This window comes from Centrocercus urophasianus, unplaced genomic scaffold, assembly GCF_019232065.1.
Source record: "Centrocercus urophasianus isolate 14NV4802_14NV808 unplaced genomic scaffold, USGS_Curo_1.0 seq_73, whole genome shotgun sequence".
In the NCBI taxonomy this organism is placed as follows: domain Eukaryota; kingdom Metazoa; phylum Chordata; class Aves; order Galliformes; family Phasianidae; genus Centrocercus; species Centrocercus urophasianus.
Window position 1 is genome coordinate 6,658,863 of NW_024885344.1, and position 113,739 is coordinate 6,772,601.

Below are 113,739 nucleotides of genomic sequence, written 5' to 3' on the forward strand. Positions count from 1 at the left end.
TCTTCCAGGATCCTGAACTCCACTGTCTTATGGTTGCTGCATCCTATGTCACGCCAAGCCTTCATGTTCCCAACCAGTCCTTCCTTGTTTGTAAGACTAAAGTCCAGCAGCACACTTTTCCCAATTGGCTTCTCCACCACCAGAAAGCTATACTTCATGTGCTGCATGGGCTGTGCGTGCCTTGCAGAGACACTTTTCAAGCTAATATCAGGTTGGTCTCCCATGAGAATCATTGCCTGTGATACTAAGGCTATTTTCAGCTGTCTTTAAAAGCCTCATCAACTTCCTCCTCTGAACAGGCAGCCTGTAGAAAACACCTACAACAGTGTCACCCAGATTAGCCTGTTCCTTAATTCTCACCCATAAGCTCTCCATACATTCATCTCTAGGCAGAGCTCAATATATTGCAGTTGTTCTGTCATATAAACAGAAACTTTGCTGCCTTGCCAATCTGTCTCTCATAAAAAGTACATAGCCAGCCATGAGTGCACCCCAGTCACGTTAGCTGTCTCTATCACGTTACCGTGATTGCAATGAACTCATAGTCCTCTGACCGCACACAGACCTCTAATTCTTACCGTTTATTCCCCATGCTGCATGTACACAGGCACTTCAGAGATGAAAAATAAGCAGAGGATGTGGGTTTGCCTAGCGGGATGCAAGAGGTGCCTCCATGCCTGTACACACCCTTGAGATGGCTGAGCTTCTGGATCACAGCACGGGAGGCAGCTAAGAAACATTTGTCACTCTTTTGGTTGGCCTGGCTTATTCCCCAATCACAAGAGCATTGCCATTCTGGACCTCATCCTCCAAAAACTTCAGTTTAAAGCCTGCTCACTAGGTTGGCCAGCCTGCAGCCAAATGTTGCCCTGCCTGTTCTGGATTCCATCTCTCCCTAGAGGTTATAGTCTTCATGGAGAGTCTCATTGTCATTAAAACCAAAACTCACACTAGAACCAACCACGTAGCTAAGAGCTGATATGTATTATACATCTATTTCTGGTTTCCCGCTTTCCTTCGACTGACAAAACTGAGGAGAAGATAATTTGGGTTCCAGTATTCATCATTTGCGCTCCCAGTCTGTTTTGATTCTGCCCATGTTCCAGCTTCTGCTCTCTTTTATGCCCACACAAAAGAGCAGTAGCGGACAGTAGTCTGTGCTCTCGACAAGTTGCAGCACTGTCTCGGCAACATCCCAGATCTTGGCTTCTGGAAGGCAGAAAACTTCTCAAGACTCCCATTACCCGTGAACAATTTCCCTTGATTTATTTTGGTTTTTAAATAAATTATTATTGAATGTTGCTGAAAGAGCACCTCCACTTTGGAGACAAATCTGAAAGAATCAGTTTCCAGTTACACATTCGAATACATCTCCGTCAGAAAAAAAGTAATACGAAAAAAAATCAGAGTATGTGTATTCATTTTCTGTTGATCTTTTCTGGTGGATTTATTCGTTTTGTTACATTGTATGCAAAGCATCCTTCATACTGTATGTCATCCAACTATCATCACCCCTACTTCTTCATTTGAGCTAAAAATCCTTCCCTGATGCTCACAGTCTTTTTCTTAAATTTCGTTTTACTTAAAGAAATTGCACATACAACTATTTTAAAACTTCCCTGCAATGGGCTGCCCTTTCTCATCTGTTTATGCAAATGGACACATAAGCTGACCTTCCACAAATTCATCTGTTAAATGAGTTGCAAGTAAAACCACCCAAAACCATATTTATTCTGTGAGCTCCTCTTGTCATAGACAGTAATGAAGACCAGCAGCAGATACAGGAAATCTGATACAGGAAATGGATGTATATAACAATGCCAAATTTATTTCCCTCTCAATTGGGCATTTTTCAGAAAAAGAACATCTGATCAAGTGAGATCTCTTCAAAATGTTTCGCTGTTTTTACCTTATCTTTATTAATGCTTTCTCCCCGGAACACCCATCCCAATTACATGAAATGCAAGTCTAGAAAAAACAACAACAAAATCAAAATCAGGGCAGCAAGAGAGGTTGTGACCTGACCAGTCCACATCAACAAAACCTTCCTTTCTCTCTATTGACCCTGGTTCCTTTAAGGACTATCAATAGGTTTTTTCTATCTTTCTCTGTATCTGCTCCAAGCTAAGAGGAAAGAGAAAAACCCACAATACTGAAGATAGTGTTAACAATATACTTCAGCACATGTTTAAATTTAAGCCCATGCATGACTTATTCCGTCTACAGACAAGAATTACTGGATTAAAGTACAAGGTTCTGTTGACAGTGACACTTGCCTTAGTATCTACGAAACTTCCCCCTTGATCTTTCTTACCAGCATTCACTGTTTTGTACGTGAGCATCATGACCTGCTCTTCAAGAACTTTGGATACAGCCACTGGCTAATTTTAGCCCTTTTAGTTGGGTATCTTTGTATGTAGAATGCTGAATGCTAATGACGAGACTTGCCTCTCTACACAATCTTACCATCACCTTTTCACTAGCTTGGGAGAACAGATGTTAAAAGTCTCCTCAACATCTGAACTAAAACACATGTTTCTCACATGAGCTAATAAAGACAACATCAATTACCCTCAAGAGCAGCCAGAGTCAAGACCATAGTAGTTTTAGTTGACCTCTTTATGGTCACAGAGCGGCTTATGGTCTTGTGGAAAGACATTGTTTCTTATTGCTTTTCCTTTCTTTGTTGGCAGCTTTCCTCAGTGACATTTATGTTAAATAAATAAATAAACAAATAAACAAATGAAATAAAAAACTGAGCAATAATTAAGATATCCATTTCTCGGCTTTGCCAAGACATGTCTCTGTATGACAGGAAGCCCCCTATTGATGGTCTCCAAAGGAAGATGCTTTGACCACGATTTGCAGTGGAAAACAAAAGCAGTAGTGAAGTTACTCCACCGTACAGACAGATGTTAGAAAGTAACACAATAATTATGATTTAGGGGTCCAAAGAGCAAGAGCTACCTTATCTTCAGAATCACATTCTGTAGGAGAAAACACAAGGAAGCAAAATGACATTGAAAGAAAGGGAGAAATAAGTTAACCACTATCTCAGCTAACATCTCTTCCTTTATGCCTAGCACCAGATTTATTTCAGTCTCCATCATGAACATCCGTCCTACCAGGATTACAGAATGAATGTCAGTGCAGCTGGATGAATGGAGAATAATTGTCTTACCACCTTTGTATCTTGCAGTATGAAATATGCTGCATTGTCCCTTATAAGTAGAAAGGTAAATATCTTCATCAAAATACTCCACATATCCAGTGTACTTTCATAGAGGAAATAATTGTAGAATCCACTTTTATATGTAGGTAGATGTTGCAAAGGCAAGGACTGTGGTAATCAGTGTAACAAGCATTTCTAATTTGTTACTTAAGAAAAGTCCATTTTCCCTGCAGGACTGCTGCAGATTGCAGATACTCATCTTTCAGATCTAAGTCTTATAAGCATCTGTGGCAACCTACACTATCAAATGCTTTTTCATCAAATTTGAGTGTTCTTGCAGCTTTTTGTGATTCTCTATTTCTTACTACTGTCTTGGGCCATCAGAAACTGAACAGTGTGGGAAATAGTTTAAACAAAGTGACAGATCTTCAGAGGTACTTAGCTAACCGAGAATGTCAACTGAAGTCTTACCTAGTCTGTTAAGAAGGTATTTTCTTGGGCTTTTTGACTCAGAGTCTAGATAATCAAAGTAATCACTAACCATAAACAGACAGGCTTTAAAAAGGGACAGAAACATATTGCTAACAATTGTTAAGTTAAATTAAAGCAATTAATTATGCTGTATTAATCTTTTCTGAGTTATCATCCACTCCAGTCATTTTATACTGCAATTTATATCCCAGAAAGCCCCAGTCTGTTCAAATCTTTTAACAGTAGGTAGGAGAGGAAAAAAAAAAAAAAAAAAAAAAAAAAAAAAAGTAGAAAATAGGTTAAAAAAGACAAGGAAAAAGTCCTTCACAAAGCACTTCAGACATTTTGACAATTAGTACATGATAACTTCCTCTGGAGTGACAAAAATTAAGACAGAGAGATTTATCGCATGATTTGGAAGAGCTACTTTTCTCAGACGGTGACTGAAATGGAAACAACAACAACAACAACAACAAATGCTGCATCATCATTTTGGATTGCATACCTGCTAGCACTTCCCTGATGTAAACAAAGTCAATTACTTCAGAATATGGTACAAACTAATTAAAAACTTGAAGCATAAGCAATAGCTACAAATCCACAGGGAGAGGGAGGAAGAAATCAACACCTTTCCAAACAATGATGGAAGAAGCACAACTCACATAACTCCAGAAAATCCCTGTGCCAGTCCAGTGGCACCTGAGGACACAAGTTAAAGAATACTCTCCATATACAAGTTCAGATATGTAATCTCAGCAGAGTATTGGTCTTTGCCAAAATCTCAATAAGGGCGAAAATGTCACAGATCAATATCATCAGAAACTTGGCAGCATATGCCAAGAAAAACACTTTGTATGCCATTACTTTAAAAGAACAGGGCAGCAGTGACCCTGACAAAAGGCAAGAGAGAAATTTCTAAGATGTTCTAGTGATACTACATTATGAAATAGAATATCTTTTGTTGAAAGAAAAATAAGTGCCTGAAAAAAAAAAACAAACAAACAAACAACAAAGGACTCATAAAACATTGGCTGAGTGAAAAACGCAGCATACAGATGGAACAGTACAAAGCGCCGCAGGGAAAGAGGTGGACGGCAAAACATTTGGTTCTGACAGTAAAAAGAATCATAGAATCATTGTGGCTGGAAAGATCCCTAGGATCATCCAGGCCAACTGTCAGCCCATTGCCACCGTGACTGCTAACCATGTCCCTCAGTGCCACATCCATGCAGTTCTTGGAAGACCGTGGCTCCACCAGGAATCTGACCCATTCTCAGGTGATGGCAATATTTTCTAGTAGGTTCCTTCTAACTGAAGGGAGAAAAAAAGTCTTCATGCAAAGCTTCTAGTCTGTCTTTATTTGCAATCCGTACTGAATTTCTTTTCTTATTTAATTGCTACTGAACCTTTCAGTTACATTTGCTAATTATATGGGCAAGATTAAGGTGCAGCACTTTTGCCACAAACACTGAATAACAAAAAGCGAACATTCATTGTTCAATAACTAAACATTTAAATAGACAAAAGCAGCACTTCCACATACATGTGCATAATTTATCAGTATGTTTTTTTCCTTCGTTATTCACAAACAACTCTTTATGACTGCAAAGTCAAGCCTATATTATGTAACAAAGTTCACAGTACTACAGGCAAAACCCTCTGTGCTGTGTTAACCAAAGACCAAGGTAAGAAAACTGAACTTGGGCACACAGAGCTCTTGCAACTTCTTCCTTATTGGACAACGTGATTCAGGAGTCCCTAGCAATAGATTAAGCAATAATATATTTTGCAATGTATTCAGAAAGTTAGAAAATAAATCCAGACAAGATTTACTGATGTTGAAGTAGCACGTTGCTTTGGAATTGATTTGCACAGTACTGCAATTGGTTCAAGGTTTTGGTCTGCAACTCTACTAGAATTTCTGCAGGTAAAGAATAATCAGAAACTGTAAAAATTCAGCAAAGGAAATTAAATCATCAACAAATCAGCAAGTTGAACAAACAAGGAAGCTTATCATATATTTCAGAAATTGAGATTCCACCTTGGAATCCCATAGAAGTGCAACTAAGGGCAACGAATGCCTGTTCAAAATACTCCTTCATAGCAGGTAGAGGTGACTCAGCTATTATTTTCATGTAAAATCTTTTAAAACCATTACAAGGTTTTGCAAAGTACCAAGCAGGAATTTTATAGCTGAACCTGAAACGTAAACCAAATGTACTAGAGACAACAAGATAGAGGAAAGCAAAGGGAACTTGGAGAACTGGCAAATGGTTTGATCATCTCCAATCAAAGCAGGCCAGAAAAATCACAAAATACAACCGTGTCCACTTCTGCCAGATCAGTGAATACGTAAAAACAAATTACTGACCTCTACCTACACATTCGTGGTAAAACAGAAACCTCTAGTAAAGATTAATGATAAGCAAGTTGATGATTGTGCAATGACTTGCAAGAAGAGAAATAGGAGAATTAAGATACTGCTTCAGATACGCGTCTACTGCTCTGCATACTGCGCAGCATACTATAAGAGCAAAAAGGGAATTATCACCTGTTTATAATAAAACTCCAGTAACGCGGGCTATGCTTTTTGGCTGGCACGTATACTCCCTCATATACACAGACTATTTTATATTGCATAGTTGCAAAGTACTTCTTCAGCTTCTGTTGTACTGTAAGGCCAGGCTTGCTGCTAGTGCAGCTAGTGTTGAGGGTTGCTTCTGTTCCATTCTAACAACACGTACGATACTGTTAGCGCTTCTCATTTAAATTGATTGTTCTTCTTATGATAAATAAACAGCAAAATTAAAGGTGTAATGCAATATATGTATAAATATCAACTGGAAAATGTCAGCATTGTGACTGATTAAACCGCATAAGGCAGTACTCAGCAAGAGTTCTGAAACCCAAACTGAGTACACAGGCTTGGATATCTCCAGAAAACTAAAACAGAATTTACCTCTTCAGGTGGTGCCATTTGCTGAAGTTTCTTGCCTTGGCTCACTGACTAGAATATAATGTCTTTAGAAAGATGCTTTAATAGGCATGTTCACCCTCACCATAGACTGAGAAGAAGAAAACAGATGGACAGACCAAGAAAATGTAATTATTCTATTATCATACATTTGCTGAAAGAGATATATGTGGGGTTTTCCTAATTTAAAAAAAATATTAAGGATCCATTTTGAAGGAACTGTAAGCATTGCATGGAGAAGCATTGCACATAGGTGCCAATGTCAGCAATGTCTGTCTGCCAACACAAGTGGTGGTAAGGAGGTGGGATGACTTCCTAATTCATGGGCTGGGCCCTAGCATGCTGAGGTGAAGAAAGACAAGTCACATGTGGCCACAACATGAAAGCACTCCAGCACTCCTTCTCAAGTAGCTGTGCAAGCATAAACCATCATCGCTGTGACCCCAGTGTCTGTCTAAAGTAGGGTGCTGTAAAATGCGAGGAAAGGTGTGGGAAAAGAACCTTGAATGGCCCCAGGGAAGAAATCTGTTCTTGAACCACCACTGGAGATGTAAAATATGAATGGTGCTCCAGATCACTTGGGTTCTTCAGAGTCTCATGACCCTCTGTGTGGCCTGTAGGGGAAAAACAACTGTGATAACTCAAGCCTCCACAGTATTTTATTGGGTGAAGATGGTAAATGAAGGCTGAATTATCTGAGCTGAGAGGGGAGAAGAAAACTGACAAGTTGATTTATTGAGTTTTTGTCAAAGAGCGTCTGATCTTTATTTTTAAGATTTTATAAATTTTAACCTCCTACCAAGGGCATATAATCCAGGTTAGGTTAAATTAAGTTTAGGTTGTCAGAAGAATAAAAACTGAATATGGCAGTGAAGGAGTGAAGAGCTGCAGTGCAAACAACTGCAGAGGCAGGACAGGATGTAGAGAGGAAAGAAAACTGGAGGTGGCAACTGGAGATGGGATAGGAATATGCATACATTCTTTCCTGCACAACACCTTCATGAAACAGCAAAATACTAAAAATAGATGAGTGAAGACCTCTCACATTCGTATTTAGAAATTAATGCTCCCTGAATAAACAATCCACCAGCACATGAAGTGGAAAACTGCATTGGAGAGAAGAGCCTGCTGCCTGAAAATGGCAACTAGGGGTATTCCTGCTCCACTGCTGAAAACCAGAAACCTCTGAATCCATGCAAAGCAGCCTCCAAGCAGAGGGTTGCACAGTTGTATCCCTTCAGACTTGCCACACTGACAACCAGGCGTGTGGGACATAACCCACTTTTGCAGAGATGTTTCCAATATAGAGGAAATAGAAAAGAATAAATTATTCAGTGGGTTGATGTCTATTAAATGCACACCAATTAATTTTTGAGTTCTGGGTGAATATCAAATGCTGACTAAATCTGGTAGAAACTTGGTATCTACATACTATGTTGTAAGTATACTTGCCTTTGTCACCTCCCTTCACAGCCATACTCTGATTGAGCAGACTTGCAGGCAAACGTGGTTAATAACAATTTAATATATGCCACTTCATTCCACCAACCACCTGAAGCAGCTGTGCTCTGGAGTGCACAGCTAACGCTGCAACTGGCAAACTAAAAGCTAACTTCAAAAGTGATTTCTGGAAAAGAATTTTTACAAGATCCAAGATCTTGGTGGAATTGTCCACATTTCATTTTGATCTGTCCAACTGTTTTTAACATAGCAAGCCTGGGCACTGGAAGCAATATAAACACAAGAGCTGGGGATGCTGTCTCTGACATCACGTGCACTGACCTGTCTCACCTGGCAGGTTTACAGACTGCGCTGAACTCCGCAACAAATGTACAAGGAATTTTTAAGTTAAATTAGCTCTAGATATGTCTACAGACCACCTTTCCTCAATTTCCTGTTCCCACTTGTGAATCTGTTGACTACTCTTGGCTGTGTCCCATGCTGGGCAGGGACATCACCCCTGTGTTTTTGAGTAAGAATGCTGAGTAAGAAACCCAGAAGGGCCATCAAGCATCTCCCTCAGTACAGCAGTAGTCCTCTGCTTACAATGGGGGGGGGAAGGAAGAAAAGGAAAATAAAAAAAAAAAAACAAGCCATCAAACCAGACAATGGCCAGATATGTAAGAATAGAGAACGTTAATCATGTACACATTGCTGGATAGCAGGAGATATCAAGCAGAACTTTTTTTGGCTGCGGAAAGCTCAAGTGTCAGTAATAATTATGACATTTGTCAGAGGATCAGTCCTGCAATGCCAGTGCAGATTTGAATTTGGAAAGTAAAGAGAAACAAAAATATGAATTCCAAAGCTGCTTCCAAGTTGCAGAATCTTTGTTTTGGGCAACTTGCATACTACACCAAGTGCCCAACTTCTCTGCCTTCAGCCTCACGTTCAATGACATCATCACAGTGAAACCGGAGTAGAGAGAGAGTAGAGAAATTGGAGTGGAGAGAGCAGTGTGCTTTAGGATAAGCAAAGAAAAGATGCTGAACTGGTCATCTGAGGGCTGCTGGAAACTATTTTACACAAGGAAGAACGATAAGCCACATTAATATGCTCCAACATTTCAAAAGCACAAGTTAATTGAAAATGCTTTCCCTCAGGATAAGAAAGCTCAGGATGGGATTTACTTGACCAGACATTATGGTGACTGCTATGGTGATTAGAAAGTCTAAGATAAATTGTGTCTGGAACACATGTTGACATTCACTCTTTTAATCAAAAAACAAACACATCATTAACAGACAATAACTCAGAGTGATGGACAAAAATTATAGTTAGAATTAATTGTGGTGTACACTGCAGGAAAAAGTAGGAATTCTGCAGCCCACAACTAATGTTTTTCATTTTGAATGGCTGCGGTTTCATGCTGCTGGTAGGATTCAGAAAGTGAATTAGAGAGATTTTCTTATGAATACTCTATGTAGAGGCAAGCAACTTGCTGAAAGCCTCAAACCAGTGTATTATACTTCCATAAACCTATAACTAGCACCATTTCATAGAACACAAATATTCTTAAGTGTCCCAAAAAGTGATTCAGTCCAAGTGTAATTGAAATAAATAGGCCTAGAATGAAACTAAATTCATTTCCCTTCTGACTTACCCAGGGAATTTGACTACCGGCCCCTTCATCAAATAGCATAAGAATTCACTCAGCCTTCAGCACAGGAAGATTTCTGTATGTTCTTAGGTCAACAGGGGAAAGAGCATCAGCCCCATTATCAATGCTATAACAAATAGCTGTAATGATTGCATCACCTTTTGTACAAGAAAAGAAAACTGTATATGAGCAAGGACGTTAGATAACGGGTGAAAGAATCAGAGACGTGGAAAGATTTTGCTGTGCTTTTTTTAATATTTCAGCAGTTCCATGAAGTTCAATTAATGCTAAACAAAACTATAATGACCTTCATTGCAAACAGCCCTATGCTTCTTAGGCCTTGGAGTAGACACCAGAAGTCTGATTGGGAGACAGCCTCCATCCTCCTCCTGCCAAACCTGTGATGAGCCACAAAAGTGAGGGAAATAATACACTCTTGAAGCATCATGGTTTGCACAGTCTGATTGTTTCTAGCTGAAGTCTCCGTGTGATTTTCAAGTATAGCACAGTCTCTTGCAAGTCCGAGTGTAAGCAAGCTGCATCCTGCACTAGCTTGTGGGTGTGCTCATCCCTCAACATCCATGAGAGCACCCCACAACCACAGACACACCACATACCCCTCTCCATCACAATCCCAATGCAAGAGCTACCGCACATATCCTATGCAGCTCAGAATCCTCTGACGCAGCAGCCCCAGAAGTGATGGGACAACTATGAGGCAGGTTTGTGGATTTTGTCAAGGCCTCTTTCACCAGATCTCTGCAGAGATAATTGATTTTTCTTCCCACTGAAAACTTCTCTTTGTCTTGCATGCCCACAGAAACAGTGCTCCACGCACAAAGAACATTTAGGTTCCTCAGTCACATCCTCAAAGACATCAGCAGCCATGCTGCTGTTCCTGTGGGGCTGATTTGAGCCTATTCCAAACCAGTACCATGCCAGCATGTTGCTCAAGGCCAGATGTGAACTCAGCAAAGACAGAATTTAGCAGCTCCAGTGTACACCACATCCAACAGTCCACAATGATTCCACCCCAGAGCTGGCTCTCTCATGGATAGCTCACAAAGAAGGCTGAACAAGCCCAGGTTTGCAGAAGACTGTGTGGACATACCCTAAGCCTGCAAAGCACTTGTTCTGAGTACACCGCCTTTAGTCAAACAAGTTATGTAGGCCATGCAGCTTAGCTCAGGCCAGCCAAAAGCTAATGGCAATTCTTTTTTTTATTTGTTACTGTTTTCTGCTAAGTTGAAGAAACAAACAAAAAAAAGTGGTTGGTTTTTTTTGGAGCTTTTTTTCCTCTGAGTGTTAATAGGAATGTTTGGAATGAAAGACAATTAACTTTCATGTGGTTTATGACTGTCTTCAGATCAAAGACTCATATTAATGGCACCTAGTAACATTTTTCATCAAAGAAAGAAGCAAAAATAAAACCTGGATTTTGAGTTAAACTTCTGATTAAGAAAAGTTTTCGAAACTAAAATTAAACATAGAATACATTTTTGAATCATGAAAATCCAGTCCTGAAAAAGATTAAATAAGCTGTTTTTCAAGTGATTTAAAACTTTAAAACAGTATTTTTCAGGGGTGATTTAATATTCAAGGAGGTCTTTTTAGGCACAATGGATGAAACCGTTTTTGTAAACAAAAGAAGCAGTAAATACACATTAAGCTACAAATAAACAAACAAAATAGTACATTTGACTCCTATGGCCATATGCAAGTATTCTCATTCTATTGGGGAAACAAACAAATGAAAGCCACACACACAAAAAAAGCAAAAAACAGGAACAACTAGATTTCACAGTAAAGTATGAGCTACCAAATAGTATAGCACTAAAATATGCACAATGACCATTGAAATGCAAAATATGAAAAAATACGTAGGTTATGATAAACAGAATTGAGAACAAGGACAATATGAGCCACAGGTCAGAGCAGTCAACTGCGCCTTAAAAAAAAATCTCAAATTTGGAGTATAAAAATAGTTACTGACCTACATACCAAGAAATAGCAGGTAACAGCAACCAGATCATCATCCTCCAAGGAATTGGATTGGGAACCAGCTTCTTACCACCTGAGGACCATGTGCAGGGCCGGAGCACAAAGGTAATGAAGTAGGTCCTCAATGTGGGACACAAACCCACAGGTCTGAACATGGTAGAACTAGTAATGGTTCTATTGACAGCAAACCAGGCAAAACTGGATGAGAACTTTCCACACCAGAAACCATTTAGGCATAGATACTAAAGACCACCACCCAGTAGCAGAGTTCAGATGGAAATAGCCCCAGGCTGAGCTGAACTGGGTCCTGGGGTGGGGTGGAGGTACCAGGTGAGGTTATTCAGTTGTGAAGGCCCATTAGGGTCCACAGGCTCAACTAGCACTTCTGCAGGTTGTTCTTGAAACTACAGAAGGCTTAGAGCACACAATCATGGCTTGCAGTGCATGAGAAACTCTGCAGAAGTAACTGGTGCAAGACAGCTAAAGAAAACATGCTAAGAGTTGAGGCCTATGAACATTTTTAGTTTTCCATGATGCTCAGGCATATGCATAAGGCCTCTTGGAAACTCTGAGTATAGAATAGGACAACTCCTATGAAAACCTGGGATGATATGGTTCAGTGACTCAATGAAAAATCAGCACCTTCTGTACAGAATTTCTGTTTTCATATTTTTTAAGGATGTAATATTTCTTTACATACAGTATTTTCAAGCATTAACACCAAGAGGTCTCTAAACCATTTCCCTTTTCCTGGCACAGCAACAGCTTTTGAAAAACGATGATTCTAGAGGTCCCTTCTGACCTTAGTTATTTTATGATTCAAAGTGATGTGGAGTACTCAGCTCACAGCACTTTTAACTAACCAATTTTCAAAGACAGATGCAGAGAAAAATCAATGACTCCTCAGGACTGTTGACTTGGAGGCATGCAAAAGCATTATCTACTTCTGAATGTGCCAGAACAGGATTTTTCACCTGCATCATAAAGTCATGGAACTTATTTCCTTTGGTCAGAACCAGCAAGCCCCATTATGGGCCCTAAATAACTATGCTTTAATGTTCAGCAAATACAGATCTGACTAATTTGGTGACCTGTTAGCACCCTGTGAACTTAGGTCAAATTAGTGACCAACCTATTTTTTTTTTTTTTTCTGAAGAGAGCATTAAATTTAATAGACATACGGTTAATGTATGCATTCATACAACAGTAATTGCTTTAAGAAGTTTGCATTACAGAAGCTAGTAATTACATTATGCAACATTTTCAAAACTTGCTCCGCACATTCATGATTAACCACATCACTATGTGCATGTGTCTATAATTTTGCTCTCTGAGCCATGGCTCTTCATGGGAACTACTGTTATTGCATCAGCATTTGTCACCCACGGCAAAGTGAGAGGAATCTGATTCATGAGCGGAATCTTGCACAGGAGCTATTCTCAGTACCCTGCTTTTCATCTCAGACTTCTAGAGTCTGAAAGACTACCAGCTGGAAGGTGACAATCCCAAATAAGAAGCCAATTAAGATGAAAGCAGCAGTTACAGAGTCCTCCAAAATCTGTGGCCCCAAAAGCTGTGCTTAACTGCAAACAGGACACCTTCCCACCGACAATTTCCCTGTGCACTGCTGCTGCTGTGTCATGACAGCCAATTACTCCAATTCATCAATGCCAGCAAGGAGCCTCTTGTGTTTAACCTTTATTCGTGACCTTTAAATAGCTATGGTAGGGCACACAACTTCAACAAACAGTGGGAGTTGGATGTCTAAACTGACTACAGAATTGGATATCCTAGGTTGGATGGGGCCCTGGGTAACCTGATCTAGTACCAGGTTTGGAGATTGGTTGCCCTGCCTATGGCAGGGAGGTTGGAACATGATGATCCATGGAGTCCCTTCCAACTCAAGCCACTCTATGATTCCATTATTGTATGATCTCATGGGTTGCTCCGTTACATCATCTTTCTCATCATCACCTCCAAACACATTCATCTGGTGGGCTTCAGTGCAACCCTCACATGATATGTGTCACTTTGACAAATGGTGAGCCTCCTCTGGTGCAACCCAAGAATGGACACGGCTGCAGCTGTGTCTGGGACTGCTGTAGATGCCTTGGAGCTGGTGCCTGGAGCCATCATGCTGGAAAGAGGCCAGCACCTGTAGTGGAGCCAGAACCACTGAATTTTCGAGACTTTGTCCTGATAAATGTGAGGCAGTTTGACAGATGAGGCTATAAGGGATAACTTTTAACATCCAGGCTTGTATTTTCAGGTGTAAATGGAGCCATCTTCATTTGAAAATTTTAGGAAATTCACCCCAGGTCCCCTATAACATGAGCCCTGTCTTGTCCATGGCTACGTACAAATGGCACAGTGGTGTTACTGCCATATCTGCAGCTTGGCAGGAGTTCCTCCATTGAGCAGACTTTGACTCCATGGCCTTTGAAGAGCCTGAGAAAAAAACTCAAAGCAAAACACTGATCACAACCAGTGTCACGGCAGGAAAATAAATAACCAAACTTTGCAATAAAGCAGCCATCATCCTGCCTTGTGAAGGGAATATATATTCTGTTCTCACATTTGTTTTGAAGTGTTAGGAAGCAAAAGTAAATATCACAGTGCACCAGCCTGACAAGTAGGTGCTCCCTAACTTAGTGAGTAGGAAGCTGCATTCCCAGGGGATGACATAGAATCATAGAACCATAGAATCCTTTGAGTTGAAAGGGCCATTAAAGTCCATCTAGTCCAACTCCCCTGCAGTAAACAGGGACACCAACAGCTAGATCAGGGTGCTCAAAGCCTTGTCCAGCCAGATCTTGAGTGTCTCCAGGGATGGGGCATCCACCACCTCTCAGGGCAACCTATTCACCAGTGCAGAGCAGAGAGACAGGATCACCTCCCTTGCCCTGCTGGCCACACTTCTTTTGATGCAGCCCAGAACATGGCTGGTTTTCTGGGCTGAGGGCACATTGCCTGCTCATGTTCAGGTCACCATCTTCTGTTACCCTCTGTGAAAGATTATACTTTTAGTCTCAAAGCTTGCCTGAGTGCTTGCAGTCAGCCCCTGTTGGACGGGCCTCACCTCTGCCTACACATGGTTGCCAGGGGCAACAAAGAATGTCCTACAGATAAGCAACTGGAAGAATGGATTTTGTGCAGCCGGATCACTCTTGGGGGATGGGCTCAGAGGGGTCTAGCTACCCAAAAGTAGAAAAGCCTGTAGAGAAGTGCCATATGTGCCATTATCATAGCAAACTATGAAAAAAAAAAAAAAAGAAAAAAAGAAAAAAAAAAGGAAAAGAAAAAGACTATTAGAAAGGACTCCTAAAACAAAGGAACTCCTGTATACTCTCACCATAGACCTGAAGACTACGGGCTCATGGAATGCTGTGAATCCACTGCAGGACTATTTCTGCTTTCTATAATGAACTCTTGCTTTTATTTCCTGTCCTTCTTCTGTCGCTTTCTTCTCTATTCTCCTTCCCCAAGTCTTACTAGCTAGGATCTGCAGTAAGCTGGTTGGGCAGCATTTGCCTCCTTTAAAGTCTTAATCTCACTAGGTGTATATATATACATATCACAAATCTCTGCCTGCAATAACTGGTGCAAGACACCCACAGGTCCTTTCTGGCAGGGCTGCCCAGGCTCTATCCTTACCTCCCCCAGCTTATGGGTTAATAGGGGAAATTGCTACGATTCAGATGCAGACTTGGATTCATCGACCCTCATGGGTTCTCCTGGGCTCACTGTTCAAGCCTGTCCAGATCTCTCTGTGCGTCACTCCTCCAGTTCCCACCTTCTTGAACCATCTACTTGAAGGCTGTGTGTAGAGCAGTCACTAGTGAAGACTGAGGCAAAAATTTTGTTGAATACCTCAGCCTTCTCCTTGTCCACTGTTACTACTCTGTGTTTAATAATGTACATTTATTAATGAGGTACTCAGTGAGAAAGGCAAATACTTCCCTCTTGCCTGGTCTTGCAGCAGCATTTAAGACTAAGATTTTTCCCACAAGCACGGTGTTGTCCCATGTGCTTTGTACAGGTCAAAGGGGCAGAGTCCCCAAAGATTTCTGCTGTGTGGCACAGTGTTTTGTGTTGAATTCAAAGTTACCCAATAAATTCTCTCATCAGAGCACTGAATCGAGGGCGTCAGCAGTACTACTTAGTCACACATATGGTGCTTTGCTGTGATTTCCATTTCAAAGTCTACTGTCACTTATTTCTGTTTTTCTCACAGCTGCCCACTCCCAGTGTTCGCAGGCCCTGAATAGATTGCTGGCATATGTAAATAAATAGGGTTCTCTCTCTGCCACACATGGTGGCATTGCAGACTGGACAATTCCCACTTAATTTTAAGATGTTAATGTCGTTAACATTGTTTTGTCTTTTTCTTGTCTTGGTGTTGCTTATTCTAGGGTGTAGGACAAATGACAAAACAAGCAGTTACATACTAATTTAATCAGCAGGGAAAGAAATATTGAGGAAAAAATCATGGATAGATAGTCATAGGACACTTTCACTATCACGTAAGGGGAGGACAGTTTTAAACTAGAGGAGGAGATTTACGTTAGATGTCTGGAGAAAATTTTTCACTGAGAGAATGGTGAGGCACTGGCACAGGCTACCCAGAGAAGCTGTGGATGTCCCATCCCTGAAGGCATTCAAGGCCAGGTTGGATGGGGCCCTGGGCAGCCTGATGTAGTGCCTGATGTTAGCAGTGCTGCCCATGGCTGGGGGGTTGGATCTAGATGCTCTGTGATGTCCTTTCCAACCCAAGCCATCCAATGATTCTGCAAAGGGAAAAAAAAAAAAACAACAAACAAAACACCACCACCATCAACAACAAAAAACTAAGTCCTGACTAATTCCAAGAATCCACTGCATGATTGTGAGATCCAAAACCAGTACTTACCAAACCAGCACCACATATAGAGGAGAAATAAATCTTGTTTCAAAGAAACCCAAGGCTTTGAGCAACACAGTTCTCCAAAGACAAACGCACGGTAAATCCTTACCACATCCTGCCTGCACGGCTGCTTTGGGCACTGTTACATTTTCCAGCCAAGAGCAATATTCAGTATGGAATTCTCATTCATTCAAGTAATTGCAGCCAGGTCCTACTGCCCCCAACTATTTCACTTTCCTGACCTACCTTAAAGCGTTGCACAGCCTCTTGTGTCCTACAAATGGGCAGCACTGCTATCTGCAGAGCCACTGTGAAAAGAGATGGACCCTTCACACCTCGTGCTGTTGTTAGAGCAGCTGATGGTAGCGGTGCTCCAAAAGCTCAAGAGGAACGCTTAGGTAAAAAAGGTGCTGTTATTGTATGAACAGATTCTAATAGAACATGGGAAAGAGGAACTGACAGGTTCCTGTTTTTTTCCCTAGCTCGATGTATACTTCCTATTCGCAGTACGTGCGTGGAGAACGCTTGAAAACTCTATTTTGCTCTCAAAGAGATCTTCCTTTTTCCATTTGGCAGATTCCTTCTCATGATGAACAAAGAAGAAACAAAAAGAAGGATGAATAAATCAACAGCTCTTTTTCTCTCATCTCTGCCTTGACTTTTACAAGCACTGGTGTCAGGGCATTACTCTAATAGACGTATCTACATTTTGTATTTCTACACTATCTTATATGGTATAGGTGTCACTGCAATAAAAGAAACAAGTCAAGTTTCAATTAGAGGTGCTTGAATTGGTTTCCTCCACGTATTTTTAAATAAAAATTGCTTTTCACCCAAAATAATATTTGATCTGCTGTTTAAAACTTCAATTTTTCCAAACAATGAACCCAATTTAAAATAGCTTCTTGTACTGTCAGCAAAAGTCAAGATCTGATTTTTCAGAAACTGAAACACTCCGAACCAAAACCTTTTCTATTTTTAAAAATGGTCAAGAATTCTAATAATTTTAGACAAAAAAATATGGTCATGTTTCCAAGCACTTTGTTACAATAATAACAGCATACAAATGCTCCCCCTGTTGGTTGACTTTTAAAACCTATTTCAAATGTAGTAGCAGTGTGTATGAAGAGCTTATTTCTTCCTTTGAAAAAAATAATATGACGCAGAAGAATAATTCATTCAAATTGCTGCCAATCTACAAGGCAAGTTTAATTAAATTTTTACAGCCATTTAGGCAAATGATTTATGCCTAGAACTATCTGATATTCACACACTGGAACTCTTAAAATTTAATTTTGAAAGGTTTGCAATCTAATTTTTCCTGGTCCAAGAAAAGCACTCTCTTGCAGTAGAAAGAATAATAACATTATTCTATTTCCTTGTGGAGTGAAAAGGCACCATTCCATACCATTAAGAAAACACTTCTTCATTAGCGTTGACGACAACAATACCGTAATACTGAGGAGGAATTTGGGAGTTTTGTTTATGCACATTAGATTTCCAACAAGTAGTTCTTTAGGAGCTGGAGTGGTTTTGTTTAGAGAGGAACCTTCCTGAGCCTAACAGTTGCCATCAAGAAAAAAAAAAATCTGTTTCCATGGAAACATCCGAGGTGGACCAAGCATAGATTAATCAAAATACAATGAAGCCTTTTTGCAAGGTACCAGAAAAAAATCGAGTCTAAATTGAGCACCGCTGCTCTTTCCTTCCATTCACACTGGAAAGCACGGGAAATTCTCCCCAAATGCCTATGTGACATACAGTTTAATTAGCATGGTAGAAAGTTGGTTTTCTTTATAATTATAATTACTGGATGGTTACGAGCCAAGAGCCAAAGAAACATTAACATGAAAATAAGAGAGGGAGCGAAATAAATAAATAATTGAAAAGTACATTTACATTCCTCTTTTATTTGCAACTGATTGTATCGAGTGGTTCTTTTTATGTTTAAAAAAAAAAAAAAATTAAATAGCTTTTTCTGTATACTTAGCACTGGAGGCTCATTCCTTAGCACTGAAGGCTCATTCTGGTATTCAAAACCTGAGCTGTAGTTTGGGGATGCTTTTTTTTTTAATTATTCTACATGATATCAAATCATTCTCAGCTGCCACAGACAAGAAATTTCTGCCATCAGAAACTAGCTGCAAATTCTGCCATTGCACAGAGATGGACAAAAGAGTTTATGTAAAAGCCAACCTCCCTCAGCCCACGTTGTCAACAAAGACCTCACTGAAAAGCTGCCACACCCTCCATTTTTATAAGAACATTTTAAATGAAACTCTTCTTTTGATCATTCTTTGAGTTGACAAAATAAACACTTTTTTGTTTGCATGTTTGTTTGTTTGCTTTTGTTTCTACAATAACTGGAGCTGTTTTCTAATTATTCCATGACTGGAAGATTGGTAAAAAATATGCTGAAGGTAAAAAAAGGAGCGTACCATAATTGCAATAGAAACCAATAGATGTCAAATGATTGCAAACCTTCCATTCATACACAACAACATGATACTAATGTCATAGATACAAATGCATTTCCACTTCTAATCCTACCTTGGAGAGAGGCTCTGGTCTGAAAAACTGCCAGCAACAGCATTGGCAGGGTTCCACTTTTGTGTTTTTCAAAGGTTTGGTAGCAAATACATTCAAGGATTTTGTTCCTCTTTATTTTATTACTTTCCAGCGGGGAGCTGAGCATCAAGCTGGGTTTTCCATTTCCAGCATTGCCATTAGTAATAAAGGCTATGTCAGCCAAATTATGATCACAATAATCTGCGAGTAGTTGCTCTGTTATTAAGAGATTTGCTCAGCCATTGCTTGGGGAAGAAGCCCCAGGCTGGCGAGTGGCACGTGTGGATACCTCAGTATGTGGGGAGGATGAGCACTACCAGCTCCCGCAGTTTTAAATGAAGTAGAAAGCAGCAAATACTTCATTTCAGTCATTCAGGCAGGCGTATGTGACTGAATACACAACAGCGTGGTCTGTGCAATCACACACTGCAGCGGCACATCCTGAGAAACAGATAAGAGCAAGTTTTTAACCACACTACGGATGCAATAGGTGATTTAGTGGTCTTCTCCAGCCTTAATGATTCTATAAAATATTACCCGGGGTTGATAACCCAGCTCAGATGCTTTAAGGCAGCATGGGGACAGGCGCATCCCCCTACTCATGAAGCAATGGTAGGTGCACAGAGCACCATGGGGGACAAGGGCGAGGAGGAATCACTCCACACAAGCCCAGGTGAAGCTGTGCAAGGGCACAGGCATGCCGAGTGGCACAGATGTCCTCGCTGAGATGTCAGCTGTGGGAGATAGGGACATATGGAAACGCAGCTTCCACTCCAGCGAAAACAAGGCCACATGGCATGCAGAGGAATTAACACTTGAAGTGCTGCAGGAGAGACCAAAACTGCCCTATTGCCGGGGCTGGGATGTGTAAGGAAAGGTTTGAGGATGCCGAGTAGGATCAGGGTAGGGGGGATTCCCTGTGCCCCCTTGGGCACTGTCTCCAACTCTGCAGATCTGCTCCTTAGTTCTCCCTGCTCCATGCTGCAAGCCTCAGAGGCTGCTCCCTCACTCACCAGCCTCTTTCCCCCTTTGTAGGGACACAATGATCCTTCCAGGCTTTGGCTGCTCTGGTGGGGTAGAGGGGCAGAAGGAGAGAGGTGCCCTGAGGACCTCCTCAAGGAGCCTGGCATGCATCTTCTTCCGTCCTCACTGGCCAGCTCAGCTCTCCCAGCTCACATGAAGCAGATGATCTGCTCTCAGCAGCCAACAAAGAGGATGAAGGGCTTTAACTGTCATTTGTTGGGTTTCTGTCTGAAGCAAATTGAGACCAATTTTTTTCCCTCTGTTCGTATTCTTCTTTCCTTAAACTAATGCTTAATGTCCAACACCTCTTCACAGAAGCAGCTTCTTTCACTGGTCCATTTCAATATAAAATTGCCCCAAAGGTCAGAATCAATACAAAGGTGCAAGAAAATCCTGAAGCTACCTATCCCTTCTCCAGCAGATCTACTGACACAGATTGCCAGATCCCATCTCACGCTACCCTGGCCTGTACTGGAGTTGCAAAAGTTGTTGAACATCACAGTGTTAGGCTCAGCAACCCAGCAATTCCTAGCGTGAGCATTTTTCACCAGGAAATTTGGGTTGGTCCTGGTGAAAATACCCCGTCAGAACAAACACCTTCTTACTAGGGGGTCTCTTTAGAATTAAGCAAAAGAGATAAAAGAAGTAATTATCTCCTTGCTAACTATGACAATACCTTTCTGAGGATAACACAAGTCTTTCTGAGGCAGCCACGACATCTCTCCATACTGAATACTTTAAACACTGTTTTCTTTACAATGCTACATCATATAGCGCTGGGGATGTGCCACCATCACTTGGGTGACAAGGGACATCTAGTGGCACACTCGCAGTTTAGCTTTGCTGTTAGGAAAAATAATAATATATTTACAGTAGAAGGCTGGTTATTTTAAAGGCCTGTAATGAGTAATAAAGCACATAAGCTTCCTCCTTTACTCATAGAAATGCATAGCTTCACTGTAGCTCATCATTGTGCAGCAAAATAAATCAGAACATGACCATAACAAGACTCTACTGGTTTGGAATAGGAATCACTTTACAGAACATGGTTCAAAACAGGAGAGAAAAATCAGGGAGGCTAAGGCAGCTTCTCAGAGCAAGATGGAGGCAGACGGGGAATGGGAACCTCAGACTTCTAAAGGCAGCACTTTAGAAGATCGCAGGATAATTCAGGTGGGAAGGGACATCAGGACATTCTGAGTTCAGCTTGTTGCTCAAAGCAAGGCTAGGTGTGAGCTCAGACAAGGCTACTCTGTCTCTTGTCCCTCTTTCAGGTGTGCTGAGAAGAGCCCACCACCTAAGTCAAGGCGTTCAAAGCCTTTCCTGCCAAGCTACTCCCCAGCCTCTATCAGTTCTAGGGTTCATCCATCACAGATGCAGGACTCAGCATTCATTCTAGCTGAATTTCACGAAGTCCTCATTGGCTCCTTCCTCCCAGTTGTTTGAGTCCCCATTTGGGACTGCTGACCATGGAATATTTGCAACCAAAGTTTTGTAGTATATTTTAGAAATTTCACATGCAGACTGGATCTCACAAGTCCCTCAGGAGTTTATGAACTCCCAGGTGGTCTGTTCCAAACCCTCAAATTGTATATGTAAGGAGAAATCTCTCTCAAATGTGTTCTCTTTTTCCCAGTAGCATTATAGACTACATTTTAAAAAGGATACTGAAAATAGTAGGCACTTAACATGCACACAAATCTCATGATTTCAAATATCCCATAAGAGATAGGGATGAGAACGTTCTCCCACAGCAATGTGGCATGGCATGACTTCTGTTGAGCTTTGTTCAACTGGATTCCTTTTCACACAGCAGCTTCAGCCTGGAGTTAGGCAGGCTTATAAAGTTTTTCCTTCCCCACTTTTGGTGCTATGGCTTGTCAGGTTGCACCACTAGAATGGTCAAAAAGCAGCCCTGCAAGAAAAGGGAGTGGAGTGAGAGCCAGGATTACACCCATCTCATTTGCTTATATCAGTAATAAGGAATCAAAACACTTTCATTACAAACCTAGTGACAAAATCAATTTCACAGAATTTTCTTCATAAGCAGCATACAGTTACATTCTCACATCTGTGTGCTCCCGATGAGTGAGATTGGTCTGGACACCAGGCATGTGGACAGTGACTGAATCGTGGAGACCTGGGGAAGAAAATAAAGGTGGCTCAAGGAAAGCAGGGATGATGCAATGGCACCCAAATCCAAAGCAGGCCAGTCAGAGAGTATTTCACTGGAAGGAAAATGCTATAGGTATTCACACACAAATCCTAGAGATTGGTCTTTTAATTACTCACCAGTAACCATGGAGCTTCATAAGGTTTCTGCAGTCTCCATGCAGAAGGTACACAGCAGTACTGAGTGCCAATGGCAACCTAATAGGAAATAGCCAGTCCTTGTTTGTTTTTTTTTTCCTTCAGGCCATGTATGTTATTTTACTTTTGATAATCTTAGAAAGTTTGCTATGGGAGTGCTTATGGTGGAACAGCTCTTCTGAAGGAGACATCCTGTCCTCCTCTGTCTCTCATTGTCTCCATGCTTTCCATGGTGGCTTTCCAGACACTCCTGGCTCTCTCCTTCAGGCTTCCAGATGTGCCTTTAGTCTCTCAAATAAGTTCCTGCTGTTGACCAAATCTGTGTTTTTATTTTTTATGAACAGACTTTAACAGTTATTTTATGGGTTCAGCCAAAATTGGTACCAATAAAATGTTTAAATTGCAGACCCTGGAAGTCTCATAATGAGCAACGTAAACAACAAAACACTTATAAAAAAAAATCCTTTGTGAAATGAGGTTATAGTGCTAAATAAAAACCTCTCTCTACTCTGCAATTTGAAATAAAATACAGCAATTAGGTGATTTAAGCAATGAACACGCAAAGAAGGAATCCAGCTGAGTGCCACATAATACCCAAACCGAAAATGCAACAGTTACAGTAATACTTCTTACTTTAGAGCTTTATACTTGCTATATGTCAACACACGGGGTTGCAGTGTGGAGATGGGTGAGAAAGGAAGGGCAGGAAGACCAGCTGGGGTTTTGGAAGAGCAGGTTGTATATCTTTCAACACAGAGACGAGGTTATGCATTAGGCCTCAGGTCAATCTGGCTGCTTGTTGTCACTGAAAGGGGAAAGTTGTACTTCGCTCTCCTTTACACACTTAGTGCCAGGTCTCCTGACCCCTGCAGTGCCCATAGGCCACCTCAGGGCTCCCATATGGGGCTGCAGTGCTGAGCCAGCAACAGCCAGCCTGGGAACTATTTTCATAGGGCTTATAAACTTCACCCGGTAAAACCCTCCCAAAAAAAACCTGAGGTTTCAGCTTCACTGAAAGAGCTTTGATGCTCCTCTTTTTCCAGGCAGCACCAATATAATATTTTTTTCTTTTTCTTCAGCTCTGGCCTGCCTGTCTTAGCTGTTCCTGTGAAGGCATTAGGGAAAAATACCCATATAACAGAGCAACAGTGGCTGTATCCTGCCAGGTGGCCAAAGCTCTCTGACCTCAACGCAGAACTCTCACATGGCTGCAGCCTACCTGCATCTCAGCCCAGGCTCCCCACATGCGGTTAAGAATAGCTGATTTATTTGTTTTCCTCTTATGCCCTGTTCCAAAATAATTACAAAGAAAATCTGTGGCTGGGAGAGAGTAAAAAATGGCACTTTGGGAGGTGCAAGTGAACCACAGAAACCCTGACTCATCGAACTCACTTTCAACTTGTTTGCCTGTTTTTCTCCTTCCATCCATCCCTATTTTTTTTTTCTACAGATTTTCCCAAGTGATCCCTCCTAGACTACTTGCTTTACCCATTCACTTTCTTTTCCCTTGCTCTATTAGTTTCTCACACTTTCTCGTTCTTTCCTTTCCTTTTTGCCCCCTTCCTCCTTTCCCCCCCGCTTCCTACTCCCCATTCACTTCCCCCGACTGCCACCTTCTACAAACACTGTGACCCACTATAAAGCAAGGCGTTTGAGAACCGTGTGGATGTGGCACCAAAGGACATGATTAGTGGGCATGGTGGGGATGTGCTGATGGTTGGACTACGTGATCTTAGTGATCTTTTCCAGCCTTAATGACACTATGATTCTATGACAGCAGGCTGAAAGGAAGAGAGACAGAGAGAAGACATGGCATTATGGATCAAAAGACAAACAAGAACGTTTTTTCATGGGAAAAAGTTAGAGAAATTGGCTTGCCTTTTCCAGCTCTTGAAAAATAAGCCCATATATTTTATTAAGCATTTCACTGGAATTCTAATTAAATTAAACTTCTGTGTACACCTGTACATTCTCTTCTCCCCCTCATCTTTTTGTTTCCCTTTTTTTCTGACCAAAACCACTGTACAGTGCCCTGCCCATCAGCTGCCACCTCGTTTTCCCCGGTGCTGACAGCAACTGGACTACAAATGAGAATCTCAAATTTGCAGCTGGCAAACTGCTGCTGCCACGGCATGACTAAAAGGTCCCAAAGAGCACACGACACCTTCGCCAGCCCCTCTGCTACCTTCGGCAAAAAGTTCTCCTTCCCAGCAGCCAGTCCCGGGAGAGAGGCTGGAAGAGGAACGGGGCTTTAAATAGCTTTAAGTGTTAGAATTACAGTGCGAAACGTCCCAAAGAAAGCAACCAGCATGGGCTTACATGACCCCAGAGGAGTTTTATGTTGGTACGGAAATAGAAGGGAGGAACTATTTCTGAGTACAGAAGCTGCAGCACTGAAGCTGTTCCCGGTGCCCGCCGAGGCTGGCAGGCCAGTGCTGCACCAGCAGCTGGCACTGTTGCTCCACTGGAGGAGCAGCGAGGGGTTCTGCACCCTGAGCACACAACGGGGTAGTACACAGCGCCTGTGCGTGGTTGCGCACACACTGGATATGCACTCTGCGCGTGTTTATGCATCGGCATCTCACAAGGAAGGAAAAAGCTTCCTAACGTGCATACATGTACCACCTTCACTTAGACCCCACACCCGTAAATCTGATCTGTGGACACTGAGACAGGTGGGAAATAGTGACGTGCTATAAAAATGGGGGAAATTCAGGTTGATTTCCTGCATGTCCCAAGTCAGTATGTAACCATACATTCTCTGCCTCCTGTACGTCATCTATTCCTGGAAACAGAAGGCTCGGGGAAGACCTTATTGCTCTCTACAATGACCTGAAATGAGGTGTGGTATGGTGGAGGTTTGCCTCTTCTCCCAGGTAATAGCAACAGGACAAGAGGGAATGGCCTTAAGTTGCACCAGTAGAGGTTTGGGTTGGATGTTATGAAACTTTTCTCCTCGGAAAAAGTGGTGCTGCAGTGCCACAGGCTGCCCAGGGAGGTGGTGGAGTCACGGTCCGTGGAAGCGTTCCAGAACCATGTGGATGTGGCACTGAGGGACGTGGGCAGTGAGTATGGTGGGCATGGGATGATGGTTGGCCTGGGTGATCTTAATAGTCTTTTCCTTCATGATTCTATGAAAACACTTCACAGAAGAAATAAGTCTTCTAAACTCACTCTAATAATAATGAGGGTGTGGAATCTTTCTTCCAAAGAGCAGGAGCCTCCTCTGCTCATACAAAGAAACAGAGATTTGCCTTCTTTCCCCATCACTTCAGAAGACAAGGAGAAGCCATAGCATAGCAAAAGATAAAAAGGAAATCCAATTACTTCACAACTACTTCAGGATTTGTCAGATGCTGAGGAGGTTAAAACCAGGCATAACTGCAGCAGAGGCAAGGAGCTCAGTGGAAGGAAAAAACACTGTACCCACCCACAGATCTGCCCTTCATAGATTTTAGTGCTTGACAGAAAAAGCAAAAAATGTAGATGGATGAGAGCAAAGAAGGAAAGAACTGAATAAAAACAACTTAATGTTCTAAAATACAAAAATTGGAAAAATCCATGAGGTGAGAAGAGAGGAACTAAACAACAGCAGCAAAAATATTTTTCATTGTGAATCTACAGAAAAGGAAACCACTTCATTACATCACATAGGAAATTTTAGCCAGCCCCAGTACAGGAGCCTAAAAGTGTGTCAGAAGGACAGGCAGGTGTCTGCTCTGCCTGCACTCCTCACAATGAGGACTGTTCTGTGATTGAGGTAATGTCCGGCCTGAGGCATCTGCAAACCAGAAAGGAAAAGTCTGGGCTAAATAAAGATGAAGAGTTCTTAAGGCCTTTCTGTTGGTCATTGCTGTTGAGGAAGTTTCCTCATTCTAAGTGGGGGGTGGGAAATTGAGCAAATTACTGAGAAATAGTAGAGATATGCAAGGAAATAGATCAGTTCAGGGGTTCAGAAAAGAAAACTGGCCAAGGAGCTAGATGAAAGGGAAAGGGGAAGGGGCTTTGTCTAAACAGCATGCTACAAGAAACAAGAAAAACACTGCAACAGCAGCAGTGAAATCCTTCCTTCCTGTGACTGCAGCAGCAGCAATTCCAGAGTAAACTGGGGGGGGCATATTTACAGTGCATGTGATTAACTAGTTTGAAAAATAAGTACTTCACTGGGGAACGATGCATTTCTTGGAGTGGGGAGAAAGAGAAGGCCATTCAGCAACACCTTAGCACATCTGCCTGTTGCAACAATGCTCAGCAGAGAACCAGACTCTGGGAGCAGCATCTGAGTTTCTCCATGAGATACTGGCATAGCCCCAGTGACAGTTTTGCCAGAGAGAGAGTTTGTCTTCCAGTAAGCACATTAACTCAGAGGAAACCTACCATGAACTGAAGACTCTTCAGTCTTTGTAAACCCTGAAAGAACACAGAACAATAGCAGTCCTCCCACAGTCTCCCTTCAGTATGAATTTACTGTATCCTGTAGCACTGATACGTGTAGCTATACACAGTTGCTGAAGTCTCAGCAGTCCATATGTGTGGAAGAGGGGAATATGGTGATGTCTCTTTTAGTCTTACCCTCTGTTACAGATCAACAGCTGTCTGGGGGGAGATGCTACGTGACCACAAAAATGAGTGCACAGCATTGAGAAAGTAGCAGCCAGTTTCTGAGTGCCTGTGCCACGTGAACATCTTATAAATAAGTGGGACTCGAATCACACTTGCCTATGGCCTGTGGCCTCAGTGAGCCCATCAGGCCATGTAGAAGGACAGCATCAGCTTTGTGCCAGTGGCATGTTTGTGGCACCTGGAAGTGACACAGGGATCCCTGGATGGAGACAAAAAACTGGATTTCATCTGTATCTAGTAATTGAATTTGAGGGTTTTTCACAACACACCTTTAATCTCACTGCTGCCCTCCAGAAAACTGCAGCAACAGTGGAACCACCAGATGCCTGTAGCTATGGGGAAAGCTGGATCTTGAAATGCCACTGCTATATGTCCCCTCAGCTCCAGATGACAGTGGAGAGCTGCCCCTGTGGCCCACTGGCCTTCTAGAACCCACAGGTTGCACCAGTAGCCCACAGCACAAGCGAGGACACCCAGGAATGCTGCCACAGCCCAATGGCTTCCAAAGCATGGTTTGAGTGTTACAGTCACACCACTTGCTGAGCAGACTACATAAGTGTTAGCACTTGGCTGAGGAGAAGAGGTCCATTCAGGCCTTATTGTGGCCTGCCTCGTCAGCCCCAAGGTGGGCTTGTGCTGACCCTGCTAGCGGGGATCTCCCTTGTGACAACCTTCACGAAGAAGCAAAGGTTCTGCTAGTGTGAGGTGAAGCAGCCAGCAAAGGAGCAACGCCTGTGCTGCATGAATCACCCTCACCTTTCGGAGGAAGAACCCATCCATCCCCCACATCCTGCCTGTGACATGAGGCGAGATAAAATATGCTGGGGAGGCATGACCTGGCCTGTGGCCCGGCTGTCTGACCACAGCAACCACACTCTTTCCTTATAAACAGGACACTGTTCCTTCTGGGTATCTGTGATTTGCTAATTCAGCCTTATTCAGCTCACTAGGCTTTTTTTTTTAAATGAATTTTCCAAAATCAATGCAGTGGCTGTGGAATGCTATTGGAAAGCACCGCGTTTCCTGCAGTTTTGGTAAAACATGGAGAAATTTGAACTTGCACTGCCGCTTGAGGCAGGTTTTTCAGACACCTGGAAAGGTGTTATCAGCCTGGTTCTTCAGGAGACTTCAGAGCTGTGCTCATCTCCTGAGACTGAAACTCACCAGCACTTTACATCATGGGTCATGAGAGTGACATCACCACCATCACATCAGGCACTTACAGGGGGAACAGAGGAAGCAGTTGATAGCTGAGGTAAATCTGCTCTAGCAGAGCATCTAGAGAGCAGAGTTAAGTGGCCCTGGAGGGGATTTTCTTTCTGCTCTCTAGCTAAAGTAACCACCATTAACCTCCTCACTATTCATTTTTCGCCTTCATTAACACCAGTGTAGTATTCTCTCTATACCAAAGGAGGACTAAAAATAACTCACCATGTTAGTTACTTGGGCATGGTTATAAATATGCCACAAATAACCACTACAAGATTGTCTGCTGTCTTGCTGTGCTCAAGTATTTTGCATTCTCTCTATCATGCTCTCAAGACTGCTCACCCTCACCTGAACAAGGTCTTGGTTACTGCTGTTCCTTGCTTTTGCCACATGGCAGATCACAAGCACAGATTAAGAAAACAGTCAAGATCCTCTAGCCCAACCACTAGCCCATCACTCCCACGTCCTCTAACTACATCCCTCTGTGCCACATCCACATGTTTCTTGAACAGCTTCAGGGACGGTGACTCCCCCACCTCACTGTCTTTGTCATAAATCTTCTTATACTCCTTTTGCAGTATCCACTCATTAAATACTAGCAGCCAAGGCACCTGGCTTTAAAGCCATACTGGTACAATACGAGCTGAGTTTTCAGTTTTCCAGTCAAAACTCTGCTCAGCCAGAAAGGCTCGTCAGCTACTTTACAAGACATAACTTAGCTTTCTTTGCTTCTGTGCTCTCTCTGAAAAGCAAACACTACATTAAAGCAGGCAGAGCATACGTATGCAATGATACCTTGGGATAAGGCAAGAATTTATAGTCTTTAAATGACAGAAAGATCCAGGTGAAGCCAAGAGCCTGCTTTCTGGCGCCAGGGATGATGAAGCAGCAGTGTGGAGCTCGTGGGAATGATGTGACACCTTGATCCTTGGGCGTCCTTGAAAACAGCCCCGAGTGATGTTTGCCTCCAGTCGATTTTCCTAATAAATATGCCTACCAGTCCTGTCACCCATAAGACCACAGCTTCATGGAGTAGAAGTTCTGTTCCCTAAATTTAAGATGACACATATTCTTTGTGGGGACCATGACAATAGCAGTTGTAGGAGATGCAGTTCTTTCAGAATTTCCAGTTGTTTTACAACTTTCAGATTAAAAAGGGGGCAGAGTTGACCCATTTTTCTGCCAGCTCTTCCCTCCAGAAGTAGATGCTGATCTTTCTATGGACTTTGCCTCCAAATGAGAAAGGTAACCAGAAGTCATCAGATAAGAAACTGGAAACAACAAAATAGTCAAACAAACCTGAAGGACTTTGATAATAAACACACAAGGAGTTAAGACACTTTCACATGGATTTCTATGCTTCAGCATGTAGGAAAACCTGTGGCAGGGATTTCATTTAGAAGAAAAAAAATGCACCATTGAGATCTTTCTAACAACTTCCACCCACTCTCCCTGAGCCTTTCCATCCCACAGGCAGATCACAAGCTGCAGAGGGGTGATCCTTTGGGCACCACACAGGACAAGTGTAGGAGTGCCCTTGATGGCAATATAATATAAACAGAGATAAGAGCAGCAAAACACGAGCGAGCAAATGAGAATGTACTCTGATGACCAGAAAAATTCTGGCTTTCTTCCTAGAAAAGCTGTGGTACCACCTGAACCACAGAGGCCTCCCAGAGTAGAGAACAACATCCACACTGGCTAAATAAATTGAGCAAGAACATCATCATGACAAAACCAAAGATATCCAGATAGGCACAATTAGAAGACCTAGTGTAAGATCGATGTGCTCCCAGCAATGTAAAAGGACATATAAGTAAACTGAAAAGCAGTTTAGCCAACATAACTTATTAGTTTAAACACACTCAGTTGAATCCCTTTGCCAAGATGCCCCTTCTGGAAAACCCAAAGGGCAGCAGCCATGCCAAGACTAGTGCACTGTATTATGTGCACTAGTGGCACCGTGGTGGTGGGTCTGCTGTCCCTCTGGAAAAACAGGCACCCACAGCGACTGATACCATAGCCTTCATCAGACCAATTTACTGTCAAATCAGCCCATACCAACAGCCTGCTCTCATTCCCATTGGGCTTTGGGTTGTTCTTACCTCTCCCTCTCTTTTTCCTGTGCATACACACACACATACTAAAAATGCATGCAATCCGCTGTTCATTAAGTGTAATTTCTTAGGTTTTACTTTCTAGCAGGCATCCTCTGCAGCTGCCAGCACTTCCTCAGGTTTAAATGTGCCTTTCACTTTGGCCACTGCAGAAAGAGGAGACTTTCTCCAGCCAACCAAATGAACTGAATCGTCAGACCGCAACATGCAGCTTCATCTATAGTAGTAGCACCGACACACAGGAAATCAGAAACTCAGTGCAGCCTGTCGGCTCTTGGTGTCAAAGAATAACTCTGCTTGGACTCACAAAAGGAGCAATTTTTCCTTTGAAAAATTCTCTCTCCTATTTCTTTGATGCCCATCTGCAATCAGTATTCAAGCACATAAATCTGAGCGATCCCCAAAAACAGGTGGTAAGAACCACGTGGAACAAAAAGCTCTGTTTGTGCACCTCTCCCGTCCCTCTTACATCCCGCATCCAGATGCTCCACTAGCAGGTGCTGGGAGGTGTTCTGCTGAGTGGGAGCAGCAACATGACAGCTTATCTTTACACACCGTCTTCAGTGTCCAGCTGATCTGGGAAAGAGCTGAACATCAGGCACATTCCCAGGCACTCTGCCAAGCTGGGGCCGAAGGGTAAACAGAACGCGATGTGCAGGACGCAGTGTGTCTTTTAAAAAAAACGACACCAGGTGGTCAATGAAATGATCCAGAAGAGGGGTCTGTGAGCGAACATTTCAAGTTCTGCTGTAGCACCTTATTAAGTGTATAGAGACCTGTGACTTCGGAGTGGGCTGCATTCTGGGAGAGCCACGTCGGATGAGATGTTGAAAATTCTCCATCTCCTCTGCAACCGCTGGCGAAACCACTGTGGCACTGAGACCCACACTGCCAGTCCTCCCTACCAAAACTCACTTCCAGTACTGCTAAACAGCAAATTGCCACCAACAGATTTATTTTGTTCTTTAACTGAAGCCGCCTGTAACGCAGCGTGCAAACCCTAACGAAAGGCGTTTGTACGCCAGTGCGGGTCGATACCATAGTTTAACACAGAGCAGCTTTGTGTAGGGAGAACAAGGATCCTGCAGTGTGCTGTTAGGGCTTGAGCTTCCTATGGCCAGCCCCGGATCTCTGTTCTGTGTTAATAAACTGCTGCTGTAATCTGCACCAGGGTGGTCCGGCGAGACGGCAGCCGTGGGACAGCTCGGAGGGGAAGCGCCGCGTGCAAAGTTCCCCCACTTATCTGGCCTCTTTGCATGAACAATGCTGGAAAAATCACCCATGCGTATCACGGAGCTCTGGAAGTCATGCTGCATCTCTTAGGTTTCACGCTGCTTGCTTTAAAGACTCAGTGGGCAAGAAAAGAGCTCTGCTTCTCAAAGAAATAAGCTCCCTTATACCCAAGAGACAGCTGGCACAGAAGCTGCACCCCTTCAGCAGCAGCTCCAGAAGAGCTGTGGGGTATCGTGAGGGTTTCTTGTGCACAGGAAGTCACCCTGCCATACAAGCTGATATTCCAGCAATTTCCCTTTGGCTTCATCAGTCTCTTAGCTACTTCACAATATACACTTCTAAAATTTGAACTCAGAAATTAGAATTCAAATGTCACAAATTTCCATGCCTTCATCCCTACCTTTTCCAACAGAGAAGTGTGTTTGTTCTCTCAGAGGTCACAAACTGACAGCTTGGGACCTGATGGAGGAGACTGCAGATCCAACATCATTAGAAGGAGCTTGGGGAAAGGGAGACATAGCAGGAACTGCTTGGGATTTACGTTGCAAAAGACCATCAGTGGTATAAGGGAAATTAACTTCTTTTCACCTGTCTGGAAAGGAAACATGGGCTTTTATCCCACTTGGTTAGCGCAAAATTTTCTACAAGTTTAAGCACCATAACACAAAGGTTTGTGAGGAGGTGTGAAAATGATCTGTTAGTTTATCTGTTCTTAATTGATTTACCCAAACTAAGCAAGCTCTCATTTGCTTGCTTGAGCACTGTGCTGCTTCCCTCAGCATACATGGAGAGCGAATCAAGCCCCCCAGTTCTCAGAATCCTGTAGCTGCAGTCAGCCTACCCTTACCTGCCTTCTTCTCCCTTGGGAAGGCAAAGGAAACCACCAAGCCTCTTCAAAGCCAGACACCAGGCAGAAGGGAGGCAGAAACCACAGTGAACTAGATAATTTATAGGATCAGGATCAGCAATGGCAATACACAGCCAGCTGTGCCTTTAGTTACTATTTTCTTACCTTTTTGTTCCATCCCTTCCTCTTCCCACTGCTTGGTTTGCATCCTCAGGCTGTGGGGTTTCCCCTATTTTCAAAGGAGTAGCAGAACAGCAGTGTAAGTTCAATACATGCAGTGGAGACTCTCCAGAAGGTTCATAAACCTTTCACTACGCTGGCCAGAGCTTTCAACCAAAGGGCCAGAAAAAAACTTGTCTGCTTTCTCATTCCATAAGGAGATTCTACACAGTTCTAGCACTGGCATTGGAGACAGACCTTTTGAAGTGGTTTCTGGGCATGTGTTTTCTGTTTATTTTCTAATAAAAGAGAATCATATGCACTGAGTTTTCTAAAAAGCAATTGCCCAGGGAAAAAGCTATAAAAGCTGTAAAAGTCCCTGACGCTTTCTGTTAGCACTGCATTCAGACTGCTTTGTTTACAAATGCAACCAACCTGTTATTTAATTAACTTTTTTTTTTTTTAGGAAATAAAATCTGGGAAAGTTTATTGCTCCGCTATGGCAAATATGTTTTCTGAACAACAAAGGGGACTGTGATCACTTCTACTGACATCCAGACATCTCAGAAGTGGTTAAGAGAATGTTTCTCAATTTGCAGAGGGACTCATCGTGGGTCATACACTGCTCCCACTGAAATGTGCAGTTGCATTCCTACCAATGTCCCGAGGAGGAAGAACAAGAAGTACTCCTGCCAAAAATCTTAGCGTTTTCACACCACGATAGACAACCTCAAGTCTCTTCAGTTACCAGTCACTTTTCAACAGCACCATCACAGCAACAAAGTGCAAGACTTTATCAAAATACTCCAGAAACCCACGACAGCTGCCTTTATCAGTGCCCACAGCTGACTGCATCTCACCCAAGCACTCTCAGTTAATTTAATCGTCATGTGCTTTTTCCTTTTTCCTCTCACTTCTGAGACCTCCAAGGGCTGCCTGGGCAGGGAGCAGCCTCAGAGATAAGCTCCACAAGATGCAGGTCAGGTCTGCACCACCCTCACCTTACCTTTACGTCTCCAGTATCACCACGTTATCTGCTGGAATCTCCCCTCCCCACCTTTCTCTCCACCAGCATCACAAAACTCTCCTTTTGCTGTGATGAAGAATGAAAACCAGACATGCCATTTCTGGCTTTTTTCACAAGGAAACCTTCCATTGCCCATTGCTGTTCCCTGTCAGCTCCTTTTGTTGCCCTACTGGGGTGGTGGATTGAATGTGGTGCTCAGGGATGTGGTTTAGCAGAGAGCTGCTAGAGTTAGGGTAGTATGGTTAGGTTGTGGTTGGACTTGATGATCTTTAAGGTCTTTTCTAACCTGAGTAATTCTATGATTCTATGATTCTATTAACACGTACCTATTTCAGAGGTACAGGCTGCCCTCACAAAAGTGGAGATTTAGGTAAGAATTGTGGAGCGGGGATGCTGTGTGCAATGCAACAAGGATCTAGATAGGGAAAAAATTAAGACTAAAATAATTGTACAAATGTGTTCCCTATGGTATGTACGAATATTTCTGCAGAACAGAGGGTAGTCCCAAGCGTGAAATTGTCCAGAAGAAGAAAGTGAGGGAAGGAGAAAGAGACAAAAGGAAGAGATTTATAAAAGAAAGGGGCATTTAAAACTACAGTGGTGGAGCAGCCTATAGTGAAACTTAAACATCAGCCTGCAGTAAAGTCTGTGTAATAGGATCTCCCAGCTCTGAGGGAGGTTTCAGCTCCCCTTCCCAGGCCTATCTCTTCGACCTTGCCTCTGTCACATAAACGAACAGAAATGAACATATGTTTTTAAGTTTGTTTCTAAAATAACCAGAGCGAAGCAGAAATGCTGCACTGCCCACACCAGGCTCTCCTCGGGGGAAAGCGGAGAGAAAAACCATGCGTGCTCGTCACACCAGATGAAGTGCTACAACGACAAGGGTTTATACAAAACAGAGCTAAAGAATGGTCTGTGGGGTGCCAGCTGCAGCATGCCACAGCTCCCAGCCCAGCCTTGCTGGTCCCTCAGGCATACATCAGCCCTGTGGTGCGGAGGTCACCAAGCGCCTGGTGGGGACGTGTCCACCACGGTGGGGTTGTGTCACGTCCCACAGTGTGCAGGGCTGAGGGTGGGCACTGTGGGTGGGCTGTGCACAGGCTTCATGCAGGGGCAGGATATTGCTGCCTTAGGCTTTGCTGGCCCTTCCAAGACAGAGGTAGGTGGGCTCCAGGTGCTGAAGATATGCTTCCGTCCTTCAAAGGATGCTAGAGAAGCTCAAGGGTTGCCCTGATAGGCTCCTTCCTCAAAAGCAAGGATCCTGGAGCTTTAATTGCAATAGCAAAAACAAAAATAAAAACAAAAATAACAAAACAGAAAAAAAGGTATCGAGGAGTAAAGAGACATGAATGACAAGAGATAAGGCAGGAGACTAAGTGTGGATGAAATCAGCTGCTTCCCAAAGAGGCAAGAGAGATCAAAAAGAGTGTGCACACATTTCATCCTGATTGATCCCAACAAAAGTAATTTCTGTTTCAAAATCAAAACATGAAGGTAAGCACCAGAATGAAGAGATCTGGTCTTAAGAACTACTTCTTATTGTATATTATTCCACAAATTTATAGCCCCAGGGATAACCTTGTGCCTTGGGGAGGGAGACAGGGAGAGCACAGAGCTCAGGCAGTCTCTTAGTCCCAGTCTGTCCCCACCCTGAGCTACATACAACTCAAAGCAAATCCTATGACCCAGCATCAGTGAGTCCTGTAATTCCTCTACATATTTCCGATGTTGTTGCAAGTACACCTTTACCTGCAAAAGCCAACTGTGACTGTATCTACATTCATTTTTCTCCTTTCTGCCCCAAACCTTGAGTCCTGCAGAGCCTTTTCATTTCACGGAGCTGCTTCAGGCTAATGTTCTCCATGGAAGAAATAGGGCACGTCCACAACAGGTAGAACAATGTCAATTTGGGTTTTCGTCTCCCTGAAATTCAGACACACAGACTATTCAGTAATTATTATTATGTTGCCAAAGGCATTCTCTCATTTGTCAATATGGAGACTTGACAGTTTTCAGAAATGACAGCAATAGGACAAGAAGGAATGGTTTTAAACTAAGACGGGAAGTTTATGTTAGATAATAGGAGGAAGTTTTTCACAGAGGGTGGTGACACACTGGAACAGGTTGCCTAAGGAGGCTGTGGATGCTCCATCCCCGGAGGCATTCAAGGCCAGGCTGGATGTGGCTCTGGGCAGCCTGGTCTGGTGGGTGGTGACCCTGCACATAGCAGGGGTTGAGACCAGATGATCATTGTGGTCCTTTTCAACCCAGGCCATTCTATGATTCTATGACATGACTTTCCAAAAGACACATCAAACTGGAAGGAGGACTCAAAACCTCCTAAAACATCACTTACAGAGACCGTGAATATGACTTAAAATACATTTACAAATGAAAAAAAAAGAAGAAAAAAAAAAAGCTGGAAAAAGTAATTTTCCTTTTTGGAAAATTTTATTCCTTCTTCTTCCCACAACAACATGTGCTTAACTTGAATTGTCATCCCAGTATACAGCCAGCATCAGAGAGCATACATTGCTGTCTTGTTTTGTTTTGTTTTGTTTTTGCAAAATGATTAAAAGTTTCAGGATTGAGTATTTCAAAAATGCTTTGCCAAAAATGGGAAGAAAATATCACGAAACAGTTTAAAAAGCTCAAATTGGCAATGTCTTCAATTGGTTTTAAAACACTTAATAAAAGTTTAGTAATACAATCCTATCCTAGGGCCATTATTAATCTATTATGGCTATGAGAGATCCTAAATAACCTGTGGAAGCTAGAAAAGAACATATTGTTCTTTATTGATGTTGACTAAAGTAATTACAGAAGATTTAATAAATCATCTCAGAAAAACGAAGTTGTTGCAAGCTCCCCTTTCTTGTTATGACAGGCAGCCCGTGAGTTATTCTGGGTCCATCCCTAGCTCTGCTCCCCCTGCTTTTCCACTCTTACGCAAACAAGAAATCGCTTATCTGCCTCCATTTCTTAATCACCACCATTTGATTTGCAGAGATGCTACAGGAGGGTTTTGGGCAAAGAACAGTGTCTGCCTCATGGCACAAGATGGCACAAAGCATGGGAATGTGGCAGGATGAGGGAATAGACCTTTAATGAGAGGCAGATAGTTGATCAGTTCATTAAACCTGCTAATGAGCTTCAAATGTGCAAGGTGGTCTGGAAGACTAGTGATAGGCTGGCAGTGCTTGGCAGAATACGGTAAGCGTGTTACACAATACACTAGGAGATTTCCCAATCTTACAACATGCATGTAAACATCAAAAATTCAGTGGCAACATGGGAAAGAGAAAAGCAGATTGATCTGTTTTTCACCTGCACGGCAAATCAGACAAAAAGAATGGCTGTTCTCAGCTGAGAGGTCCTGGGAGGACAAAGTAGGACAAACCCTTTGTGGTCAGCAAGCAGCACACTGGTAATCACAGAATATCCTGAGCTGGAAGGGACCCAGAAGGATCATCAAGCCCAGCTCATGGCTCCACACAGCACCACCCAAAATCCAAACCCTATGTTTGAGAGCAGTGTCCTTGAGCTCTGGCAGTCAGGGCCATGCCTACTTCCCTAGACAGCCTGTTCCATGCACAAATAATAACGTGGAATAGGAAGCTGAGTGCAGTTGTACATCCAGCCAACCAGATTAACCCTCTTTCCATGACACACAGAAATACAGAGAGCTCTTCCTGCACCTGTGGGCTCCCGCCCACACAAAACCAAGCTCTCTGGTCTCTTACAGTGTTCTGGCACACTTTATAAAGCATGCAGGTAAAACAAAATGCACCAGTGGGCTGCTTGAGACCCAACCCTTCCAGATACCCTGTTTTTACTTACAGAAGGTGTTTCCCACTAGCAGGAGACACCAGTAAAGCCCACAGTGTTACTCATTTTTAAAGCATTCCCAAAGAATACCTGCAAGCAGAGAAACCACCACGCTGTTAGGCTTTACCTTCAGGAATTTCTTTGTGATCCATTTCCTCCTTCTAACATTGGCTCTGGGGCAGGTGAAATGTGCTTCCTTTAAGGAAGAGCCTCCGTGGAAGAGATGTGCCGCTGGAAGTGCTGTGAGCAAGCAGGCTGCACACTTTGGCAGCCTCATCTCCAAGCCTGTGTTGCTTTCACCTTGTAAAAGAGTAAAAGGTATGGGGAAAAGTTCTTATTCCTTGTTTTTTTTTTTAATCTCACCAGGCGTTGTGCCATGGAAACCCTTGTTGTGTTTTTGCATGTTGTCCCAATTGTAGCAAAGGTGCCAGTGTGGCTCTGCTGCAATTAGTCAGACATGTCTGCCCATTGCTGAAGGCGAGGAAAGAAAGAGCATGCCAGTGAGACTCTTAATACAGAAAACATCTGTTTATTCAGTACAAGGAAATAAAATGATAGTTCACCACAGCTGAACTAGAAGACCTAATGCACAGCCCTAAGGTGGACCCAAAAGATACATGTGATAGGTTATGTGAGGGAAACTCAGGAAAGTAGTGCTGCATGAAGGTAAGGTGAGTCCAGTATGAGCTCTGTATGAACTGGAGGCAAGGAAAAGCTCGAGTCTGGGGAAAAAGTTAAGATCTGGTGGTGCTTTCACCATGTCCTAAGAGCATGATTTCAAGTAGAATCATAGAATCATAGAATGGCCTGGGTTGAAAAGGACCACAATGATTTTCAACTCCCCTTCTATGTGCAGGGTCGCCAACTACCAGACCAGGCTGCCCAGAGCCACATCCAGCCTGGCCTTGAATGCTTCCAGGAATGGGGCATCCACAACCTCATTGGGCAACCTGTTCCAGTTTAAGAAATAACCTTGGTCCTAGTGATATCACTGGCAAAACACTCTGGAGTGAAGCCACAATCTCACCTATAGCAGAAATGGCAAGTACCAGCATAATAAAGGCTATCACATGCTACATAACCCTCCCACCTCCAACTTCAGATCATTGGGCTGCAGATGATGAATAACCACTTGTATGTAACAACATACTTGCGAGGCCTTCTTCCTCATCCCCTCCTTCAGTCCTTTTGCCAGGGACTACCAAGAGCTAGGCACAACATGTGAGGTATTTTCCACCAGCACTGGGTAGATAGCACACTGGAAATCCTCAGGTCAAGTCCTGGATTTACAGGATGCCAAAGGAAAGATGCTTCTATCAGATGGATTAAATAGCCAGTCAGGCTAAATGAGATGAGATATGAGGACACTCACTTGGAACCAAAGGTTAATGCCTTCCTGCATGATGAGGGCAGGTATCTGAGGAGTCCAGAAGCCACCATGCAGCTCCTGACATTTGTCTGGGGGAGCTGAGAGAAAGTGTTCACCAGCTTCAGGCGTGTGCCATAGCGGACAGTCTGGAGCAGGAACTGAGATACTGCTGCTAGAAGAAAGTGATACCATCAGTAAACAGACCCAGGAAAAGCTAAGCCACTTTTGTTTGATTAATCGAAGACTCAAAATGAAGAATGAGGGCAGTGCCTGGTGGACAGCCATGCACAGAATCACTAATCATGGAATCACAGAATGGCCAGGGTTGGAAGGGACTTGAATGATCACGAATCTCCAACCCCCTGCCACATGCAGGGCCACCAACCTCCACATTTAATACCAGACCAGGCTGCCCAGGGCCCCATCCAACCTGGCCTTGAACACCTCTATGGATGGGGCATCATCAACCTCTCTGGGCAGCCTGTTCCAGCACCTCACCACTTTTACAGTAAAGAACTTCCCTCTGACATCCAACCTAAACCTTTCCTCCCTCAACTTAAAACCATTTCCCCTTGTCCTGCTGTTATCTACCTTTTCAAAGAGTTGATTCCCCTCCTGTTTGTAGGCTCCCTTTAGGTACTGAAAGGCTGCAATGAGGTCTGCAGCCTTCTTTTCTCCAGGCTGAACAAGCCCAGCTCCCTCAGCCTGTCTTCATAGGGGAGGTGCTCCAGCCCTCTGATCATTTTTGTGGCTCTCCTCTGGACCCTCTCCAACAGCTCTCTGTCTTTCTTGTACAGGGGGCTCCAGACCTGGATGCAGTGCTCCAGATGGGGCCTCATAAGAGCAGAGTAGAGGGGGACAATCACCTCCTTGTCCCTGCTGGCCACCCCTCTTCTGATGGGTAAAGGACCAGTGTTCATGCTTATACAGTATCCACTGCAGATACTCTCAGCTCCAACACCCTAAGCAAGAGGAGAGTCAGATGTGGAGCCAGCTCCTAGCACAGGATCCACACCAGCACGTGCTCAAGGTAACACCACACCCCCCCGGCCCCATGCCAGGCCCAACACACACAGGGATGAGAATGGACAGAGGTGGCCGTGGCAGGGCCAGTCACAGGCACAGTGGCACAGTGCTGAAGGCAGCGGGAGGATAATGCTGAGCAGCTGCTGCCATTCCGTGTACGCCCAGGAGCCATCCAACTCAGTGGTCGCCTGACTTTTCCAGCATTACTCAGAGTGATGGAACAGCGTCAAGGATACCTAGGAATTTCCCTTTTATCACAGCTGTAGCCACAGCGCGTTTATAGGAAGCAGAAGGGTAAGCGGCCCAGCCGTCAAGTATTTTCCTAATTCTCTCCACAGGCACAAGTGGTAGCCACATTTTCTCCCCCTCCTCGTGCTCTCCTTACGGATCTAACAGAAGTGCTGGAAAAATTCGGTTTTGCTGCTTTCTAGGTCTTGCAGAGAAGGGTTTCGGCAAACACGCACGTGTATCATGCTCCCAGTACTGCAGAGCTGCAAGGCAGGCACAACCTGAAAGCAAACTTTAGGCCTCCGAGGCAGCACTCACTCAGAACTAATCCTTAGCAGGCAAAAATAATTTAAATAAACCAGAACATGTCGCTTAAGTGTTCCATTGTTTGCAAAGCAGTTGACATGCAAGAGTGGGAGCCAGGAAAAAGTGTTTGCACAGAAATTCCCAAGCAGGCCCATTAGACTGACTGTTATCCCGGCTGCAATCATGCACATTATGCAACAAACACGATCAAAGGGAAAAGATCAGGAACGCACCCATGCGAGCAAACCCTTGGCCACTGCGAGAGGGAATTACCCAGCAATATAAGGTAACACTCATCTGGTTGGGTGTCCTTGAGAGCTCTACCATGGTGCATGGGAAGATAATTAGAAGCTGAGACTGAGGATTAAATAGATGCTGCAGCATGGTGGGTGCTTTTGGTTCGGGTTTGTTTGGCGTTTTTTTTTTTTTTTTCATAGAAAAATATTCTCAATCTCAGTTTAGAACATTTGTTTCCATAGTGAACAAAGTGGTAAGAAAAAAAATGAAAACCCTCACTTATATTTATTTGTTGGGGGTAAGAAGAGAGACTGGAATTTTCTTTTTAGACGTATTTGTTGATCACACTGAGCGAGGAAAAAGGAAAAGAAATATCAGCCTTAAGACGTGCTACCAAAACCTCTGTGCTAAATGGTTGTAAATACACATTACAAATAGGTGCTCCACAAGCATGACAGATGCTGGTTCATGCGAGTTATTAAGGGACTAGGCTGAAAATACGCAGGCTTTAAGACCAAGTTTTAAGAAATTTTAACTAAAAACACGTGGAGAATGTGCAGATGATCTCACGTGGTGAGGCACAGCTCCTACAGAATGTAGAAGCAGTGTGGCAACATGCTTTTTTTTTAATCTCATAGGGAAACATTTTTAATCTAACGCTATTATCTCATGGAGAAACACAAGCATAATTACGGCACTTCCTATTTTCCTACAGGTCACCCACCTCTAGAAACTCACTAATCTAATCTACAATGTGTAAGCATGCCCAAATATACAAGAACTGAGAGAATGCTATTTTTAACATCATCCCTTGTCCAAAACTCCAGCCTGCTGACAACAGGAAGGCAACCCACAAATCTCAGAGAAAACATGAAACCTCAAGCTTCATCCTTTCCAGTCAACAAATCCTTCTTATTCCCATCTTTTGACTTGTGAGAACTGGGGAGGTTACATTCAAAGAGAGGGGCCTTTTTACCTTAACAGACTACTGACAAATGTTGTTCAGGTAAGGGGCCACTAAGCATTTTCTTTACCCAAGACTTTTGTTATTTTTTAACAGTAAGAAACCTCAGCTGCCTGATCGACTTTTCCTTCCAAAACTTGTACTGTTCTTTTCTTTTTCTTTCAATTTTTGATACGTGTGTGTATACAGAGGAAACAAAGCATTGAAGTTGAAAATGCTGCTCTTGAAAACCCTATTCTCTACCACACTGGTATGACCATAAAACTACACCGTCAGCCCAGGAATGGTGAATTCACCTCAGCTGTGTCGTAAGGTGTTTCTGCATGTCTTGCAAGCCCTGCCAGAGGCTGCTGGCTGGTGCTGAGATGATGGTGATTCTGCTAAGGCCAGGCTGAAACCTCACTGTTTTTGTTTCCTAGAGAAAGAGCTGAGATCACATCTGCATCTTATAAAAGCTCCTGAATAGCTGCTGATCAACAACAACCGGCAGCCAAAGCTTTGCCTCGAGAAACTTGCATTGTTTTTCAGTGGGAGTTGCTAGATACCGAGTCCTCGTAAAAAGTCTGGTGAAGTCATCTGAGCTCTGAAACGGGACTCTGCTTCCTTGAGCAGCTAGCATTAATTGCCGCTAAGAACTGCCTACGAACAGCTCAAGAGCTCGAGGCTGCGTCGTTTTGCTTCCTTTGTTCTTTAGAGGATACTCATCAGCGATCCTAAAGACAACAGCATTTCTAGATGTTGTGAAAGAAAGCTATTTCAAACCAGTAACTAAGACATAAATGGGAGAAAAGTGTGATCATCTGCTTTCTCAGCTGTCACGGCTCTGTGCACATGCCCGTGCCAGGAACCCTGGGTAGGGCAGTGCTGGGCTTTACTCAGATCGCGTGCAGCTCCAGTGCCACACCAGATGATGAGCTGGTTGTGCTGAGCAAATGAGCAAGCTGTGCTGGAATAGGGGAAGTTACTGTAAAATGGGGTTTTGGGGTGAGACAGAGTGTAGGAATGCAGGGGTAGTGGAGCCTCCTCGTGGGATACCTGGAGCTGGATAGTGAGTGCCCTGAATGCCCTCTGCCACACCACATTCTCCTCAGCTCATCCCACTTCCATCTCACTTAATGCTTTTCTCTGCTGGGAGCACAGCAGAAGTAGGACTGTGGCTCAGAGCTGCAGCTGGCATTGGCATGCTCTATAATCGTTGTACTTGTGAGTATGAAGAGAGATCAGAGCTTCTCCTGTAGCCTGCCCATAGCAGCCAGTTACATGGGAGCACTGAGGAAGGTACACCGGGTTCCTTTCCTCCTGCCACAAGGAAATGCCTGCACGCAGGTACCCACAGCCTGAGAAACCACGAGATGCCTGCTCAGCAGGTCCACATTGCTGGATCTTCAGCCTCAGCTTTGCACTTGGTCACCTTTTTGCTCGGCAGGTCCCTATCAGCGAAAGTGTAATTTTTTCCATCTCCAATGTGCAGGTGTCCTAAGTGACGTAAGGGACTCTCCCAGAAGGGAGTTCTTTGCTCACATCCCAGCCTTGAGAGCCACCACCATTTCCCCAGACGCAAGCTAGCGTGCACCTATAGATCTTCAGGACCCCGCGAAGATCGCTTGCGTGATAGATGCTCCCCTCTGACTTGCAGACGGCGGGTGTGGGGGAGGGGCTGGCAGCCTCCCTCGGGGCTCCAGACGGGTTAGGGGTACCCTTGGGCCCCCGGCAGCAGCCGCGTGAGCTCCGGGCCGGGGCGGTGCGCGGGGACCTCCGGTGGCCGCGGAGCCGGGGCGGGGCGCGGGGCGGTGCGCGACGGGGCGCGGTGCAGGGCCGCGGCGGGCACACGTGGCTCGGCCCCCCAAAAAGACGCTCCCCGCCGGCTGCAGAGAGCAGTTCGCACCTCGGGTCTCGCACGACAGCCGTCTGTACAGTGCGGTGCGGAGGGATCCGCGGGGCGGCTGCGGAGGCGGCCCCGGGCTTGGGGCGGCTCTACCTGGCGGCAAGATGAGTCTGACGGCCGAGAGCCACCGAGTCCCGCTGAGCGACGGGAACAGCATCCCGCTGCTGGGGCTGGGCACCTACGCCGACCCCCAGAAAGTAAGTCCGGGTCCGGGCGTCCCCCGCAGGTGACGGCAGTCCCCGCTGCGCAGTCCCGAGCCGGGGCTGCGTTCCCCTTCCTCTCTACCACTTCCCAGCTCGTTTCTTCTTTCCGCTCCTTTCCTCCGCAAACTTAAAAAGCCCGATTGCGCCCGTTAAGAGTGCCGGCAGTGAGAGGCGCGCAGAGGACGAAAAGGTGGGAAAATAAAAATCCCGTCGAGTTCGCGCTGCGCGGTGCCCCTCCCCGCAGAACGGGGTTCGGGGCGACGGGGACGCGCACCCCCGGGCAGGGGACTCCGATCCCGGTGTTCCGATCAGCACCCCGTCTCAGGCGGGCACGCCGAGTTTCGGGTCCCCCAGGCCGGCCCCGCTGCAGATAAGATGAGGGATTTCGGAGCGTCTCGCAGCTGGCCCCGACACTTTCCAAGGAATGTTCTTAAAACAAAGCCCCAAATTCCTGCATCTTGATTCCTGCAGCTCCCACAGCTGAGTGCCAGCGGCCAAACCACTCTCAAATGTTCTGCATCCCTCGGTGCTGTGCGTCCCGGGCAGGCGTCCCGTGGAACTGTCGCATTTGGCGCTGCGTCGGGGAGGTGGGAGAACACCTGATGCTTCTTCCTTTTGCGCACCTGGGAGCATGAAGGGAGCTCGCTGGTCTCGCTCCAGAAGGATCGATCCTCTCGTTCCCTTCTGTTTGTTTCTTTGTTTAAAGAGTAGAAACAGTGAGGCTGGCCAGAGCCCTTCTTGTGTAACAGTATCAGCGTCGAGATGCAATACTCTGAGCGACTCCACACTCCGCAGTGCATTTAAAAATGCCTTCCTAGAGACAGCTCTTAATCAGCAACAAGTAAACGCACCGTTGTGCGTTACCAATAATGGCAGAGGACTTCAACAGAGGCTGCTGCAGGCAGCGCAGGAGTGGAGCAGAGGGCTGTGAGAGGTCCCAGCGCTGCCCATTTCCCCGCTGAGCACCACGGGCTCATGCAGGGACAACCAGTGGGAATCTGTGATTTCAGACGCCGGGCACCATCCTTCCCCTGCATCCCTGAGGTTTCTGGGGATATTTTTAGCGAGTGGTGTTCCTTGAACAAGGGTTAGCGGAACAAAATTTAGCTCTCCAGCGGGAGCTTTTGTGTAGCAGGGGAGCATGTTGCATAATTTGGTGACAAAATAGCTCTCAGTAAACTTAAAGCATCTGGCTCCAGTCCTGTGCATCGGCATGTCCCCAAGCCCTATGCTTGCAGTCTTGTGGGTTCAAAGCTGGTGGGTGAGGCTGCTGGCAGGAGCGGTGCCCCAGAAGAGCCGGCAAATGAATCATTTGTAGGTAAGGGGGTTCCAGCCCCGGGCTGCTGGCTTTTTGCACGTGCCTTCATAGCAGAATGGGGGTTGGGACAACAAAGCAGGGCCCGGCTATGGCAACCCCCATTTGGAGCAATTGCAGCTGCTGGTGGCTGCACCTCCGGTGGGGGATGGGGCTGCGTCCCAGCACCCATTCTCCCTTCCCTGGCACTTGTAGGAGTTTGATTCTCTGAGCTGTATATTTGCACGGGGTAAACATGATAGAAAGTTACGGGTGGGAGTAGGAGATGCTAAGGCATTGCAGAAAGCCCGCTTTCCCAGCAGACCAGGTGAAGCACAACATGCTGATCTGCAGTGTTGGGCTGCAGCCTTGAGCCTGGGTTGGGATTGGGTGTTGGATGTGGGAAGTGCCAGGGAAGGCAGCTGGGGAAGCGTGGTCGCAGGGTGCCACAGAATGTGCTGCAGAAGTGTTCACAGCTGCTGAGCATGGGGCAGGATTAACACAAGGGTCATGGCTCAAAAAGGCTGCCTTGCTGATAGTAGAGCTCATGTCAGCATCTTGCCACAGTGATGAAGAGTGGCTGAGCTGCGACAAGCTGCTCTGCTGAGCGCTGATTGTACCTGGCATGGCTTCCAGCGGGATGCCCAGTTGTGCTCCCATCCTATGCCTCCTGCTTAGAGAGCTGAAAGGAGCTGTGGCAGTGAGGAGCCCTGCAGGGTTTACCTTAGCAAGCAAGGCTATGAGCTTGCACTGGAGCGTCTCCCTTAAAATCCTCAGCTGCAGCCTTTCCTGGCTGAATTGCTTAAGCAGCAGCCTCTGAGCCACCCGTTCACTGCAGCGGAGGCAGGCAGCGGGTGGCAGTGATGGTGCCAGCAGTAACCAGCACACTATTTCTGCTTGTGAGTCAGATCTCTGTGACACGCTGCCATTCTGTGCTTTGATACAGATCGCGGAGCCGCTCACTTGTCAGCTTATTCATCTTGCTCTTGGAGGCAGACTTCTTCCAAAGGTTATTCACCCTGGCACCTCTGTGTCAAACTGCCTGGTCCAAAATAAATCTGTTTTCTCAATCTTGAGCTGCAGCCTGGTAGCTTGTAACGAGCCCAGAGCGCCCTTCCTGGAGTGCAGAAATGCTTGCACTGGTTGAGCAAACCAGGCGTATCTCATTAGCCACAGAGCAGGGAAATGGGCTCTTCCGACAGTCAGTTACAAGAAAATGGGCAGGAGGACAGCTTTGGTGTTTCAGGCTTTGTTTGGGCAAACTGCACCGCACAGCAGTGCCTTCTGAATTGAAATGTGTCAGCAGCTCGCCTGCTCATCTTAAATGACTTTATTGTTCTTTTAAAGACTCTTTTGGAAGATAAGTCACACTTCTGCAGTTGTGAAACACCAAGGAAAAAAAAAAAAGTCTTTGGCCAGTATTCGGTCCTGTGTGTAAGTTTACTGATTCAGTGAAGCACATCGCTCGGCTGGAGCAGCACTGCACCATTGAGAAAGGGTCTGTTTGATGATCACATTACTTTTATAGAAAACTCCTTACCCCCGGTACAGGAGACCTTTTTCTTCTGGCCAGATGTTTATCTAATTCCTTGAGACTGGCAGTGTTGGGGGGAGGGTGTGGTTCTTTCTGTTTTATTCTCCCAGCACAGCAGGAAAATGCAATGACTCCACTTGCCGTAGTACTTCTCTCAGCAAAAAGTGAAGAATATTCACTGGCTGTAACAACTAGTGATAAATTCGGATTAAAAAAAAAAAAAAAACAAAAACAAAAAACAAACACTTAGAAATCACTTTTGCTGCTTAAATTGATGTTTCCTAATATCTGTATCAACAACGTATTCTAGTGCATTAAGGTTGGCTCTGTGTTCTCCTTCTCTGCTCTCACAGGGAAGGAAACGAGTAGTCTTGCCTACCAATAAATCCCAGCAAGAAAAATCCATCGTTGACTCCTGCTTTTCTCTCTTCTACTCTCCCACGTCCCTTCTCTTGATGGTTTTGGGAGGGAATCACAGTGGGACCAGTGAGTCTGGGCTGTCAAGACCGTCCAGGAGGCTCTACAAGGTGGGGCCAATTCTTCTTCTTTCTGACTGCATGGACCTTCCTAACAAAGCTCCACACATACAGGAGTGGTTTTGCAAGGGCTGCACATCCCTCTTTCCCTCCAGAGGCCCCCAGGCAGCCAACGCAATTCCTGGGAGAACAGAGAGGCTGGGGGGTGGGAGGGAAAGGGAAGCCCCAAGTGGGGTGGGAGGGAACACAAGGTTTGCCCTACAAGAGATAGGGCAAACCTTGTGTAGCTGCAGAGCTGGGTCATCCCCTGCACAAGAACTCAGTTCCCAGTGAGGCCAGTGAGCAGGACCTGAACCCAGCAGGGAGCAGATGGCGAATGGAGCTGAACAGGAGTGGAGGAGAAAGGTGTGAAAAATACTCCTAAATCCTGGAAATCCTACACCTCATTAAAACTACACTTACACCCATTTCACTTCATAACTCATCCCTTTCAGCGCAGCTAGGATCACCAGCACGGTGCCTCCGTGTAAATAATCACTGTCTCTCTGGAAGGTCAAGGGGGCCTTGGCCACAGACCCTCTCTTGCCTTCCTGTTTTTACTGAGGGAGGAGAAGGCTTGGAGGGAAGGTTGTGGCAACCACACTGTACAAGAGGCATTGCTTCTGAAACATAAGATTGGGCAAAGCACTCAAGTATAGCGCTGGGTGAGGGCTTCTGGCAAGTTGCAACTTCTTTGCTGAAAATGAGGTTCTGAGGTAGCCAAAATCCATTTATGAATTGGAAGCAGTTTTGTGGAATAGTTTCAGGCAAAACAAATGGCAAAGCATTTGATTTTGGGCACTGGCAGTACAAGCTGAGGAATCAAAGGATTATTAAAGTAGTTGGAGGTAGTGGTTGCCTGATGAATAGCCCAAATAGCCTACTGGTTAGGGAACCCACATGCGAAACCAGATTCAATCTTCTCTATCTCTGGGGACCAAATTCATATCACACAGCCCAGAGACATAACATAATCTCGGGAGCGCGTGATAGTCTGAGAGGAGCAAGAAAAACTGCACACGCCCTGCAGGAAAGCGCTCTTCCCACTAACCCTACAGCTTTGGCTACTGAACAGCTCTGTGTGATTTCTACCAGGTAGGAGAGGGCTGTGCCCCAAGTCCTTGCCTGCCACAAAGTCACCCATGTGAGTGTGAGCCTGAGTTCTGTTTAAAAAGAAGTGGCTGTTTTGAATCAGGGAGAAGAGAAGATCACCCAGGGCTCCCGCATCCTATCTTTGTGACCAAGTCAAAAATCTGTTTTGCATAAGTAAAAACACTGTTTTGGCACCCCGAATTGCTTTTCGCACCCAAGCTAGAAGCTGAACAAAGTAACCTTTCGCTGTTCAGTACTAACAGCCCCTAGTGCTTTTGTAGGATCTTTTATGCTAAAACTACCCCACAGAAGGGCACTCACAGCATGAAATGTTCTGATCACCATTAATGGTGTATCTCTGGTGCAGACTGCCCTTCACTGCAGCTGGGCATAGGCTACCCTGAGGGCAAAAGAAGCAACAGCTGATTTGTGGCTACAGATGGATCTCTGAACTGCAGTATGGGGGATTACATACCATTTAATTTGCCTTTTTTCCCTCCCGGCCATCACCAACTTCTGAAACATGATCGAATGGAGACAGCAAAGATTTCAGGTGACTCACAGGAAAGTCACCTGGTTTGATCCAAAGCTATCAGACTGAGCAGGTATTGGACATCCCAGGCAGGAGCAATACCCCAGAGCTCTGGAGAGAGGGCTGAATCTCAAAGGCTTCCATTTCCCAATCTCTGTGAATTTCTCCTTCATAAATCCAAACCGCCTTTGGTCTTCATCCTGAGGTAAACCTCCCACTCTGCTGCTAGATTTTACTTGAAAGAGATAATAAAGGCAGGAGAAGGAACTGCTGTAACATGCACACGTCCTAACAGCCTCAGCTCACTTCCCACAACACGCTATAAAAAAATAAAAAATACCACAGTACTCTTAACATGAACAGTTACACCCAGAGTTGTATGTGAGCTCAGCAAGTAGTGAGAGTCTGGAGTTAGGTCTGCAATGAGCCTGCACAAAATCGTCGACTACACCAGGTGTAGGCCAGGGAGGTATGTTACCATTTTCGTTCTTAACAGTGATACTGGAACCCAGAGTGAAAAGGGGCTGGGGGAGAGTCAGCTGAGATAGCTGGCTACAGAGCCTCGTATTTACGCCCTGAACTTAAGAAGCAAAGTAATCTTCCAGAAAAAAAAGAAAAAAAAAAAAAAAGTTGCTGAATGATGCCATTGCTGCTCAGTCTCTCAGATTTCAATGCTTATTCCTCAACTAAGTCACAGTCACTGGCAAGACCTGGTTGCCAAGAGCAGATGAAGGCAGGGTTTCTTAGTATTTGGTCTCCAGAGACACGAACCAATGCCAACGTTTAGCATGACAGGCTCTGAGGCAGAAGAGTGGCTGTTGGCTTGGAAGCGCAATCAAAAGCACCGTAAGAAGTGACAGGAGAAAGAACCTACATGAGGCTTTGAAGAGCTGCAGTGACTATGGGCTCTTATTATTGCCTGAATCATTTCCTACTGTTTGCTACAGAGATGGCAAGTATACCAAAGGACGAGGGATGACAACACTTCAGGTACTGCTTTTGCAGCTCATCCTTCCCATCATCAGATGGCTCTCAACAAAATCCTGCTTTCATCACCAACTTTTGCTAAAAATCTTAGTTGCATGACGCATTTTAAAGTTCCCTATCATATATGCTTTCAGTATTTGCCACCAGTGAAAAGCAGAGTTTATTTATCTGGCAGACAATCAGAGCATTTCCCACTCTGCCATACATCATCTCTGTAGCTGGAACAGCCTTTCTATATTTCTGTGACTTCAACATGTTCTCCTTGGTGCTCAGCCATGACCTCTCCTCCCCTGTCTGCAACCACCTTACGACACCTCTGTTTCTGCTAACTCCTTGTAGCTTCATGTTATACAATGGAATGCTTACGGCTTGCATAAATGCAAGATTGCATCTTGAACTCATTAAGAAGAGAAAATTGAGTCATGTAATTAGAAAAAAAAAGGTAATCAGAAAAGGAAGCCGTTTTTCTTTCTGATATGTGGCAAGCTCAGAAACTCCTATCTGTTGTGTAGAAACTGTCCTTTTACCGGTAAAGTTGGATTTGACAAAATGATTCATCGCCCTCCATCAAGTGGAAGGAAAGATTCTTGCATGCAAATCTGTTGAGGATGTAAGCTTTTTTCTTATGTCTTTTATTTGCACAAAACCGTGACTCTCAGACACTGCTGAATTCACAGAAATGCCTGTTTACTTTCCTGTGTCTTCTCTGCTGAGATCTTTGTGGCTCTTCATTTCTATGAATCACGAAGCTTAAGAGAAAACAAACTGATAGTATGACTAACCTCTGCTTCGTGCCAGCAGCTTCTGTGGTGTTTCCAGCTCTCAACACAATTAGTGTCTCATCATACGGGGCGCATTAAAAGCTGCATTCACTGAAATGATCAACATGTGAAATGCCCAATGAGGATGGGCCCAGCCTCATATATGAGGGTGAATGAAGGACTAACTTTCTAGCTACAAGGTTCATTAACCTATGAAGGATTTATGAGCAAAGCAGCCACAAAATTGCTATTTGCAGAAAACAGTAGATTCCTTACTTTGCGCTGATGAGTAGACTGTATCATTGGTTAGTTAGAGTTGCTTACCCCTCAGCCCCAAACCTGAGCACGCCTTAAACTAAATACACCCTTCTTAAAACGATAAGCCTTGTAGTCATTACTGACACAAGAGCTGCTGTGTGAAAATGTCTCTATGCTCCTCCAGGAGCAGGAGACATACCCCCTGCTGCAGAGGGAAGGACCTCAGCTGATGGAGCTGATGACAGCCAGATAATCTCCTGGCCCCCATGCAGCAGTGCCTGTGTAATCCAAGCTGAGGAGCCAGCTCTCACAGCCAGCCTGGCACGGCTTCCCTTGGCTCCCAAACACGGCACCGACACACACGGAGCTGGACACCGCCTGAGAGCTCCAGAGGGAAGCGTTCCCGGAGCAAGGCAACATTGAGGAGATGACAGTATTGGCTGGGTGCTGGTATGGCTTTTGTATGGTAAATATCAGATGCTAATATCACCCACTGAGCCGGCTGTCTGACTGTGACAGAGGTTGGAATTGCATTTAATAGGTCCAGATGCAAAACTAATAGCAGGCTAATCCAGATAAGCTTTTAGGACAGTAGCACTACCCAAAAACAGTCTTAAGGATATTTGTTTGAAGAGTAACCAAGTGGGAAGCAGACCTTTTCCGTTCCATAGCTGTGCACTGCAGTGACGAGCACTAGCTGTTTCAATATATCCCTCTTCCAAAAACTACAAAGTTAGCTGTTACCAATGCAATAATGTGCAGCCCAAATATTGACAAAAAAAAGATTATTTTTTCCTCTTTCTCTGGCATTCTAAAGATGTTGAATTTTTAACTCTGCTCAAGTACCTCAGGGAAAGCCCTTCCCTGTAAATCAAAGTTACAAAGACTGTTCTGCGGAAGAGGAGACAGGGAATTGCCGGCATTGTTGAAGAGCATGGAAAAACTGAACCCCTACAAGTGAGTCATCTGAATTAACACAACTGAAAGATATACTTTTTGGCAAGAACACTTAGAACCCAATTTTCCAGACAGACCTGCTCCATTTTCTAAAACGTCCCTGAGTGACTCCATACGTTAAATGTGCCTGCGTGCTCCCATGTGCCCCTGATTCCCCGCAGTTCCCCAGAGAGCAGCGTAAACATGTTCCTGCGGCTCACGCGGGAAGCCAACATCTGGGCTGCGTCTTCAGTTGACCTGGGAGGCCACATTTGTCAAAACTTGAAAACACTGTGCAGAAAATGCCTCTCTAAGCTTCAACAACGCCAACTTTTGTTGGTTCAGCTAACTAGGTGGTGGAATTCCCCAAGCTTTACATCTGCCTTTGCAAATGCTTATGCCAACTGGTGCCAGAAACCTCTCCCCTTTAACTCTAAGGAATGAAGTGGAAGAACTACTGGCAACCTTTTCTTTCCCCTCCGCTGTTGCACAGGCTGGTGCTTCATCCTTCCCTTGTGCCTCTCGCATCCATGGGATCATGTTTCTTGTTCGAAGGGTGTTTTGATAGCATCCACCCTTGCAATTAGGTATGTGCTTTTTAGGGCTGTTTGGATATGGTATGCTCCAGCTCTACAGAAAATTTTCCCAACCCAATTCACTGATGCTGAGAGCAGGGGACCCAGGTGTGCACAACATTTGCTTGGTTTGCTTTAATGCTCTAGCTGCTTAAAATTGAGGCATGGCAGCCCTTCAGCCCAGGTTTGCATTAACTGAAAAGCTACAGCGATCCTAAAACGGAGGATTCTGCAATCAAGTGGTAAGAAAAGCTCCAGCAACCTCTGCCAGCTACAATAATAAGGCTTTCCTGAACACAGCTTTGAGTAAATCCCAGAATAACAAAGTCAGAGGAATTCTAGAAATGCTAAATCTGTAGTTATGCAATCTAAGTTGCTGCTGTTTGGGCAATCAGACCTCAGGCTTCCAACCACTGATGGGACTTCATGTTAGAGACAAAGGCTCCCTTCATCCATGCTCATCAGTGTGACTGGTGAAAGAGAGCATCACCGTTCACCGCATCTACTGTGGGCACATTTGCTACCCTCCACTTTCTAAGGCAATGCACTCTCTTGCACAGCAAATCCCCAGCCAGCACAGCAGCTCCTGGCTCTCAGCTGCGCTCTCTGCCTCCATTCTCAGCCTTGCTTTTGCAGAGATCCCTTCTCCGGATTTTGCTTCCCGGATGGTGGCTGCCAATACTTCCGGGGGAGGAAAGCCAGATTTTCCTGTGTACGAGAGAGAGATGTGCTGGCAGTTGCATTTTCCAAGAAAGAGGTGTACAGTACAGCTTCTCCTTTACAAGATTAAACAATTCTAAGAATGTACCCTTGTGTGGCTTATATCCTCTGGCTTTGTAAACTCAACCTGCGCTTTCCTGTAATGCCTTCAGTACAAGTTTTCTACGTTCTCCTCCTGACATCTTAAGCCAGTCCTCTTTTCCAGCTTGTCCGGAAAACAGGCAAATGGAAATAAGCAATTGGGCTTCAAAAAACTTGCATAAGAATCTCTGTGTGAGTGCCGAGCTCTGGCAACGGAGGCGCTGAGCCCAGGAATGTACCTACTTTCTCCTTCCTGTATTTAGCTGACTAAGATTCCTAAACAGCAGCTTCACATCTTAAATTATAGGTTAGCACTGGAGCACTCAGCCCACAGTTTGGATCCCTCGTGTAACTCAGCTGCAGCTCAAGTCAGATTTTTCCAGGAGATAGCCCTCTTTCCCAACACCTCCAACTCTTCCTTCCAGGCTCACCAGTCCCAGCTGGGGGACTGGATACCACTAACCAGATGAGATACTCACAGCACTAATTCCTTTCATTGCTGCTGCCTCAGCCCCCATGCACTGCAGAGGTTGGGGCAACTGCAAAGCTGCATGCATGAAGCAAAGCAAAGTAGAGCATGGGAGCCTGAGTCAGACTGTGACTTTTTGCCATATGCACTATTAAGGAATAAATTACAACAGCGATGTTAAGACATTTAAAAGCACTGCTTGTGGCAGCTGTTGCATGCAAGATTGCTATCTGTCACTGATGTGTCCCACTAGCTTTGTCTTTAGAGGTAACTGTAATCACTTTTAAACAGCTGGAAAGCTGATGGAAATTGCTGATCAGAAAAGGATGCTATAGAAGAAGCAGAATGAATGGCAGGAAGCTGAAATGCAACACTAAATTGCAGTAACGAGTAAGACTACCACGAACACTGCTAAGTAAATACTATTCTGCTGGACAGGCAACAGCAAAATTTGTGGGTATGTCTGCACAATAGAATATTCTCCAGTGGTTTGATCACATGTAATCCTGAGCAGATTTGAAGCTGTACATTTTCCATGGTAGGGAGAATAGCTTTTGACAAAATGGGATGTGATGGAAGGTGTCTGGAACAAACATTACAAAAAAAAAAGTTGATGGTCTCAGAGGAAAAGAGAGCAGACCCTTTCAGACAGGCAGACCTGATGAAGCACGTTGCTTTTTCAGACTCATAAAATGTGGTAACTGGCCAGTTGGCTACTTCATCTATGGAGAAGGAGCCAAACTGCTTCTTTCTCTTTCAATGAAGTTGCAGATTTGAGTCTGCTTCCCTCACCCTTCCGCCAGATTTACTTATCATGGATCTGAAGGAAGTGATTGCAGGTTTAATCCCTCATGCGTGCCGTAGGTTTACACACTATTGACTGATGGAGGGACAAAACCTGTGTGTTATTTCTTTTAACTGTGTGATTTTAAAAATAACTTGAGTGCTATTAAAGGTGTTATTAGTGATACAGTGAGGGGTTCTACTCAACTTACTGGTTCCTCTTTTATCAGAATAGATGTAATAAATATAATGTCTGTTTTGGCACACATTAGTGACTGAATGTAAGAGCACCACAGATAAAATCTGACCCACAATGTACAAGCGGTTATAAAATCCTGGTTCTAAAATAACAGCCCTTGATCAAAGTAGCATGGGTGCAGGGCACTCTGATTAGAGGCTGGAGCATTAATTACAGCAAAGAGACAAGCACACCTCTTATCTACAATAAAGAAGTAAAATTTTGTCTTAAGGCCAGTGCCTCCTGAATGACCACTGACAAAGCACAAAGGTTCCTAGCACCATGCTGGGACATTTTGGTGTCTCAGCATGCATTTGTATTGCTCTACACATGACTGCTGCTTAGTAGGGAAATGGAGCAAGAACACACAGAGGGCTGCCTAAAGAGGATAGGACAGCCACTTTTTGCACTGCCTGCAGCAAGGCCAACGAGGCCTAGCTGTCCTGGGGGAGATGCCAGACCTTACACAGCACCGTGTTTTCTTGTGAGGGATTTTATCTCCACGAGAAGCTGAAAAGAATAAAACATCTTGGCCTGGGTAGAAAGGAGAGATCTAAGCTTGTGCCCTCTCTGTTGGAAAGACAGATGAGCAGTGTTGATCTGAGCCACCCTGTTTTAATACGGTCTGTCAGGAACAATGGAATAAGATACTACACTTAAGGCAGCACTTCTAAAAAGTGGCAAAACCACAACATGACGAGCCTGTGCAACTCATCAGCACAGTTTACCACAGCTCATTTACTGCAGGATTTGGAAGGATTAGATATGTGAAATGCTAGAGATGATAGTTTCTCCATCAGAATGAAAATAAACATATGGTATAAAGTTTCCAGGCTCGCAGATGTCCCAGGCCTTCAGTTCAGAGGGTTCAATAGAGGCAGGCTTTTCCAAAAACTGTTCCCTAGGTTCCCCCTTGCATTTTTATCTGAAGCACCTTAAACCAGAATCTGTCAGAACTAATATACCACATCAGATGAAATGAACTAGTGCAATAAAAACATTTGTATTTAATGTAAACCCATCTCCAGCCCTTGATAATCAAGTCCTGATCCAAAAAAAACCTCCTCCAGTCCCCAAAGGATAAGATTAATCCTTGAGATGGAGGAGTCTTTCACAAGATTATTTGTACAGATGTGTACAAGTCCCATGCAAAAGAAATAAGAAATATATAGGAGTTCAGCACTAATATAAGTTAGCCTATTCAGGCAAAGCCAGCTGAAGTAGCTGCAAGCTTGCTCATTTCCCTTTGTTACCCTCTCCTCCCAAGTCTGCAGTGATACCATTTACCAATCTGAAATGCTCTGCTCTTCATTCCATGTTCCTTCTGTTTTCATCACCGATCAAAACATCCCTGTGTCTGAGAAATGATGGAACTCAGTGATCAACATTTCCCTGCTTCGTGGAGTTTAGTTTATAGTTTGAGGAAACAACTGGGAGCTGTGCTCATGCAGTCTCGTAAGAGAGCAAGGAGAAAAGAGAGAGGAAATCTTGGGATCAGATCCACATCCCATTTTTAGGCTCTTTAACAAAGAGGAAAAACAAACAAACAAACAAACAAAAAATCAGGCACTTTTAAATTTGTATTAAGGTAACGTGTCACTGTATTATAAATGTTCTGCTTATACACACATTAATGATAGCAGTCAAACAAGCTGAAAATGTCTAAAAATCACAGTGTTTGAAAAATCAGGTTTAAAAGGGAAAACAGACTGCACTTTTAAAAATATATTTCTCTTTCAGATAACTACCCATTACTTGGTCAGAGCCTTAAGCTGAGCTTACTTGCTTTTCTGGGCAAGCCATGCCATGCAACCATAGCTCCAGCCCTATTGCAGCTCATAGCTGTGACAAGCCTGATGTTGCTGCCATCAGTCACTGCAGACTCATAGCATCTGGTTTGGAGCTTTTAGTCTCTTACCTTCCTCAAATCTGGCTCTATCAGGTTCAGATAGGGACAAGCAATGAATGTGTTGGAGGTTGTCAGCGCGCTATGCCTCATGCTCCTAACATGTCCCAAGTGAAAACTAGAAAACTAGCTGTTCTTGAAAGGCTTTTTGCTGCCCTGATCTTCATTACATTCTACTAAAAGCTCGGCAAGCACCCTGGTGGGGCTGAGCATGCTCCCATGGGCTTCCACAGTGAAAGCAACAAAGCATTCTAACAAGTGTTTCGTTGTTTCCCTTAATTAAGCAGACAATATTGCATCATGACTGTTCTAATTATTTTAGCTTGTCAAATTGTGTCTTTCTGCCTCTCAGTCATCAGTCAGGTCTGCAGTAAATGAGCGCAAGCATGAGCAGCTTTGTGTTTTAAGTAATATTTAGGCAGACAGCTCCCCCTTTAATCTGAACAGAAGCCAGCTCAGTCCCATCCAATACAGTCAGCCTGGATGGGATGCTGAGAAGCAAAGTGAGCACACAGGGATACGCTCCTGTTACACCCAAATAACCTACCGCTAGCTGCAGCTCTGCGATTTAAAGACAGAGATGTTGATCCCACATGTCTTCAATAAGCCTTCATCAGCCTTTCTTCCATGGATGTGAAGAAGATCATTGTCCTAGGAAGCTTCAGCATCCCATGGCATCTTTAAGTGAATCAGATGTCCCTGTCTCACCAGAGCAATGTCAGTGAAAAAGTGGGAGAAAAGTGTTGCCATGCATCACTGAGCACCTTTGGCCATCACTGCTTAGAGTTGCTCACTTGTTAAGCAAACTGTGGCAACAATAAGATGTTTTTTGGTCCAGTGATCAGTCAAATACGTTCTGTGACCACTTGCCTTTTTTCCTTGCTTTGCCCAGCACGTATTTTACTTACCACATCAGCTTTTAGAAAATATGGCTTTTAAAAAACAACAAAACCAGCTCACTTTGAATTTCAGCAAAGATGAGTAATCAAAAATGCAGCACAAAATACAGAAATGTCTCTTGGACGTGCCAAGAGGTATATAAACATACACTAAACAGCCTGCTGATTCGTAGCCACACTGCAAAGCAACTGTCCATCCACAACTGGGAATACCAGTAAGCCCCCCTAAAACATCACCTTTTGGACTGTAATACCTCTAATGGCAAATTGGTTCGAAAAGAAAGAAGACACATCCAAACCTCTCCTTCCTGCTCTGCTGGGTCATACGCTATTCATGCAGTTTCTAACAAGACAGAAGGCTGACCAGCTCTGCTCAACAAAAAAGCCTTCTTCCATTAGAAGAATGAATTTTATTAAACAGGTGTTGCAAGAGAATCTTTACTAGGTGAGAAATTCTGAAATAATTTACATCTCAAGTACATTCAGTTCTTACTTTCTGAAGACTTTTATACTTCTCTTTCCCAGACACATAGCGAATGTTCTGCTTTTTTCTAGCTTATTTTTGCATTCTAATTCCATATGTATGATATTTTTAAAGAAAAGAACACAGCACATTTTTGTTCAGATGCTGAAACACAGGTATTTGGGCTCAGCTAAACATGAGCCAGCAGTATGCCCAAGTAGCCAAGAAGGCCAGTGGCATCCTGGCTTGTATAAGAAAGTGTAGCCAGCAGGAGCAGGGAAGTGATGGTTCCTGCCCTCAGATCCAGTGAGGCCACACCTCAGTTCAGTTCAGTTTTGGGCCCCTCAATACAAGAAAGACATTGAGGCCTGGAGTGTGTCCAGGGAAGGATCTGGAACACAGATTTTACATGGAATGGCTGAGGGAACTGGGATTGTTCAGTCTGGAGAAGAGAAAGCTCAAGGGAAGACCTTATTGCTCCCTACAATGACCTGAAAGGAGGTTGTGCTGAGGTGGGAGTCAGCTTCTTCTCTTGTGACTAGCAGTAGGACTACATGGAATAGCCTGAAGCTGCATGAGGGAAGGTTCAGGTTGGATGTTAGGAAACATTTCATCTCCAAAAGAGTGGTAAGGCATTGGAACAGGCTGCCAGGGAGGTGGCTGAGTCATAGTCTCTGGAGGAGTTCAAGATATGTTTAAATGTTGTACTTAGGGACATGGTTTAGTTTGGAAATATTGGTAGTAGGTGGGCAGCTGGACTAAAATGTCTTTTCCAACCTTGATGATTGTATGTTTCTCAGTTTAAAGCTGAATTAGCAATGGGAACAATGCAATACACATTCTGCCTGATACAGTAGGTATCTGCACGTTTAGACCATTGTTACACTCAGTGGTGCCACCTGAGCTGTTACCCACATGTTGTGCTGACATAAGGATTTGTATAGTCACGTACTGAGCCAGACCCGGGCAACAGGAGGGATGATTAGAATGGGTGAACACCAGCATAAACCTTGTGCCTATCTCAATGGCTATAGCATTGCACAGGGAGCGAGCAGGAGGCTGGAACGATATTTATTCTTTCTCTTCTCCCACTAGACTCCCAAAGGCACTTGTTTGGAGTCAGTGAAGATTGCCATTGATACCGGTTATCGCCATATCGATGGTGCCTTTGTCTATTACAATGAGCACGAAGTGGGACAAGCCATCCGGGAGAAGATTGCTGAAGGAAAGATCAAGAGAGAAGACATCTTCTATTGTGGCAAGGTTAGAAGTTATGCTCATATTATTCACAATAAGTCTGGGATTTCTGTGAATGGACTTTCTTAAAAACGCCAGTGGTCAACATCCAGTGTATTTCTAGATCCAACATTCTTTGTATTTCTTTCCTCTTTTTACCATGAAGTGATAGCATTTTCAGCATTAGCTTTGCTGTAAAGCACAGTAATCTCTGTTGTCAGTTTAAAAGTGAGTTAGCAATGGGAACAATGCAGTACGTGTTCTGCCTGGTACTGTAGGTACCTGCAAATTTAGACCATTGCTACACTCAGTGGTGCTACCTGGGCTGTTACTGTCACACGTGTTGTGCTGGCACATGCATTTGTATAGTCACATACTGAGCCAGATCCGGACAATGATCTTGCAAATGAGTTACTGTCTGTTAGAGCAATTCCCCATAAAGATTTGCCCTGAGATTGCACAATGGAAGGGGTGGGAGCCAACACATGCATGCAAGTGTCTATGTACAGGAGAACAGCAAGTGCTTATGTTGGTACTGCTGCCAAAGAATTACTAATCAAGCTACACCCTAGTTACTGTATTGTCTGTCATTAAAGACTTCTATGATCATGAATCAACACACTGGGAGAGAAGAGGTCATCACACTTTGGGTTTACAGTAACAAGACTGGAGTAGTGCATGAGCAAGTTATTGTTTTAAAATCCCGGCTGTAAGAGCAAGTTCTCTGCTAGAAGAAAGAAATCCCCTGTCCAATAAAACATACGATAGAAGCTGCTACAAATACATTGACCGGATTATGGGCATAAGAGAAAGCATATTTCTAAAAAAAGATCAGATGACTCCCAGAAAGCCCATGGTTCCTGTCCAGTTTCTAATGGACTCTGTGGCCTCAAGTTCCCCTTCCGGCAATGCTTCTTTGAATATAACAGCCTAATATTTTCCCTTTCTCCCTTCCCAAATAAGACGTAATCCACAGGAGTTACTCAACAGCCTTGGAAATAAATATACAGTTCCTAGAGTGAAAGTTCTGATGGGATAAAAGGCCTGTTTTACTATGAGCAATTTAGTTAAGCTTTATGATCTGGGAAAATAAGCTTTAGATTGTGTAGTTTGCAGACCAAGAGGATTTTCAACAACTATAGAGCAACTTCCAAGTAAAGCAATTTTCAGTCTGTGAAATATGCAACTTTACTCCTAGTTCCCTGCTCAGCACTACTGGTTACAGTCACAATTTTGCCATCCTAAGAAAAGCTTCAAGTCCTCAGAATTTCCACTTTGATCAGGGTAATCTCTCAGTTTCTCATATGCCAATACATTTATTTCAATCAGTTAAAATATTTTATTTCATCTGTTTTGTAGCGTCATTACTGCATATTACCAGTAATATTTCAAATTTTTTAAAAAAACAACAAAATTGTACATGAAGATTAGAACTGAATAACTGCTTTCCCAACTGCTTCCCCCATCAGCATCTCCAAAAGAGCACCTCTTGGCAAAATTTTATTCTCCAAACTTTATTTATTAAGCCTTTCTATGTTCAGTTGTCTGATCTGATCACTAGATATATTTACCCACTACTTAAACATTGAGCTGTGAAATTTCACCTTCTGTTTCTTGATTATGAGTTCAGCTGTTCCCTAAACTGCAAGTGTCCTGCTAGTATCAAAGTTGCAACTTGCAGTACTGTGGTAGTCAATGCCTGTAGTTCCAGCCTTCCTTGGGACTGTGAGATAGGACACAGATTTATCTTTCTGTTGTGCCCTGCTTGTGCTTGACAAAATGAGGGTTTAATTTCAGGTGGTCATCTTGATTAGAGCACTTCTGTAGCCTTTAAAGTGATCAAAGGCAGAAGTGGAAAATATACTGCAAAAAATGAATCCATCAGTCCAGGATTTTCATAGGTTTCATTGGACATTTGAACAGCCACTCTGAGCCTTCCAGAAAGAGCAGAACTGGATGACCTTTGTCTAATGAGCTTACATATCTTTAGCTTTGTGTAGCTTATACATCTATGCATTGAACAAATTATAGGCAAATATCAAACCAGTAGATACATCAGACCTTCATAGATAACTGACCAACACTAACTGTTGCATCTTCTGGAAAATGTGGTAATAGAACATTCTTGAAAGTAGTAGGCGCAACAAAAGTTGTGTTTGTTTTCAATCTCACTGAATCAGAAGTCCTGGAAATACATACAGAAGACTCTGCACATGCAACTCCTTGATACAGGCCTTCTCTTAAACAAAGATGATGCGAGTCAGAGGCTGGTCAATCAGCAGGGACTAACAAGAATGTCTCCACGGAGTGGCACTGTTACTGGAATAGTGAGTTGGTGCAACCATGCTGCAACTGCCAGTTGAAATCATCGGCACTTGCACTTGGCTCTCGCTGCTGGCTGGCTGGTCAGGCACAGCAGCTCAGCATCCAGAAATTTTAGAGGTTTTCTATCAATTGCCAGCAGCTCTCTTGGCTTATATAGCAAGACCTTTTTTGGTCTCCTCTTTCATCCCAGGATATTTCTTTCATTAAAATAAAAGTAACATTTCCAGGAAATACGGTGTCCTGAAATGCTGAAGCCAGCTGGCAGCTTTGACTTCTCAAATGTCTGCATGGGTTCTACTTAGGTAGATAATACAATAACTTGTACAAATCATGAAAACAGTTGTGAAACTCTGAAGTTTCCATGGCATTTGTGTATTAAGGCAATACAAATGTTTGCTATTTCTAAAGACTGTTTCCTTAGAATTTCTGCATTTTTTAAAAGTTATGGATATTCACTGGCAAGAACTTAGCTCAACAGCACTGAGCTACTAAGGGCACTAGGAAAAACAGCTCCCAAGCTGTCAATATACCTTCAGTTACTAAATTTCTAAATCAAAGTAACAAAACAAACTAAACATGAAGGATATAAAGATTCACTTCCTTACATATGTGAAGTTCAAAAGAACATCTCATTTTACTTGTAAAATGAAAATCAAAGATTGGCAAATGCTTTAATAGCACCCAGACCAAAGGCTTTCAGGAAATCCAGCTTAACAGCTTAAAACTGAGAGCAGGACCTTGAGCCTTGTACTGTGCTACACCTCAACCCATGTAGTCAACACTTCACTGATCTTAAATTCTTCATTTTTTGCAACAGGATTAAGACCCAGTGTGAACTTTGAGGTGTTGGTGTCACTTTGGTGCTTCAGCTTAGGGCAGGAAGATATGCATGCTCTTAGGACAGCTAAGCTTCAAGATAACATTCTTGCCTTTGCCGGCACAACTAAGTAGTTTACACTCTAAGTAAATAATAATTAAAATACTTCAAAACTTACTCAGGCTATGTCTTAACACCTATAATCCTTATCTTTTGAAAACTTCAGTTCAAGTGTTTCATGTTTCAGAAATGGTTTCATTCTATAACTTGGCATGCTGCGACTTCTGCATTGGTAGCAAAATTGGCTAGACAATGACTATACCAACAAACATCAGTTTTTTTCCAGCCAATGAAGGTGCCAAAAATCACAATATGACTCCAAATGTCAGTTTGGTGCGTTGAAAAACAAAAAAAAAACCCCAAACACCCAACCTTCCCCATCATTCCCCCAATAAAGATAGAATGGCCCAACTTATTCTATGCAACCAGATGGTACTTGTATACCATTGTATGTTAATTTCACTTTTTTGTAGATTTTAGCTTCAAAGAATGGTTCACAAAGAGTTCTTGGTTACTAATTACAATGTTATGGTTCTATTCTTGCAAGAGATTTGCATCAGCAGAGTTCTGTTAGAGGTAGCATTGCAAGCTAATCAACTGAGCACACTCCATAGCAACATCAGGCCATAGCACTGGTTATGATTAAAGAGGTTGCAAAGGCTATCCTTTAACTGATCACACCTGTGTTACGGTAACTAAACAATAATACTTCTTTCAGTGAAGATAGAGGAGTAAGTTTAAACTTTGCTATGTCGGCAGTCATGCAGACTCCACGGCCACAGGAAAAAAACCAAAAGATCCTCTTTGTGCCAGGTGCTTGGCAATTCAATAGCAAGCTCACATGATCTGAGCTTCAGCCTTCAAGCATAAACCTGACCACAGATTTCTTGTGGGAACAAAGTTTTCCAGTGAAAGCATATGCTTGGAAAGCTCATAAAACAAAAGGAATCTGCCTAAGTTCATTGAGCAAGAGTTTGCAATAAACACAACTCTGAATAACCTGTCTTGTAACAAGCAGGTATTTGGTAGCTTTACTGGGTCAGCACACAGACAGTCCTGGGCAAGGATTCCTGTCTTAACTTCTACAAATTCCTGTGGAGTAATATGGGATAAAGCCCCTTGCATTTTTCTTGCAGCAGTGTAGACCGTGGTATCTTTGTACTGTGTATAATGAGCTCTGTCAGAAGTACAAGAGTGTATGAGATGGAGGGAATTGGCTGGAGGATGCTCGCTGTCACTCATGACACCCTAAACAGAGTCTGTGCTTGTTTCCCCAGCTGTGGAACACCTGCCATCCACCAGAGCTGGTACGTCCCACATTGGAGAAAACCCTGAAGATCCTGCAGCTGGATTATGTCGACCTCTACATTATTGAGCTGCCAATGGCTTTCAAGGTAAAAAGAAAAATTGCCCTACAAAGTACGCGTTTGGCTTGAACCAAGGTTTCCGTCTAGCATCATCCTTGTAGCTTCCAGTCCACACTGAAAATAGCACTTATGCAAGATGATGTTCTTTATACAGTGCCTGCACATATTTCTCTGCATTACCCACACAGAGGGATTTACAGGTGTGTGAGATTCATTACTAACAGCTGTAGCATCAAGTCTCTCCACTGAAAGGACAGGTCTCCTAACTTAAGTAGAAGACTAATTATGCTGAAGAACTACTTTAGGTGAAGTAACACAGGTATTGTACAAAGCCATGAGGAGCCAGGAGCAGAGAGTGGGTAGGGAGAAGATGGGGCAAGAGCTGATGTCCCTTACTCTATCTCAAAAATAGAACAGCCTCAGGAGCACTAAAACCAATGATCAAATCATAGCTGTGATCTTAATCTCCTTAAATGTAGTGCTCCTCTCAGACAGCTTGAGTAGGTGACAGTTAACCCCAAATAAGGGTTGTCTATTTCTTGCTCTCAAATGTCTAAAAAGTTAAAGCGTCGTATTTCTTCATTCTGCTGGCTCTTGGCAACTTCTTCCTGCAGTCACAAAACCCTTGAAAGTGAGGAACTCACATCAGAGTTGTATGCCTCCACTGCAACCAGCTCTTGTAAGTCTCCTTGAACTTTCTGGTTTCACAGACAATTTGCTCTAAAATTTTCACGTGCAAGTACATGATATGAAGGTAAATTAAGTAATACTGAAATTAGAAAATTGAGATTCAAAAAACTTTTAGAGATTTTTTAACCAAGTAAGTCCTTTTTCTTAAAGATACTAAGGCCAGGAAATTACCTACCTAATTGTTTCTGTGGGAGTGTTAAAGTGCTAAATTGGCCATACCTTTTTTTTGCAAGGAAATTAATTACTAAAATCATATTGTACCACAGATTCCAAACTGCCAGAAGCACGAGATAGGAAGCAATTTAGCAATGGAGCAATCACCTTGGACCTGTAAATCCTTTTTCCTGTTAAGACCTCCACATCAGTATTGGACTTACATATCAAAACTTTATTTATCCAGTCCCACGTATGGAATCCTTTTGGGTGCATTTTTAAAAATTTCCCACCACTTGCAATTTCCTGCTTCCCCTTTCTTGTGTTTGTATTCTCTAGTAGTTCACTCTCCCACATAGTGAAGGTCATTGTCTCACAACATAAAGATATAGACAGCTGGCTTTAAAGTAACGTACATCTGACTCCATGAGGCTTGTATCAACAAGCTCTGCTATTAAAAGAGTAGCAGTCCCAGATTTACTCGTGCCCCTTTTGAAGGGAGATTAAAAAAGAAGTCACCTTCTGCTTAAAAAATGCACGTTTTCGTATGCCAGATGTTTCCTTTTTTTGCTACCTCCCTCACAAAATACACCCATCCCAAACACGACACTTGCCTTTGCGGAGGACTGCATAGGTAGAACATGCTAATAGACTCCTTCTCTTTCCTTCTCTGCAAAAGCTGACACTTATCTGTCTCCTTAAATGCCTTCTAACAAAACTACTTTCTCCTTGGAATCAGTGAAGAACTTGAGCCAAAACTCATAGTCCCATTCTGAAATCAGCAAGGAAAATGCCTCGACACAGCCAACTGGTGCAAGTTCTCACAGGGACTTTCAGGTAGAAAGGAATTTATTTGCTGAGAGTACCACTCATAGGAAGAAAGCCCCACTATGCCAGTACTTGTAAGTACACCAAGAATGGTATCTGGGAAAACATTAATCACTGAACTATTAACTTCAGCCTGAGTCTCCCTTTTCTTTTTGTTCTCCCCCTTATAGGGATTCTCCATTCAGGACTTCTGTCCTTCCTCCCCTTAGCCCAGCGGTGGTGCTCAGCCCCTCTTCCGTGGTAAGACAGATACCATAGAATCATTAAGACTGGAAAAGACCTCTAAGATCATCTAGTCCAACCCTCCACCTACCACTAATATTTCCCTAAAAAACCATGTCTCATACAGTTCTTGAACACCTTGAGGTACGGTGACTCCACCGCCTCCCTGGGCAGCCTGTTCCAATGCATCACCACTCCTTCTGAGAAATTTTTCATAATCTCCAACCTGAACCTCCACTGGCACACTTAAAGCTGTTACCTCTCACTACCTAGGAGAGGAGGCTGACTCCCACCTTACCACAACTTCCTTTCAGGTCACTGTAGAGAGCAATGAAGTCTCCCTTGAGTCCCCTTCTCTGGACTTGAACAACCCCAGTTCCCTCAGCTGCTCCCCATAAGGCTTGTGCTCCAGACCCCTCACAGCTTTGTTGCCCTTCTCTGGGGGCACTCAGCACTCACAGGCTTTCTTCAGGTCATCACATGCTCTCTCCCTCAGCAGCTTGTATCCATTGGGAGGTGGATGCCTCTAGTCAGATGGTTAGTAAGCAGGTACCCACACACTAAACAATCTCTAGATCCCTCCCAGCTACCAGAAAAAGACATATTTTGGCCTTAAATTGAACAAGCTCACTTTAAGTATCTTTTTGTGATTTTAAAATAATAAAACAGATTAATAGCCTTGCTACTTGACATTTTATGGCCTTCTGTTTGCACAGTATGCATTTACAATTTGTTAGATTGCCTTCTTGAGAAAGCGCATGTGTCAAAGTACATTTTGAGAAGGTGATGGGAGGTGCAGACCTGTCTCCCTGCATTTGTGTTGGTGAGGAAATTATTACCATGGGAGGAGGTTTTTCCTCTCAGTTGTTACCAACTGCTGTGCTTTAAATATGCAAATTGTCTGGTAGCTTTTGGGGTGTCCCTGAGTTTGAGAACTAAGGGAGCACTGCAGCACTGCATAGCAGCAGTGGCTGTGCAGGGTTGTCCCAACTGTTTCAATGCTCACATAAGAACATGGTAGAAAACCACCTTGTATTCAGTCTAAGCTATGTGACTGTCTCCAAGACAACTGCAAGAGAAGATGAACATTTGTGCCAATGACTGGTGTTTACAGTCCATAAGAATTCAAGGTGAGAAATGTGCTAAACTGCTGAGAGACTTCAAAGACTTAGCAACCACCATCATGTTACCTGCAAAACACTGTCAGCATGTTATCCCTCCCTATCCATTTACTGTCAGTTCTGTCATTCAGGGACTTGCTTGCTTAAAAAAAAAACATTGCTTGACAGAGGAAGTACTGCCTGGAGACTACTGAGCAGAAACCTTGTGTAAATCCCTGGAAGCAGAAGCAAGAATTTATCCTTGTGAAAATTCAGAGTAGCTGGCACCAAACTCAATCTTCAAGCTACCTTTATCCCAGCTTTGTTGGCTTTTTAGAACACAAGGAATAGAAATAGAGAAAAATGCTGCATGTCTGAACTAGTGTAATTGCTCACTCCTATATGTAATGTAACATTGACTACTATAAAAGAAGAAACATTGAACAGAATTTAATGGATTGAAACAGAGCTATCCCCAGAACTCCATGAAATCCATACGCTGTGCCTGTGTGCCCTGAGCTCATAGTCTCTGAATAGCTTGTTAGAATATCATGGGGATAAATGGTTTGTTCCAAAATACATCAGTGTGGTTTTGTAAATAAATTCTCTCCGTTTCAAATTACAATGACAATTAGTTTTCTTTCTGGTAGAAAAATATTTTCAATAACCACCTGCTTCTTTCTAGGCTAGTTGTTTTTCCAGCAAGCCACAGCAACAAAGGCAATAGGTCCTCTTCAGAGAATTCATTGAGGAAAGCCAGCACATCTGAAGAAGACATGCTCGTGATTGTAATTTGGTGCCTGTAATCTAAGTCTGTGTTTTCCCTAGGCTCACTTGTCCTATGAAATGCCTTGAATTTGAACTCAAGAATCCTTTCCATAAGGAATTATCATTCCAACAGCTTGCATTCAGTCTTTAGAAATGTAGCACTTTGCAGTCAGAGCAAATGTTAAACATCACTGAAGGGCTTTCACAAAAAAAAAAAAAAAAAAAAAAAAAAAAGTGGAATTACATTCAGACAAAAGGGAGGGTGATGTTAATGCACTGCCTGCAATATTAATTGCAGGAAGTAAAAGAAAGCTCATATTGTGAGGTATCAGTTCATAACTCATCCCTGAAGTCTTGCTTGTGGAGCACAGAGACAGGAAGAGTTACAAGGAGTGCCCTAGGAAATGCAGTTAATGCACTTAAAAATGTGCAGCATGTACAATAGCTGTGCACTTAGATTGTTATAATAGTAAATAAAATAGTAAAGTAGTAAATTTTGGAAATGATCACTCCAGCTGGAGCTGGACTGAGATGGTGCTCTTCTCAGGCACCCAGGACAAAAAAAAACAGGATCAGAGGAAGGCTGAGAAGAAAGGAGGGACAGAAAGAAAGGGGAAGGAATACAGACTGGCACTCTAACTTAGCTCTTTGGAAGCATATTCATTCTTTGTTTGCCTTACTGTAAGGGTCAAAAGTTTATTGAAAAATAAGGCCATCCTGGAGTTCCTAAGCATGCATTCATGTGACAGTCCAGAAGTGTATCCAAGGACTGTCTCGCAGTGGAGGATGTGGTAAGCCCAGCATGAATGACCTGTTGAACTTCGGGTGTTTCAGAAAGCTTTCGAGTGTACTTATTTTCATATGTTTGCTGGTAGAAAGACTGGAAAAAAAAAATCTTTGCTCTGAGGAGTGAAAGTTTTTCTTTTTTCCTCTCCCCCTCCTCCCCCCCTTTTTTTTTTTTTTTTTTTTTTTAATAAAAAAAAGAAATCTATTTTTACTTTTCAGCCTGGAGATGCAATCTACCCAAGAGATGAAAATGGAAAATTTATCTACCATGAGACAAATTTATGTGCCACGTGGGAGGTAAGCAAACACAATATCTATATATGCTTAAAAAACAGCAACAAAAAAAAAAAAAAACCAAAAAAAAAACCAGATCCTCATTCTCAGCTTTACTTGCCGTCTTCATAAGCAGAGCTGAGACATACTGACAGAACAAATGGATCAAGTTCTACTAGCTTCATGGATAAATTTGACTCCTGTTTCTAGAAACAGTGCTTCTTTTCATCATTTAATTATTTTTATAACAAAACAAAATATTATTACGGCATTTGATGTCTGTGCTTCCTTCAGAGAGCACACATTAACAAGTTGATATACCTGTAGTGTTTTCTCCCCCGCACCCCCCCCCATTGCCTCTCCTTTTTAATCAGACCTTTACAGCAGCAGAAAGTTGAAGCCCCGAAGGAGTAAGCAACTGGATCTTCCTCAAAAAAGGAAATGTTTTTCCATTAACGTAAACCAAATTTTTCCCTAAAGCTCCTCATTTAGAAGTAATAATAATGTAATAATAATTGTATTAATTTAAAAAGTCACCATCAAAATAAGTTCACTCCCTTGTAAATTTAGTTGTAGGATGAGAACATAAGAATATTCTGCTAAAGAAGCCTGCAGGAAAACAGCATTTCCTCAGAAGACTGCATTCTAAAATTGTTTGTGAGGTGTGTTAGTTAAGATGTCCTACTGCCATTTGGTCTCAGGTGAGGCAGAAGGTGAGATTGGTGATTTCCTCACGTTCCTGCCTTTTGAAGCCTTAAATAGCCTTTAATTCAGAGCCAAAGATGTTCAACGTTCCTTCCACGTCACGTGAGCTGCGAAAGCATTACTAATTCAGCACAGTTCACACCAAGATAGTCAACATGGGCTATTCCACATTCCACTTCAGCTTGCACTGCCCAGAACTGGATAGTCACATCCCAGTTCAGCTCTACTTGAGGTCTGGTAGATGAAGATACATAGAGAATGGCTGAAATCTTGAGCAAAAGTTCAGAGCAGAAGAGAGCCCAGGACCTTTTTTGGCAGTGAAGACATCCAGGCAGAATCTCATGGAGCTGAGGACTCCCATATTAGCTGTTTATTTCCCCATCTGGGGCTGATGTAATTTCTCTTTTTCACAACTAATTGCTCAAGGCAGCAGCTGTCTGAACACTTTAAGCTGGTGCTTTATTGTAAAGGATATATTGTAGAAGGTCTCTCTTTTAAGCTAGAAGGCTGAGGTAAGAATAGGTAGCGGCAGCTGCTTGCAAATAAGAGCATCAGTCTAAATAAACCTGGCTAAACTCAATCCAGATAATTTCAGTCTTTCAGCGTGGTGCCAGCAAGAAAAATGTCTCCAGATGACTGCTGACTTGTCACTGAGTGATACAAAGCATATAGGGCCAACTAGAGGTCGTCAAATACCTGGTGCCTCTTACCTCCCTGCTTTCAACTCCTGTGAGACAGAAAATAACAACGAAACTTGCAGGAGGGGCAACCAGCTGTGCTGCCTTGAACAGCCCCTAAATCATCTGTAAGCAGTTTCTGGGAGCAAACAGGAAGACTGTAGGAAGATTGTAGGGAAGGAGCCTCTTTCCTCCTAACAACTTAGCAGATAAAGTTGAATGAAGAAGCATGTGTTCATACACACAGCATTCATAAAGCTTTTTCAGCTATTAGGATTCGAGACATACAAAATGTAGAATTCCCTTCTCCCACCTTTTCCTCCTACTTTGTATTCCCAAATTAACCTGTCTGCTTTCCAAACAAATTCTACCTTCATGGCAAAACATTAGGGTTTGGTCTGGAAAGCAGGTCTACATGAGACAAAAGTTTAGAACAGTGGGATAGCACCAGCCTTCATGGTAACAGAGCTGCTAGCTCTGCTGCTGCAAGTTTTCTGCACTTTCAAGAATGGACTGGCTTCTACCCCTCCAAAACACACGCTTCAAGGAATCAAGCCAGCTTTTGAGACTCCACTAATCTTTGCTGTCTTTGCAGGCTATGGAAGCATGTAAAGACGCAGGCTTGGCAAAGTCTATTGGAGTATCCAATTTCAACCGCAGGCAGCTGGAGATGATCCTGAACAAGCCAGGACTTAAGCACAAGCCTGTCAGCAACCAGGTATGACCTGAAGCCAAGGGCAGCGCCTGCTGTGGTACCAGTGCCCAGTAGGGAAGATAGAGGCAACACAACGCCTATGCAGCAGGGTGATGCTTTGCCACAGCTGTTGCCCTCTATATAGTCACACTTTCTAGCTTGAAAATTTTACTCATCCTGTGTAAGCTCAAGATAAAACTTGAAGGTACTAGAACAACCACTCTTCTCAGTTCCTGTTTCGGGATTATAAAATTCACACTTCTATGTCAAGCTCCACAGCCAGGTTAAATCTCTGCCATGTACTTTACTTTGCATCCAAAAAGTTCCTAAGACAAACCATTTGGGGTTAACTAGTCCTCAGTGAAGCCACACTTACCTCAGCTGACACTAAGCCTAAACAACCCTAAATATCAGAAACCCTGGGTCACTCTAATCTTCCCATGTAACAGCCATTAGATGTAATTTCTTTCTCTCTTCTGCCTTTCCAGTAAGAGTTTCAGTAAGAGTTGGAGAAAAACATGAATTAAAATGGAAAAAAAAATAAATAAAGCAACCAATTGGAGCTGAACGAGCCTATGAAGATGATAGGTGATATCCAAGTTAATCACAGTAGTAGGGCTCAGAGCTTGAGGGAGGTGGCAGTGACCCATCCAAGTGCTCAATACCTTTGACAGGCATTTGGCAGCTCACTGTATTTTCTAGAAGTCACTGGGAAACTTTTCAGACTCATCTGGCACAGATGAGCATCCACATTAGCAATATCAGAGAAGAGGTCAGAGACCAACTGGGACCAACTTCCTATCCCCAGCGCATAGCCAGGAGGGCTGGAATTGGCATAGGGCAGGGCAGCCTGAAAGAGGAGGAAATTCTAGCACTCTTCATTGGTACTAACATTGCCAGTAGCTGCAAAATTCAGTTGCTGTTCACTGAGTGCACCTAGGACTGCACTGCTGCTTCATGGGGTCAAGAAAAACTGTGCAAAAATATTAAATACAGATTAAGTCAGGCAGCCAGAAAGCATAGATGTGCCAGCGAGATCCAGATTGCTTTCAAACAGATGTTTTTCTGTCACCTTGTAGATATTTCTTTCCCAAAGACAGAGAGTACTTCCAGAAAATCCCTTCCTGTAAGGGAATTAGGGACAGTATTTGCAATATGAGAGGGCAGAGCTCATAATGACATCATAGCCATTGTGGAAATACCTCACCTTTTGCATATACCTACTCAACTTTCTATACAGGACAGCTTCTGCCAACACTTACCCTAAAAATGACATCAGATTGGTCATCCTGATAAAACAGAGAACCAATGATCTGACCCATATCAGGTGGGTTGCCTTCTCAGCTTAGTCAGACTCCCTCAGCTCCACCTCCCCACTTATTGCCACAAATGTCCTACAACAAAATTATAATCATAGATGTTGATCTGCTGCCCACCAAAAATAAATAAATAAATAAAATCCATCACCCAGCAGTATATCATTAGTACTGTAATCAAATTCCCATATTCATTAACTTACATATATCCTTTCCTGAAAGCCAAGAAGTCATCTTTAACCTGTAACACTTACAAATACTGCGACACCATCTACTTCCATATCTGGTCTTACTGATTAAACATTCTTTTTATGTTACTTTTGTAGGTTGAATGCCATCCCTATTTCACCCAACCCAAACTCTTAGAATTTTGCAGGCAACATGACATTGTTATTGTTGGATACAGCCCATTGGGAACCTCGAGGGATGAAACATGGTAAGTGCCCATGTTATTCCCAAGTAGCAGGGCCATCATCCTGGAAATAAATAATAAATCTCCATTGATGGATCTGCGTGAAATGCCTTTTCAGAGTAGTTTTGAACTCAAGTGTCTAAATATTACAGTTGTGAATGTATACTTATAACATTCCTGATGCATGTTGTCATCAAAAGTGCCAGGTGCCTGTATGGGAGGTCTCCATACGACTCCTCTGCCAGAAAGAGGCTGTGGAAGTCTCCACTGAGAAAGTAGAAAATAAGCTTATGTTAGGATATGACACAGGAAGTTTCCTTTGACAACCAAAGCTTCTCCTCCATCCTTCACAGAATTGTCCAAAGGTGCAATATTCTGCCCATGAATGAGTAGATGCCTGTGTGTTTTAATACTAAAAACAGCAAGACTATGTTTTTCCTCAATTCTCTTCCAGGGTAAATGTGTCCTCCCCTCCTTTACTGGAAGATCCCGTGCTGAATGCCATTGGCAAAAAGTACAGTAAGACAGCAGCGCAGGTTGCATTGCGTTTCAGCATCCAGCGAGGGGTGGTGGTCATCCCAAAAAGCTTCAACCCCCAACGCATCAGAGAGAATTTTCAGGTAAATTCACACTCTAATGGTACAGAAAAGAATCCATTTGCTCTGACTTAGCCCCTATGAAAGGCAGTTTTCCCATCTACTTCCATAGATGGAAAACTTGACCAGTGTCAGTTTAATTCTTTTTGACACCATCACTTAATAGCACTGTAGTATGATAATAACAGAGCAGAACAGTGAAAGAATTCTGGTACCCACTACTGCACTGAGCAGCACAAGCGAAACAAAGTCACTTGGTAGATCTGTAGCCCAAGAATTGCTGGTTGGAGGTATACAGAGATCACTGGCCTGTTCTGACTTATCCTCAGTTATGGAGTAGCATTACTGAGGAAGGGATGGTGCTGTATACGGGCATGCCAAAAAGGCTTATAACCAAACTACTTGAAAACAACTGGCCTGACCCCTCCATCCACTCCAAATAAGTGGGAGTATTTTTTCCTGTGTCCCTTGTACTTCTGAAATCTGGAGCACATGAAATGTTACCTGTGACAAGAAATTGTAACTTATTCTCAACATTTCCTTCCAATAGATCTTTGACTTCTCTCTCACTGAGAAAGAGATGAAAGAAATTGAAGCCCTGAACAAAAATGTTCGTTATGTGGAACTTTTAATGTAAGTCCAGGATAAGTCCAAAATTCTCACCAAACATTCTTGGTTTTTTTTGAGGAAGTGTTTTCTTTTTAAATCTTCTATTAATATTAATTTTTGTATAATCAACCTTGTATTATGATAAAACTCAGAAGTAGGAGCTCTTTAATGCAGTCTGAATATGTCTCAGATCATTCACAAAAATAAGCTTGCAACACTTGCTGAAAGCTCAAATTTCGAATGCCCACCTAAAAGATGATGTCTGCTTCTGGCTATTCCATCTCTACAACTCCTTGATCACTATGTGTTGTGATGGCTATCTCAGTCAGTCACAAGCTGTAGTATTGACCTTCTTTAACCACCAGTGTGAATACCAGCTCTGATATTCAAACAGGAATACTTTCTTGCCCTTCCCCTCCTTCCCAACTTCTCTCATTGCTCAGCAAGCATTCAAGTATTTAAGTATTATTGCTTATGAATTGTAGCCCTACTGTTTCCAGAGACAATTTATCCTAAAATGATATACAGAAGAATAACTTAAGAGCAATACTATAAAAAGTAAAAATATGCAGTATAGAGCTAGTTTAAGAAGAGCTCTACTCCTTCTCCCTTAGTAGCTTCCCAGGATACCATTAGCCTTCTTGGCCATAAGACCACACCACTGGCTCATGGTCAAGTGCAGGATAGCAGGATACCCAGGTCATTCTCCACAGAGACCCTTTCAAGCAGATCAGCCCCCACCTGTACTGATGCAGATGGTTATTACCCCCCAGGTGTAGGACTCTAAAATTGCGCTTTTGGAACTTCACAAGGATCCTCTGCCCAACTCTCTAACTTGTCCACGTCTTGCTGAATGGCACACAGCCTTCTGGTTTGTCAGCTACTCCTCCCAGTTTCACATCCTCAGCAAACCTGCAGAGTTCACATTCTATCCCTTTATCCTGATCATTGATGAAGATGTTAAACAAGACGGGACCCAGTCCCACCAAGCTCTGCCAGTCAGCCAATTCTCAGTCCATCTCACTGTTCACTCATCTATCCCATACTTCCTAACCTTACCTAGAAGGATGTTATGGGAGACAGAGTCAAAAGCTTTGCTAAAGTCAAGATACACAACATCCACTGTTCTCCCCTCATCTACCCAGCTGGTCACAGAAGGCTACCAGAACAGTCAAGCATGATTTCCCCTTGGCAAATCCACGTTAACTACTACTCTTAACCTTTTCTTCTTCCACTTGCTTGGAGATGACATCCAGAATACGTTGTTCTATCACCTTCCCAAGGACAGAAGTGAGGCTGAATCTCCTGTAGTTTCCCAGCTCCCCCTTCTTGCCCCTTTTTTGCCATATCTTGACTTTCCTCCAGCCTTCAGGCACCTCTCCTTTTCTCCTGTTCAGTTCTATCCTCTTGTACGAAAAGCAGAAAGCCACAAAGCTTGTTTGACTGCTAGACCACTTTCTAATTCATTTCTTGCTGCTTATGATCTAAATCTTAAAATCCAAAAGTAGTTTATCTCCACCTGAAGGTTGCACTGCCCTAGAAGGCTCAGGCTGACCCAGATCTCTTTTGGAGAAAAAGGCCATTCGTTTTACCTTGAGCTTAAGAGTATTCACAATCTGTGACCAAACTATGCTTTCCCTTTTTCAGGGCACTCAGTGTGTAGCCAAACACTAAAAGGATTCATGTTGATATATTTCTCTTGTTAGCCTGGGTTATCTACATCTTGCCACTGTGCTCAAACACTAATAATAACAAAAAGCAGGACAGCAGCATCAATAGCCCTCTAAAATGTTGACTGTTGCTCAAAAGATAGGGAAAATGTTTCAAAGGAACAAATAAACCACTTACTGTGATAAACACGACAGAAAATATTAACTAAGTTAAAAGCATCATAATAGAGTTCATCTTTCACATCTAAGCTCTGCAATGTGCTCTGAAGCTTTAGTTTCTTGCAACTTAAATTAGCCTCCAATTAATTAGCAGCACTTAGTTCCAAAAAGCTTCTCACAAATGGCCTAGCAAATATTTATGAAAGTTTTGGTATTGGAAATCATTTGATTTTACAAGGCCAGGTTAAGTTAGAACATCATTTAACTTTTGTTAGTGAGAATATACATTAAAAGTAACCCTAGTACAGAAAGAGCCTTTTCCAGAAGCAAAATTAGAGGAGGTAAATTCCCATGGGAAGAGAACTTACAAGGTCACTAATCTAAAGCTAACAAATGAGATGTTTTGCTTTATTAGACTAAATTTTGTCACAGGAGGCTACTGAGGACAAGGAAAGCAGCATGTATGGGATAGACACTGGCAATTCTGTTTCACAGAAGTGCCATGTTTGGGGAAAGTGCTACAGTACAGTCTGGCCTCAATCTTAAACTTAAATAATTTTTTGGAAAAGTAACTTTGCTACATAAGGAGCAATTAAACCTATATCTACCCAGTAGTATGTTCTTGAACTAAAGCATCTGGAATTGATGCTGCAACAGATGTCTTACAAGCCTAGACAGATGCCTTATTTCATTCACAAATAGGTATTTGAGGAGGTCAAACCACCATATAGAAAAAATTCTGGTTAGCTAGCTTTGTGGAAAGCCTTCCACTGTTGCAACTCAAACACCAGCAAATGGAAAAATACAACTTTCCAGTGACTCTTCCAGTTATCAGCTACCATGTGCAAATCTTTTGTTCTGATAGTGTGAGTAAGCCCATTGGAACAGGATATTACACTAATTGGAATGAGTTAGCAAGTTAGACATCTGAGCAGGGAAGAAAAAAAAAAAAAAAAAAAAGGGAGAGAGAGAGATAGGTGTAGTCCAGAAAGTCTTAGTCTGAAATGGTTTCTTCATCCCTTGAGAAATCTAAAAGCATTATTTTGGCAAGATTTTCGTTAATCTATCTGCTGAATCTATTTTGTCCATAGCAGAGACTGGGAGGACATTCTTCCTTACCAGTTATTCCAAGCTGCCTTATCTCCTTTGAGTGAATCATTTTGGTACACAAGAGAACATATGTGATCTGAGTAGAAAGCATGCTCCATAGATGGAAACTAGGTATTATGACAGTGGTGGCTGAGAGATTGTCAAATTATGCTGAAACCAAAACATGACAAAGTGGTTTTTTTTTGAGCCATCTCAATCTGTTAATACGTAAACAATTCATCTTGGCTGAATATCAGAATGAAATGTTTTGACGCAACCAATTCAAAATGCTTGATGTCTTCCAGTCAGTTAATTCAATATTGTGAAATGTATCCTTCTCAAATTGGAACGATTCACGTATGGGATAAATGCCAGTATTTGTTGTGCTCTGTTGTAAGGCAAGGCAACCAGCTGCCACAGTGCACCTGACAGAGTTCTTCAAAAATTCTAGGTTTTGCTAGTGGAAAATGTTTGTCAAGCCAGGACTTGTGGTTTAGCACCATCTTCTAAAATAAATAAAAATAAAAAACATTAAAACCCACACTTCCTCACTCAACTACCTCCCTCTTACATTGGCCATTTTCAGACAACCAGTGTTATTTTTCACCTGCACTTTACCCTCAGAACTTACCTCTTGCCTTTTAAAATGTTCTTGGATCATGTGTCTTCCTTGGGAATGCAGCATTTAAGATGGAGCCTGAAGTGCCTCTACCTTTGCTGCAAGCAACCATGAATTTCCCTTTCTTTCCTGAAAGGAGTCATCCCAAAACTTCTTCGTACACTCTGCTACTGGTGCTATTAATCTGGCAGTGCATCTGCACCTCAGCTGAGCTAGTGGGTTTTGAGGAACAGGGACAGCCAGACTTAGTCTGGAGATGGGAGCTACTTGAAGAAACAACCAACTAGACCTAGATCTGAAATGTGATCTATAGACCTGAAAAAACAGTCCTTCACTATCCTCTCCTTAAGTGCACAGGTGTACTGTCAGCTCTGCAGGGAAGATTATTCAGGGCAGACAGTATCAGAATCACAGAATGGTCTTCCACTAAGGCTTCCTCTCCCCAGGAGAGATAAGAGCTTTGCTCGGCACAGCATGAGTACATCACTGATGTGATATCCCAGGAGACTCACTTGTTCAATCTGACCTCTCCACAGGTGGCGTGACCATCCAGAATATCCCTTCAATGATGAATACTGAAAACAAAGCGTCCAGGCAGGTTCCTAATCCAACATGAGATTTGGCTGAAAGAGACCCAATGTTTGGTGCTTCCTTTTTCTGGGAGACTGTTCAAATCAGCATTAAAACTATGAAATCTACCTCTTGTTGTCTAATCCGTTGCTTTTTTATGCTGAAGAGCAGATCTGTGTAAATTGATGAACGTAGGTTTTTGACCTAAGAGGCTTTAACACCATGAACACTGAATTTGCAATGCTGACAACAAATAAAACTGAGCATCTCTCAAGAACAAACTTATTCATTCAAACCAAAGTCTTCATTCAAGGGTACATTCTCCATTAGATGTGAAACAAGAGTTTCTACTTCAGTAGATGTAAAGCACCATCGTATTTTTTTCACAGCTCAGGTGAAAGAATCAGGGAGCTAATTGGATTTCAAGTCTGTGTACATGTGAATATAAGTATCCATTCATGCAAGGAATGAAGCATATTTTACCCTGACCAGAGTATTTCCTGACACTCCATTCAACTAGTTCAGGCCCATACACATAAGCACATTCATTTCCCTTCTACCTCAGCTGAGGAGCATCACTGAATCACAGACCAGACTGTGTTTTTACATTTGAGCTGCTATGCAAGGATGGTATTGCATAGCATGCTGCTTATGCATCTTACAGCCATCCTGAACCTAGCACTATCATAAATACTTTGCAAGAGCCTTATCTCCTTAAGATAAAAATCCCTGAACCTTCTTTCTTGTTCCATAAATTGTGAATCACAAAATAAAATTTCTACTTTGGAATTCTTGCAGTCTTTTAGCTTTTGAGCAAGAATATTCTGAATTGGTAAACTAAGTTCCAAATGAGGAGAACGTTGTCTTTGTTAAATACCATGTTTGACCATGCTTTGAGATCACAGAGAACAAGCTGGTCCAGGAAAGAGGTAGATGTAAGACAGAAGGAAGTAGTCTGAAGCCTAGACATTTCCTTCTATCTTGTCCCTGATTGTAACACATGGACAAAAGCATGGACACCAGTATGATGACAACTAACTCCTACAATATGGAATTCTTTCAGAACAGCTGTTTGCTACACTAGTTCCCAGAAAGAACAGACAGCTCTTCCAAATGGATCTCGTGCCAGGACAGCCCAAACATCTTCAGTGGGTGCCCCTAGAGAAGCCAGACCCCTCATAGGGTGATAGCCTTTACAAATCATTTACAGATTCGTTTATAAAGCTGTGACAGCAAAGGCATATTCTGTATGCTTGAAGTTACCCAAGGGCAATTCCCATTTTATTCCATTACATACTTATACCATAGAGAGTGAGAGGATAGATCTAAGGAGGAGAAGGAACAGACACATTCAGTCTTCTGGTGTTACACCATACCCAAGGTCAGGTGGAGCTCTGCGGGATGAACCACCATCACAGTGCAGCTTTGCCACTCACAGGAAGTGAGGGCCTGGTCAAAATCCAAGCAAAAAAATGTAGAGTGCCAAAGGGGAACAGGTAAGCATCACACGTAACATTATTCCAGTTGCTTCATTATTAACAGTTACTTCATAAGAACAAACCTTAAATAGAGCTATCAAGGCTCAGCTACCGAACAGTAGCACTGTACAAATTTTTGCACTGTAACTTGACCAGATGCAGGTCTCTGGACACAGCCAACATTCAGGCCAGCCTTGGCACAGGTCTTGTTTTGTACACTGCAAATGTCAGCCAATGCCCAGCTTAAATGATCATAGTGGCTTTTTCTCAGCTATCTGCCCTTCCAGACATCCTCTCCCAAAAGTTAGGCATGGCTCTGGGTTCTAACAGAGCTCCTTCATGTGACCTTGTAAATGTGAGTAAAGACAGTGATACACTGAAGTCTTTCTAACAGGAAACACCCTACAATCAGGTCATCAATCTGTACTGAGTGAACAGGCAGGATGGAGTGCGAGAGCTTGTCTGGCCCAAGCAGTGCCAGCAAATCCTTTTCCCCTCTGCCTCCCCTGCCTCTATTTTAATAGGGCTCTCCTCCACATTGCCTAGTTTGAATCCAATGACAAATATTCAGCTTCTTCCCAGGGGCACACACTCCCATATTCATTCCCACTGGTTATGAAACTGCTTCTGACGTCTAGCCTAGTTTTTCCCTTCACTTTGCTCAGTTTCAGACCATTGCTCCCCATTGTTCTCCATCATACTCTACAAATAAAAGGCTCAAAGGAGGGAAAACTAAACAAGCCTGCAGATGGGGGCTTGGGAAACACATTCCACCAGCCAGTGCACAAAAAGAGAGAGGGAAAAAAAAAAAAAAAAAAAAAAAAAGAAAGAAAAAAGAGACAAGCCCAGGCTCCAGCCCCACATCCAATCTGCTCCCATCTGGCAAGTTGAGGCACACTGAGCACACTGTGTGGTGTAAATCACATCACTCAGCACTGCCCACCTCTCAGCTCCAACCAGAAAGCCAAGCATGGGGGCCTCAAGCCTCTGCTGCTCTAATAGAAATTGCACATGGCAAGAGTAGATCAAAACTTATACTGAGAAAACTCACTTGCTGTTACCATAAGTAACCTGAATAGTTAGTGACTCTTTCTGTAGCTGCGAAGTAAAATGAAATTCAGGTCAAGGAAGACTAAAACAGGATATATTACATAAAGCTAGAGGAAAACATGAAGGTGGAAAAGAAAGTGACAGGTTGGAATAAGATTCAAAATGCTCATTTCACTTGTGACCTAAACAGAAAACACATTTGCCTTTTAGAGTGGAGTAATCAGCACGCAGTTAGGCACTAGCGCAAGTTTTCTATTAATTGTTTCTCAGCAGTGCCATATTTTAGTCCCTCCCAACTTCCTACTCCCCTAGAGCAAAAACCCCAGCTTATAAAGGGCTTTGAGAGTCCAAAAACCAAAAGAGTTTGTTTTTATTTTTTAGTGTCAGACAGACTCCTCAGGGAACCTTAACTCAACATGCATGAGCAATACTCACAACAACACAACACATTGCAAATACAATGCAAAGCAGAACCAAATGGGGAAAAAAAAAAAAAAAAAAAAAAAAAAAAAAAAGCAAAGAAAGAGGTGGAAATAAAAACACACGTGTGTACACACACGCAGCAAAGAAGGCACCACTCAACGCTGCTCCATTTTTGCTCTGTAAACTGCAAAACTACCTGGATGGAGGCCTCAGATCTGTCCAAATTCATTGATTATAGCAACGGCAAAGTGCTGCTTCAGGACAAATCTGCACACAACCACAAGTGGCACAAGAGCTCACAATGATCTAGAACAAGTTTTGTAGTAGCCTTGTACAAAACAAGAAAGCAGCTTTGCTAGTTCAGGGTGCTTAAGACACTGGATAGGATCCTGCAAAAAATCTAAGCACATGAAAGTCAGGAGTCACTCTGCTGACTCAAGGCTCACATCAATACAGGGAAACAAAACAGAGGCCCCAGGCTCTTGATGCAAGAAAATTCCTCCTTTTATATTTTCCCAGTTAAATCCAACCAGCATAGTCCTCCCAAGACAGGGCAGACCCTGGCGAAAGCTTGTCTCCAAGCTTGTCTGCTTTGTTCTTCATTGATCTGTACTTAAGAAACTTTGAAAATGGATCTCCAACATCTGGAAAGGTTCTTTTAAGTCATAGATCAGAAATTCATACCCCTAGTCAACAAGCCAGTGCTGCCCTCTGGTCCCCTGGGAGGTACAGTCATCTCAAGATGAGTGGAAGAAACAATGTAGAAGGAAAGCAAATAGTCTAGTTTGTCACATACGAGAAATATCCATGCCATTCAGGATTTCTGCTTCACTATTTTTCTATTTTTTTTTCCTAGGCCTAGCATTTAAAACAAAGCAACACTAAATCCTCCCCAGTATACTAGAGCTCTCCACTTCAGAGACCATCAAGTTGCTAGGCTCATGCCCATGCTCAAGAATAGGTCTACTTGGCATGCAAGACTTGGAGGCAATTAAAAGTGTTGTCAGAGGATGGCTGAAAGGCAGGGAGTGAGGGGAATGTCATAACTCCATTCACTCAGCAGTTAGAGCACAGAACTGATGGGGCAAGTGAGGTTCGTTATGACGGTTTAAAACTACACATCTCACCTCATTCAATTACCAAGCTGTATAAACTTTTGGATGGGATCTTTCTCTATCCACCACATCAAGCTTTTCAACACTGCATAAGAAATTCATCAAGGCAAAAACAGGAAGGACTCAGTAACTGATCAATATAATGTGTTCACTTGAGAAGAAGGAGATAGTAGTGCAGTCCTCTCTCTACTCTCTCATTACTGACTGAGAAACACTCCTACAGAAAAAGAATCAAGATTTCCTCCCATCCTCCTCCCCTCCCCTTCGTGCTATAGCTCATTCCTATGCTATGCAAGTTGTTCTCTTTGCTGTTTCTTTTGGACACGACACCATTTATATTATCAAAGAGAATTCTATGTACTGGAAAAGATGATGTGCATATCCCGTCCATCACTATATGTGTAAACGTGAATCTCAGTTCTCTGCATGCCTATAAGTTATTACCATAATGAAAACAAATTCTATAGCTTGGAGTAGCCAAACACTTCTTCCCAACAGGCTGCAGAGATATTACAGATCTGTCTGAATTAAGGCATTGATTTTCACCCACCAAATAAATATCTTCCACCCAAATGCTCCAGCACTCTTGTTAGCCGTTGACCTTGCGTAATTAACCTTGCCCCCTTCAAACCTCATTCCTTTGACCTTCTTTCCAGCCAAACACATCCATCCTGACTCTGCTCTTTCCCAAGTTTATTTTGCAATAGTTATACTTTGCCCAAATAACAAGTTTGGTTAAACTTACGTGCCAAGCAAGACTCCCCCTTCACATGCAATCGCTCCCTCTCTCTCAGCCACTTGTTCCCATTCTTCTGGTTTCTTCCCACCCTGTGAAGAAAAAGGCCTCAGTACAGACCACTTCCAGGAAAAGGTCTCTCCTCCAAGCTATTTCCCAGCTCCATTAAAACTCAGCACTTAAAAAGAACACTGCATGTGAAGTATTTATTCCTTGTAGCTTTTGCCTTGGAAACACTGATAGGCTGTTCTAGACAATGTAAATTTCAAACAGAAACTTTTTACTTATTTAAGAGAGAGGAAGTATGAGAAATAATGTTGGATGTCTCTCAGTCATTTTAACCCTGTGAAGGATTAACTTTATTCCATGTAAAGGCAAAACATATCCCACAGAATATAGCTTCTGGCAGAACCAATGCAAAAAAGGGGTAAAAACAGTGCTGGGGAAGCCAAGGAAGGCAGCTGAGAGCTCCAAAGACTGGCCTCTTTAGGATGGTAAGGGGAGAGGCACAATTCTCATTTTTCAAACTATATAATTAGGGATATACATTCACCTCTCTATTTACAACTTTTATTGCAGTACAGGAATGATGAACTATTCTGAGAAATCAAAGGGCATTAAGATCAGTCAAGATATGACTTTTTAACTATGTAGGGCCACTCTCCAGAATTCATGGCTACAAGCTGAATAAGGTTGTTGGAGTTTTAACCTAGCAGCCTGTATATAGGCCAGTGCATGATACCACTGTACCTGATACTGCTGAGGCAGCAAGGCAGGAATGCTGTGGGAAAATGAGAACTTTCCCACCTCACTCTGCATGCTGCACATGGGATTAGATGACTGAACTCTCAGAGGGATTTGCCTGGGGCCAGGACAGGCTGCTTAGACTTAATATCGTGCAGTCACATTCAATAAAAGAACATTTCTAAGAAGGTAAGCCCAGAGCCGTAATTATACAAGAAAACAGATTTTGAGCTTTTCAGCCAGGAGTCAAAGGACACTTAGGACTGCAGAATCCAGCCTTCTACAGAGGTCTGCTGCTCATCACTAAGAGGGAGATGATGAGACGGGGTCTGCCAGCTTCTCTATGCACCCTAATCTCCTCTGCCACAGACATGCACAGCAACCCTCAGGCATCCAGGCAGAAAGCACTAAGTAGCTGAAGACTTGTAGAGCAGATACAACCTGGCAGAGAAACTCAGTGGGACTTAAACAATAAAACAGCACCCAAGTCCTCTGCATTGCTCAGCATTAGCCACAGCTTTACTGGCTGTCCTCCAAAATATTTTTTTTTTTTTTTTCAAAACCAATGGATATTTTTACTACTGCTGTCACCCAGTCCTTCCTCAGAAAACAGCTCAGACTCCAGTCTCACAGGCCCATCCTCTGATCAGGGAGCAGAAGGTCTCCTGTCTTCCCCCAGAGAAGCTCAGCAGGCCCATACCTCTGAGGCGAGCTTGCTTCAGCCAGAACTTCCCTCCTTCCTCTTTCCACCTCTGTGCCCCAGCAAGCACAAAGTGCAAACGTTTTACCTGAGGGAATGAAAAGGTGTAGTAAAGCCAGCAAAACCATGCCTTAGCAGCTTGAACTGGAACAAGGACAAGAAAAATACTGGAAAGTAAACAGGCCACCCAAGCCCTCACACATGGGAGACCTAGAGGCTACAGGGAGCTTATGTACTGCTAATTTAAGAAGTCACAGGTGCAGCTATACTCAGTTACCCTGGCCTGAGAAAGGAAAGAGGTGGAAAAAAGCCCCAAGGCAAATTGTAGGTTGGCTGGAGCTCAGGCTGTGAGGTAAACAAGTGAACATGGAAAGTAAAAGTCCATACACGCTTTTGACTCATTTTCTTCTTTCCCCTATTCATGAAATTTATCGCAACTCCTTTTGGGTCATCAGTAGATATATCTGCCTTAGTCACCTGGCTGGGATATTCACAGAAGGAACAATAAATGATTCATGCCCTTTGCCGGCATCACTATGAAATAAATTTCTCCCCCTCAACTTTCACGTGCTACCCAAGTGGAGGAAGCTGAAACAGTGTGCTTTAGCCATTGAGTTTGTCCCAGGGTGGCCTTGCAGGAGAGCAACCTCTGCATAGCTCTGCTACTGCTGCTCAGGAGGCAGCTTGCTCTGAGTGGGCTGCACCAACCCCAGTGCCTGGCCGGGGCCCTGGATGTGCCCCTGTGACACCAGGAGACAGTGAATGAATCTGAACCCTTAGGGTAGTGTGGTATAGGCACAGCCCTCACTCTTTCCTCGCTATTGGTGAGGTGTCTTGGAATTTGAAGCTGTCTTAGATTTTGAAAATGGGCTGTTTAGGTGTTATTTTGGAAATCATCCAATCCAATGTGGGAAAGCAGGAGGTAGAAGCTGTTCCACTACTGTATGGCTTGCTTTGCAGGGTGGAGGCTTTGGATGGTGCAGTGTTCATCACCACAACATCAAGCTTTGGTCCAGCAATATCTGTGTCTCTAAGGCTGCACTTAGGGCTCTGGTGGGCAGCAGAACCTCAGAGGGCCTACAAAGGGCACAAGCATCAGAAGAAAGTTCAGAGATGAGATATGATCCTCAGTCTATTCAATCCGCAAATTAAACATTGAAGTTTTGGTTGTAGGAAGGCTCTCATTTCCAAGTGATGTCTCTCCTAAAGAAAAGCATGGAGGCTTCCCTTCTGAAAGTTTGGACAATGGATATTTGGTCTTTTGAAATACAGCAAGAAAAATAAAATTTCCACCACTCTTTAACCAGCTCTCTTCTCCACAGTTTTTAAGCAGAGTGTAAGATAAGATCATAGAAGACCACGGTTTTCACTTCTTCCTGCCCTAAAATATCTTCTTGACACTTTCTGTGTCCTAGAACGAGTTCTCAGAAAATCTCCTGAAGGCTTCCTCCCACTGCTTCTTTAGGCTATGTGGTAAGTTTAGACAAATACAACAGTCTGTGCTGGACATTTCTTGCAACCTTCAGAACAATTACTTTCAGCACTTCAGTTCATCATCAGGGTTAAAGTTTGCTTGTCTTTAACTGCCTACTGTTTGTAACAGGAAACTCAAAGAGCACTCCCAGGGTCCCACGTGCAATTGCTCTTGCCTATTTATAACTACTATGGCACACTAAGATGGGACTTTCCACCTGCCCAGGGAACGCCATGCTTTGATGTAATTTCCCAGACTGCAGTCCTGCTGGGATCAGTCTCTCTTCTGAGCTGCTCCTTGTTGAAAGCTCTTGGCAGAAAGTTATGCAGAAGAAATTAACGTGCAAAGCAACCTCATTCTTTTTCTTTCACTGATTTTTTGCATCTCCTGTATCTTATGTGAACATCATTAGAAGTTGTATTTTGCTAGTTACTGCAATGTTTTGTATGAACCTCCTGTGAATAGAACAGTGCATGTCTCTGAACAATCACTGAGAAGAGCTCTTTCTCAGGACCTGCCTGTATTTAGTTGTTTTCTGCATTTCTAGTTCATTTGTGAAATAAAATTACTCGTCCCTCAGTACTTCAATAAAACTTTCCTCTTCCAAACAAGGGGGTGAGGATGTTGTTACAGTGCTACAGCTTCACAAAAGAGTTTTATCCTTCAAAGGACAATTAGCAGTCTGGAAACTTTTCAGCTTTGGTAATTCATGTGCAATAAAGTTATAAATGTTTATTTCTTTATGTATGTTCTGATACATACATCTGTTGCCATTCCCTTTATCACTCCATTTACCCTCATTTATCTTTTGTGAGTCTGTGTTGTCTTGCAATTTAAGGAAGCATCATATCAGAGTGCAGAGGGGACTGCATTTGCCTGGAATTTTGGTATTCACTTCTATTTTTATACCCCACTAGGCAGAGTCCTGTAATATTAATTAATACTCAGTGTAATCCTAGCAATTTTTTAAAAAAATCAGATAACAAATTAAAGTCCATGAATCCGTATGTATACCAAACATGCCTAATAGCCTAAAGTAAGCAGCCATCTATCTGTTCAAGTAATCAAATAGAACAAAAGACAGCTAGCCATAACATATCCAGTCTTATTTACTAGCTCCTTTTCCTGTTCCCAGCCACACACACAGATGGATTGCTAACTCTGAGTGATTTATTTTGCTGGTGTCAGGATGGCCAAACATTGTAATGCCCCTGGACAGACTCTCAGGGCTGCATTCAACAGCAGTGCTTGCCTGCACCAACAACCACATAGATGTCAGTGTCATACAGAAGCCACTCCTGCAACACTAACTCACAGGTCCCCACGAGTTTCTGAGAAATATTAGTAAATGCAAGATTTTTGAGAATCTCAGCAATTTGCAGCAAGGCTTAGTTGGTACAAAATGTTTTTCCGAGGTCTAAACTAAATCTTCCCCTGCTGCCATTCAGTCTATGCCTCTTCCTCTGTCCAACACAGACACAGCCATCCTGGTGCCCTCATTCCCTCTTGTTTCCCTCAAATAACACACAGCAGCTGCCGGGCTGGGTCTTTTGCCACAGACCTCTGGGTTGTCATGAGGTCTTGGGGAAGATTTTTGAGCCAGTTGGCATACACAGTCTACCAAGTCCTTTGAACTAAACGTCTGTGGCAGATGTTGCCAGCCCGTACAGGGGATCTGGTCTCAGTGACTCACCTGGTTGCTTCCAGCACCATGTTTTGGTGATGAGCAGATCGAGTTGGACACCATTTCCACTTTGTGTCATCTGAGGGCACAGCCTGAGCACTAGAGAAAGCAGGATGCCTACGCTCCCAAAGTACACAAACCACCAGTTAGATCAGATCAGGTCATCCAGCAAAAATAATGAAAGGGAACAACTATGGGAAAATTTGCCTATTGGAGAAATTTTATTCTAAACACCCATTAGATATTAGGCTGGGTCATGCCCTGAAATGGTGAGGGAAAGTTATACTAAAATGAGTTTGATGAATATGGGAGATCACTATGGACTAGCCAAAAAATAAAAATAAATTATTTCCAGCAAAAGGAAAAAATTTTAATCGGATGAGTTGTCAGCCTTCTGCAAATTAAAATGAAGGAACAGTCCTTAAGGGGAAATTGTTTCAAAATAAAACAAAGAAATAAAAGAGTTGTATTTTGAAAATCTAAAACATCTAACTTTCCACAGCTTCCTTTGTTTGCTTTAGTTTATGCCAATCCAGATTTGCAGAGCACACGGTCCACCCAGTACTTAGGCTGTCCATGTTTTCTCTTGCCTCATTTCTTGTTGGTTCAGTTTATATCTTCATATGGTTTCCAAGCACCCTGCTTCTTCTTCATGCACTTTGGATATGATTCTTACCTGAAGGGAGGTGGTCACAAGGTGGGGGACAGCCTCTTCTCCCAGCTAACAGCAGCAGGAAAAGATGCAATGGCCTTAAGTTGTGCCAGAGAAGTTTCAGGTTGGATATTAGGAAAGATTTACTTTTGAAGAGTGGTGAGGTATTGGAACAGGTTTTCCAGAGAAGTGATGGAATCACTGTCCCCAGAAGTGTTCGAGAAACATGTGGATGTGGCACTGATGTGTATGGGGGGGGGTTGGTGATAGGACCGGTTGATCTTAGAAGTCTTTCCAACCTAATGATTCTATTATTTGTGGAGGATGTGCTACAGAGAGAGACGCCAAAGACACTGGGCAAAACATGCATTGAGTCCCCACTCAAGAACTTCAGACTCCTCTTACATTTGCTGTAAAAGCCTACGTGTGCTGATGAGAGCTTCATGGCTCTATCACCCGTGTGTGGCGGCGTGCTCTCTGCCTATCACAGAGGAGGAGATGATGGGAGGGAAAGCTGTGTGCCTGTCCCTGCTGCTGGGTGCCCCTGCATGGTTTTCATGCTGTTCACTGCCTGGGACAGCTAGCCCTGTATTCAATGGTGTTTCAGGGAGAGGCTTAGGCATGTGTGTGGGTACTGCTGGACTGAGCACCAGGTGAGAACTACTGCCATCCTGTCTCCAGTGACAGGGCTTCCACCGTTTCTCTGGGCAACCTACTCCAGTACATACGTACTTGTATGTCCACAGCATAGTAGTTAGGTAATGCTGACCACTGATGGGTTGCCTCATTCCTGCTGTTTTGACACCTTGATTTTCAGCTAGCGTTGCCCTGTGTAAATACAGAAATTTTCCATGTTGGAGAGCTGTTTTGGTGTGGTTATTGTTGTTATTTAACAACATCAATATCCAAGAAACATTGGTAACATTTATTCCATTAGGAAAAGTATGCTTTGTAGCAGAACATCAAGTCTGGCAGAGGAGTAGTTTTCATGGCAAGGCTGAATCTTTTGCTAATCCCAGGAAAACCTTCCCAATTTGGTCAGTTTATAAGTCTTTGCAAAATTATTCTCCACAAATGTGCTGTTGAAATGAAATGCCTTTAGACTTCTTGGCAGCAAAGTTCCCCTAAGGTTTCTCCTGTTGTTCATGCATTTGAACAGCCAGTCCCTGGGACCACAGCTCTTGCAGCCTTCACTGTCTTCTGTGCTGACCTTTCTTTTCTGACTTTCTCAAGCATTCACTTTTGCACTCTGAATGATTTCTTTAACCTCCCAATATTTGTGTAATTGAGTACAGGCAGGCAACAGTCTGAAGAGACTTAAAATGATTAGAGGATCTTGGCACTAGATACTAGAGGAATACGAAAGAATGTTTATACTGCATCTGTTTGCTTGTAATGCACCTTTGCCAGAGCCCTAACTTAATTTATGCATATGGATCAACCTTTTAATACCTTCCAGGAATAATTGTTTTCATCATTTTATGTTTCAGCATGTGCATTCAAATAAAATATGTCGCAATTGGATTGAAAAGTTTAAATCCTGTTTTGAAAAGCCTCATGAAAAGTTAATGGGCTTTGGCACATTCAGAATAAGTCACTTCTAAAGATATGATGCAGCAGTCTAACAAAAACATTTTTGCAAAGTACTGAAACAGAAATTCCTCCGTTTTCTTGCAGAATTTATATTAACATAGTACGATTTCCTTTAGTGGTTTTCTATGGTACGTGTGTACATATGTATACAAGGACTGTTCCAGAACTAATGCCTCCTATTTTAATTAGTTGCCTGCCATGTCAGAGATAGAGGTTGGGTATATGACAGTAGAGGATGAACTTTCCCATCAGTATTACATTACATTATGTTGCTGTGCGACCGATGACAGCAGAGGGGCAGTCTAACAGAATGGAGCATGACATGGAAGCACATATGAAGCAAAGATGCATCAATGAATCCCTCCACGCACAAAAAAAAATGGTACCCCTTGACATTCATTGACATTTGCTGAATATTTATGAAGACCAAACCATGGATGTCAACACAGTGAGCTGGTGAGTGGTGTGTTTCAGCAGTAGCGATAGCAACAGTTGGTCACCTCCACTGGTGCAGACTTTTATAAGCAGGCTCTTGTTCATCACTGGTGAAAATGCACAACTAATGGTGGTGATCATGTTGAAAAATAGCATTTTGTAGATGAGAATTCACTCTATCAAACAGTGCTATTGCGCTCCGTATATGTGTTATTTTCATGAAAACAAATAGGAGGCATTACTTGCAATGTCATACGTGTATATATATATATAATAAAAGAATACACATGTACAGATGTATACATATAAGAAAACCTCAAGTCCATAACTCCCTATGTTCCAAATTATTTTTGTGACCTTGCCTAAGGCTATTTGACATTCAGTTATTGATTCCTGACTTCCATTTATAATTTTGTTCTGATGCTCTTGTAAGAAACCACTGGAACTGCATGCTAAGGCCCCTGCAGTAACAACCACATAGGCAGGTATGAGAAATACAGTGAAGTTCTATACAGTTCATCCAGTTCCAAGAAGTGCACTGCCATGCTTTTCCCACTATTTTAACTACTGAGCTCCAAAATATTGGACTAACCACCCTAAAATAAATCAGCACTAAAAATTACTGCAATAACTACTTTCTCGATGGTTTAAGAGCACTGCCAAAATCAACAGAACTGTCCTCTGTGGTGAAATTTGTCAGTGCTGCTGCTATGAACCATAGAAAACCTTATCAGTTGTTTTCTATTGATGGATATGTTTGGTTGGTCAACTGGAGTTAACCTTTCAATTGGACACTAAATGAATGTTCATTTTCACATCTGAGATCACAGGCACCCTCTAGAATGGCTCAAGCCCACATATGCTGACAACAAGGAGTCCTCTGTGCACTGCAGTTGTCCCTCAAGTCAGCTTGACTATTCTAGCAGCTGTTTGTATACACAAACCAAACTTCTTCAATGTGAGTGCACCTCTGGAATAAGCATTAGTGCAAATGATTGTTCTCTTGTCCCACTCGGTGGCTGGTGAGAGAGGTGAATATTTGGAAACCCCCCCAAACTGGGCACTCCCTACTCAGTAGGGTTACTGGAGTGATGGGGTCACAACAATGACTTGAGAAAAAATACAAGGCAATTTACTGAGCTTTCTAACAATAATCAACAACTTTGAGGCAAAACTGGATAACTTTTTAATGACAGTCAGGAAGCGTTTGTTGTGGTTTAACTTGCCAGATAGCTAAGCACCGTGCTGTCATTCACTCAGTGGGATGGGGGAGAGAATCAGAAAGCAAAATAAATGAATAAATAAAAAGAAGAACCCATCAGTTGAGATTAAACTATTTTCTAATATAAAATTTCTATAAAGTTTTCTATAAAGGAAAAAGGATAACAGTTATGACTATACATATATATATATATAAATGTACATAACAAGTGATGCACTAGAAATTGCTCACCAATACCCAGCTAGCCTCCAAGCAGTGGAAGAGGGAGAAATGAACTCCCAACCCTCTTCTCTCTCTCTGCATCATATCATATGGTACAGAATATTCCTTCCACTACTTAAAGTCATTTGTCCTGATTCTGTCCCCTCCCAGCTCCTTGGGCTCCCCCAGCCCTTCGCTAGTAGCAGCTGAGAAAGTGGAATGGCCTTGGCTCTGTACAACGCTGCTCAGCAACAATTAGAAACATTGGCATGTTATCAACATTGTTTTTCTCCTAAAACCAAAACATGGAATCATACCAGACATTCTGAAGAAAAACAATTCTGCCCCAGCTGAAACTAGGACAGTGTTACAAATAAGAATACCTTGGCGCAAGTGTTATTTCCTTATCAACCACTTTCTGGTAAAATTAGGAAATCAGCTACCAAAGAAAAGGGAGTACAAGAAAACTGAAAGAAGAAGAAAGAGAGAGAAAAAAGATTTTGCCATTCCTTGGATCCAGCATTGTCTTGAGTCAGGGGTCTTGGTCCATGGGTGGTACGTCAAGAGAGGTAAATGTGCCTGCTCACCATTACATGGTGAGTCCAAGACCACACTTCAGGTTGCAACCCCCTCATGTCTGCACAACTAGGGTGTTCTAGAAGATCCAGGAGTTTTCAGCAGGTATCTCTGGTGATCATGCCTCCTCCTCAGTGAATTACTCAAACCAGTGTTTTTCAACCAGTAGTGTTACTCAAGATGATGTTTTTACTCAAGCTGATGTTTTTCGACCATAAGAGGAAACAGATGTTGTCCATAAAAGGAAGTAGATACTGTCCATAAGAGAAAGTAGAGAAAAGAAGCTTGTCACTTTGCCCCTTCTGGGCTTGATCCGTCTTTCTTCCAGTTCCCCTTTTTGCAATGCTCAAGTCAGTACAGGCCAACGTCCTCAATGCTCTCAGACAACTATGTCCACTGATGGTTTGACAGAGAATACTGCTGAAAAATGCTGTGGCTGCCATGTCACACCTTTGTCTGGCTCATCTCAACCCACTACAGGACTTTGGAGACTAGTCTTTGTAAACTTTTATGTCAGGGATCTCCTGTATTGCCCATACAGTGAACAGTGACAGCGATCAGATCAGTGCCTCCCATCCTCCCACACAGTTCCTGCTCATGCATATAGGTAAAGGAACTGCCAAAGTACAACTTCACAGCAGCAAAGGCAGAGAAAGTGGATGATTTGGCTAAATAACATCTGTCAAGCTGCACCACTATAATGACATGAATCTGCTGCAGATTTGTACAAGGACACTCCTTTAGACTGCAAGGTTTTGACCAGAAATCTCTCTTCCTGCATGTGCTTCTTGCCCCTAGAGCAGTGGAGACCTCACCTTCACAGGAGACTTTGGAGTTGCTGCACTGCTTTTAGGTATCACTGGTAATTTCCCAGAAATATGTAATAGATGCACCTATTTTTCCACTTCTTCGGATGACTATATAAGATTTCAGATGACAGTGGATCTGTTCTTGCACTGTAGACAAAGCATTTTAAGAGTTAGTCACAGTTTAATATACACCATGGCTACAGGTACCATATCTTGTTGAGTTTCTTGTCTAGTCACACCAGTTCGTAACATCTCTCATGTCAACCTTAACACGTCCAAGTGTTTCTCTTAGTACCATTGGTGAGGGAGAGGTCTTTGAAATAAAATTTGACAATAAAATCTCAAGTGTAATATAATAAATTAGAATAAGTGGTATAATTTGATTTTTCGCTAACCACCACTCAGTAATAGACCGTGTTGTTCTGACTCCAGTTGAGCAAAGAATAAGTTTCATTGCAATGGCTTCTGAGCTTTTGTCAGATCAGCTGGCCTGATTTCCAAACTGCTCTTCAAGAAGACAAGTTGCAGGCAGAGATATTTTTTCCAGAAAAACGGGAATTGGAATAACTTTTCCAATTACTGCAGAAACAGCTACTATTAAGCATTTTGCTTCTGAGTGGGAAACAGCTTGTGGTTTTGTACAGCAGCCATGTTTTGTGGCACACGGTCAGCACCACGTCCTCTTCTAAGAAGGCAGCTGATTCCAGTCCTCAGTGTTCCTGAGGCAGCAACCGTCCCTGGGGCAACAGAGCTGGTGACCATGCTGCTGCTCTGAAAAGATCTCCAAAAATGAGTCCTCACCCACTTGTTTTTCAGAGAACAGCGACGGCTTGTTTCACAACAGTATTTGCTACATTTTACTTATGTTTCTCTTGCTCCCTTCGAGGAAGAAAAAACATGAATTAAGCCTTTGTTCCAACCAGCAGCCTACAAGGCTCAACCCGCACCACACCATGGGCCAGTCAGCATAGCTCTCCTGACACAACACCATTCAGGGACCGGCATGACTTGTCACCCCCACATTCATTCACAGCGTTGCATCTCCTCTGTAGGGCAACATACGCCTGTGCTGGTTTCTAGTCTCAAAACAATACTTTAACAAGCTCAAATTTTAAAACTGAGGTGCCCATGTCCTCCTCGGTACTGAAAATCACGCATTACTGGTGTTTCGCACAGGCCTTTCTGCATGGAGTATTGTACTGGTGCTGGTTGGTGAAGCAAGCTGCTCTGTTGGCAGCAGCCTGTCAGCTACCATACGTTGCTGGCACACGCAGCAATGTGAGAAAACCTCAGCATTTCATATAGACACATTTCAACTTTTCTACCCAAGGTACTTAAATCTTTGAGTTGGTCGAAACTGATAATAGTTTGCCCAGGCATTTTTGGGGGATATTTGAAGCAATCAGATATCAACATATGGCTAATTGTGAAGTACTGCCTTGAATGCTGTTAAAGCAGCAGAAGAGTGATGCAGAGCATAGAATGCTCAGTTGCTTAGCAGCTGAGTCATTACACGTCACTGTCAAAGGATGTCAGCCAGTCCAGGTTTGTAGCACTGTACAACAGCATCCAGGGCCAGGTTAATTACTACAGTTACAACTTTGAGAGAAAAATAAACAAGAAATCACCAGTTTCACACTTAAGAAAGTGAGCTGATGACCATGGAAAAAAGAAAGTAGGAAACTGCCAACATCAGAAACTTTGTGGTCAACTGTGATCCCACCTGAGGTTGGCTGCTGACACTAGTGTCTGGGTAAAGGATGGAGAGGGTGACACCAGCTGACTCTCAGGAGCCCTCTATGTCACCCACAGGTACCAGTTTTTCTGGGCAGAGCTTTTGGGCATGCTGAGAAAATCCTCTGAAAATCCTCTAAGAGCTGCAATGCTTTTACCAGAGGTTATGATACATTATTTGTTAATCAAGACTAAATTCCATGAGACTGGGTAAAAACCTTGAAGAGCTTAATTGAAAGATTTCTGTGGTCTCAAGTTAGAAGCTGAGCTGTAGCATTAGGACACACTGCAGAAAATGAGCGTACATTAAATGCATAAAATGAGAAACACAGCTGTTGACAGCCAGACATAGAAACAATTTGTTTTAAAATGAAACAACACAAAGAAAATATACAGTAACTTCACTGCCTTAACAGAAGCAGATGCAAAATGTCATAAAGTGATAATTAGAGTGAATTGCTGAATGCATAGTGATGTTGTGCAAGACAGATCCATTTAGAAATGTACAGTTTGTGATGAAATATCTGCTTGTTCCAAGCCATATGAATACAGAACATTGAGTTTTCTGTTCTGAGGGCGTGGGGCTGTTTGGTAGAGCCAAGGTCCTGCCATCCAGAGGGCACCCTGTGCTCCAGCAGGCAGCACCTCCTGCTAACACTGCCTTCCCTCTTGTCTGAGAGGGCAGACCCAGAGAAGACAGTTTAATGACCCAAATATAGCACATCTCCCATGGTGCCATATCTCAGACCTGCACCATCTCATGGCCCTGCCAGTGACAATGCTGACACCAAAAGGGTATCATGCATTTGAGACCTCAAGCCTGCTGAAGAAGAGCAGCATGTCTGAGTTTGTGGCAGCTGCACTGGACTCTGACTTTGAAAGGAAGCTTCTTGTTTGGGAGCACTGATTTTCTTACTTTTTTTTCTTTTTTTTTTTTTCATAAACACTCTTTGGCAGATTGCTTGATTTCAGAGCAGGGTTATTTTGCAATTATTGTTGACTGCTTTGTCTTAATCTATTTCCATGGAACGCACTGCAGCAGGGCAACCCCATGGGGCACTCTCTTGCTCCTGCTTCCAGGAAGCAAACCCATGGCTGCAGAGATTTGAGGAGACACCAAAGTAACTGAATGGCAGGAGGGAAGGTGGGGTGGTTTCTGTCTGGGGTAGGAATGACACAAAGACGTATGGGAACAAGCAGCCTTCCTCAGTCAGCTTCCCTAATAACCATAAGCTAGGGGTTTTCCTTTCAAATATACCTGCAAGGCCCCCAACGCCTGCCCCAAAGCAAAGCAGAGGATTGATGGGTGATGGCTCAGATTTTTGCTGCATTTTCTCCAGTAAACTACTCTGCTCCATCAGACTGCTGTGGATGGGCATGTCTGCAAAGAGAGCCCCTGCACAGATCCGCCTCTGACCAAGAAAATCAGCTGCAGGCAGATGGCTGCATTGTGAGAGCTGCTCCACAATTATGAATTTCTTCTGGGAATCCCAACATTTTCTAGGAAAGATGGAGGAGCAAAGGGGGATCCTGGATGGAAAATACTCCTTCTGTCCCCAGGCAAAGTAAACAAACTTTCAGATTCCAAAATCAGGAGACGAAGTGGATTTAACAGATCCCTTACTCATCTTCAGATACTCATTTATTCAAATGGGGAAACATAAGACGTTAAGTGTGTTTGGAAAATATATACAAGTAGTCTCACTCTGTGTAATTACATGCTCCAGTCCCTTCCTTGCAGCTTTTGAAAGAGATGAGTTAACCATTGTATTCTGTCTTCTCTCCTTATCTCAAGATTTATTCTGAGCTCCCTAATGCTTTCAGGTTCATTCACACTGAAATGACATTTGTAACAATGCGTTTTTTGATAATGAAACCAAATCAAAGATGCTCTGGTTTTATTAGGCTAAAGTGAAAATCCTCACTACAGTGTACTCGCAGGCAAACCATACATGTGCATAGCTTCATGAACGTCCACTTACAGGCACTCAGGAAAAAAAGTGCCTATTACACTACTTCAGAATCAGTGTAATACAATCTGTATTTTTAAAGGTAAGGAAATACTGAAATTAAAACCATGGTGGGAGGGAGGGAAGTTAAAGAAGGATCTGAATTTAATGGTCAGAGCTAAAAGAAAAGGAACTGCAGAATGCTAAGGTACTAAAATTCAAACCATGCCCATGACACGTTAAATACACTTAAGTGCATGACAGGCTAGTCTTTTTGAAGCAAAGGGATACCTATTTTTAAGGTACACTGAAACCAGAAGCATCAGTAGGAACTACAGTATGTCTGGTATGGGCACCAAGCATGAACTACAGAGCCTTCAGTGCTCTCCGAAGGTACCTGATGTTCGATGGACTCCTGTTGCCAAGCAGCTGAAAAGAGTTGTAAGCAAAGTGGCCAGAGCATTGTTTCAGTAGCACTTGGAAGAATACGGATCAGTGGCATCACTTCTGTGAACCTTGCTTATACAAAAGAAAACCAGACATAGCCACTAGCTCAATAACTGTATAGTGAACTGGGAAACCTTATCAGTTCATTCAGTAAACGGGCACTCACTAATTTGTTTGCCAGGAGTATTAGTAAATAAGATCCTTCTGAGTGTGACCTAAGCCACAGGACTTGTTCTCACTCAGCTTTGAAAAAAATTAGAGCAATTAATAAAGCAAAGAGTGGAGCTTCTCTTAGAAGGAATTGAGTAACTGAAAATACTTTAAAAAAAAAAAATTACAGAGCTGCTCAGCTGGAGGAGCACTGTGTTGTTTTTGCTCTGAGCACACATACAACCCCTACTATTATCAGGGCTTGGTTTCTAATGGAAGCAGAAAACCAGGTGTTAATCCCCAGTCACAATAAATGGGGGTCTTTCTGTGTGCTGTCGTCTGCTCGCTCCTCCAAACAACGTGAACATGAAGACCAATGAGGGGGAACAGAAGCAATTTCATCAGCAGGTTTGTTGCATATAAGGACAGGTGTCTGTGTACAGCACTCATTCAGGCTTACATGTTGTTAAACATTCTGTCACTAGAATGAGGGGAAAAAATGCAATGATTGATTTCATTAGATGAAAGGTATTTTGTCCAGTCAGGGTTAGTATAGAAGAATGTTTGTGCATGCTAATATGAAACTGAAGCAATTTGATACTTTACTTGTAATACAAATGTCTTTTGAAAAAAAAAAAAAAAAAGAATTGAATAGGTTAACATGTCCCTTTTCCTTCTGACAATAAGGATGCTGTAGCAAAAGTTGCATTAAAAGACACATTTGTACCCTATACAAGAAAGGAATAAGTTACAGAAAAATAAATTTACATCAATTACAGAGAAACCTAGCAGAAAAAAAAAAAAAAGGGAGAAGAAAGAAAACGAAATGCTTGTATGAAAGAAAGTGAAGCATGATTAGATCCCAGAGCTGTTATAAAAGGATTTGAGATTCATATCAATCCAGCACACTGGTTAAACAAATCCCAGGTTCTGCTCCTTACATTACAGTATGAGGATTTTCCTCATATAATCCTATATGAGGAGTATAATCCACATGAGGAGTACTCAGTTGTTGGCAAAGCAAATTTGTAAAGAACAGCCAAAAGCACCAAAATGGCAGAGGAACTGATGTACCTCAGTCTTCAGCTTACACTTGCATAATTGTTGTCTCCAAGAACCTTTGAAGGGAACCAGATGTGAATATTAAGTTTCAAGGCACAATGCAGCTAAATGTTTATGGTTTTTGATTTCTGGACACAATTTTATTTTTTTTTTTTCTTTTCAAATTTGGCTTCTAAACATCAGATTTCTTCTTTCTTGAAAACTTGGGAAGGAGGGAAGAAATTGTCAAAAATCTAAAATTTTCTTCTGTAAATTTCAATTTTTCCAGATTCAGCCTTTTTCTTCAAAGAATATTTTTCATAGAGGTGCTATCAGGGATGGCCATCTCAACACCTACATTTTAGTACCAATAAATGAAAGGTTAAATAATGCACTGACTGCAGATAATTGCTCTAATTATTACTCATGTCAACAGCATCCTGGCAAAGGTTTTATCATTTCAAAATTTAATGAGTCAGCTCTCTGTGGAAAAACAAACAAACAAAAAAAACCCCACCAATATTTGAGTCAGTTTTCTAAGCTGCCAGTGATTTTGAGGGACAGAGGGTTAAGGAGATTTAACGTTGCTCCCTTCTGTATAACGTTCACAGATTTGAATTATGCTTTAGCATAAAGTACAAGACTATTGGTGAAGCTTAATTTCACTCTCAACAGTTCACTTTCTCTGAGTTAAACTGGAGTTATAATTCTATTTTATGCAATAAAGTATTTGATAATCAATCTTAATAAAAATAGAAGGGAATAGGATTAAATTTCCTTTACTTTGCTCTGGCTCCTGCTTGACTGTAACAGATAATTAGGGAATTGTTAATCATCTGGATTTGCAATTGAGCTCTGTTATACAATGTAAATGAAGACAATCTGAAGACTGAAAAGTTTACTCCAAAAACCATGGGAAGACTTTTTTTTTTTTCTTTTCCTGCCTTGCTTCGTTCCTCAAGTGCCGTCATTCTTTTCACAAATATGTCAAAGGGAATTTTAATTGCTGTATTTAGAACTCCCAAACTCTACTCAGTATCACTGTAGTGACACTACAACTCAAACCCTGTGGCACACTCCCAGCTTAGGACTGCTGGTGGCAGGAGGTGAGGAACATCTTGTCCTATGGTCAGTAAATGCTACAAATCACTCTCTCAAAGACTTTTCCCTACAAGAAACATCTGTTTAACATTCAAAATTGGTCCATCTGACTTTTTATGCCCAAGTATCCTTTATTAATAAGATGGGGAAACAGTTTTTGTTGGGTTGTCCGTGCATTTTACAACAGCCTTTATTTACCCAGATGGCAGCCTGGGTGACTTGTGCCTCCTGCTCTTTTGCTACCTACACCCTTGGCCAGAGTTCCACTGCCACTAGCCAGCTGGAAGGTGGTAGAGTTTGCTGCTGCCTCACTGATCAGGAGGTCCATCCACTTGATCCATCTGTTGCTGCACCCAACCTGGCTCCCCTGGTTCTAGCAGTTCTCAGCTGTGAACTTGGAGCTGAATAGACTGCAACTTATATTTAGGTACTGACAGAGGTCTTTCCTAGTTATCACATCAATAGCTTTTCTAGCTGGGATGTTTTAAGTGGCATTCATTATGAAGGTCCTAAATGGCAGCAGTTTTTTGTGTCAGAGGTCAACATTTTGCATACCAGCTTCCAAAGAAATGTCTCACTTAGAGAGAAAATCTTCCTGCCATACTGGAACATAATGATTTTTAAGGAAAAATACACTAAGGCTATTGCTAACCACAGTTAAGTAATCATGTTAGAAAACTCACTGGGTGAAATTTTATGCAACTCACTTGGACTGACTCAACCCACGAGTTAATAAAGAAATTGGAAAGCTTGGTCCAACCAGAGAAAAAAAGATGTTGATGCATGAGAAAATTACATGATTGTCAGCAGCCCTTCCATAACAATCGTTTGATTCAGTATTAATTAACCATTGCTTCTTACTGTCAGAACAGACTACAGTTACCAATGCTATATTGAAGCACTTCCTATGAACTCTTATCTAGACATGCAGGAAGCAAAAACTATTGCTTCCCATAAGAGTTACAAATCTCATGCAGTGAAAATAGCTGCATTTATCAGACTCTTCTCCCTGTATGTAGGGATACCTTTTGTTTGTTTGTGGGGTGAGCAAATAAGTATTCAGTTTAAGCCACATGGGGTTTTCTGGATGTCTAGACATCAACTTCATCTACTTGGCAGACACCAAAACCTCTTTCCAGTAAATGCACTGTAGCCAGCTGTGCTGACTAAGGCCAGTAGGAATTCCTCTGTATAGATCAATGTCCATCATCTTCCTCACTTCCTACTGCATATCAGTGGACAGTCCTTTATCTTATGGCAATAGAATCAAAATATAAGAATGAATTTATAGCAGTGCTCTAGGGTGATTTTCCCTTTGAACTTTACTATCCAAAGAGACAGCATGCTTTCATTTTGTGGCACCCCTGACATGAAAGCTTGCTGGACAGCTGAGGAAGATGCACTGCAAACAGCAAGAAAATACACTACGTTCAGTTTACCAGCATTTGTTAGCAAAGAAGTCTGCAAGCATTCAAAAATATGAAATGCTCTAAGCAATAGCATTTTTTGACATTAAAGAACAGGCACCTACCTCCAACCTCCTAAGCCATGTGAAATGACCGGATTTTGAGTTACAAGGTTTAACGATGCAGCAGGAAGGAAATGAGCTGTTTACCTGCATCTGATTTAACAAACAGTGTTTGCTCTGTTATAAACCAGTTGATGTGCTGTGTCTTTTTTTAAAGGGCAAATTGGAAATGTGGTTTCCGCAAAAGGTATAATGGCAGACCCATGTGTCTGTGTGTAGATGGAGACAGGATGCAGTTCATTTGAAACTCTTCGGGGTATTCTGCATTACAGAGGAAATATTTATGCCCAGTGATGGCAAGCGTCCATCTCAGACGCCCGCACACATGTGCGCCTCCACTCCCAAGTCAGAAACTTGTGATTCAATAAAGTGAGACCCTCAGACTGTTATTCAGAGAGGAAATTCATACCCCAGTCTTATCAGTAGAATTAATTCAGATAGATTTCACTAACCAGACAGGAACACTTCAGGGTTAAGGAATGTGAGATCTGACAAACGCTCAACAAAAAGCACATGCATCCCAGCAAATCCCAACGACGCCTAGCAATACTGGTGGTTTGAGGGAGCCAGAACAGATCTGAATTTGGGAAAGAAAGAGAAAGAGAGTTAAAAGAAAAGTCTTAGAACTAACAGGATGTTTTACCCCTTCCAATGCATCTTTTACCTCCTGGTTTTGTTGAACTGTGCTTATCCATAGCTAACCATATCCACATCCACCGAGTTCATGAAGCTCCTGATGAGATTACCAGTTTGCTTATGAAAACTTTCCGCTTTTGGTAAAATCCTCCTATTCCCCACAAAAGGGTAAGAAAGTGGAAGTAAACCAAATGCAGCAACTCACTCCAGAGGTGAATTTATTTATGGGATTTCCTATAGATGCAAGCCACAAGTTGGGATATCAGAACAATACCTGTCCGTCTCAGTGAGAACACACGATACTGGACACTTACCAGCCACCTGGAGAAGTGTGCCAGGCATCAAAACACAATCCCAAACAGCAACCACCAAGTTCAGTCTGCAGGGTGGGAAGGAGGTGGCTGTGCAAAGCCTCTTTGCCACACCAGTCACCATTGCAAGCCCTGTTCTGCAGCCCCAGTGGTACACTGCCATACCCCACTATTCAGCTCACTGCAGACTTCCTCACTGGGAATGTCATGGCACAGTGGTGATCTGGCTCCAGCAGCTGCCATACCCCTGCTTCTCCCATCCTAAACCCAAGGAAGCTCTGCAGCAGTGAAGGAAGTTCCCCTGTGGTGACAGGACAACAACGTTCAAGGTATGGCGTCACCAGTGGGATGGGCAGACTCAGTGTGGAAGAATGGAGCGAGAAGTGCTGACAGTGACTTGATTGGGAAACAAAGCAAACCACATCCCCAGTGTTCATTATGGGGCTCCCATTGATTTCCCACAGTCCCTTGGGAAAGTGGGAGGGATTTCCCACCAACAGAAGCTACAGGACTCTTCCTCGTGGTATATCCCCGAGGACGGCCGGGATACCATCACAATCTCTCAGGCATTTCCAACATGCAGTTCTGGACAAGGACAGAAGACAGAATTCCCACAAGAGATCGTTCAAAACACTCTCAACACCCTGCACCCTCAGCTCCCTTACAGGTCTGCTGTGGGACCCTTATCCCATCCCACAGGAGCCCACCAAGGACGCCTGAGAGAAAGGGCTGGCACCAGGTCAGAGCTCAAGGTTGCTTGCAGTGGGAAAGATCAGTCCCCACGTGGGCAAGTGAGAGCCTGCTCTTCCCTCACCAAGAGCAAAAACTGAGCAGCAGCTGCCTGAAATGGCATTATCACTCCACCTCCTCCCAGCCCAAATTTAACATCTAAAGGTGCTGCCATCAGCACACGAGGGCCAGGCACACAGCACGCTCCTGTACACCTATGTGGAAACAGATGGTAGAAATCCACCATGACATTCTGGTGTAAATCCAAGGAACATTTTAGAGGCCTCCTCCAAGTTTTGGGAGGTTGCATAACCCCTCAGAGAGAGACCAGCCCAGCCCACAGTCCGGGAGGGCACAAACAGCTCAAAATAACTACTTAGCTCTTTCTAGGGGAGCATGAAATTACTGCTGTTTCGATCTGTGGTATGACTGAACTTCAGTATAGCCTCTAGCAGCTATCCATTCTCTGAAAGGTGTTACATGAAGACACGTCCCTTCACTAGATGTTCAGCATGTTGTCTACTCCAGCTTTAGCAATGGTCCTGGCAAGCTGAGGAAGACCAACAAAACAAGTGCTTCGCTGTTACTCAGGACATTTTTCTTCTGTTTGAGTTGGAGCCCTTCTGACTCTTAGTGCAAGACAACCAAATGGACCAGTAGAGAAATTAGGAAACATGATGTAAATCTCCACTAGGATACGATCTAAAATCCTTTTTTTGCCACAAAACTCAAAGCAGCCAAACCACAGGACAAAAACAGCTCAGAGCCCATTGTCTACTTTTGCTACACTGACATGATGCTGATGATCTTCACTCTGTGGAAAAACAACTCCAAAGAATCACTCCTCAAACATGCTTTTTAGTACTCCATTTCCCCCATTTTCTGTATTCATTTCCCCAAGCATGTCCTAAACAATATCCAGTGATGTACCATATTAGACATGGAAGCAATTAGTTCCATAAATTAATCATTATGCGCACTTAAATCTTGACATTTACATCCAAATCATCATCACATTGTCATGATTATAGTATTTATTACAGTTTAACTGCCACCAGACTGTTTAGGAGGATAACAACACTCATAGAGGAACCAGCCTTTCCTTTAGTTACCACGCTTGTAGTTTCACTCTTGCAACTCGAAACAAAACTGCAGTGTGGCTGAAAGTCTTACATGCACATACATGCACCATAGAGTTTAAAAAAAATATCTGAGGTTCCAGTGGCATTTTTAGACAAGCTATGAGGTATTGTCACCTCTTGAAGGATCCTTACTGGGGTGAGCATGTATACTCTAAGACACAGGCAGGGTAAATCTGGTGCTTCTTGAAGATGACAAAGATGGAAGGGTTTTTTCAATTAGCTACACAGTCGTTCAAAAGCCTGTTTGAAATCCCAGGTTTGCGAGGAAGGCAAGGTAGACTTTTCCCCAAGAGTTTAAGCTATGAACATGGTGCAGTAGCCTGTGTTGGATGGGCAGCATTGATGACAGTAACTGGCATCTCTGGCAAAGAATTTTCCTCGGGATGAGAAAAAGCTACAGATAAGGAAACATTTAAACCAAAGGAACAAACATCTGCTGTCAGTAATCTGGCAGCCAACAACTCAACAAGTGCCTTGTTCTCTTTCTTCCCCCCAGGTAGCTCTAAACACATCCTTGCCAGGTGTTTCCACATTGGTTTATTTTAAAGCACGAATACATAAGATTGATCTGGCAGCTCTGACTGCTGCATTTTGCTGGTTCACTGGTTACAAAAGGTCTAAATAAATAGGATCAGGCCCACACAGTAGGAAGTGCAGCTTGTGCTGTGCTCTTCCTTCAGCTCTAGAAACACTCCAAGAGTTTTGTTGCAAGTCCAGCCCATGTGCTTGTACCTTTGCCATACATTGTCTCATGAATGCCACAAATCCTCCAGCTGAAATTTTGCATGCAGATGTCTGCCACGTGGGATGGACTCATCCCATGAAACAGAAGCCACTCACTCACCCGTCTCAGGCTTCTTTCATACGCTCTTTTGCCTACAGAAAAACATATCAGATATCTAGCACACACATATGGCATGCACAAGCACTTCTTGTTTTTATGGGCCTCCTGCCTTTACCACCCAAACCCAAATAGCATGGGGGATGGAACAAAAAAAATTGTATTACCATATGACCTGCCCTCCACTGCATGATGAAACACACTAAAAGCCTTTCACGTGAAAACAAACTGCATGATGGTTTTCAACATACCAAGGGGAGGCAGGTAAGACAAATGCCCACAGCACTGTCTGTTCAGCATTGCTTTTGCAAGGCTCTGCTAAAAAAGGAAAGAGGGTATGCAGACTGGAGATGGAAAGGGAAACATCTATTTCTTTTGTGGAGTTAGATCTGATCTGAGCAGATTATGGCCAGTCACGCTTTTTCTTTCTCCAGCCTTCACCCTAAGAAAATTGTCAAAGTCTTTCTTGCAAGACCAGCAGAAGAATCAAGAAGATTCTGAGCTGGAGCTAAGAGGAATCCATGTACTGTGTACAAACAGAAATATTCACAGTAAACTTCTGATATTTTTAAAAGAAACTCTTGTAGTGTAACAGAAGACATTTTAGAAATACGAGGTTGTCTTGATGAGGGTGAAGAGTAACAAAAGAAGAAATTTAGAAATTTAGTCTGATATTTAGCAAATAGCTGCTCTTCAGACCTCATACAGGGATAAAGATCACAAGCCAACCAATGCACTGTTTCTCTTCCTCTGCATCCTTGAACTCTAATTCCTGAGAGAGTGAACACTAAGTTTTGATCTCAGGATTCAATTTTTCTAAGAAAACACAGGGTAGTAAGCAGACCACCCTGTCTATAAATTCAATACGTCCATCCTAAGAGAACAACTGAAGCAGTCACTTCTTTAGTTACACTGAAAAGTTTTCAATTCCTCTTTCTATCAGAGGGGTAACATTCATTCAGTCTGTTATGTCCATCCCCTCGCTGCTCATTAAATTAAACCCAGCTACTGCTTTCTCAGGCTCTATTCAGTCATAGCAATGTTTACCACAAGGAAATGTTACACTTACAGGACAAAGAGTTCTCTCCATCAGAGTTCTGACGAGATGTTTTTGCTGAATTTGCAAGAAATGCTAACGCCAACTGGAATCACCACTTTTTTTTTTGCAAGAACATCCAGTTTCAGTGCTGTTAATTATTGGAAAACCCCAGTCTCATGTTGGCATCTCTGGTTACTATACTCAAGCCCCAGTGATCCTTATCTCATGCTCCATTTGTGAAATGATAAGGCCAGGTACCCTAGACAGGGAGCCTCAGGTTCAGTTCAAATTTAGGATTAAGAGTAGGTATTCATATCCTGAGGAAACAGGTCACCCTCTCCTCTGGCTGTGGTCAATCAACCTCTCAGATTTTGTGTGAAAATAAAACTCTGACCTTCTCCATTTTGAACAGAAACATTGCCTTTGTGAGAAGCCAAACAGTAAAGAAAGAACTTCCCCATGTTGTTCTCCCATTAGGGAGGTTATATACCAAGATCATAATGCCCTGGATTGTTTTGATCTAAAAAAGGTAATAGAATGGAATGGCTTTAAAATAACTCACGAAACCAGATTTGTATGAACCCCAAATCTAGAACCCAGATTTATAAAAGCCATCTTGTAATTAAAAGATTTTAAATTGGTTGGTTTTTCAGACAGTAATTTAAAAAATCATATAAATTCTCAGTCTAACTCCTCAGGACCTTAGCCTTTTTCGCACCCTCCCTCCCCATTTGCGTATTGGGTTATTTTTCCACCATAAAACAGAGAATGGGAGCAGTTCACTCACAAGGAATATTCCCACACCCACAACAGTTCAGACCTCTGAGATCCTGAATCCTCTACAGTCTAAGGATGCAATCATTTTTACTGTCTGCTGAAATAAGTCCTTGATTTCCCTGTATTTGCCATCAGCATGGCTCACTTCTACCAGCTGAAAAATGTTAAGGCAACAAAGACCAACATGTTACAACTCTTTCAGCTACACCTCCCTAACCTCTCCCAGAGGACCTATTCACAACCCAACACAGGTGAAACCACAGGCTGGGATTTTCTGACGCGTTCTTTTACTAAGAATCCTTCCCTCTTCTCACTCCTGTTCCAGTGCACCCTAAGCCCCTACTCCAAAGATTTGTCTGTGATACAAAGGAGTTACTGCTCTCTGTAGAGCATGTCTATTCTGCCCAGAGAGCACCTGCACTCCTAAGCAAGCTGAAGAGAAGCTGTGCAAAGACACTGGGAGCTTCAGAATAGGTGCCCAGGTGGAAAAGTGAGCATGAAGTAGTTCTTCAGTACCAAGTGCATGCTTATCTTGTTTGTGCACTAACTCCTCTGTAAAGAGGAGCCCTAATGTTGCTGTAGTGAGCCACCGAAGCAGCTTTATTTATAATCACACTGCCTGACATTTCAAAAATACACAAGACGTAAATCTCATCGCAGCAAAACGAAATGAGTCGATGATCCTCCCAAAGCACACACTTTGACTTGAAATTCTAGAGCGTGACTGAGCTTTAAAGGAGAAACAGCTCTGTGATAGAGAGCACTGAAGCTCAAACTGCAGACCATCAGCTGTCATCTAGGTCAAACCAAAAGCACAATGGATAAAGCAACATTTCTGTGCACTGACCTATGATAAATGGACACTCTTAACGAAACCTGTGTCCTCTGGGAAAATCTGCTGCACTGCCATCCTTGTCCCTTTTGTCACCACACATTTTGAAGTGACACGTTTGCAGGCTGAAAACTAACAAAATCAGCACCTGGATTTGGGCATGTCTTTTAGATTTGCTCAACACAAGCACAACAAAACTATTAGTTTTCCCAAAGGAGTGAACAGATGTGAGAAGTTATATACCTCATATCCTATTTCAGTCCTTCAGATTGAATGATCCCAGTCTGAAGGAAACATGACGTGTGTCTGCAAAATCTGATTGCCTGTTTAAAACGAATTTTAAAAAGATTACCAGACTTAAGGGACTTCCATGATACAGTTTCCTGGTCCTGAGACATAAACTACCTTTCAGGATACCTCAGAAAAAAAGCATCTCTTTAATTTACAACAACTCTTCTTCCTTACTAACTCAAGCTACAAGTAGAGATGTTCCATATATGCGATGGTGATGCACTGCAGAACGATTTATCACAAAAAGAATTCATCAAACCTTTTCCTTCTTCACTTGGCTACATACTTATAACACGTCTAACAATAACCTGACATAATTCTACCTGAAGGACAGATTTTCAAGCAGAATCCCTGTATCACCTCTCCTTACCACCTCCAGGCCATTATGGCTGCCAATAAGCTACAAATGAAAAACAAAACCCAACGTGCAATGGCACAAACAGTTCACACTGTAACTACTGATATCCTAAGAAACCATGAGAACTCGCCTTTTCCTGATTTTGCCCAGATGTCTGTGGGAAGACCTAGAAAATTCGATCTATTGGAAGGGAAATCAGAGAAGGAATCAGACTGTCTTCCCTGTCAGAGAAACAGAGAAATACTTAGGTTGGAAAAGACCCTTAAGATCATCAAGTTCAGTCATCAACTTGACCTACCCAGGTAGCACCACTAAACCATATCTCTTACTGCCACATCCACACGTCTCAAAAAAACCTCTAGGGATGGGGAATTCCTTGGGCAGACTGTTTCAATGCCTAGCCACTCTCTTCATGAAGAAATTCTTCCAAATATCCCATCTAAACCTTCTTGGGACCATTTTCTCACATTCTATCATTATTACCTGGAAAAAGATGCCAATCCACACTTCATTACAATCTCTTTTCAGGTAGCTGTAGAGCAATGAGGTCTCCTCTAAAACTCCTCTCCAGATTAAACAGCACCAGTTTCCTCACCACTCCTCATAACACATTTTCTAGTCTCTTCTCCAGCTTCACTGGTCTTCTCCGCACACATTCAAGCAATTTGATGTCCTTCATGTAGCGAGGGGCACAAAACTGAACACATCTTCCCTGAGCTTTCCAGTTCACTGTTAGTCAGTCTGGCAGATCAAAAGTGTGTTTTCCCTAGGCTATGCAAGCTCAAGTATAATACTGTTTCAGTCACCACCATCAGCCTTGAGAGAAAAATGTAGAACATCACCCTAGAAACACCATTCTGGTAAGGTTTTTCTGATTCCATCAGATTTCCTTCAACATCAATGTAACTTCACATTAGCAGAAAATGAAAAGCTGCCTTGCAGTCTCCAAACCTCCAGGATTTCTCCTTGGTGCATTCTCCTTGCAACATGCCTTTCTTCACCAGTCAGCACTGCCAAATCCATCAACTAGTCTACCCACACCTGAGTTGCATCACTGAATAAACGAGTCATCCTGAAGCAGGAGAGGACTCGATGAGCAGACATTGTCTTCCATGGGCAGGAAAATAACAAGCTAACATTACATGCCTTCCCTTGTCCTGGTTCTCATTGCCGCTGGCCGCAGCACTCACACTTTTCATATGAAATTATTCATATTTCTCTGGACAATTTCTTGAAAGAGAAAACAAACACACAAAGAATGAGAGAGGAGACCTTTGCCATCTGGAAACACAGCCCAGGAGAGCCCACGCCATTGTGCAGTGCAGAGGGATTAGCATTACTCACACTCCCCTGACTCAAGTCCCCCTTCTGCTCCCTGTCATTTCTGCTTTCGGCACTTCATTGTCACTCAAAAGGCATCTGCACAGAACTTTCTCATTGCAGCAGCTGGCTAAAGAGTTGTTTATTGTCATTACCCAATTTCACCTCTACTTTCCTTCAAATGGGGTCTGTCCCCAAACCCACCAAGACCTTGGGCATCACTAATCTGGATCGTGTTGAGGTGCTGAAAAAAGGGCCCCACTCCTCTCCAAACTCCTGTAACAGCACAAGAGAAATACTCGAAGGTATTTAAGCATTGCCTGTTCAAGTTTTGGGAAGTTTGCGGAGGTCTTTTTGACTGTGCCTCACTCAGTGTGGTTAAAGTTGGGCAACACACATCATGCTCTTCATTGCATTTATGTCATGATCTTAACCACAAAAAAGGCCTCACAAAACTATGCGGTCGTACTCTGGGGATCTGGGCTCTGCTTAGCCCATCTTCATCATTTCTGCTTTCCACTAGTGCAATGCACTGCCTCCCATCAAGCCTCCGTATATACGTATGCCACAGGAACTCATATACAGTACACAGTCAGCTTGAGTTGTTGTGCCCCTGAACTTTCCTCTTACCTGTTTTTCTCCCCAGGATGGTGGGCACAAAAGTTTGTGTTACTTTGTTGTTGTTGTTTTCTAATTGGAAAAGCCTTGGCTGTGCTTACATCTTTATTTCACCCCCTGACTCCCTGATTGTAAATACATTAAAAAAAAAAATCAGTATTGCAATTTTAACACAGTATAATCTATAGACAGAGAGGACACTTGAAAATGGCAATTTAGACCAGCGCCACCCCCAGTTTCAATTATTATCCAAACCGCTTCAGTTTTCCCTGTCTTATGTTTAACTTCTTTCCCCTTTTAGTGTATTAAGAGTGGCTGCTTAGAACTCCATGAAATGTACCCTGATTGCTCATGCACTCAAGCACCAGAGTCATATAATCACAGAATCACAGAATGGCCTGGGTTGGAAGGACCTCAAAGATCACCTAGTTTTAACCCCCCTGCTATGTGCAGGGTAGCCAACCACTAGACCAGGCCGACCAGCTTCACATCCAGCCAAAAGTACTACAATGACATTTTGGAAAAGAAACTGCATGACAGTTGGACCAACTCTAAATATGTCAAGAGTTAAGCACACAGATCTTTTACCTTTGAAATCTCTCTCTTATTTCTGTGAACCTTGCTGAAATTCAAACAGGCCTTCCTGGCGAGTTTGAAAGCCCACATCTGCAGAAGTTGTAGAGGCACCACCCCTGCCCGGGTGCTGTGGAGAGGAATATTTGCTAGCAATGGGTTCAGAGCCACAGTGGCGTGACATACTTAGCAGACCTGGATTTAGCATCTGAGCAAGTCACGAGGAAGAGTAAGTGACACAAACCTGTCAGATCACTGTTGTGCCCCCACAGGCTCTCTCTCTGTCTTTGCCATCCCCTCCACCCTGCATACCCAGAAGAGGAAGGGGCCTCTTCTGACCCTTTCCACCCCGCTTCCCCACCTCCAAGGTGCCTGCAGTGCACGCTATCTGTGCCCATCACTTGCCTGCGCTGCTGTGGTGCAGTGCTGCGCACCTTGCTCCTAGCACCTCTACTCCCTCCTGTGCCCCAGGAGGAGAGCACAGTGGCTCTCAAGGAGAAGGTTCGATCCCAAGCTCCCGAGTTATTTCTCAGAAAGCTTATGGGAAGGGTTGGGGCCTTGAAGGAAAGAGCAGGCGGTTTTCACTTGCTCTCTTTTCTTTTGATCCCAAGTACGGAGAAAGCAGACCCTTCTCACATACTCAGGGCTTTTGAGTCAGCCTCCTGCAAGGGTAGCCTGTTTACAGAGCCAGGTTTCTGTGCAGCATTGAGGAAAATCAGCAACACTGAAAGGAATGTGTGAGGCGATGGAGAAAGCACCGAGAGAATACCTGAGCCACATTTATTACACAAAGCCAGCAGGTAATGAGTTCAAAGCAAGGAAAAGGAGATTCCCCTTTCAAGCAGCTTGCAGCTCAGCTCTGAATATTTACCACTAGACATCAAGGACACCAAAAGTTCATATAGGTTTGAAAACCGATGGAATAAGACTGAAGGAAGAATGCACCCTGGCTTGTTTACATACACAGAGACAACCACGAGCCACAAAGGCGGCAAATGAAACCACAAAGGAGGCAGAGCAGCCTCTGGCAGCTTCCCGCCCTCCCCGGCCCCTCACGGCCCGGTGCTGCCGCCGAGCGCGGGCGGGCACCGCCACCTAGGGACCCGCAGCGGGGCCGCCCGCCCAAAGGCGCCGCTGAGGAGCTGTTTCCTCACGGAGGCCGAGGGGCCTGGTGTAACGCGGGCGAAGGCGCTCGTGGGTTAATTGCCTACGAGCTGGGGTTCCTCGGTGCAGAGGCTCACCCCAGCCCTGAATAACTAGATGCAGTTATTCAATAAACGCTCTACCGCAGACCCCACCGCTGCAACATGATGCCAGTGCTAGAGGTTTGCAGCAATTCAAGTAAGGCTGAACAAAGTCACAGGAGAAAAGAAATCTGACAAGGGCTGTTAAATACAGAGGTGTTGTCTGAGGCTTAGGAATTCCCTGAGCTTCACGCCATACTACCTAACTACTCCTTTTCCAGGGATCCAGCACCAAACACTGCTGGAGACTGGAGCCAGGCTGGGACACGCTGGCATGTCCCTGTTCAGCCAGTCCCGTGCAGAAAGACATACCTCACATATGAAAAAATACTAACATAGCCCTACAGTGCCTTATCCATGGCTTTTTCACTGTATTATCTCCACGACACAGGGCCGTTTTCTGTAATGCTGCACCTGCTTGAACTGGCAGCATAAGCAGTGCAGACATCCTCTTGGCCACCTGTGATACCTCCTCTTTTGATCCCATCAGACAGCAAGTTTCCAATTGTTGCAGTCCCATTCCTCGGTACAAATGTGTGTGCTTCAAATGGTGCATGTTCATGACTAGGTCTTCTCTTCTTCAAACGTCACCCCGTAGTTGAACAAGCACTCCAGAGTAATTGAGAACCAAAAGAATCTCTCACGCAGGTCTCTTCCCACAGCAGCCTCAGCAGACCCAGATCTCCTTCCTAGCTTTTCCTCTTTCACAACTGCTCAAGATTTTACTCGTGGCTTGACATGCACCATGACCTAGGTTTTGGTTTGAAATTATCATCCTAATACTTTTGCTCTGAATGCTTTAGAAAGAGAGTCTTTGTAAGTTTTCAGCATAGAATCAGAAATGAAGTATTTAATAGTACGTACTTCTTCCTCTGCTAGGGGCTAGGACTTGGAGCTGGGTGTCAGGGCTGCCATGGATTTTACCTGCTTCCCATACCTGGTCCACTGTAGAGAATCATCCAGCCAGAACCAACCAGCATGAATGAATGAGAGTAAGGAAAGACCAAAAGTGCAGAACTGAATAAGAAGAAAAAAGAAACCAAAAAAAAACAACCACACAAGGGAGAAGGAAAGGATCAGCTTCTGGCAGGTTGCTTAAAAGTAGTCTTGAGGGAGAAGTCCAGACTCAGCAGGAATTCCTGGACTGTTGTAATCACTTCACAGCCCAGAAAATAGTCTGGTTTCCAAATCCTCACAGAAGTGAACAAGTTCTAAAAGGTTTTTGGTTTTCTTCTTTGACAGTGCTATGCTTGAATCCAAACATGCCATTTTCTGCTTCTTGCATGCCAGCCCCTCATATATGAACAGATGCTTGATTCTGGGTAGTTGGCAATAATATTATTTGGTTTTATCAATGCTTCAACTGTAGAAGTCAATATTCCTGATTCTCCCAGAGTTCATATGCAAAACCTTATTAGTAGCTTACAGTTTTGTGCATTGGATGCTTCTGTTCAATTGGATGGTATCTCTTCCTTTTGTCATATCAACTTCACCACTCAGCTTGGGGTCATCTACAAATTCTCTGAGGGTGCCCCTGATCCCAGTATGTAGGTCATTGATAAAGATGATAAAGATCATCTGTCCTAGAGGTGAGGCACTGGCACAGCTGCCCAGAAAAGCTGTGGTTGCTCTGGAGGTGCTCAGGGCCGGGTTGGATGGAGCCCTGGGCAGCCTGAGCTGCTGAATGGGCTTTAAGGTCCCTTCCAACCCAAGCCCTTCTATGACTCTATCATTTACAGAAAGCAAGAGTGAAAGAGTGCACAGAATATTAAAGAAAACAGAGAACAACGTGACTTCTAACATCTCCTTTGGACTTAGTAAAGGGAAAATAATTTTGAAAAAGAATTTTTAGGAGTCCATAGCTGAAGATACAGCCCAAGAAAAATGATTCAGAGAACGCACAGTGAAATAATACTTCTCTTTGAGAATGAGTAAAGACATAGCTTCCTCCAGTGGTTAGAATATCATATGCAGACACCTGCCAAGTATTTACAGGTTGAGCTCTGGCACACTGATTAATGGGTCCTTTCAAAATGCAGTAAAGCATCTGGAATGAAAATCAAAACTTATTAAGAACAGATGGATGCGGTCCAGGTCAGCCTTCTCTAGTGCACATATTTGTAAGCTGGATGTAAAAGTAATTTTGGAAAGATAGTTTGAATGGAAACTGTGTCTAGGACTCAATACATCAGACAACAGACTTCATCAAAAAAAAGCAGGACTGCGAAAGAACAGGAGCAATTAAAGTTATTCCCTGAGCTCTGGAAGTCTGATTCCAGCCGATAATGCCTTCTGCAATCCTACAAACCCTTGGTCCCACATCATTACCTCAACCACACATTAATTCTGGACTGTTATTCCCTCAGTTCAGAAAGAGCCTTGTTAAATAATGCAATTGTTAAGCATGTCATGCCAAGAACAATATCTGTGTTTTCTCCACCTGGCCCCCATACAGTAGTAGTGCCAGGTTATGGGGCTCAGATTGACTTTTAGGAGTTAAAGTGCTTTGGGAAACAACATGCTGTTCAGCATGTTCAATCAAGAATTAGGTTTCTATAGTTTAATCACCTGTAATAAATCCTCTTGAAACTGTTAAAAGAATTCTTAAAAAATGCT

At 43.1% G+C, this 113,739-nt stretch overlaps 1 protein-coding gene and 1 long non-coding RNA gene across 6 annotated transcripts; one reads left to right on the top strand and one right to left on the bottom strand.

Moving 5' to 3' along the window:
* Positions 1-18,548: 18,548 nt before the first annotated feature.
* Positions 18,549-39,255, bottom strand: LOC122170874. 4 transcript variants are annotated; one of them, XR_006171873.1, is made up of 7 exons: positions 38,941-39,255; positions 37,696-37,868; positions 35,547-35,663; positions 32,717-32,780; positions 32,105-32,296; positions 22,221-22,352; positions 18,549-22,127 (listed from the first exon to the last, which is right to left on the bottom strand). It is a non-coding gene; the product is annotated as an uncharacterized LOC122170874 (long non-coding RNA). The 4 variants fall into 4 exon arrangements; XR_006171870.1 differs by having other exon boundaries at positions 35,490-35,663; XR_006171872.1 differs by lacking the exon at positions 37,696-37,868 and having other exon boundaries at positions 35,490-35,663.
* Positions 39,256-43,559: 4,304 nt separating this feature from the next.
* On the top strand, positions 43,560-77,698 carry AKR1D1 (aldo-keto reductase family 1 member D1). 2 transcript variants are annotated; one of them, XM_042837595.1, is made up of 10 exons: positions 43,560-43,780; positions 46,968-47,141; positions 58,925-59,092; positions 63,545-63,661; positions 68,401-68,478; positions 70,432-70,554; positions 72,173-72,282; positions 72,713-72,878; positions 73,405-73,487; positions 77,537-77,698. In XM_042837595.1, the coding sequence occupies exons 1-10, from the start codon at positions 43,688-43,690 to the stop codon at positions 77,577-77,579; spliced, it is 1,155 nt and encodes a 384-aa protein (XP_042693529.1). In that variant the 5' UTR covers positions 43,560-43,687; the 3' UTR covers positions 77,580-77,698. The 2 variants fall into 2 exon arrangements, with proteins under 2 accessions (XP_042693529.1, XP_042693530.1); XM_042837596.1 differs by lacking the exon at positions 46,968-47,141 and having other exon boundaries at positions 43,563-43,780.
* The last annotated feature ends 36,041 nt before the right edge of the window (positions 77,699-113,739 follow it).

Bases quoted from the DNA above. Each gene is read 5' to 3' on its own strand.
- AKR1D1 (XM_042837595.1), top strand. From the start codon at position 43,688: ATGAGTCTGACGGCCGAGAGCCACCGAGTCCCGCTGAGCGACGGGAAC. The intron at 63,662-68,400 runs GTAAAAAGAAAA...TTTACTTTTCAG, and splicing joins AGCTGCCAATGGCTTTCAAG to CCTGGAGATGCAATCTACCC. The intron at 72,283-72,712 runs GTAAGTGCCCAT...ATTCTCTTCCAG, and splicing joins ACCTCGAGGGATGAAACATG to GGTAAATGTGTCCTCCCCTC.